This window comes from Carcharhinus amblyrhynchos, chromosome 18 (assembly GCF_965287045.1).
Source record: "Carcharhinus amblyrhynchos chromosome 18, sCarAmb.v2.hapA, whole genome shotgun sequence".
In the NCBI taxonomy this organism is placed as follows: Eukaryota; Metazoa; Chordata; class Chondrichthyes; order Carcharhiniformes; family Carcharhinidae; genus Carcharhinus; species Carcharhinus amblyrhynchos.
Window position 1 is genome coordinate 17,301,008 of NC_137341.1, and position 144,179 is coordinate 17,445,186.

Below are 144,179 nucleotides of genomic sequence, written 5' to 3' on the forward strand. Positions count from 1 at the left end.
GATAAGGTGAGATGTAGAAGGGTGGGAGGAGGTTCCGTAGAGCATGAATGCACCCATGGATCCTGAATGGCCATTTTCTGTGCTGTAAATTCTTGTAAGCCTATGCAATATTCAACACATTAGAAGCAGCATCTTTGGAGAGAGAAACAGAGCGAAAGCTTCAAGTTGAAGACTTTTTGTCAGAGCTGACACAACTTTGAGATATAAAAGACTTTGAGCAAATATGGAGGCGGGGAAAAGATCGGGGGGGTACGGGGGTGGGGGTGGTGTGGAGAAATTACAAAAGGGTCTCTAGTTGGGTGGAAGGGAGGAGTTTAGAGGGGTTTAGGTAAATGACTAAGTGACAAAGGGATGATGATGAAAGACAAAGGGATGGTAACGGGACAAGCATAGAAACAGAAGAAGAGTCCAGGGGGCTGTGAATAAAAGCAGCAGAACCATTAGCAGCACCTACCTACTGCCTCAGAAAATGGGATTGATGTCTATATCATAATCAGCAATGTGGAATTTGATGTTGAGTTTGTAAGGTTGGGAAGTACTAAACTGAAAGGGAAGGTGGTCTACTTGGAGTTTCGTTGTAACAGTATAGGAAGTCAAGGACAGAGAGCCCAGAGTGGAAGTGCGGTGGAGAATTAAAATGACCAGTAATGACTGAGAGGAGGCATTGGCCTAGTGGTATTATTGCTGGACTTTTAATCCACAAACTCAGCTAATGTTCTGGGGTCCGGCGTTCGAATCCTGCCACAGCAGATGGTGGAATTTGAATTCAATAAAGAACATCTGACAATAAGAATCTAACAATGGCCATAAAAGCATTGTTGATTGTCAGAAAAACCCATTCAGTTCACTAATGCCCTTTAAGGAAAGAAATCTGCCACCCTTACCTGGTCTGGCCTACATGTGATATCAGAGCCATAGCAATATGGTTGAGTCTCAATTGCTCTCCAAAGGCAACTAGGAATGGGCAATAATTGCTGATCAGCCAGCACCCATGTCCCACAGACGAATAACAAATTTTGGAAGCTTAGGGATTCATGCTTGGAGGCTGAAGTGGAGGGACCCAGCAAAGCAATCTGCCGATCTATGTTTGATCTCACCAGTGTCGGGGGGGTGGGGGCCACATTGTGAACGTCAAATGCAGTATACTAAATAGGAGGAAGTGCAAGCAACTTGTCAGTAACGCATCCTCATATATTAGAGTCCTCCCTCCAATGTGACTGCCAGTGGAAATTCGTATTGAGAAAAATGGGTGATGTGCTTCCATATCTATCCCCACAAAAAAGAGCTCAACAACAGTAACAAAACTTCAGAATTTCCATTCAATTGTGAAAGGCCCTTGTGATCTTATGATCTGGAATGTACTGCTGAAGAGGAAATTCAGCAGCAATTTTCAAACAAGAGTTATATAAATACTTGGGCCTGAAGATATAGGAGCAAAATTAGGCCATTCGGCCCATCACATCTGCTCTGTCATTCAGTCATGACTGATAGGATTCTCAACTTCATTCTCCAGTCTTTCCCCCATAAGCTTTACCAATCGAGAGCCTATCTATCTCTGAGTTAAATACACACAATGATCTGGTCTCCACAGCCTCATGTGGCAATGAATTTCACAGATTCTCCACCGTCTGGCTGAAGAAATTCCTCTGCATTTCAGTGGAGGGGTAAAATATGCCCCCATCATCGTCTCCTCTTTCCAAACCCCGCATAACTGCTCTCATTCCGGAACGCTATTTTGTAGGTGGAAGTGAGGATTTTGGAATTCTGTTGGAGAGAGGCACCATCTGCCTGGGCCACTTCACCAACTGTGGCACTCCAGGGAACAGAAAAGTGGAAAATTGTGAATGGCAAGCCAAATCAAAGTAGATACAAGGGCTGACAATCTATGGGTCTCTGGGCAACTCACACAGTGTTGGAGATATATGGCAAGTCATTTTCTCTCTAAATTGATTTCCAACCTGGCTCCAGTGGGGTTGTCAGTTATTTGTCATTATAAATGCACTTTTTGGACTATTTTGAGAAAAAATGAATACCAAATGCAATTATAACTTTTGCTGATGTATAAAACTGTTTTAAAATTGCCAAGCAATGCAATTAAGCAGTGTGGCAGACAAACATACGACTAATCACTTCAGGGGATGAATGTGTATGAGGGTATAATGTGTTTAGCTGAAATCCCTCTCTCTTCCACTGCTGAGAACGATATTATAGAACCACAGAACAGTACAACATAATTCCTGTGCAGATATTTTGGCAGAGCTATCCAATTAATCTCATACTACTATGCCCCACCAGCCCTGACACCTCCCTCCTACTCCATTACCATAAGCATAGACACGGGTCAAGGGAGGTGTAGGAAAATACATTGTTAAGATGGTGGCATGGGCTCGTTGGGCTGAAGGGCCTATTTCCCGTGCTGTGTTGTTCTTTGTTCTTTCTTTGTTCTCCCTCTCCCTTTCTCCCATTCCCCTACTTCTCCCAAATGGCCCTGCACATCTTTCTCTCCAATCTTTTTTGCAAGTTCGCATTGAATCTGTTTCCCCCACCTGCTCCAGCAGTGAATTTTAGATAATACCATTTTATCACTGTTTTCGTTCCTCCTTTCACATCTGGATCATAGAATATATCATAGAATCCCTGAAGTACAGAAGGAGGCCATTAGGCCCATTGAACGAGCCTAATGGTGGCATGGTAGCACCGTGGTTAGCACTGCTGCTTCACAGCTCCAGGGACCTGGGTTCGATTCCTGGCTCGGGTCAATGTCTGTGTAAAGTTTGCACATTCTCCTTGTGTCTGCGTGGGTTTTCTCCAGGTGTTCCGGTTTCCTCCCACAAAAAATCCAAAGATATGCGGGTTAGGTTGATTGGCCATGGTAAAAATTGCCCCATAGTGTCCTGAGATGCGTGGGTTAGGGGGATTAGCAGGTAGATATGTCGTGATATGGAGGTAGGGCCTGGGTGGGATTGTGGTCGGTGCAGACTCGATGGGCCAAATGGTCTCTTTCTGCACGTTGGGTTTCTATGTTCATGTGAATCTGTAATGACCACAAACTCACCCACAAGCCCTATTCTTGTATCTCCATACATTTACGTTGCTAATCCCCCTGACACTAGGGTCAATTTAGCACGCCAATCAACCTAACCTGCAAACTTTGGATCTTTGGCAATCCCCTTAAGCCCCAAATCCCCTTGCCTTTAAAGCTGCAGAAAGTAGAGCTTGAGATGAATGGGTTCAGAGTTCATCTTTTTGTAGCTTGCTGTGTGCATTAGCTATTGGTAGTCCCTCAGTCATCTTCCTGTACCTCATTAAAAGAGCATCACCGCTCAGAGTACTACCACCCAATAAAACAAGGAGAGAAAGGACTGAAAGAAGAACTGAGTAGGTTACTCTGGGACAAGAAGCCAAAGCTACTTTGTTCACCCATCAATTAATCAAAAACTAAAGGGTAATTTAAATAAAGCTTTCTCGTGAGTCATCAAAGTACCAAAACAATACTCTCATATACGGAGACACTTAAGCCAATGAATCATGATTGGTCCAGCCAAAGAACGAGAACCATTGCATCTGTGCTGGTTTCAGTGCCTTTCTGCTGAGGGGGTTTTTGAGGCAACTTTGTCCAATTCTGGGTGAATACAAAAAGGGACCTATGAGATTGCAGAGTGAAGAATGCAAAGGTGGTTTCTGAAGATATCAGGAGTCAAATTCCTGATCGTCTGCATCTCTGCTGGACTTGTGAAGCCTTGGGTATGGGGATATATCTAAAGCACATATGCAAAGAACATCAAAGACGAGCTTGCCAGCAAAGAATAATGGTAGGATCAGTGTTTTTGATTTGAGGTTCCTAACCCACGCAGATATTCCAAATGAAATGACCATCTTCCACATGCAGGCCATTGGCTTCACAGCTCAGTGGTTAGAGCACTGGTCTTGTAAACCAGTGGTCACACTTTCAATTCTGCTTGGAGCTTGAGTCTTAAATTTGGGGTGGCATGGTGGCACAGTGGTTAGCATTGCAGCCTCACAGCACCAGCGACCCAGGTTCAATTCCCAGCCTGGGTCTCCGTCTGTGCGGGGTCTACACATTCTCCCCATGTCTGCGTGGATTTCCTCTGGCTGCTTTGGTTTCCTCCCACAGTTCGAAAGGCGTGCTGGTTAGGTGCATTGGCCATGCTAAATTCTCTTTCAGTGTCCCCGAACAGGGACCGGACTATGGTGACTAGGGGATTTTCACAGTAACTTAATTGCAGTGTTAATGTAAGCCTACTTGTGACATGAATAAAATAAATGTTAAAAACTGATAGGAAAGAGCCACACATTAGTTCCATAAAGTAGCTCTTACATGAGCTAAGGCCATCTAAGCCTGTATTATTCAGTCTGAGGGTAAGACCTCAGGGTCTTACCTTTGAATGAGGAACTGGGTGTAAAGTTGAGTGGTCCTCCTTTGAACATCTTGCTATCTTGCTCCAAAACCAATCCTATCTTTCACGACCAGGCTTGAGAACATTTCAATTGCAGATTCATTGGCACCCATCCATTCCTATTTATTTGCGCACGCCTTCGGAGAACCAACTTGCCACCAGAAAGCTGCCTGGCTGTATCCCAAATTGAATAGATTTTAAGCTGACCCTTCTAGTTTGATCCGATTGCATGTTGTCCGTGAAAACTACCTTTCCCAAAAAGGAATGCCAAATGATTATTTATTAAAAGAACCATTATCTCCAGAGAAAAACGTACTAGATAAACTTACGGGACTAAAAGCTAACAAGCCCACTAGACCTGACTGCCTGCATCCTAGGGTCTTATAAGAAGTGGATGCATTAGTTGTAATCTTCTAAAATTCCCTAAAATTTGTAAATCTCCAAAAGGATGGGGAAAACTGCAACACCTTTATTCAAGGAAACAATAGGACAATTAGCCTAATACCTGCCACAGAGAAAATGCTAGAATCCATTATTAAGAAAAAAGTGGCAGGACATTTAGAAAATCATAATACAACCACCCTGACTTTGCCTGATTGTATGAAAGGTGTCAGATAAATTTATTAAGAATTCCTTAAGGATAGTAACAAGCAGAATGGAACGTGTATATTTAGATTCGAACAGACATCGATAAGGTGGCACAATAAAGGTTATATTACAAAATAAGAATTCATGGTGTTGGGGTGATCTATTAGCATGGATAGAGGATTGGTTAATAACAAGAAACAGAGAGTCAGAATAAATGGGTCATTTTCAGTTTGACGAGCTAACTAGTGAGTGCTATAGGGATTAATGCTGGGGCCTCAATGATTTACGATCTATATTAATGATCGGGAAGAGGTTATTATTGCCAAATTTGCTGACAATGCACAGTAAGTGGAAAAGTGAGCTGTGAGGAGGATACAGGGTCTGCAAAGGGATAAAAATAGATGAAGTGAATGGGCAACGATTTGGTTGGTGGCGTATAATGTGGGAAAATGTGAGGCTGCATATCTTAGTAGGGAAAAGAGAAAAGCAGAGTATCAATTAAATGGAGAGAGACTTCAGGATGCTGCAGCTCAGAGAGATATTGGTGTGCTCATATGTGAAACACAAAATATTAACAGATACAGCAAATCATTAGAAAGGCAAGTTGAATTTTGGCCTTTGGGGGATGGCGTATAAAAATAGGGAAGTCATGCTACAACTGTACAGGATGTTCAGATCACTCCTGGAGTAGTGCAGACAATCTGATTTACTTATTTAAAGTAGGATATTGCATTAGAGGCAGTCCAGAGAAGGTTGATTACTGGACTGAAAGGATTGTCTTATCAGAAAAGATTGGTCCCATGATAATCAGAGGTTCGATATTTGAAAGTTGATCTTACTGGAACAAATAAGATTCTGAGGTGACGTGGCAGGATAAATGCTGAGAGGATCCACTCTTATGGGGAATTCCAGGACTAAGGGGCTCAGAATAAGGGGCCAGCCATTTAAGACAGAGATGAGAATGGATTTCGCAGAGGGCTACAGACCTTCCTACTCAGAATCAGAGGTATTTGCGGAGGGTCCTGGGGAACAGGGAAATTGCCCATTGGAAGTTGAAATTTTCTGGATAATTCCCATGGAGGCCTGCATGATGGGACTTCCACAAAGTCAAGGATTATGAGAAATAGCTGAAAAAGTGGGTTGAGACCAAGATGAGATCAACCGTGAGCATTCATTTTGATCAATGGGCCATGTGACAGACTCCTCTTATTGTCAAAAGCTTAAGGCACTATTGTGCACTTACTACATTTTAGACTGAGAAACAAGTTCTGTGCATGTCTTATAGAAATAATGTCAGTTAGACTTCTGAAACACAAGACTCACTTGATTGCTTCTAAGTGAGCAGAGTGCTGTACTACAATTGTGGGGGATGAATGATCAGATGTTATCCAATCTCGCTGCTGTCTGTTTTGAGTAAAGTATTTAATAAATGTGCAACATATTTTCTAAAAGAGGTATACTTATACAATAATTTATTATGGCCCAAATGCCCAGTGTCTGAATTGTCAGAGACTAGAAGTACAATTGAGATGCATATCATGACCCCATGGAAGTCTTGGCACATGGACCTCTTGAGAGAATTGCCCAGGAAGTTTCAATTTCCATTGGACAACTCCCTGCTCCCTGGAACCTTCTGTGAAAGTCTCTGACTTATAATTGGAGACTTCAGATAGTTCTGATGTATTTATCTGAATAATTGTCCAGGAAATGCTGGCTAAATTAAGACCTTGCCTAACTACAGAACTAACTCACCAATTACTCACACTGACCCCTAACCTCCTCCAACCCAGCTACCCACCTACCCAACTCAACCTCACCCGGCTACCACCCCAACATTCCATTCACCTTCCATATTACCTGCTCAACTTGCATACTAGCTGTTTGTGATTAATGCTCGATGACCCCAAATCCCACTGTGCCGCAGCTTTCTGTAAACTTTCTCCATTTAAATAATATTCAGTTCCTTTATTCTTCTATCAAAATTCATAACTTCACATTTTCCTACATGATATTCCAGTTTTTACCCACTCACTTAAACTGTCTATATCCCTCTGTAGGGTCTTTGTGCTATTCTCAACACTTGCCTTCATATCTGTTTTTGTGACATCTCCATATTTGGCAACAGTATGTGCACTTCCCATGTCTGAGTCATTAATATATATTTGTAAATAAATGCGGCCCCAGCACTGATCCCTATGACACTCCTCTAGCTATACGTTGCCATCCTGAACATGCCTCTTCTATACCAACTCCCTGTCTTCCATTAGTCTATCCGTTCTAATCTACCACCCCCTTTCTTATTAAGTAGTCTTTTGTGAGGTACCTTATCAAACATAGAACATAGAACACTACAGCACAAACAAGCCCTTTGGCCCACGAGTTGCGCCGATCACATCAACACCTACCAATCCATAGACCTATCAATAACCCCCAATCCCATTAAATCCCATATACTCATCCAGAAGTCTTTTAAAAGACCCCAGCGAGTTCGCCTCCACCACCACTGACGGCAGCCGATTCCATTCACTCACCACCCTCTGAGTGAAAAACTTACCCCAAACATCACTTCTGTACTTGCCTCCCCGCACCTTAAATCTGTGTCCTCTCGTAGCGACCATTTCAACCCGGGGAAATAGCCTCTGAGAGTCCACCCTATCTATTCCTCTCAACATTTTATAAACTTCTATCAGGTCGCCTCTCAACCTTCGTCTCTCCAGGGAAAAGAGTCCCAGCTCCCTCAACCTAACTTCATAAGGCATGCCTCCCAGTCCAGGCAACATCCTTGTAAATCTCCTCTGTACCCTTTCAATAGCTTCCAAAACACTTTTTGGAAATCCAAGTACATTGTATCTATTTGTTCCCCTTTCTCCAAAGAATTCTAATCAATTTTTCAAGCCTGATTTCCCCTTTGTGAAGCCACGCTGACTCTGCGTGATGATATTAGGTGGGATTCCCTGATCTCTCCACAGCCTGTTTCTCACAGTGGGAGGCATGCCTTTGGCCAGTGGCACAATCTTTTGGTCTCACTTCTTTCAATGAGATTTCTCATTGACTTCACCCTATGTTGCGACGAAACCCTGCAGCATGACAGGGATAAAGTTGGTAGCCATTGTTTAGGCCACTGAAACAGCAAAAATGGTATCTGTTTAAACTCGGCATTAACTTCCAATGACCCTGCTGCTTGATTCACATCCATGTTCTTCCATCTCCTGGTAAAAACTGGACCTGTCGGAAATGATCACACCCATCATTTTGAAACCTCCTGAGTCAGCTGGCCCTTTGCACAAAAATCTGTGTTGACAGTCCAGTGCAACATGAAGAGAGTGTTGCATAGCCACAAATTCCACCTTTCAGTGAACTGTTAACCTGAGGTCTTAGAGTAGATAAGCTTGTGTTGTGTGATATTGGATTGTCTGTCCATTATACACAGCACCTGATTCCATTGAGTGCAATGGAACTGAGTATCAGCTCTGCACATGCTGGAAGCCACTCCAACATTACCTCAGAAGCATTTCCATCCCTCGTCTGTTTTTTCAGGGGAATGTGAAAGATCCCATGGCACTATTTCTGTTGGCAAGTGTGAGGTGGTCCACTTTGGTAGGAATAATGGTAGGAAAGACTATTACTTACGTGGCGAAAAACTGCAGCAGGCGACGGTGCAGAGGGACCTTGGGGTCCTTGTGCATGAGTCGCAAAAACCCAGCTTGCAGGTGCAGCAGGTGGTCAGGAAGGCGAATGGGAAGCTGGCCTTCATCGCGAGGGGAATTGAATATAAAAGTAGGGAGGTCTTGCTGCAGCTGTATAGGGCATTGGTGAGGCCGCAGCTGGAGTACTGTGTGCAGTTTTGGGCGCCGCACCTGCGCAAAGATATTTTGGCCTTGGAGGGAGTGCAGAGGAGGTTTACTAGGCTGATACCGGAGTTGAGGGGGTTGAGCTATGAGGAGAGGCTGAATAAACTAGGCTTGTACTCGTTGGAGTTTAGAAGAATGAGGGGAGATCTCATTGGGACGTATAAGATGATGAATGGGATGGATAGGATAGAGGTGGAGAGACTCTTCCCGCTCAAAAAAGACAGTAGGACTAGGGGGCACAGCCTCAAGATAAAGGGGGGGAGGTTTAGAACGGAGTTGAGGAGGAACTTCTTCACTCAAAGAGTGGCGAATCTCTGGAATTCTCTGCCCATTGAAGTGGTGGAGGCTGCCTCGCTAAATATTTTTAAGACGTGGGTTGATGGGTTTTTGATAAGAGAGGGGATTAAGGGTTATGGGGAGAGGGCGGGAATGTGGAACTGAGCCACGACAGATCAGCCATGATCTTATTGAATGGCGGGACAGGCTCGAAGGGCTAGATGGCCTACTCCTGCTCCTATTTCTTATGTTCTTATGTTCTTATTTCGAAAAAGAGAATGGGTGGGGTTAGCCTCAGTGTATAGGCTTAAATTTCTTTGTCACTTTTTTTATATTCCTTCATGGGAAGTGGGCATCGTTGGCTGGGCAGCATTTATGGCCCATCCCTATTTGCCTTTGTTCAGAGGGCAGTTGAGAGTCAACCACATTGCTGTGGCTCTGGAGTCACATGTAGGCCAGACCAGGTAAGGTTGGCAGATTTTCTTCCCTATAGGATATTAGTGCACCAGATGGGTGTTTCCGACAACTGAGAGTGGTTTCATTATTATCAGTAGATTCAAATTCCAGATTTTTTAAAATCGAATCCAAATTCCACTATCTGCCATGGAGCGATTCAAACCCAGGTCCCCAGAATACTAGCCACGATTAAAAACAGATCATCTGGTCACAATGATAAACTGAGGGCATTGTAGCTAGGTTTGTAGTTGATACAAAGATAGGTGGAGTGACAGGAGGTGGGGAGGCTACAGAAGGACTTGGACAGGTTAGGAGAGTGGGCAAAGAAGTGGCAGATGGAATACAATATGGAAAGTGTGAAGTTATGCATTTTGGTAGGAAGAATAGAGGCGTAGACTATTTTCTAAATGGGGAAAGAATTCAGAAATCAGAAACACAAAGGGACTTTGAAGTCTTAGTTCAGGATCCTCTTAAGGTTAACTTGCAGGTTGAGTTGGTAGTTAGGAAAGCAAATGCAATATTAGCATTCATTTCCAGAGAACTAGAATCAAAAACAGGAATTGGATAAAAAGCATTTTATTGAACTCAAATTCCACCACCTGCAATGGTGGGATTCGAACCCTGGTCCCCGGATTATTAGACATCACTAAAAACAGATCATCTGGCCATAATGTTATTGTTGCCTGTGGGATCATGCTGTGTGCAGATTAGCTGCTGTATTTCCTGCTTGTCAGCACTGGCAACCATTCAAATATATCTCTTAGGCTGTCAAACACTTTGGGACACCCTGGAGCTGCAACAGAAATGAAAGCCTGAGTGGAGGAATTCCCCGGTTTTCATGTTTGTTATTTGACGTGAACTTCTAGTGCTCCTTCAAATCCATCAACAAGCCCTTCCAAGCTGCTCATGCATGTGGAACGCCTGCTGCATTTATTAACCCACATTTAAAATTTAATTCACTATAGTGACATTAGACACCGCGTGCCTGGCACGGGGCACAATACATTGGGTATTAGGTAGCAGTGGGTTGTTGCCACCTTAAGCTATGTGGACTCAGTTCGCTCAGTGATCCACAATTGCTGCATTTGCTTTGGATCATGTTGCTATGTTTTTGTTACACTGACAAAATGCAGCTTATCTGTGTTAATTCCATTTCTCTATTATCCATTGTGATCTCTGTGGCTTCATGCTACTGCTCAGCTAACAAGGCTCCAGGTGGTTAATGCAACACGTGGACAGCTTTTCAGTAAGAGATTGAGGCAGATAGCTAACAATGGAGAGTATCGTATGTACATCCAAATGCGTAACGTAAAGTGCAGTGCCCTTGTTGAGATGAAGATAAAAACCCAAAAGTATAGACCCTCATCTTTTTCTTTAAACATACAACATAATGTCTGGTTAACAGACAGAAAGGAAACTGAGCAGGGACAAATGGGTCATTTTCAAGTTGGCAGGCTGTGACTAGTAGGGCAACGCAAGGATCAGTGCTTGGACCCCAGCTATTCACAATAGTCACTGCGTGGCACGGTGGCACAGTGGTTAGCACTGCTTTCTCACAGCACCAGGGACCCGGGTTCAATGCCGGCCTCAGGTCATTGTCTGGGTGGAGTTGACGCATTTTCCCTGTGTCTGTGTGGGTTTGCTCCAGGTCCTCCAGTTTCCTTCTACAGTCCAAAAATGTGAGAGTTAGGTTGATTGACCACGCTAAATTGACCCTAGTGTTAGGGGGATTATCAGGGTAAATATGTGAGGTTACAGGGCCTGGGTGGGATTGTGGTTGGTGCAGGCTCAATGGACCAAATGGCCTCCTTTTGCAGGATTCTATGATTCCAGGCAGTGCATTCCAGACCTCACCACCCTCTGGGTAAAAAGTCTTTTCCTCACATCCCCTCTAAATCTCCTAGCCCTCACCTTAAATTTGCATCCTTTTGTAACTGAACCTTCAACTAAAGGGAACAATTGCTCCCTATCCATCCTGTCCATGCCTCTCATAATCACTCAGGTCACCCCTTAGTCTTCTCTGCTTCAATGAAAATAACACAAATCTATCCAACCTCTCTTCATAACTTAAATGCTCCATCCCAGACAGCATCCTGGTAAAACTGCCCTGTACCCTCTCCAGTGTAATCACATCCTTCCTATAATATGATGACTAGAACTGCCCACAGCTGTGGCCTCACCAAAGTTCTACACCACTCCAACATGACTCCCTGCTTTTGTGATCTATACCCCAATTGATAAAGGCGAGTGTGCCATGAGCCTTTTTCATCACTGCACTAACAGGCCATTCCACCTTCTGAGATCTATGGACAAACATAAGTCCTTTGTTCCTTAGAATTTCCTTGTGTTATGTTGTTCATTAAATACTTCCTTGTCAAATTTCTCCTTCCAAAGTAGAAATTGAGCAGTTTCTCACACCTTTTAGGGTTAAATTCCATCTGCCATTTATCTGTCCATTTGACCATTCCGTCTATATCTTCCTGTAGCCTAAGACACTCAACCTCACTGTTAACCAGCCGGCCAACCTCTGTGTCATCTGCAAACTTATTAATCCTATTCCCCCATATAGTCATCTATGTTGTTTATATAAAGTATGAATAGTAGGGCAGCCTGCCCAGATCCCTGCGCTATGCCACTGGACACTGCCTTCTTGTCACTAAAGCAACCTTCTGTTATCACTCTCTGACAGCTACTACTAAGCCAATTTTAAATCCACTTTATCGAATTACCCTGGAACCCACGTGCATTTGTCTTCTCTACAAGTCTCCCATGTGGGGCCTTATCAAAGGCTTTACAGAAATCCATATAAACTACATCATCTGCACTACCCTCATCCACACAGCTAGACATCTCTTTGAAAAATTAGATGGCATGACCTTCCTCTGAAGAAGCCATGCTGACTATTCCTAAATAATGCATGCCTTTCTAAGTGGAGATTAATTCTGTCCTTCAGAATTTTATCTGATACTTTCTCTACCAATGAGATGAGACTCACTAGTCTATAATTCTTTCACTCATCTCTACCACCCTTCTTGAAAAGTGGAATCACATTAGGCATCCTCCAGTCCTCTGGCACTACCCCAGTATTAATTAATTAGTGAGAACTCCCACCCACCTGATGAAGGAATAGCCAGTTCCGAAAGCTTGTGGCATTTGCTACAAATAAACCTGTTGGACTTTAAGCTGGTGTTGTGAGACTTCTTTCTGTTTTTACCCCAGTCCATGCCGGCATCTCCACATCATGACTTCCCCAGTGGCCAGAGAGGAATTAAAAATTTGAGTCACTGCCCCTGTAATTTCCTGCCTCACCCCCCACAGCAACCTGGGATGCAATTCATCTGGGCCTGGGGATTTGTTCATTTTTAAGTCTGTCAGAACCTCCAATACCTCCTCACTTCCTATGTTAAACTGTTCAAGGTTCTTATAGTCCCTTTCCCTGAATTCTGTCCCTACTTCCTCCTTCTCCTGAGTGAATATCCATTTAACACCATTCCAATATCCTGCATCTTCACATACAGATTTCCCCCTTGGTCTCTAATGGGCTCTGCTCTTTCCCTGGTTAACCACTTCCCTTTAATGTATTTGTAGAATCCTTGGGATTCTCCCTGATCTTCTTCACAAGTCCTCTTTCATGTCTCTTTTTTTGTTCTTCTAATTGCTTTCTTGCGTTTCTTATATTCCTCTGGGCTGAATATGCTCCCTTTGGACTTGTCAAAAGATTTTCTCCTCTTCTTTATCTAGCCCTGAATTGTCTTAGACATTCAGGGTTCCCTGGCCTCATTACTCTGACATTTCCCCTAAAGGGTGTATGTTGGACCTGTACTCACCCCATTTCCTTTTTGAATATCCCCCCACTGCTCTGCTGTAGATTTTCCCTCAAGGCACTGTTCCCTGTCAACTTTGGCCAGATCTTGCTTTCTTTTAATAAAATCTGCCTTCCCTAGTCCAAAGCTGTCTTTTGCAAGCCATCTTTCTCCTTGTCTGTAACAAATTTGAATAGTACTATGTTGTGGTCACTATTTCGAAAATAGTCCCCTGTTGCCAGATTGAACACTTGTCCAGCATCATTCCCTAGAACCAGATCAAGCACCGTCATCCCTGTTCGGCCTTCTACCTTTTGATACAAAAACTCCCCTGGGTACATTTCGAGAAAACTGCCCCTTCTAAACTCTTAACACTATGACTATCCCAATTTATGTTTGGAAAGTTGAAATCCCCTTGTATAATTACCTGATTGTTACTCTTACACACCTCTGTGAACTATCTACATATTTGCTCCTTTATTTCTTGCTGACTCTTTAGGCCTATAATACACTCCCAATAATGTGGCTGCCCCATTCATAGCCCTAAATCTACCCACAAAGCCTTGTTTGAGGGGATCCTTCCAAGATATCATCTCTCCTTATTGCAGCAATTGACTCCTTAATTAATAGTGCATCACCACCTCCCTTTTTACACCCTCCTCTGTCTCACCTAAAGATCCTATACCCCAGAATGTTGAGTTGCCAGTCCTACCTTTCCCTTAACCATGTCTCTGTGGTGGCAACAACATCCCACTTCCATGTGTCAATCCACACATTTAACTCATCAGTCTTACTTATTAACTGCTAGCATTAAGGTAAAGACCATCCTGCCTTACCTTACTATCTTGACACTTAACACAGGTGAGCTCACTCTGACTTGCTTCCTTTACTACAGCATAATGTCTCTATTTTACAGGTGGCACGGATTAGCATTGCTGCCTCATAGCTTCAGAGACCCAGGTTCAATTCCGACATTGTGTCACTGTCTGAGTGGAGTTTGCATATTCTCCCCATGTCTGCGTGGATTTCTTCTGGGTTCTCTGGTTTCTTCCCACTGTCCAGTGATGTGCAGGTTAGGTGGATTGGCCATGCTACATTGACCCTAGTGTCCCAAGATGTTTAGGTTAGATGGATTAGCCATGGTAAATGTGTGGGGTTATAGGGATAGGATAGGGGAGAGGGCCTGCGTAAGATATTCTGACAAAGAGTCGATGTAGACCTGGTGGGCTGAATGTCCTCTTCTGCACTATGGAGATTCTATTCCATGCTCTGTACCACTGTGCCCAGCCCCCAACGCCACACCCCCCAGCCACCCTCTTCCCCACTCCCTAACCTCTTAAACTAGTTCAAACTCCTTCCAACAGTACTGGCAAACCTACCTGCAAGGATGTTGGCCCCAGTGTGGTTCAGGTGCAGACCGTCCCATTTGTAGAGGCCCCACCTTTCCCAGGAATGGTCCCAGTGATCCTGGGATCTAAAAGCTTCCCTCCTGTACCAACTCTCGAGCCATGCATTCAACTGTCTATTTTTCTATTTCTATACTCGCTAAGAAAAAAGATAGCGCTGCATTTCTATAGCACCTTTCACGACCTCAAGCTCCGCAAAGCATTTTAGAACCAATGAAGTCATTTGGAAATTAAGCCATTGTTACAATATAGAGTGGAACGCTGTGAAAACTGTCGTCTTTAATAACACTCTGTTCCAGGTGAGTGACACAGGTAATGATATTTTGATGGCACCCTTCAGAGAGATAGTTTTGCATCACTTAATACCCAAAGAAAATATGTTACAAGGAAGTGGATGGTAGAAGCTTTTTGGGATAATAAATACTTATAATTAGAAGGAAGTACGGTATTAAGGCATTTGAATTGTTTGTGGATGCGATAATAGTTATCTGTTGATGATTAAAGAGTGAGTGTGAAATGAATGGGTACAGGGTGGTCACTGTGGAGAATGATGAGCAGTTCAGATGAGTTGGAGTTAGTTGTGCCAATTTTGCTACTTTATGTTTTCTCCATTCTCACCCCCAACAATTTTGGAGGTTAGCTTTCCACGCCAAGGCCAGACCTTTTTTTCCCACTCATTCCTGCTGGCAGGATTTCCCATCCTGCTGCAGTGAACCAAGATTTGGCTTAGCACCCAATTCCTCAACTTCACTTCAGTGGGAGCCTGGAGCGAATGGCCAGTAAGATCGCACCCCAACTATTCCCTGCAGAGAGTTGTGTGTGACAGGACAAGCACTGGCATGTGGAGGTTCCAGTCAAACATCTGGCAGAGTAAGGTAAAGACTTTCTGCTCAGCCTAAAGCAGGTCATCAGCTGCCCGGAAGCCCACCAAACAACTCAAAGAACTTCTTTTGCTGGGACCAGCAACACTCCTCTGAGATCCATGAGGAAAGTTATGTCACCCAGACCACTTCCACAAGGATCTTCAGAAATTCCCTGCCGTCAGTTCTCTGGAATTTTGGCGGACGTATTTAAAACTGAGCTATGCGTGCTTCCTTTTCCATTTTGCAGATATTTAATTTGTAGACCTGTATTAGACATAGACATACCATCCTACAGTGCAGAAGGAGGACATTTGGCCCATCGAGTCTGTACCGACAACAATCCCACCCAGACCCTATCCCCATAACCCCTTGCATTTACCCTAGCTAGATCCCCTGACACTAAGGGGCAATTTAGCACAGCCAATCCATCTAACCTGCACACCTTTGGATTGAGAGAGGAAACCGGAGCACCCGGAGGAAATCCACACAGACAGGGGGAGAATGTGCAATCTCCTCACAGTGACCCAGGCCAGGAATTGAACCTGGTGCTGTGAGGCAGCAGTGCTAACCAATGCCAGTATCCATGGGGTATGGCTCAAAATGCCATTCTACTCCCTCTTGCCACCTGTTCTGAGTTTGAAATAGTCTAAATAGCATTTAACTGAGACTGCAGGGTCTTAACCTTAGGCCCAGTCATTATTTTTCATAACCTTCCTGTCACTAAAAACCCACTGTGGGTTAAGATTGACACCACCCTTTGTTTTACCCTCTACTCTTTTTAACCCCTGTGGGTCCTGCCTTATGACCTTAACCTAGGCATTTGATAAAATGCCTGATACCAGGCTTGTCAACAAAGTTGAAGTCTGTGGAATTAAAGGGATTTTAGTAGCCTGGAAACAAAGTTGACCAAGTAATAAGAAACAATGAATAGTTTCTTTATTGGACTGAAGGAAAGTATACAACAGAGTACCCAGGGGTCAGTGTTCAAACCACTTCTATTCTTGACCTATCTTAATAATCTAGGCTTGAATGTGCAGAGCATTGTTTGAAACTTGCATGTGACTGAGCTGATTGTCCCTTTAGGGGCAACACAGCAGAACAGGCCAATTGGACCAAGAGTGGGTAATGGGGAAATGATAGCCTCATGGTATTATCACGAGACTATTAATCCAGGAACTCAGCAAACATCCTGGGGATCTCGATTCGAATCCCACAATGTCAAACGGTCAAATTTGAATTCAGTGAAAAAAGTCTGGAATTAAGAATCTACTGATGACTGTGAAACCATTGTCGATGGTCAGAAAAACCCATCTGGTTCACTAATGTTCTTTAGGGAAGGAAATCTGCTGTCCTTACCTGGTCTGGCCTACATGTGACTCCAGAGCCACAGCAATGTGGTTAACTCTCAACTACCCTCTGACATGGCCTGGCAAGCCACTCAGCATCAAAGGCCATGAGGCAATGAAGCATGGGCAATAAATTCTGGCCAGCCATGTCATCCACATTCATTTTTTTAAAAAAATCACCCTGCCAAAGACCATCTGATGACATGTAGAAGACATGTAGGGAATGGGGCAGCTGAAGGGCTGTCATCCTGTCTACAGTTTTTCCTTGTTAATATATACCTTTGTGTTTCTGACAAAGTCTGCGAATGTGCATCATTATGACCCAGACCTGGAAGTGTTCTGAACCACGAGGAGGATTATGATAGGCTTTAAGAGGACACATAGAGGTTGGTGGAAGGCGTGAATACGTGGCAGATAATACTGAATGCAAAGAAGTTTGAATGATACACTATGGTGAGAAGAATGAAGACAGACAGTATTAAATATACAATACAATTCTCAGTGGAGTGCAGCAAAAGAGGAACCTGAGAGTATATGTGCACAGATCATAGCAAGTGGCTATGCAGATTGAGAAAGCAAGTTAATGGGAACATTTAGAACTGGTCACACTGAATCCAGTTTTGTGTCTGCTTCTGGGTGCTGCACTTTTAGAAGGATGTGAAGGCATTGGGAATTCATGAGGATAATTATGGGGAATGAGAGATTTCAGCCACATGGAAATGGTGGAAAAGCTGGGACAGTTCAGAGGAGAGAAGGTTGCAATTTGATGGAAGTCTTCACAATTAGGAGTATTCTGGACAGATTACATCATGAGAAACTGTTCTCATTGGCAGAGACGCTAGCAACAAGAGGACACAGATTTAAGGTGATTGGCATAAAAGTGGAGGAAAACTTTTTTTTTAATCCAGAGAATGATTAGGATCTGGAGTGAACTGCTGAAGAACGTAATGGAGGAAGCTTCCAAAAGGGATAAGTGTCTGAAGAGAAAACAGTCACAGGGCTACGAGGAAAAGGCTGGTTGTGTGAGACTAACTTTGTAGCCCTTACAGAGAGCCAGGATGAACACAATGGTCCGGATGGCCTCTTCTGTGCTACAACTCTTCTTTGATTCCCCAACAATAAAACACTCATTGTAAAAACTGTGAGTTGCAAAATGAGATAACCGAGATATCATTGCAATAAGCGACTTAAGTACCCTCGGCCTCATTCAAGCCCAAGGACTTAACTTTGGCTTGATATTACTCAAAGAGAGAAAATTACCTGGAGGGCAAAATAGTCAAATTTTAAAAATGGGTCATATCCATGGAGTGGGAAACAGAGTTAACATTTAAGGTGAATGATCTCCTGAACATTTGTCCTATTACTGTGATGGATGTTCATGTTCCTTAAAGTCTTATGTTGTCAGAGAGGCTGCCCAACAAATTATTTTTGGATGTGTTAATTATTTCTTGTTTTGGTTCAATATGTGTGCAAACAATCCAGTGAAACTGTGAAAAATAACTCCCAACAGTTCCACAACAATGTCAACTAGCAGTGATACCTTGGATTAGTTATTCCGCACGATCCAGTTTTCCCAAGGGATCTCAGTTTTCGGGTCCTGGTTCATGACATGGTGACACGATAGCACAGCACTGCTGCCTCACAGTGCCAGGGACCCGAGTTCAGTTCCCGGCTTGGGTCACTGTCTGTGTGGAGTTTGCGTATTTTCCCCGTGTCTGTGTGGGTTTCCTCTGGATGCTCCGGTTTCCTCCCACAATCCGAAAGCCGGTGGTTAGGTGCACTAAATTCTCCCTCAATGTATCCGAACAGGTGCTGGAGTGTGGCCATTAGGACATTTTTACCACAACTTCATTGCAGTGTTAATGTAAGCCTACTTTTAAACTGATAAATACATTTTTAATGCAGGACATCACTGAGGTGAAAAAGAGTTGGACAGAAGCTGATGTGAATCAAGGAACAGTGGTGAAGGTTGCCAAGCTACTGGTTTTAGAAGCCCGCCATTTGCACTTTGACCTAATACCTCCTTGTGTGTGACTCATTGTCAAGTTTTATTGCCTAATGCTCCTGTAAAAGATCTTGGGGCATTTTATGTTCTAGGTGCTACATAAATGCAAAATTGCAGCCAAATGTAGGAAGAAGAGAAGATTAATTTTCAAGGCATTGAATCATTGGAGAAAATGTATTAGCATGGCTAGCTGAGAACATTCCAAAGGTCATGGGGTAAATAAGGCACCAACTTTGGGTCAACTACCTACGAGAACCTACAGTCTTCCCATTGCAGGATCCAACTGTTTCTTAATAGAAAACCTTTTGTCCATTCCCTTACTAGGTTGTTATGGTAACCACTCATGTATGTGAAGAAGACATCTGAATATCAGCACTTATTCCTAAGCTCCTTTTGACTGTTGATGCTCCCATTCTCTTTAGTTCCATTTCCATGTACATTGCAAGAGAAGCATCTCAGTCAGTTGCCAACAGATTTCTTCTTTTGAACTGGGTTTTACTAAATGTTCATTGAAATAGCAATTAGAATCAGAATCATAGAATGCTTACAGTGCAGAAGGAGTGCATCAAGCCTGCACCGACAACAATCCCACCCAGGCTCTATCCCCATAACCTCACATATTTACTCTGCTAATCCCCCCTGACACAAAGGGGCCAGGGGCCGATCAACCTAACACACCTTTGGTGGGAGGAAACCGGAGCACCTGGAGGAAACCCATGCAGACACAGGGAGAATGTACAAACTTCACACAGTTAGTGACCCAAGACCGGAATTGAACCAGGGTCCCTGACGCTGAGGCAGTAGTGCTATCCACTGTGCCATCGTACAGCCCCATTAGCATGAGTTTAAGACACCCAAAGTGCTTTGCAACCACTGAATCACTTATGAATAAATGCAATTATTATGCGCACAAAAGTTGCTGTCTAGCAAATGCAAGAGATGTTGACCCTTGTAAGCATTTGAGCGTCTTTGGCAGGGCCAGCACTTGTTGCTCATTCCTAATGGCTCCTGAGAAGGCCTGATCATACCATCTGCCAATTAATATATTGTTGAGATATTTTTATTTCCAATAATTACAATGTGTTGCAGCCAACATGGATCCCTTGATCAATGTTACTTAGTCAGGTTATCTGATCATTTATCTTATGGCTGTTGTTGAGAACTTATTGTTTGATGTGTTTCCCTGCCACAGTCACGATAATACAAAAAGAACAAAGGAAAGTACAGCTCAGGATCAAGCCCTTCGATCCTCCAAGCCTGTGCTGATCATGATACTCTAACTAAACTTAAAAAACCTTTCACCCTTACTCGGTTCATGTCCCCCTATTCCCTCCCTATTCATGTAGCCATCCAGATGCCCCTTAAATATTACTATGTTCCTGCTTTCCTCTGGCAGCTCGTTCCAGGCACCCACCAGTTTCTGCATGAAAAACATCCCCTTAATCTTTCCCCCTCTCACCTTGAACCTGTGCCTCCTAACGTACTTCACCAATCATTAAGCACTGTGGGACATTCTGAGGTTATGTACAGTGTAACTGCAAATTCTCTCTTTATAGTGTAGGAAGAAGAAAGGACCAAGCTTCAGAGTGCTGCAGAGTTCCAGGAAAACTGTGATTGAAAGTGGGAGACGGTGCAATGATGAGTCTTGCTTTTTGATTTTGTGGCAGTAAAAATGCAGAGGGAGGGAGAGTGGGTGGGATGACATATTTAGAGATTGAGAGGAGTAAGAGGGAAAAGTTAGGAGTTATTCTCTTGGAGACCTTGAAAAAAAAAACAATATAATTCATCTGCTTACTGCCTATTTCTAATTCATTTCAGAAGAGAAATCTAGAACAATAAGTTTTACCTTGAATGAAATGAACACAGTATAAGACACCTCTGATTTATCTATTGCTTTTAACGGTGAAGAAACTGTTGATGTTTTAAATCAAAGCCTTATATTATCCTTGTGGTAGGCCGTGGTCATTCCCATAGCAACCTGACCTGTTGTGCTATTGTCATTTTTATCTTGGGAGATTCTCTGAAATGGGAAGAATGCCTGCCCCACCCCCAACCCCACCCCTCACCGCCCCCACAATCTTGAGTTTGGAACAACACAGCAAATATGTCCAGTAAGGGCTATCCCTGCTCAGTTTATATAAGTCATAAATGCAAGCATATAATGTATACAATGGATAGTATACACTGCAGCCATTGTACTCCCTTCAACAGCGGTGCAATATGACACTGTTGTGTACTCTTCACCCCCCCCACTCACCCCCTCCCTATACAATGCATCACAGCAACTCAACAGTGCTTTTCAACAAAAGCAGCTGGGGTGAAATAAACCATCTCCAACCTCCACCACCGAGAAGGACATGGGTGTCAGGGGGAAGGAAACTCCATCAATTCCATGTTTCCCTCCCCAGTCGCACACCATTGCGATTAGGGACTGACGTTTATGGTCCTTCAACGCTGGGTCAAGATCCTAGAATTCCCTACCTACTAGCACTGTTAGCACGCAGACTACTGTGCTTCAAGAAGTGGCTCGCTGCCACCATCTCAAAGGCAACTAGAGGTGGGCAGTAAACGGTGGTCTTTCCAATAATGCCCACATTCCAAGAATGAACTTTTAGAAGCTAGCAAATGGAAGGATTTAGTGGAATATGAAACCAAGATGGGTAAATGGAGTTAAGATCCAAATCAACCCTGGTCTAACTGACTAGTGAAACAAGTCTAAACAGTATCTATGTTCCTGTGTTCCTAATGCAGAGCTAATCATGTATTTTTTCTGTCTGCGCCGACCATCAAACACCTACAATTCTAATGTCATTTTCCAGCACTTGGTCCGTAGCCTGGTATACTATGGCATTTCAAATGCTCACCTAAATATTTCATACATATTGTGAGGGTTCCTGCCTCTACCACCTTTCAGGTAATGAGTTCCAGATTCCCTCTGAGTGGAAGTGTTTTTCCTCAAATCACCTCTGATTCTCTCACCCCTTTCCCTAAATCTATGCCCCCTGGTTATTGACCCCTATACTGAGGGGAGAAGTTTCTTCTTATCTACCCTATCTATACCCCTCATAATCTTGTACACATCGATGAGGTCCCTCCCTCAGCCTTCTCTGTTCGATGGAAAACAACCCCAGTCAAACCAACCTTTCTTCATAGCTGAAACGTTCCAGCCCCATCTCCTCTGATAGGAAGATCTTTCTGATCTCCTCTTCACTCTCTTCAGTGCAATCACAACCTTTCTATAGTGTGGCTACCATAACTGCATATTTTGTTACATCTGCATCATAACCTCCCTGCTTTTATATCCTATGTCTTAACTAATAAAGTATCCTGCATGCCTTCTTAACCACAGTACCTAACTGTCCTGCTGCCTTCAGGAATCTTTGGGCGTACACCTCAAGATCTCTCTTGTCCTCTGTACTTCCTAGCATCCTGCCATTCATTGTGTATTCCCTTGCCTTGTCAGTCCTTCCAAAATGCATCACCTCACACTTTTCAGGGTTAAATTTCATTTGCCACTGTTTGATTCATCTGACAAGTCTGTCTATGTCGCCCAATAATCTTGGGCTCTCCTTCTCACTATTTACCACACTGTTTTCATGCTTTTTGCAAACTTACTGATCATAACCCCCTGCATTCACATCTAGATAATTAATGTACACCACATACAGCAAGGGATCCAGCACCAAACCCTGTGAAACACCCCTGGATGCAGGCTTCCAGTCATAAAACAACCTTTGACCATTACCCTCTGCTTTCTGCCACTAAGCCAATTTCAGATTCAATTTGCCACATTGCCCTGGATTCCATGGGCTCTTACCTACTTGATCAGTGTCCCATGTGAGATCTTGTCAAAAGCCTTATTGGAGTCCATGTAGACTCCATCAGCTGCAGGGCCCTCATCTACACACCTTGTCACCTCTTTGAAAAATTCAACCAAAGATGTTGGACATGACTTGGTTCGGCACAGCCAAGAAGGGCCAAAAGGCCTGTTTGTGTGCTGTAATGTTCTACGATCTCCCTGACAAAGCCATGTTGCCTATCCTTGATTAATCCTTGCCTCTCCAAGTACAGATTAATTCCACCCCCCAGAATTTTTTCCAATTTTTCCCTCCTACTCATTTCCCTTTACTTCAGTCACCAGTGTTTTTTCATGTCCCCCCTTTGCTCTCCTCATTTATTTTTTAAGTACCTTTTGCACTTTCTATATTCCTCTAGGGCATCCGCTGTTTTGAACCCCCCTGAATCGACCATAAGCCTCCCTTTTTCCCCTTATCCAATCCTGCGTATAACTCCTGGAAATCTAATGTTCTCTAAACTTGTTGGTCTCATCCTTTACTTTTATGGGAACATGTTGGCACTGTACTCTGTCTGTTTCCTTTTAGAATGACTCTCACTTCTCTGATGTGGAGTTTCCGACAAGTAGCTGCTCCCAGTCACTTTGAACAGATCCTGGCCGCAGAATGTGTTATAGTGGAGCAAAGCCAGAACATCATGCCCAATCTCTGTGAAGCCAGGCTTACTGATGCATACAGGCCTCAATCCTCTCAGAATCAGTGCAAAACTCACCACTCTCCCAAAAAAAGTGTAAAAATTGTGACCTGATTGTGATCTAATTAGCACACCTACACAAATCACACTGCCTTTCTTGCCCAAAATGATACTAGTTATTTTTTGGAAAAATCCCATCTCCGACCGTATCCTTTAAAAATCAGCCTCCCCAGTTCAGCAATCTAGCAGGCGATTCTCCCAAAAGTGCTGAATTAGTGGGAGAGCTGTTCTAAATCCCATCTGTTTTGTCCGTTCAGCTTCTCACCTGAATCACTACACTCTGTGCACTGAAGAGTCCCAGTCGGGAATCTCATTAAAAACCTTGTTGGGGGTAGGGGGGACACAGCTTAATCATGCTGGAGTCTGACAGTTCTGGAACTCTACACATGATGTGGGTATGCCGGCGTTGGACTGGCGTAAACACAGTAAAAAGTCTGACAACACCAGGTTTTAGTCCAACCTATTTATTTGATAATATACTCACTAGCTTTCGGGGTTAGTCCCTTCGTCAGGTGAATGGAGAGTTCTGGCCTCAGTCAGAGCATATAAAGCACAGACAGTTTACAGATTACTAATCAGTAATCTCTAAACTGTCTGTGCTTTATATGCTCTGTCTGAGGCCAGAACTCTCCATTCACCTGACGAAGGGGGTAACCCCGAAAGCTAGTGAGTATATTATCAAATAAATAGGTTGGACTAAAACCTGGTGTTGTCAGACTTTTTACTGACTCTACACATGCGCAGTGCTCCCGATCTGCCAGACTCCCTATTCGCTGGCCAGCCCGGGACCCCCCGCAGTGCTGCCCCACCGGCCCGATCTCCGCCCCCACAGCAATTCCCGGGCCAGCCCCGACCATCCCCCTCCTCCCCATCCCACAGCGTCCCAATGAACAGCCCAACCCCTCCAACAATGGCGATTCCCCCATCCTCTGGCCCCACCGAGTCCCCCTCCCAAGGTCAGACCCCCTCGGAGGCAGTCCCTCCTCCCCCCACAGCCTGCCCTAATCCCTGCCCTCCCTCCACTGATCCTGCCTGCAGAGTGGCAGCGGGACACCACCCCCCCCACCCCACTGACTGCCCCTAGGTCTCACCCAACATGGAGAGCTAGTCTGAATCCCACTGGAATGAAGTGCCCCTGATGGGGCACTTTAATTTAATCAGGATTTGAAAGGTCCCGATAATGAACTAATAAACATCCTTAAAACATATTTAAAAAAAGATTCAAATTATTTATCTGCCTTCCCACCAGCTTATAACATGGTCTGACTACCGACTGTTCGGCGGTTCTGGGAGATGCACATGCATTTCCAGTGCATGTGCAAATCCCCATTCAAGGCCAGAGACTGCGTCTCCCACCCCAACCCGACAGAAAAGTTGCAGGTCGCAATAGGAGAATTGCAGCCCTTATTTCTGGTCCATCTTTGTCCTTTTCCATAACTACGTTTAATCTTACTGAACTATGATCACTATCACTGAAATGCTCCCCCCACAGACACCTCTACCACCTCCCCAGCATCATTCCCTAAAATTAGTTCAAGTACCACACCCACACCTGCTTGTGAGACTTTTTATGTGCAGTCTCAAAAATCTCTCCTGGATGTACTTTAAGAATTCCGCCACCCCCCTCCCCACCCCAGGCCTTTCACAATTTGCCTGCCCCAATTAATATTGGGGAATTTGAAATGCCTTAGGAGGATATTCCATATTACCCTGTCACCTTTACACTTTTCATAAGTCATGCAGCACAAAAGCTGGCTTTTTTGTTCATTTTTTGAGATTTGTCCATGTATCTGTTCTCCTATCTCTTCTATCTTGGAATCCCTACGATGCAGAAGGAGGTCGTTCAGCCCTTCAAGTCTACACTGACCACAATCCCACCCAGGCCCTATCCCCGTAACCCCACATATTTACCCCGCTAATCCCTCTAACTTACACATTCTGGGACACTAACGGGCAATTTAGCATTGCCAGTTCACCTAATGCTCACATTCATTTCGTATGGCTTCTCTGTGACTGTTTGGGGGATTATAGTACACTCCCAGTAACGTGATTGCCCTCCTTTTTTTGAAGTTCCACCCTTATGAGCTCAATTGCGGAGCCTGCTAAGATATCATCCCTCCTCACTGCAGTAATTGACTCCATGATCAATATTGTAACAACAGTGCCTCTTTGACATTCCACACTCCTCCACCCCTCACCACACATACACCTCAATCTTGCCTTTCTATACCCTGCAATATAGAGCTGCCAGTCCTACCCTTCCCTCAACCGTCTCTTTGATAGCAATGATATCATACTCCCACGTGTTAATGAACATCCTCAGTTCATCAGCCTTACCTGGAAGAGCCTCTGCATTAAAATAAATGCAGTCTGGCCTTGCAATTTTCCCTTGTGCCTTAACATACCCATCTCTGCATTGCCTTCCAGATTGACATAGCTTTTCTTCTATATTTGGCTGTGCATTACCCCTCCCCCCCCCTCCAACACCACCCCCCCCCCACCCCCGCACTGTACCTTCATTCTGTAACCAATTCCCCTGCCAAATTATTTTAAAATCACCCCCAACAGCACTAGTGAACCTCCCTGCAAGGATATTGGTCCCGTTCTGGTTCAGATGCAACCTGCCAAACTTGTACAGGTCCCACCTTCCCCAGAAATGCACTCAGTGATCCGGGGAACTAAAGCCCTCCTTTCTGCACCATCTCTTCAGCGACACGGTCATCTGCTGTATCCTCCTGTTCCTGCAGTCACTAGCATGTGGTAGTAATCCAGAGATTACAACTTTTGAGGTTCAATCTGTTACCTCACTCCCCACATTCTTGCTGCAGGACCTCATCCGTCTTTCTATCTATGCCCCTGGTGCCAATGTGAACCATGACTTCTGACTGATCACCCTCCCCCTTCAGAATGCCCTGCAGCCGTTAAATGACACCCTTGACTTTCATTCCAAGAAGGAAACACACCATCCCGGAGTCACGTCTGCGGTTACAGATAAGTATGTCTGCAACTACCACTATTGGGTCTCTTACCCTATTGCTCTTCCAACCTTCCTCCTCTCACCATGTGCAACTGAGCCACCCACTTTGCTCTGGTTGCCCCGTCTAGAGGAACCATCACTCTCACCGTTTTCCCAATGCAGTAAAATGGTTCTTGAGTGACATGCACTTTGGGGCTTCCCTGACTACCTATCTGCCACACTCACCACCCCCCTCCACCCCTCCCACTACACCAACTACCCCCCCCCCCCACACATTTCTTCTTATTGGTGGTCATCCATTCTCTCTCCAAATGCACTTCCTTAAGCTGTGAGGCAATCATGTCTTAAAACCTGTTATCCACAAAATTCTTCCATGGAATGTGAGCGTCACTGGCTAGGACAATTGCCCTTAAGGAGGCATCACATTGGAGTTACATATAGTAGGGAAGCACGGTAGTGCAGGGGTTGGCACTGCTGCCTCACAGCACCAGGGACCCAGGTTTGATTCTGGCCTTGGGTGACTATTTGTGTGGAGTTTGCACGTTCTCCCCGTGTCTGCATGGGTTTCGTCCGGGTGCTCCAGTTTCCTCCCACAGTCCAAAGATGTGTAGGTTAGGTAGATTGGCCATGCTAAATTGTTCCTTAGTGTCCAAGGTTAAATAGATTAGCTATGATAAATGTGTGACGTTACAGGGTCTGGGTAAGATACTGTCAGAGAGTCAGTGCAGACTCAATGGGCTGAATGGCCTCTTCTGCAACGTTCTGTCATTCTAGTCCAGATCAGGTAAGGATGACAGATTTCCTTCTCTAAAGGGCATTAGTGAACCAGATATTTATGACAATCATCATCATTAGACTTTTAATTCCAGATTTTCATTAAGTTCCAAATTTCACCATCTGCTGTGGTGTGATTTGAACCCAGGTCCCAAGAGCATTATCCTGGGTCACTGGATTACTAGTCCAGTGACAGTAACACCACTTTGCCACCTCCCCTGGTAAATGCAATATACCAACAGCGATTAGTCACTGGTTACCTGCAGAGTAGTAATACAATGCCAACTGGGTAAAATAACAGGCTATTTAGTGTTGGAGTGACTGAACAGCAGCATGTAGCACCTACTGGACTAAAGAAGTTACTTTGATAAATCTGTTGCCATTTTAATTCTTTTTACCAGTGTGAAACAACACTTCAAAATAAAAGCAATAACAGTTCTGCAATAAATATAGGTTTGGAACTATATAAATAACTGAGAGTGAGTGTAAAAATGTAATTAAGTCAAGAAGCTTAATTTATCCCTCAAAGATGATTTTATTGATAGTACATCGGCTAATATACACATGCAAAAATCCTTGAGGATGATTTGAAACTGCTGCCACTCTACGTCTTATCCAAAAATAGGCAACCGGCTGCTGAAAGTTAGGGGACATACCTTGGCTGCCCCAAAGAAGCCTCAGGCCACCCTTGTGCTTAATGAAAGAACAACAAGCTCAGAACAGGAGGCTGAAATCAGGATCTCCAGACCATTTTCACCCAGCAGTCAATGGCCTAATTTGGGGAATCACGGCAATCAATATTGAAAAGATCCCCTACCCTTCCTCCTTCCACTCTGGTGGGGCCTGCAGAATGAGGATTCCTTCCTGCCTGTGCCAGGCCTGAACCACTGACTGTAGGAGCAGGCTGATTTCCCCTCCTTTCCCACAACTGGCATGCTGCAGCAAAGCGTGCTCGAACCTGGAAAGCTCTGGGGGCCTGACAGGATGACAACTGAGGGGTCACTTTGCACAAAATGGGTGTGGCATTGGTGGGAGGCTGAGGCAAAACAGCCACTGCGTGTTACTTTAATACAGGTGTCAACCAGTTTAAAGTGAATGAGTTAGCAACTGGGATGATATAAACTATTAAGGGAAAATTTGAGTATATTGTCATGAAAGAAAATTAATCCCATAGTATATTCAAGTTTAAATTATTGATAACTCAGAATCCCATGTTGGATTGCTGTTTTGTTTTGCCCTGTTACTTTTTTCCCCAGTTATATATTGATCTCTTTCATTGATTACTATATGGACTATCTCATGCATTGCATTTCTGGTGCCAGTCTCAATATCCTGAATTGTACTCATTGTAATTCTGTACTTCACTGTAATTCTATTCTTTGTGCCCCTGGCCTGTACTATTCTATAGACTTACAGATATGGTAATTAGCCATAGTCCATAAAGGACAATGGGCATTTCTCTCCATGAGACAGACAACTGGTTAGGTATAGCTTGAGAGACAGTTTGGGACAAGTTGGGGAGGCAGGCCTTCATATAGTAACAGCCAGTACAGGAATGGAACCCACGCCTTTGGTGTCATTCTCCATCTTACTCTAGGCAACCAACCCCTATGTTCACATATGTCTTTATTCTGTAGACCTTTCAAACTGAATCTCAAAGATCCATTGAACATAATTAGAGGCGGGAGGCAGTTCCATGGAACAAAATTTTACAGGAAGTACTCTCTTTCTTTCCTCATCGTGCCAGCTATGGTCCACTATTGCTCTTGCTCCTGAGTCAGAAGGTCATGGGTTCAAGTCCTATTCCAGTAGAAGCAGCTATCAGTGAGTTATTAAACTTAAGTTTCATTCGGCTGCTTAGGAGTGCTACTCAAAGAAGAGGAGAGTTCTTCCCAAATCTTTAAGAATAGTGAATGCCCTCAATGTCTATTGAGCAATATTACACATGGTCAAGATGAACGTGGCCTTAACTCATCCAAGTAGAAGGAATCCACAGGTACACCCATCAGGGATTCAACATTATTCTCTCAGGTTTGGTAAAATAAGCTTTTCTAACAAATGTTCATTTATCTCACAGTTGTTCATGGGGCCTTATTGTACGCCATGTCTTCCCATAAAACAACACCGACCACACTTGCAATGTGGTTCATTGCCTGCAAAAAGTTTTGGGAGCAAAAATGGCACAACGTCAATGCAAGATATTTCCAATCTGCAGCTTTTCCATTTCCACAGGTTCTGCAAGTTAGAATAAAAACCAGTTGCAAGTGAACAGGACGGAGAATGCCTCCATTTGAACACTCCTGGAAGAGGACCAGAGAAAGATTCAGAAACTCTGTATAACCTCCCATGGACTCAAGGCAGTGTGGTCCCAGGCAAAGGCTTTGTGGAACAATTTAAGGAACAGTTGGATTTTCTGGTGGATGAAGGGACCTGGAGCTCCTCTTATCTGGGATGAGCTTTGATTATAACCTTTTCCATTTCTATTATGTACAATATTATTCAATAGGCATTGAGGATGTTGTACACAGATTTAGTAATCTCTTTGAACAATTTCTTTTGTCATCGTTTATTACAGCACTGAAGGACTAATAATACCGAGAAAAGACACATTCCAATTTGTATTAGAATTCTTTAATTTAATAAATTCTTTGATCACCCAATAAAATAAAACAGAACCCAGAGTCATTCTTTACATTTACAATCTGGGTGAAGAGGAAGACTTCTACAGAGGTCAAAGTTCACCTTATCCCTTTAAGAGAAATACCTTTTATAATCACAAGCTTCTATGCTGAGACATATCGCAAAAATTGAGAAGGAGATAAGCCAAAATAACGGGACTATAAGGTTAAGCTCATTAGTTACGTCCAAAACAAGAAGATTGGCTAGCACGATTGAAGATAGTTAAAGCAATTAATTCAGTCTTACAGGTGCAAGGCTGCAGCAGAGAAGCTGATGATGCTGTCACCATGGTTACCTAGTGTGAGACAAGCCACAAACATCCCAGTGGTATCACACCCTTATGGTAGGTACAAGGATTTCACACAACAGGTGTCAAAGACAGTGCCTTCCCAGAAGGCATTGCAAATGCTAAAGAGTGCACCAAAATCAACAAAAAGCTTAAAGGGGTAGGAAAGTCCTGGCATGGGAGAGCACCTTTAGTTTAAACTACTCTCTCAACTATACATTGTTCACCTAAATTTTCAGTTGATGATTTTTTTTTTACAAGAAGGCCTGTAGGTCTTCAGCAGGGAGTCCCATGGGTACACTTTCACCACATGGACCTCAGCCGTGAAAGAAGGCAGTTCATCCCATCTTCATCTCCCAGGGATGGGCAATGAGTGTTGATCTTGCCAGAAGAGCCCAAATCCCAAGAACAATTTTAAAGATGAAAATTAGCGGGAATCAGAAAGTCAGTCCATTCCGCTGGAGCCCGGTGTAATACTAATTGGGAAAGCTGTATTTCTAACTGACGGGGTGGTTCCCAGTGCCCCCACCTCACCCCACTCCAACCCAGGGCCATGAATTATCTCTGCAGCCTCCCTGGCTCTTAGTGAAATTGTTCCTGGTTGTGAAGGTGCTCACCTCACTGAGGCAGCCTGGTGGTGCTCACACTGAGGGTGCTTCCATGCATTCCAGCGTCTTTGTAAAAAAAACAACTACTGAATAAAATTCTAGTTTGAACATTACAGCAGTAATTCTGTGGGCCTTGTTGCAGGAGAATGTAGGCTTGAGATAAGGCTATGAAAATATGTGGCCAATCCTCCAACTTAGGCTCCCATCCATTGAAACTGCACAATTGGGAGCTGATCCTCGCAGAATTCCTTTTATTTCCATCTAAAATGGAAAAATGCTATCCCTCCAGACATTCCTTCCCCTTCAATTACTCCCTGATAATAATTAACCATAGCACTCACCCAGGCTAGGTCTATACAGTATATAACACCATTCCTCCCAACTGTACAGTGTACATATTGTGTGTGTATGTATATGTGTGTGAGTGTGTGTGTATGTATGTGTGAGAGTGGGTGCGTGTATATATATCTATATATAAAATATAGGGGAACAGCACTCTCCTTAGCTAGGGATATACATTTTATATATATATAGCACTCAGTCTAGCTGGGTCTGTACAATAGTATAATCTTGTGAAGCAATTTGTATTTAAAGATAAAGAATTTTATTTTTTTACAAAAATGTATTCTGCTTGAACGACATTGATGTGACATCTCGAGCGCGAATGACATCTTTTCCTTTGTATGCCTCAGGAGCTTTGCGCAATTTTCACCTCATACAATGTCTAGCTCTTCACACCAGTTAAGTGCACAGGTAATTGTGCTTGCTGACACAGAGCCACATTCACTCTGTGGTTGACTGGATATTGGTTCCAGAGTTCCCATCTCTGCCCTCTGTACATATGTCAGCTGGTTCGAAGGTCCCTTCTTTCAAAGCAAAATGTCAAATGGTGAAAATAAAAACCCCACAGAGGGAGTATTAAATCTGGTCTGACAAGTTGGAATTGCCTATTTGCAAGTCTAAACATCATGGTTTGGTTCTAGGTCTATGCCCCTTAAAGTTCACAGTCGCACCCATCACTGAAATACTTGATGCAATGTCCTGCTGATACCAATTCCTTGACCTTCTACGTTAATGTCTAAATCCATTGAAAGGTAATTATTCAACGTTACATAATCTCTTTAAAAAAAGACAATAATAATTCTATCTTTACTCACATTGAACGTTAGCTTATTCTGTTGCTCTGCCCTTATCAATCAGATAGACTTCATAAGTGAGAATCCCCTCCACCATTACAATCAAATCCCTAATTCTATGCAAGCTTTAAAATCCTTTATGGCACTCGTGATGATTGGTATCATTTCTTACATTTGACAAAAGGGTCACGAAAACAGCCAACGGTCATATCTCAGATTCCCTTCTGTAAGACCTTTGATCCAAAGCTAAAGTCGCCTGTAATCGGTCAAATTCATGCCGGCTGCTGTTGGGACTCGGGTCATCCAGGACCCTGCTGTCTTCATCGTCATCACCCTCGTCATCCTCATCTCGGCTCATAAAAGCCAATTCATTCTCGTAGCAGAAGGAGTTTGTGCTGGGAACAAGAAACTTGCTTTCCATCAGTTCCTTGGCACTGCATCGGGGGGTTGTGGGCACCTCATAGGTTTTATGGAAATGTGAGTAGTCCACTTTATACTGGTCCTTCTCCTCAAAGAGCACCGGTTCGAAACGTTGGCCCCATAGAATCTCACTGGCCAAGTACGAGCTGCGGGCTTGTGTGGTCATTGCTGTCGCTTCCACCATTCCTTCAAGGATGACCACAATTTCAAAGTCTGCCATCTCCAGGTCCTGCTTGCTAATACCATATAGTGGGCTTTCCTCATCAATCTCATGGAGAATAGTTATTGGGGAGACTAAGAATATACGATCATATCCTTTATCGAATCCCACGTCAATGTCAATCTGGTCAAGGGGAATATATTCTCCTTCCTCAGTGATCCGTGGCTTGATTAACTGAGCTCGGACATGGGCTTCCACTATGTGGCTTTTCCTCAGATTTCCCACCCGCCACATCAGAGAGAGTTTGCCGTCCCTCATGGCTATCACTGCGTTATGGCTAAAAAGTAAGGTCTGGGCTCGTTTCTTCGGCCGTGCCATTTTCGCCATTATGGCACCAATCATGAACGAGTCTATTATACAACCTACAATGGACTGGAAGACCACCAAGAAGATGGCCAACGGGCACTCTTCCGTCACACAGCGGAAACCATACCCGATAGTTGTCTGAGTTTCAATGGAGAAAAGGAAGGCAGCAATGAATCCGTTCACCTGCAAAACACAGGGCATGAAGTTCTCATCTCCAGCAGGGTTCTCTAGGTCTCCATGTATCAGTGCGATAAGCCAGAAGGCCAGGCCAAAAGCCAACCATGAAATGACAAAGGCTAGCGAGAAAATCAGCAGCATGTACCGCCAGCGCACGTCCACACAAGTGGTGAAGATGTCAGCAATGTACCGCTGGGGCTTGTCGCTCATGTTTGCAAACTGTACGTTGCACTGGCCATTCTTCTTGACAAAGCGGCTGCGGCACTTCCTCCTGGTGTGGATTTTCCCATTGCCATAGCCGTTGATTCCTGGCATGGTGGTGAGCCTCAGCCCGTCTTCGTCTGAGGACACGATGCTGTAACGGTTGTCACAAGCGCCAGTCATTCCTGCCCGGAGAGCAGGATCTCTTCAGCTGAGGGGGCCCCCTGTCTGTCAGCTGACAAGGCCCCCAGCCCACCCCCCCCCCTCCCACCCACCCCCACCCTCCCCCCACCCCCCACCCCCCCGCCCCAAGGGAAAGGAACAAAGTCGAGTCTCTGACAATGGAAGGGAGTCCAGGCCGCTTGGCTCGCCCTGTCAGTGTGTCGTCAGCAGCACCCTGAAATAAAAATAATCATGGTTAAAACGTGCAATATTAAGAAAGGCAAACGTCACACACTCAAAAAAAAAATGCTCTGCTCTGTGTCACTAGCATCAAGGTCAACTTTACAAATTTAGGAACAGAAGTAGGCCAATTAGCCCCTCAAAGCCTGCTGCTGCCATTTAACCAAATCATGGAGAAATACGCAGTGTGAGTTGTCAACTCCATCTGAGCCACTGCAAATCAGTGGCCAGTTTCCTCCAGCCCCCACCGACCCCCTTGTAGGTTTGGGTTCACTGGAAAAGGCAGGAATCCCCACAGTCTTACCCACACCCAGTTACAATCAGCCATAAGCAGCTTTGATGGAAGGTTGTAAGCAGACTGGTAGGGCCCGTGTCTGTGAGATATTCGTTTTGTCCAAAAGAATGAGTGTAATTCAGCATATGCTGTGATGTTTTAACAAAACGATTGTGAAATGGAAAGGGAGTGGGTGTAAGGTGTCATTTTTCAATGTGTAGTTGTGAAACACCTCCACTCCAGGGGCACTGGATGGCATGGTGGCACGGTGGCAAGCACTGCTGCCTCACAGCGCCAGGGACCCGGGTTCAATTCCGGCCTTGTGTCACTGTCCGTGTGGAGTCTGCACTTTATCCCCATGTCTGCGTGGGATTCCTCTGGGTACTCCAGTTTCCTCCCACAGTCCAGAGATTTGCAAGTTAGGTTGATTGGCCATGCTAAATTGCCCCTTAGTGTCACAGGATTAGCAGGGTAAATGAGTGGGTTGAGGAAATAGGGACTGGGTGGGATTGTGGTCAGTGCAGACTCGATGGGCCAAATGGCCTCCTTCTGTGGGGATTCTATTCTATGATTTATGATTGGATCAATAATAGACTGAGAATAAGTTGAATCGGGCAAATAATTTCATGGCATCATTTTGTATCCAGTCTCTCCAATCATTTAAACTGTGTTAGATTTTCAACAAAATTCCATAGAAATTACAAACTCAGCAAAGGGACAATGGACCAGCTGGCTGCCTTTGGTCTGTATGACCTTATGAAGTTCTGTCAAAGAGACATATTCCACAACAAAGAAAAGGAACAGGAACAATTCAACACTTTGCTAAATTACACTGGTCACTTCAGCATTTCCATGTGGAGGAAATTCTATGTTTACTTCTCCTCCGCATCTCTTAGCGACAGGCCTAAAAATGGCTTGAAGACCATAAGAACAGAGAACAGTACAGCACGGGAACAGGCCATTCGGCCCTCCAAGCCTGCACCGATCATGATGCCTGCCTAAACTAAAACTGTATGCGCTTATGGAGTCCATGTCCTTCTATTCCCATCCTCTTCATGTATTCTAATTGCCCCTTAAATGCCTCTATCATACCTGCTCCCACCACCTGCCCAGGCAGTGCGTTCCAGACATAAAAAAATAGGAACAGGAGTAGGCCATTCAGCCCTTTGAGAATGCTCCATTCTTTAATAAGATCACAACTGATCTTACATTCACTAAATCCAATTTGCTGCCTTCTCTCTGTAACCCTTAAGTTCCCCAACTGATTAAAAAGTCATCGATCCTGGCCTTGAGGATGTTCAAGGACTCAGCCACTACAACTTCCTGGTAAAGAATGCCAAAGATTCACCACTCTCTGAAAGAAGGATTTCTTCCTCAAATCCATCTTTAATAAGCACTCCCTTATTCTGTGACTATGCCCTCTGGTCTTACACTCTGCTCTGCCATGAGTGGAAACATCTGCCAACATGTATCCTGTGTAACCACCCCCCTACCCCTCCCCAGGAATCTTGGCAAAGGCCTGGGAGTAGGGTTGCCTGTTACGTTATTGAAGATGCCAAGACTGCGATCGATAGGCATTTGCTGGGTAAGGACATCAAGAAATAGGGGGTCAAAGAAAGGCAAATGAGATTGAGATATGGATCAAACATGAACTGATTAAATTGTAAAGGAGAATCAAGGGGCTGATTGATTGACCCCTGTTCTTCTGTTCCATGTCAGGGGGAGGAAAGGATAGAAAGAGAAATGAACATAAATGCACTTTCACTGTCTATTAAAAGAGCTAAATTTTGGCATTTGGTCAGCTGGTTTGGCACAGTAGCACACCAATGATAAGTCTGTAACCTAGACCTGCAGTAACAGTACCCTATGCACATCAGAGTCCCATGATATTGTGTGACAAGTTGTGTAACACTGCAAATAACTTTGTGAGCAGTAATTCGAGGGAGTTTAACAATAAGTACCTTCCTGATTCCTGCATTGCGAGGGGCTGAGAATCCATTTATTTAGAAGGCAATACATATTTCCTTTTTAGTCCAATCTCTATCAATGCAATGGCAACAATACTTTCCTGCAATCGCTTTCAAGCTGTTTTATTATGCTGAGATTGTGCTCCCTCGAGGCTTTTGAGCCTTAAACTGATTTTCAAGCATTTTGTTTTCTAAATTACAACTTTCAGCATCCATTAACCGAATGCTCCAAATCATCGCGACTTCCTAAATATATTCATTTTTTTAAAAAAAGAGCCACATGCTCTTTGCAAAGTAATGGATTTTGAGAGCAAATCTAATTTTTTTTCTAAAAAATATGTGTTGTCAATTCTTTTTTTTTGTTGAGTTGTAGTATTCAATTGCACTGAAGGATTGGAACATTTTCCACTTCAGGTCTGCATCAATCACTCCCAGATCAGGTATCATGTAGCTAAATTTGGAATAAAGCTCCCTGAACTCTGTTGCAATGATTTGCCTCAGCTGTAATCTCAACAAAGCATGATAGTGAAGGGGATTGTTCAAACACACTTCATATTTGACACCTTGGTAGATCTTGACTTTGTGTGACACTGTCAAACCGTCAATGGCATAAAGCATCACATGTGGCTCAGTGGGTAGCACACATGCCTCTGACTTGGGGGGTGGGTGGGGGGAAATGTGCATTTGAGCCCCACTCCAGAACTTGAACACAAAATCCAACCTGGCAAGTACAGAGGCAGTGCTGCACTGTTGGAAACCCCATCTTTCAGATAAAGTAAAAAGTTAAAGTTTATTTATTAGTGTCACAAGTAGGCTTACATTCACAAAGCAATGAAATTACTGTGAAAATCCCCTAGTTGCCACACTCCGGCACCTGTTTGGATACACTAAGAGATAACGTAGAATGACCAATCCACCTAACCTGCACATCTTTGGACTGTGGGAGGAAACTGGAGCACCTGGAGGAAACCCACACAGACACAGGGAGAACACACAAACTCCACACAGACAATGATCCAAGCCGGGAATCGAATCCGGGTTCCTGGCACTATGAGACAGCAGTGCTAACCACTGTGTCACTGTGCCACCCCTAATCTGTCAGGTAGAACATAGAACATAGAACATAGAACATTACAGCGCAGAACAGGCCCTTCGGCCCACGATGTTGCGCCGACCAGTTACAAAAACAATGACCCACTAGCCTATACCAATCCCTTTTCGTCCATAAACCTATCCAGAGATCTCTTAAACGCCCCCAAACTAGACGCATCTACAACTGCAGCAGGCAGGGCATTCCAATCCCTCACCACCCGCTGGGTAGATGTAGAAGATCACATGGCACTATTTTGTAAGAGAGTTAGAGAAAGTACTAAACTGGGGGAAGACTAATTACAGTAATATTAGGCAGGAGCTAGGGAATGTAGACTGGAGTTGGGGTTGGGGGGTGGGGGGGGGGCAGCTGTTTGAGGCTAAATCCACATCCAATACGTGGGAATCTTTTAAAAGTCAATTGTTAGCAATTCAGGACAAGTATGTCCCTGTAAAAATGAAGGATAAAGATGGCAAGATTCGGCGACCCTGGATGACAAGAGAGAAAGTGAGAAAGAAGGAGGTATACATAAATTTCAGGAAATTAAAAAGTTAGCAGGAAAGAGTTTAAACAGGGACTTAGGAGGGCAAAAGGGAGCCATGAAATGTCATTGGCAGGCAGGATTAAGGAGAATTCCAAGGCATTTTATGCGTACATAAGGAGGAAGTAGGTAGCTAAGGAAAGGGTAGGTTCACTCAAGGACCTTTGCAGCAGTATTCACAAAGGAGAAGGATGTGATGGATGGAGAGTGTAGAAAAGGAGGATGTTGACATTCTAGGACATGTTGAGATAAAAAGGGAGGAGGTATTGGAGGTTTTGAAAAACATTAAGGTGGACAAGTCCCCAGCGCCAGATAGGGTCTTTCCCAGAATACTGAGAGTGGTGAGGGAAGAAATTGCCGAGGCCTTTTGAGGCCAAAAACTTTGTATCCTCTTTAGTCACGGGGTGAGGTATCAGAGGATTGGAGAGTAGCTAACATTGTTCCTCTGTTTAAGAAAGGAAGAAGAGAGAATCCAAGAAATTACAGGCCTGTGAGCCTTACATCAGTGGTGGGGAAATTATTGGAGAAGATTCTTAGGGATAGGATGTACTCACATCAGGAAGGGAATAGGCTTATTAGCGATAAGCAGCATGGTTTTGTGAAGCGGAGGTCATGTCTCACAAACTTGATTGAGTTCTTTGAGGAAGTGACAAGAAAGATTGACCAGGGCAGTGGATGTTGTATATATGGACTTTAGTAAAGCCTTTGATAAGGTTCCTTATGGAAGGCTGATACAGAAGGTGATGTCATATGGAATCCAAGATGAGCTGGTAAGATGGATCCAGAACTGGCTTGGGCATAGAGAGCAGAGAACAGCAGTGGAAGGGTGCTTTTCTAACTGGAGGTTTGTGAAAAGCAGTGTTCCACAAGGATCAATGCTGGGGCCTCTGTTGTGTATAATATATATAAATGATTTGGAGGAAAAGGTAGGTGGTCTGATTAGTAAATTTGCAGATGATACAAAGATTGGGGGAGTAGCAGATAGTGAGGAGGATTGTCAGAGGATACAGCAGGATATAAATTAGCTGGAGACCTGGGCTGAAAGATGGCAGATGGAATTTACCCCAGACAAATGTGAGGTGATGCGATTTGGAAGGTTTACTGCAGGAAAGTAAACACTAAATGGTAGAGCCTTAGAAATATTAACATACAGAGGGATCTAGGCATGCAGATCCACACTTCTCTGAAGGTAGCAACTCAGGTTGACAAGGTGGTCAAGAAGATGTATGGCATGCTGGCCTTCATGGGTTGGGGTGTTGACTATAGGAATTGGAAAATCATGGTGCAACTGTAGAGTGGAGCATTGTGTACACTACCGGAAAGATGTTAATGCTTTGGAAAGGGTGCAAAAGAAATTTACCAGGATGTTGCCTGGTTTGGAGGATATGAACTATGAAGAAAGGTTGAAGAAACTTGGATTGTTTTCATTGGAGCTTCAGAGGATGAAGGGGGACCTCATCACAAGATTATGACAGGCTTGGATAGAGTGAATTATCAGCGTCTTTTTCCAAGGTTCGAAAGGTCAGTTATTCGGGGGCAGAGGTTGAGAATGAGAGGGGGAAAGTTTAAAAGAGATATAAGGGGCAAGTTTTTCATGCAGAGGGTGGTGAATGCTTTGAATGCGCTCTCAGAGGAGGAAGCAGATTCTATAACAACATTCAAGAGGCAGCTGGATAGATACATGAATAGACAGGGAATAGAGGGATATGGACCATGTGGAGGCAAGAAAATAGTACAGAGGCATCTGCGTCGGCACAGACTTGGTGGGCTGAAGGGCCTGTTCCTCTGCTGTACTGTTCTTTGCTCTTCGTTCTTAGTTATAGGAACATAGGAATTAGGAACAGAAGTGGCAATTCAGCCCTTTGAGCCTACTCTGCCTTTCAATCAGATCATGGCTGATCTCTTCCTGGTCTCAAATCCACCTCCCCACCTGTTCCCCATGTCCCACAAGCCTGTTTCTTTATCAGAAATATATCTAGTTCCTTCTTGAAACCATTCAATAATTCAGACTCCACTGCGTTATGAGTGAGCGAGCTCCACAAATTCACCACCCTTTGCGAGAAGTAGTTCCTCCTCATCTCAGTTTTAAATCTACCACCTCTCAACAAACCTGTGACCGCTTCTTTGAGATTGCCCCATAAGAGTAAACATTTAGTCTACATTTACTTTATCGATCCCTTTTAAAATTTTATATACCTCGATCAGATCCCCGCTCATTCTTTTAAACTCCCCGGAATCAATCTGGTGAACCTCCTCTGAACTGCCTCCAATGCCACCACATCCTTCCTCAAATAAAGAGACCAAAACTGGGCACAATACTTTGAAATAGAATCATAGAAACTCAACAGTGCAGAAGGAGGCCATTCGACCCATCAGGTCTGCACCAACAACAATCTCACCCAGGCCCTATCCCCGCTATGTAATTCTGCTAATTCCTCCAACCTATCACATCCTGGAACGTTAAGGGTTAATTTAGCATGAACAATCAACCTAACCTGCACATCTTTGGAGTGTGGGAGGAAACCAGAGCACTCGGAAGGAACCCACGCAGACATGGGGAGAACATGCAGACTCCACACAGACAGTGACCCAAGTCGAGAATCAAACCCAGATCCCTGGAGCTGCGAGGCCGCAGTGCTAACCACCATGCCACCCCTGTACCACCATGCCTAGTTCTAGTTTCACCATGTTCTAATTTTAGCAGTCAGTTAGATTGCTGCTATTTGCCTCAAGCCAATGCCGTCCAAAGCCAAGACCAAAGCTTTTTGAGGTTTTCCTGCAAAGCTAACTACAACTCACAGCCAGGCTGCTGAACATCAACCAGTTCTCCCAGACACTGTGGTAGCATCAAATTAGTGCACCAGTATTGTTGAAGACACCTGATTTTGTTTGACTTATTATTGTCACACATATTGGTAGACAGTGTAAAGTATTGTTTCTTGCACACTATACCCTAGATAAAACATGCCGTTCATGAAGTACGTAGGGGAGAAGGAAAAGGATAGTGTTGCAGCTACAATAGGGTGGAGAGAAAGATCAGCTCAATATGTGATCTGACCATTCAAAAGTCCGATGACAACAGAGAAGAAGCTGTTCTTGAGTCAGTTGGTACCTGTAGGATTGACATCAAAATAGTGCCAATGTTGTTGGATGAAGGACTAATGGAATTTTTTCTCTCAACAGATTTTTACTCCAGCATTTTGACCAAAGGAACTCTGTGATGGTCCATATTGCAGATGGATTGAATTGAATTGAGGAGCAACTGTGATGTGGGGGTGGCATTTCAGAGGAACTGGAGTGTGGGTATCTGCTCGTGGACAACTCGTATGAAATGAAGGATTTTTGGATGCTTCCCAGTTCCTTCCAAGGGAGCCTCAGCATATCTCTGATGGCAAGGATTGTGCTTCCTTGAGAGCAAGGTTACAGATTGCACAACAGAACACCACGAGCTTGGAAACGTACTCCAGAAAAGATGGGAAATCTCCAGAAAATACTGGAGCCTTGGTCAATATTAATCCCTCATCCAACATCACTGGGCTTTAGCACGTTACTGTTTGTGGAAGCTTGCTGTGCACACATCAATTGCCACATTTCCAACACTGACTGCACTTCAATGATTCACTGAAATTGCACTGAATCACACAGTTTTGCGTTGTTGATCTAACCTTATTGCCCAGATCTTGAGGACTAAGCCTTAGACCTAAATATCTGCCGGCTATGGCCCTGCTGGTTATACTAAGATAGTGCCTATTAGTGCTCTCCAGTGCTAACCCAACCAGATTTTACACCTAATTTATGTGGGACTCAGCTACCCCCATCAATACAACTCTAGAATCTGCCTGCCCAAGTTTGCCAACTCTGATGGGACACATTCCTGGTTGATGTCATGATATGAACTCCTGCCTCCAAGTGACCCAAACCTACACTCTTGCCATTGGTCACACAACTTGTAAATCCTTATGGTACAACCAATTGAAAAGAATCACAGAATCCCTACAGTACTGAAGAGGCCATTTGACCCATTGAGTCTGCACTGGCTCTCTGACAGAATAGTTTCCATAATCCATAATCTGCCACATTTGCCATGGCAAATCAACCTAACCTACACATCGTGGGACACTAATGGGCAATTTAGCATGGCCAATCCACCTAACCTGCACATTTTTGGACTGTGGGAGGAAACCAGAACACCCGGAGGTAGGAGGAAACCCAGGCAGACATGGGGAGAACATGCAAACTTCACACAGACAGTTACCCAAGGCTGGAATTGAACCTGGGTCCAGGAGTTGGTGAATAAGCTCTGCATTACCAGACTAGATGATTCTTAATGGATTGGTCAAGCATCCTTCTTTCATTTCATCAAAATGTTAATAGTTAATAAACAAAAGTGTTCAAAGTGATTTTACTTTTTAAAGAAAAGTTTTCTAAATCTCTGATAGATGTTTTTTCTCCTGAGTATTTACTTGCAGCAGTGTCCTGAAGATTAATCTTTAATTCCTGGTAACTCCAGGGTAAGCCTTGAGGAGTGACAGTCTTTAGCAGCCCCTTAGCTACCAACAGGACATGTGACTTTGGAATCCTCAAAGGACTCCTGGTTGCTTTTCATGTACTGGACCAAACTGACGGGATCCAATCCTGATTTCTGAAGGCAAATGTGCCTTATCCATCTTTGTTATTCTGGAATCCAGTCTTATGTCAGGGTTAGGGAAGACAGAACTCCTGGCATAGGGGGCTGCCACACTCATCAGCATTGTAGGTGGAAGTTCTACTCCACTCAAGGCCAGCTGTGAACTCCCAGAGTTGGCAGCCAGCCGGCATATCAGAGTCGCTTTCTGTTTCCAGAACATTCTGCTAGAGAGTTACAGCGGGATTCCTGTGGATCTCAGGGGGAGATTATTGACCAATGTGGTGACCTCACCAACCAAAACAACTTCAAACAATTTGAAGATCCCAAGACATGGGGCCTAACAACTCAGCAGCAGATTAAAGTATATTGAATGAGAACATGAAGCATCAAAAACCCAGAATGGAACAACCAATTACCAAAATTATCCTTGTAAATCAGTCTGACTGCACTAGATAGATAAGTAAGTGAGAATCATACAGATGATTTAATTTTTTATTTATTCATGAGATGTGGCCACGATTGGTAAGGCCAACATTTATTGCCATTTTCCAATTGCCCTGGAGAAGATAAGTTGCCTTCTTGAACCATGGCAGTCCGTGAGGTGTAGGTACACCCTCAGTACTGTTTGGGAGGCAATTCCAGAATTTTGACCCAGCGACCATGGAGGAAAGGTGAGGCAAGTTCCAAGTCAAGTTGGCGTGTGACTTGGTGAGGAAGTTGTAGGTTGTGATATTCCCATCTGTTTGCTGCCCTTGTCCTTCATAGTGGTAGAGAATTGAATTTCCTCCCTGTGCCTCCCCCGCCTACCTCTCTCCCCCCCTTAAAGATGCTCCTGAGAACTTCTCTCTTTGACCAAGGCTTGGATTATCCGTCCTAATATTTCCTTGCGCAAGGCCATGTCAAATTCTGTTCAAAAAGCACTCCTGTAAAGATCAGTAAAACATCTTACTATGGGAAATTTAAGCTGGTGCTGTCGATTAGCAACACTGAATGTGGGAGTGTAAATGCCACCCAGAAAAATGATGATTTGTAGATCGGACTAAGAACAAAAAATGGCCATTCAAACTGTCCGGTTAAAAACCTGAATGTTACATGAATATACTTCAGTCAATGGATCTCATCCCATTCTCACCTCACTCTATGGTTGATGTTTAATATCCCTTAATCAACTTGAAACGGACAATAAATGGCTGGTGTGAGGGAGGAATCAGGGCGGGGAGACATGGGGGCGATGAAAATTGTAATTCCAGTCCATGAAAACAAAATGGGATGGGACAATTGGGTAGCTCTAATCAAGCCTCTCTCCTCCACCACTCACATCCCACACTCCTGTCTCTAATTCCAATTAAACTACTTCAAGATGGTGCTGAACTGAATAGTTTACAGGAGGGTTGTATTAACTGGATACTTTTAACGGCATGATCGATAATCATACTCGTTTATTTCCACATTTGTCAATGAAATGTTGTAGTCAACTCCTTATTCAGCAGTGATGGGTGGACTGCATTCATCCAATCTGGCTTAATGAAATGTTGGGCCATGTACCAAATCTGATGGTGAAATAGGCTGGTTTCATATTTTTTAAAAGGAAATAATGCATCTATTATTTGTGCTATTTCTTCGCTTTGTGGTCTGCAATGTCCTCACTATGTTAACGGTTGTGGGTTTTAAACAAAAAGAAAAAGACATGGTTTACATGCATGGATTCAAAATAACACATTTATTGGAAGAGATGTTGCCTGCACAGAACAGAAACTGAAAATAAAAGCAGGAGCCTCTGAAACATACCAATAACTTTACCATCAAATTACATGACCTGCTCTTAAAGCAATCATGCAACTATTTAAATATATAACATGGTCTGTCTGAACAATCTGAGGAGAAGTGTATGACACAGTTCAAGGCTTATGCCACTTGATAAACTATCTGTTCATGGCTTCTAGTAACTCTCTGGATGGTATTAATGATGGCCAAAGGGGCTTGTCTTCTGGCTGGAGATCCAATGACAACGTTGTGTTAACTCTTTAAGGAAGCCCCTCCCCCAAGTAGCTGACAAGTAACCTCATATATCGTTAACCTTGAGCACAAAAACATCTAGCTGAAACCCAGGTGCAGTACTGTGCAAATGCTGCATGGTCTTTTGGAAAAAAACTTTAAACCGAGGTTCCATCTGTCTATTTAGTTTAATGTGAAGGATTCCGAGAGCAAGAGAACTATTCCTGGTGCCCTAGCCAAAAGAATGGTCCTTCAATCAACATCACAAAAAAGACAATATCTGGTCATTGTTGTTTGTGGGAATTTGCTCTGCACATATTAGCTATCATGTTTCCTGTGTGATAACAGTGAATCCACTTCAAACTACATTGCCAATGAAGCACATTCAAATACCTGGTCGTTGTGAAATCTCTATAAAATGCCAATGTTTCTTTCTGTCCTGTTACAGTGATGGGATTTAGTCGTGTGGTCACCCATTTTTCCATTTCAATCCCTACAAGACTGGCATTCCAATACATGCTATCCCACACTGAGTCCAAATACCTTCTCCTGCCTAAAATGTAGTTTTTTGTAGGTTCCTCGGCAAAGCAGCCAGCCTAATTAAAGAACCCCACACACTCTGGACATTCTCTCTTCCATCTTCTTCCATGGGGAAAAAGATACAGAAGTCGGAGGTCACGCACCAACCGACTCAAGAACAGTTTCTTCCCTGTTGCCACCAGACTTTTGAATGGACCTACCTTGCATTAAGCTGATCTTTCTCTAGACCCTTGCTGTGACTGTAATGCCACATTCTGCACTCTCTCCTTTCCTTCTCTATGTACAGTATGTTTTGTCTGTATAGCACACAAGACACATGTATACTAATACATGTGACAATAATATGTCAAATCAAATCAAAACCAAATGGGCAAGGGTTACGTATCCTTAAGGCAAAAACAGCTTCCCCTGTGTGATGCCAATCTGGATGATAATAGTTGACCAAGTGAATCTAAATTGACAGGAAATACAAAATTGGCAGCACTTGTGCAGATAAAATTTCGCTTTAAAAACCCTAAAGTCTTTTACACCTGTAAAAGTCCCAGGTGCTGGGGATGGGGGGAGGGGGGGGTGGTTTGATGGAAGGGAGGTGGTGTGGAGAGAGAGGGTGGGGGCTGCAGGGGTGGAAGTGGGAGAGTGGGCTGCTTGACGTAAGTTTCTTTAATCTGTTTAACTTTTGTATTTTTTTGTGCAAAGAAATGGATTGCTTAAATCAGGATTTAAAAGAAAACAATTGAAAAGATGTTTATACCTAAGCCAATTTAATTACCATTCAGTGATTCAATTGAAACCACAATGAATAAAACACAAAATCCTGAATTTGACACAGGATGATTCAACGTCTATTGCTGCACCTTCTTGACAAGGAGGAAGAAAGAAGTTGCTTTTATATAACACTTTTCATGACCACAGGATGTCTGAAAGCAATTTACAATACGTACCTTTGAAGTGTAATCTCAAAGCTCTAGGTTGATTTATAGTTAGAATGTTGTGGGCACGATTAAGTCCACTGCCAGAGTCCTCAGCACATGATCCAAGCTGACACTTTAGTGCGTTGCTGAGGGAACGTGCATACGAAGGCAGTGTCTTTCAGATCAGATGTTAAGCCAACTTATCATTGAACCTAAAGGACTTCACAGCACCACAATAAAGGAACAAAAACAGAAAATGCTGGAACATCTCAGCAGGTCTGACAGCATCTGTGGGGAGAGAATGGAACCAATGTTTCAAGTCTGGATGACCCTTCGTCAGAACTAAGAGCAAAGAGAATCAGCAGAGATTTATACTACTGGGGTGTGGGGGTGGAGGGAATGTAAGTAAGGATACAGAAGGCTGAGAAGATGCTAAGAGTGTGCATTAAGTGACCAGAATGCAAGAATGGCAGAAGAGGAACAGATGGTTAAAGGACCACCTGAGGAATGTGGCAGTTGTCTACTCTACATCGGAGAGACCAAGCAGAAAGTGGGTGACTACTTTGCTGAACACCTTTGGTCCGTCCGCAAGCAGGACCCAGATCTTCCTGTCACTTGCCATTTTAACACACCACCCTGCTCTCCTGTCCACATGTCCATCCTTGGCCTCGTGTAACGTTCCAGCGAACCGTAACAAACTGGAGGATCAGCACCTCATCTTCCAAATGGGTACTTTACAGCCTTCAAGACTGAACACCGAGTTCAACAACTTCAACACATGCACTCTCTCCTCCACTTTCACCCCATTTTCATTCATTTCATTTCATCTCATTCACCCATTTTATCATCCTTCCTTTTCACTTCTATTTTTCCACTTCTCCATTCCAGCTCCCCTTCTTTCCACATCACCCCCACCGCCCCGTGCAACTGCCACATTTGTCAGGCAGTCCTTTAACCACCTGCAACTCTGTTCTGCCATTCTCGCATTCTGATCATTTAACGCACACTCTTAGCATCTCCTCAGCCTTCTGTATCCTCACGTACATTCCCTCCACCCACCCACCACACCCCAATAGTATCAATCTCTACTAATTCTCTTTGCTCTTAGCTCTGATGGAGAGCCTTCTAGACTCGAAACGTTGGCTCTATTCTCTCCCCACAGATGCTGCTGAGATTTTCCAGCATTTTTGTTTCAGATTCCGGTATCTGCAGTATTTTGCTTTTACCATATAAAGGAAAGCTGAGGATGTCTCCTGGTATTGTGGCCAGCACTTATCCTCCAACCAGCACCTAAAAGTGGGCACCAACGATTGCAGAGGGCAGGATTTCCAACTGCAGTTAGAATGAAGTTCCAGCATGGAGATCTACTGGTCAATCAGACTGACCAACAGCTCACCAACTCACCCAGGCACTGCACTGCAGTCACTGGAAGAGGTCTTGCAGTGCTGTGCCCGGAACTAAGTGCAGGGAGCAGTTGTGAGGGTGAGTGGCAGGGGATTCCTGGTTGTGCTAGTGTGGGGTACGCGGGGCAGAGGGGAGGTCTGGCTGTATCCGATCTGAGAGGAAAGGACCACAGCCATCAGAAAGGGCTTTCCGATGGAGGCTCCCCACCCCCACATCATTTACCCACCCAAGATGGAGGATGTGAAATTTTAAGCAGGGAAAGGGCGGGATTCCTGTCTAAGGCTCCGTCCGCCCCTCTGTAAAATCATGTCCATGTAAGGGCAGGCAGGACTCCGGAGGGAAACCCGTTCATGCCATTTCACATGTCCGCCACCATCTTAAAACCTGTCCAAGTCAACGGGTGCAAAACTCAGGCCATAGAATGGTGACAGACCGAACGAGGCCATTTGGCCCATCATGGACATGCTTGGGCTCAAGAAGAGCTAGCTAACCCCACACCCTCGCCGTTCCTCTGTAGCCCGGCAAATTTTCTCTCTTCAAATGTTTATTAATTTTTCCTTTTGAAAGCCAGAATTGAATTTGCCTCACTTAGCTCAAGAATTTTTGTGAAACCTTGTTTGCAAATATGCTGCTGTGTTTCTTACATCGCACAGTGACAGCACTTGAAACAGTATTCCATTGCCTGTAACGTGCTATGGGATGGCCTGAGATCAAGGAAGGCTTTATATAAAAGCAAGTTTTCTTTCTTATAAATTGGGAGTGAAAAGGGTCTGGGTTTCCACAGTCCCGCACAATGGATGCGGATCAGGAATTCTGCAAATTATGTTTATCTGGTTTCAGATCGAGAGCTTTTATTAAACAAAATATAAAAACAATCCTGGAAGTTCACAGCAAATTGATCAGCAATTGAAAGGGAAGAGATATGAAATGTTCCAAATGTATGACTGCATTTGAATCCAATTTCCTCCCAGCACTGACAAACCTGCTGGATAGTTCAAGCATTTTCAGTTATTAGTTCAGGTCCCTCATCTCAGTTTCAATTTGACAGATTTAGTAAACTAGATGTTGGAATTCTCATCACTGACGAACACGTTGAGATTTGTAAAGTACCTTCTCCACCTGCATTGCCACTTTCAGTGACCGGCATACCTGTACACCCAAATCCCTCTGCCTATCAATACTCCTAAGGGTTCTGCCATTTACTGTATATTTCCTATCTGTATTACACCTTCTAAAATGCATTGCCTCACATTTGTCCGGATTAAACTCCATTTGCCATCTCTCTGTCCAAGCCTCCAACTGATCTATATCCTGCTGTATCCTCTGATGGTCCTCATCGCTATCCACAAATCCACTAACCTTTATGTCGTTCTCAAACTTACCAACTAAACCAGTTACATTTTCCTCCAAATCATTTGTATATATTATGAACAGCAAGGGTCCCATCACTGAGGAACGCCACTTGTCACAGCCCTCCATTCAGAAACACACCCTTCCACTGCTACCCTCTGTCTTCTATGACTGAGCCAGTTCTGTATCCACCTTGCCAGCTCGCCTCTGATCCCATGTCACTTCACCTTCTGCACCAGTCTGCCATGAGGGACCTTGTCAAAGGCCATACTGAAGTCCATGTAGACAACATCCACTGCCCTACCTCATCAATCATCTTCGTCACTTCCTCGAAAGGCTTGATCAAGTGAGACACAACTTCCCCTTCACAAAACCATATTGCCTTTCCCTAATACGTTCACTTATTTCCAATAATCTCTCCTTCAATGTCAACAAAACGAAGGAGATTGTCATTGACTTCAGGAAGTGTAAAGGAGAACACGCCTCTGTCTACATCAATGGGGATGAAGTGCAAATGGTCAAGAGCTTCAAGTTTTTGTGTGTCCAGATCACCAGAAACCTGTCCTGGTTCCCCACTAGGCCGACACTATAGTTAAGAAAGTTTACCAATGCCTCTACTTTCTCAGAAGACTAAGGAAATTCGGCATGTCAGCTACAACTCTCACCAACTTTTACAGGTGCACCATAGAAAGCATTCTTTCTGGTTGTAGCACAGCTTGGTACTGCTCCTGCTCCGACCAAGACCGCAAGGATCTACAAAAAACCATGAATGTAGCCCAATCCATCACGCAATCCAGCCTCCCATCCATTGACTCTGTCTACACTTTCCACTGTCTCCGCAAAGCAGCCAGCATAATTAAGGATCCCATGGACCCCGGACATTCTCTCTTCCACCTTCTTCCTTTGGGAAAAAGATACAAAAGTCTGAGGTCACGTGCCAACCGACTCAAGATGTGCTCTTAGGCTGATTGGTTTTACCAAATTGACACTATTCTCCCCTGAATCTGGCTAAGTTAGGGGTTCCATTCGTAGACACGCAGGGTAGAATAGGTGTAGGGTGATGCGGCGGCGCGGGCTCGTTGGGCCGAAGGGCCTGTTTCCCGTGCTGGGCTGTTCTTTGTTCTTTGTAAGAACAGCATCTTCCCTGCTGCTGTCAGACTTTTGAATGGAATTACCTTGCATTAGTTGATCTTTTCTATACCCTAGCTATGACTGTAACACTAATTCTGCACTCTCTCGTTTCCTTCTCTATGAACAGCATGTTTATAGCATAACATATAGTGAAAAGTATTGTTTCTTGCATGCGTATAGCACGCAAGAAACAATACTTTTCATTGTATGTTAATACATCTGACAATAATAAATCAAATCAAATCAAGTGGGAGTAGATCCTATCTTGAAGAATCCTCTCCAATAATTTTGCTTAGCACTGATGTAAGGCTCACCACCCTGTAATTACCTGGTTTATTCTTGCTACCCTTCTTAAACAAAAACATTTAGCTTTTTTCCAATCCTCTGGGATCTCTCCTATACTTGGGGATGCCAGCATTGGACTGGGGTAACCACAGTAAAAGTCCCACAACATCAGGTTAAAATACAATACGTTTATTTGGTAGCACAAGCCACAAGCTTTCGGAGGGCTGCTCCTTCATCAGGTGCGTGGGAGTTCTGTTCACAAACAGGGCAAAGAAAGACACAGTTCAGTCGGGCAGCATGGTCAGTACAAGCTTGGAGGGCTGAAGGGCCTGTTTCTGTGCTGTAATTTTCTTTGTTCTTTTGAAATTAGATATAGCTCTCGGGGCTAAGGGGATGAGGGACTATGGAGGGGAAGGGGGTATCAGAATACTTATTCATTCAGGGATGTGGGCATTGCTGGCAATGGTGCCCTTGAGATGATTTGGAGGGGTGCTTTTTCTTGATGTGCTGCAGTCCGTGTCTTAGAATCCCTACAGAGCTGAAGGAGGCCATTCGGCCCATTGAGTCTGCACCAACTCAGCATCTTACCCACGCACTAGCCCTGTCACTCCAAGTATTGACCATGTTAACCCCTCTAACCTGCACATCCTTGGACTGAGAGGGGAAACCCATCCAGACATAGGGAGAATGTGCAAACTCCACATAGACAGTCATTCGAGGCTGGAATTGAACCTGGGTCCCTGGAGCTGTGAGCTAGCAGTGCTTGACACTGTGCTGCCCTGTGGTGAAGGTAATCCCACAACCATAGAGCCCCCACTGTTACTGAATGACTGAACAGGGTTGATATGGATAGGAACAGGAGTAGATAATTTAACACAACTCTGTAGGGATTCTAAGCTTTTTATTTATATCATCTCTTAAAATCTAACCTTTGGAGCCCTGATAACATTCTGGTCAATCTGTACCTAAAGAACAAGAATAGTATATCCATTGCCTAAAACTGTGCAGAGTACCCCAGACACATTCTAACCAAAGCTTTGTAGAGCTGTAAGCATAACTTTTATATTCTAGCCCTCGAGCGTTTTTGATTTTTTTTATCTCTGCCTACTGCATTTTATTGAACTCTAAATCTCCACTGCTCCTAGCTTTTTAAACATTTACATAATTTAAAAAAAATTCTGACTTGGGATGTGGGTGGGCCAGCATTTATTGTCCATTCCTAATTGCCCTTAAATTGAATGGCTTGCTAGGCTGTTTCAGAGGGCAGTTAAGAGTCAACACATTGCTGTGGGCCTGAATTCACATGCAAGTAAGGATGACAGAATTCCTTCCCCAAAGGGCACTGGAGGGTTTTTAACTGCAATCGACATCATTAGACTTTCAATTCCAGTTTTTTTTTATTGAATTCAAATTTCACTATCTGCCGAGGTGGGGCTTGAACCTAGATCTCCAGAACGTATGCTGGCTCTCTAGATTACTAACCCAGTGACAATACCACTACCCTACCACCTCCTTGGATACTTGGATCTATCCATTTTCAATCCAAAGTGGATAAACTTAAAATTACCTTTTTGGAATCCATTTGCCATTATTGCCCAATCCCTTAATTTATCCATGTATTTTGCTGATAAGATTGCTTAGTGTACCACCAATCTTTATGTTAAGTATATGACTCTTTGTTGTGTTGTCTAAGTTGTTAACGAATAAAGTCCCAGCTCAGAACTTTGTGGAACTTCACCATGTCACTATCTACTAATTGGAGTACATATTCATTATCCCTGCACTGCCTGATGAATCTTCTAAACAGGCCATTCATTTGTACATAATTCCACGAGCTTTAAGATTAGCTGACAGTCTCTCATATGGAAGCACATAAGAACATAAGAAATAGGAGCAGGAGTAGGCCATCCAGCCTCTCGAGCCTGACCCACCATTCAATAAGATCATGGCTGATCTGTCGTGGCTCAGTTCCACATTCCCGCCCTCTCCCCATAACCCTTAATCCCCTCGCTTATCAAAAACCCATCAACCCGCGTCTTAAAAATGTTTAGCGAGGCAGCCTCCACCACCTCAACGGGCAGAGAATTCCAGAGATTCACCACCCTTTGAGTGAAGAAGTTCCTCCTCAACTCCATTCTAAACCACCCCCCCCTTTATCTTGAGGCTGTACCCCCTAGTCCTACTGTCCTTTCTGAGCGGGAAGAGTCTCTCCACCTCTATCCTATCCATCCCATTCATCATCTTGTACGTCTCAATGAGATCTCCCCTCATTCTTCTAAGCTCTAACGAGTACAAGCCTAGTTTATTCAGCCTCTCCTCATAGCTCAACCCCCTCAACTCCAGTATCAGCCTAGTAAACCTCCTCTGCACTCCCTCCAAGGCCAAAATATCCTTGCGTAAGTACGGTGCCCAAAACTGCACACAGTACTCCAGCTGCGGCCTCACCAATGCCCTATACAGCCACAGCAAGACCTCCCTACTTTTATATTCAATCCCCCTCGCTATGAAGGCATATAAATGCCTTCTGGAAGTCTATATAAATTTGGAAGTGTTTCTCCTTGGCGTTCCTGACAGTTTTCCTTCCATTCTCTGCCTTTCTTTAATCAATGAAGCTTTACTCTAAAAATCGCTCTCTTTTCCATCACTTCTTCCTGGTGTTTCTTGCTTTGACATTAGGCTCTTTAGACAGAAGTGTTTGTGTCTGGATGGAGGACAAGCAGGATTATTTTAAATGGGTCAAGTCTTGAGTTAAAATAGCAGATGAGGCATTTCAGTGTAAGTTTAATGCTCTCACACTCAGAGTGTGGGGCCATACTCTGAGGGATCAGGACCACAGTGTTGAGGCCCTACCTTGGACCTGTATTCCATTTGTGTGCAGTTGTCCCACTGGAGGGTGCTTTATTTACTCTATTTATGAATACATTAAAGAGCTGATTTGAAATTGATTCAGATCTGCTTTTTTCCTTCTCTTTTCATAGAATCCCTACAGTGCAGAAGGAGGCCATTCAGCCCATCAAGTCTGCGCTAACCACAATCCCACCCAGGCCCTGTCCTGGTAACCCCATGCATTTGCCCTTGCTAATCTCCCTGACACTAAGGGGCAACTTAACACGGCCAATCCACCTAACCCACACATCTTTGGACTGTAGGAGGAAACCCACGCAGACACAGGGAGAATGTGCAAGCTCCATCCAGATAGTGACCCAAGCCAGGAATCAAACCCAGGTCCCTGGCTCTGTGAGGCAGCAGTGCTAGCTACTGTGCCACCATGCCGCCCTCTTCCCTTTGTTTCTTCCTTGCTTTTCCCCCTGTTTAATCCATATCTCTTTTCCATTGATTCCTGCCTCCCCACTTTCTCTCATTGACTCTGACAGCGAAGGACCAAGGGAATAGATGGAAGGTGAGTATTTTACAACATTAGAGTTCACAGAGAAAAGTGGCCTCTCAATGGACTTGTGCAGGGGTGCACAACGCTGCTTCTATGCACACCGGCAGACACTAATTCATCTTCCCTGTGGTGAGCTTGCGATATCATATTAAACGTTCTCTTTTCTCCGTGCCAAGTGTCAATACACAACCTCAATCAGACGGCTGCCAGAATCCAAATGAAGACTAAATAGTTCATTCACTTCAATAATGACTTGTTCAGATTGAGGGGAAGTCCATCAGCATTGATGTTCTCCCTGGGGCCCTGTTTACTTACAATGTGAAACTCATATCACTGAGGTAATAAGAAACATTGAATTAAAAAGTGACTGATGGAACATGCCAGCACTAAACAGCTACCAGTCAGTCAGAGCTGGGTGTTAATGGAAGGACATTGTTTTAAGCTGTCTTTCATTAGCTATCAGAGTCTATGGTAATGTGGAAGCTAGCGGAGATTTAGGTTTAAGGGACACGATGCCTTTTAAATCATCGCAAAGAGCTTTGTGGTTCCTTCCTGGCCCACATCAATCTTTCAAATAATCGAACAATAGTCCTTCCTTGGATTTTTGGGAAATAAAACATCTTTTGTACATAGCACTGGAGAAATTTGAAACTACACTGTCTTCTCAGCAATGGGAGAATTTTTGGACTAATAGACCCCTGGCAAATCACCACACCAAACATTGCTGCCAACAGTTACATGTTAGTGAGAAGAGGGGAATATTTTGCAGCGCAGGTTGTCATACCCATTAACTTGCCAATCTTTACCTGTTACATTTACTGTAATTTTTTTCTCTCTCTCTCTCAAAGGGCTGATTTTTTTTTTCGAGGGTGATGTCTCAGAGCTATGCCCCCTTGTTGTCCACTTCCCTCATACCTCATCCAGCTCATAATGGGTCAAAACAATGGAGGAATTTTTCACCTCGACCATCTGGGTGATGATCTGGAGCAGCAAATTGCCCTGAAGCAACACTGACTTTAAACAAAGGGTTTGACTGTGTCTCGGGTGTGACGGCATATTGGATTGTGAGATGCAATCTACTTAGCAAGGGTCACTGAGCACTCAGCCAGTTCAGCAATCCTGGCAAAGCCGAGGAGGTGGAGGTCAGCTAGAGTGCTCTGTGCAACTGAGATTCAGAGCGCAGGCTCTTCTCTGTACGTGTGTGAACTATGCACAAATTGTGAAGAATTTACAGCATAGAAATGGCTCCACACAAGCCTCCTCCCACCTCACTTCACCTCACCCTATCAAAATATCCCTTTATTCTTTCCTTCCTCATTTTACCTATCTTCCCCTTACATGTATATATGCTATTTGCCTCAACTACTCAACATAATAAGAGCTCCACATTCTAAATATCCTTGATTAGAATCAAAGAAAGTTTACAGCACAGCAAGAGACCATTCTGCCCATTGCGTCTGGGCCGGCTGAAAAAGAGTAACCCACAGTCTAATCCCACTTTCCAGAATTTAGTCTGCCAGTTACGGCACATGAGGTACAGATCCTTCTAAAATGAGTTGAGGGTTTGTGTCTCCGCTCCCCATTCAGACAGTGAGTTCCAGACCCTCATAACCTTCTGGTGAGAAATAATTCCTCACCTCCTCTCTGAGCCTTCTGCCAATCATTAACTTCTTTGCTGAAGTAAATAGCTCCTTCCTATCCAACACTCTCACAATTTTGAAGATCTCAATTAAATCTCCCCTCAGCCTCCTCTGGTCCAAGGAGAACAACCCTAGTTTATCCAATCTTTCAATTTTCCAGTCTTGGTATCATCCTCATAAACCTCCTCCGCACCCTTCTCTAATGCAATTCCATGCTTTCTGTAATGAGGGGGCCAGAATTGCACACAATACTCAAGTGTGGCCAAACTAATGACTTATACAGTTGCAGCATAACTGTCCTGTCTTATTTTCTATGCCTCAGTGAAAAAAGGAAGTATTTCAAATGCATCAATCACTTTTCTGCCCAACTCAACCATTTCTCTGGGTGCTTCGGTTTCCTCCCACACCCCAAAGATGTGCTATTAGGCTGATTGGAGGTAATACATTGCCCTTAAATTAGTTTCCCTCAATGTGGAATGCCATAAGCATAGATAAGGGTCATGGGTGGAGGGCGGACTGGTAATGTTAAAATGGCGACGTGGGCTCGTTGAGCCGAAGGGCCTGTTTCCTGGGCTGTTTTTGTTCTTTGATTGATATCTTCCGGCTGTCTACAGTAATCCTCCTCACTATCAATCATGAGGCCAATTTTTGTATTATCTGTAAATTTCTTGATCCTACCTCTTACGTTTCCAGATTGCTAATATACATCAGAAAAAGTGGGAAACCAAGTACTGAGCTCTGTAGACCCTCACTGGAAACAGCTTTCCAGTCACAAAAACATCCATCAACAGTTTACCCTTTATTTCCTGCCACTCAGCCAATTTTGTATCCAGCTTGCTACATTCTGCTAAATGTCATATTTTGACTAGTCTGCTCTATGTGGAACTTTGTCAAAAGCCTTGCTAAAATCCAGGTAAACTTCTTCCTGCAGGTGCAGCTGGGCCACTTGTTTGTCTTGAACCTGCCTCTTACTCCACTCCTCTGAGGAACCATCTGGCATCCAAAATGGACAACCTGTTTTTGAGTGAGGTACAGTCAAAGGACTCCTGCACTACCTGCCTGGTCCTCCCAGACTTTCTGCTGGTCACTCATTCCTTCTCTGTCTGCACGTTTCTCACCTGTGGTGTGACCATCTCCCTAAAACATGCTATCCACGTGGCCCTCAGCATTGTAGAAATGCGGCAATGGCTCCAGCTGCAGCTCGAATTCTAAAACACGAAACAAGTTTCTGCAGCTGGTGACACTTCTTGTGTATGTACTTGTCTAGGCCACATGAAGTGCCCACAACTTCCCACATATCACAGGATTGGCATTCTGTGCTGCCCAGCCGTACCTCAAAGCTTACTTTTAGAATATGTATTGTAAAATTTAGACTCAAGATAAAGTAGACTTTATTTCTAATCAGTAATCACCTCATTCTCCTGCATCTCCAAGTTAGTAAAGAAGTTTCTCCTTATTTTCTTTTTAGATATATTGGGGACTATTGTAGCAGAAACTCACCTATCCAATACATTATGCAGTTATTTATTAAACAATTATGGAATTCTGTTTGACAACAAAGAGCAAAGAACACTACAGCACAGGAACCAGGCCCTTCGGCCCACCAAGCCTGCACCAATGCATGACCCTTTAGGATAGAGGTGGAGAGACTCTTCCCGCTCAAAAAAGACAGTAGGACTAGGGGGCACAGCCTCAAGATAAAGGGGAGGCGGTTTAGAACGGAGTTGAGGAGGAACTTCTTCACTCAAAGGGTGGTGAATCTCTGGAATTCTCTGCCCGTTGAAGTGGTGGAGGCTGCCTCGCTAAATATTTTTAAGAAGCGGGTTGATGGGTTCTTGATAAGAGAGGGGATTAAGGGTTATGGGGAGAGGGCGGGAAAGTGGAACTGAGCCACAACAGATCAGCCATGATCTTACTGAATGGCGGGGCAGGCTCGAAGGGCTAGATGGCCTACTCCTGCTCCTATTTCTTATGTTCTTATTATGTTCAAACCTTGCCTCTACATTGTCCACATCCAACTTTTTCTGTCTACTCATGTCATCACGTATAAAAGAATCTACTTTAACTTTTATACTCCATTTAATGATACTATACTGTTAATGGCCTGTTTTCTGCTGTGAATTCTACAATATTCTTTATTATTTATTCATGTTACCCTCTGAGCTTCAATTCATTCCCACTTCACTGATACCAATGAGTGCTCTCTGGCACCACCTCAGGCCAAGCAGAAAACTGCGGCCAAAATATTCAAACAGCAAATGTAAAAAGAAAATACTCAAAATGCGGTTGATTGGCCAACAATTGAAAGTGGAAGATGAGAAATGTTTAAACTAATCCTCCAGTAAAACAGGCATTGAGAGACAGAGTGGGAAAAAAAACACAAGAGTCAAGTATAGAGGCAAAAATAACAAAGATTCAAATCGAGTGGCAGCCAACAGTGTGTAATAAAAAATACCCTAAAAATGTGAGATACACTGTTAGCACTCAGATTCTACTGCAATTACTTAACTGTCCAGCAGTGTCACCACTGAGCACATAACAAGCAGTAAACCAAACTTCACTTTTTATTTAGATTACCTTTAGTTATTGACAAATACTGAGAACCATGTTAAATAGAGTCAATAAAACTCCCAACATCCAGCTTTTGGTCAAATTCCAAAAAGCCAAGGAAACATAGAAACGTAGAAGATAGGAGCAGGAGGAGGCCATATGGCCCTTCGAGCCTGCTCAGCCCTTCATTACAATCATGGCTGATTATCCAACTCAGTAGCCTAATCCTGCTTTTTCCCCTATAATCTTCGATCCCATTCACCCCAAGTGCTATATCCAACTGTCTCTTGAAAACATTCAAAGTTTTGGCATCAACCACTTCCTGTGGTAATGAATTCCACAGACTCACCACTGTTTGGGTGAAGAACTGTCTCCTCACCTTTGACCTAAATGGTCTATCCTAAAACCTCAGACTGTGACCCCGGTTCTGGACCCTCCCACCATCAAGAACATCCTCCCTGCATCTACTCTGTCTAGTCCTGTTCAATTTTACGTGTCTCTATAAGATCCCCCCTCATTAGTCTGAACTCCAGCAAAAACAAATCTAACCTAGTCAATCTCTCCTCATACATCAGTTCCAACATCCCCGAAATCAGCCTGGTAAACCTTCGCGGCACTCCCTTGAGAGCAAGAACATCCTTCCTCAGAAAAGGAGGCCAAAACTGCATACAATACTCTAGGTGTGACCTCACCAAGGCCCTGTATAATTGTAACTGTACATCCCTGCTCCTGTATTTGAAACGTCTCACAATGAAGGCCAACATGCCATTTACCTTCTTTACCGCCTGCTGCACCTGCATGCTTACCTTCAGTGACTGGTGCAGAAGGACACCCAGGTCCCACTGCACACTCCCCTCTCCCAAATGACAGCCATTCAGGTAGTAATCTGCCTTCTTGTTTTTGCTTCCAAAGTGAATAACCATACATATATGCAAGTTATACTGCATCTGCCATTAATTTAGCCAGTCACCCAACCTGGCCAGATCATGCTGAAGGACCTCTGCATCCTCGTCACAGATCACCCTCCCACACAACTTGGTATCATCTGCAAACTTTGAGATGTTACATATTGTTCCCCCATCCAAATCATTAATATATATTGTGAATAGCTGGGGTCCCAGCACCGATCCCTGTGGCACTCCACTAGTTACTGCCTTCCAATTTGAAAAGCACTCATTAAGTCCTATTCTTTGTTTGCTCTCTACCAACCAGTTTTCTATCCTTCTCAATCCATCTCTTCCCCCAATCCCATGTGCTTTGATCTTGCACTATAATCTCTTCAGCAGGACTTTGTCAAACGCTTTCTGAAAGTCCAAATATAACAGATCGACTGGTTCCCCCTTGTCAACTCTACTAGTTGCATCGTCAAAAAATTCCAACAGATTCGTCAGGCATGATTTCCCCTTCATAAATCTATGCTGACTCTGTCTGATCCTGCCAGTTTTCTAAATGCTTTGTTATAAAGCCCTTGATAATGGATTCGAGAATTTTCCCCACTACCAGTGTTAAGCTTACTGGTCTATAATTCCTGTTTTCTTTCTACCTCCCTTTTTGAATGTTGGGGTGACATTTGCTACCCTCCAATCTGCAGGGATTGTTTCAGAGTCTATAGAACCCTGGAAGTTGGCCACCAATGCATCCACTATTTCTAGAGCCACTTCCTTAAATACTCTGGGATGTAGATTTTCAGGCCCTGGGGATTTATCCACCTTCAATTCCATAAATTTTCCCAGCACCATTTCTCTACTAATATTGATCTCCCTCAGCTCTTCCCTCTCACTAAATCTTGCATTCTCTAACATTTGATTTGCATCCTCTTTTGTGAAGACAGAACCAAAGTATGCATTCAGTTGCGTGGCCATTTCTTTGTCCCCTATTATACATTACCCTGTTTCTGTCTGTAGGGGACCTACATATGTCTTCACCAATCTCTTTCTCTTCAAGTAAACATAGAATGAGTTTAAGGTTGAATTTTTCTTTTTCTTTTAGTTTAGTTAGGGCATCATGATTTGCACAGGCTTGGAAAGCTGAAGGGCTTGTTCCTATGCTGTACTTTTCTTTGTTCTTTGAATATGTTCAATGTCTCATTATCCTTTATTTCGAGGTTTTAGCTGTTATTTAGCTCCTTGCTGTACTGAAATCAGGAGCCATTGCCTTGTCTCCTGTCTAACCTGGTCTTTCCCAGGACATCTACATCATCAGACCTCCTCACATCTCTTCGCTTCGCTGCCTTAAACCTACAGGATTGATCACGTGAATCCAAAATTGGAACTCTGATCTCTGAATCTGAGAGGTTGTGGGTTCAATTCTCACTGCTGAGACCTGAGCTTAAAATCTCAGCTGACACTGCAGTGAAGTACAGAGGGAGAGCCACATAATTGGAGATGCTGCCATTCAGATGAGCTGTTAAACTGAGGCCCTCTCTAACATGGGCTTAAGAGATTTCATGGCACGAATCCAAAGAAGAGCAGGTTGGGTGGAGGGTGGGGAGACGGATTGTTTGGAAGGGGGGGTGGATTGGTTGTCCTTGGTATCTTGGACAAGGTTTATTCTTTAATCAACTTTTCTGATAAATAAATCAGATTACCTGGTCATTATTGAATAGCATTATGGGGACCTTGCATTGTGCAAATTTCACTGGATCTTCACTGGATAGGCAATGTACTGGGGTGCCCAGAGGTTATACAAGGTGCTACAAAAATGCAGGTCCCATCTTATCACCTCCACTCTTTTCACTCTCAGTGGTATCTCATCTTCTGGGCCAAGATGTTTCTGGATATAGGTGTGCCTCACTGGGATGTTAAAAGACATTCAGGTAGTTCTGTTTGTGTTTCACTTGTTTGACGAATGCCTCTGGCAGGCAGCAGCTTTTTACAACTGAATCAGATTGTGCTGAGCCTTGAACTGGGAAAATAAGCTGTTCTGTACCAGGGGACTGAGGATAGTGAGTCAATTTAATGGATTTAACTTGGGTTCTCATCTTTCAGGTTGACCTGTTTGTTCTCTATTAGCTATGGTAGTACAGTGGCTGCCCATTATTACTTAAACACAACAAATATTTCAGCATAATGTTGCGCTGAACTGTGAATCTCTTTATTAAATTTTCAGATGTTTAAGTTTGTTGCTCTGTTGCCCACTAGTTAATGCCTACTTTATAACTCAGCATTTTCATCTTGTTCCATTAGGCGGATACAAAGAATGCTGGGGGTAGGAGTGCCAGTCAATGGGTCTGGCACAGGTCTGGCAGTTCTTATTTTCATATCAGACGTCAGCTTTGAAGAACAGTGCGAATTATCCCAGGTTTCGAAGGAGAACACACTGTCTCACAGTGTGACAGTTGCCATCCAGTCACCAGGGTGCTGAATCCAATGTGGATTTTCTGGATTTCCACAACCCACATGATAAGGTGGTGGGTGTGAGGATGGAGGAGTTGGCATTATACCCACCTCTGTGGCAAAATTGCATCACTGGTTGGGGCCTCAGTTTAAGGCCATACCTGAAAGATGGCACCTCCTACACTGCAGCACTCTCTCAGTAATGCAATGGGGTATTAACTTCGATTTTTGTGGGATCCAAATACACAACCTTCTGACTCAGAGACTGGAAAAGGAGAGCCTTAGTCCATGTTTACACCACGTGTGTGGCACTTCATGCTGAGGTAAACAATTTGGAATCCTCTATTTTCCTGTCCACCATCCATCACCTTGATAGGTAGATTTACCTCTAACAGTTCCAACAAGCTCCGAAGGAATGTAATTTGTTATAAAATGTTTTCTGGAGTGGTAACAAAGTTCACATATATAAAATGCTTAAACCAAGTAATTCCGACACCATTTGTTGCAATTGGGAAATATTAATGGCCCAAACTTCATAGTTCTGAACTAGGTGTCCAGTCCCAGGTTTGAAGATAAAAGCACAAATCAGGCTTCCCTCATTTTTGGTCAGGAGAATTGACCCAGTCATATCTACAAGCAAAGACAGGTAACAGACAAAGGGTCACCAGCAGGACTGGTAGGGCACCGGTTCAGTGCCCTTCTCTTAATTCCTCTTAGTAAATCTTTGGAGCCCTGTCTACTGGAGGTAATGTTCAGAGTGCATGCAGTTTCCCAAACTGAGAAACAGGGCCAGGCTCCTTGCCGATTGTACATACAAGGAAGATGCTCTCATAATGCTGATCATTTTATAGAACGATAGAACTCCTACAATACAAAAGGAATCTATTCAGCCCTTTAAGCCTGCACTGGCAACAATCCCATCCAGGTCCTATCCCCGTAGCCCCATGTATTTACCCTCTTAATTCCCCCTTATGCTAAGGGGCAATTTAGCATGGCCAATCAACCTGATCCTGTACATTTTTGGCTTGTGGGAGGAGACCAGAACATCCGGAGGAAACCCACACAGACATGGGGAGAATGTGCAAACTCCACAAGACAGTGACCCAAGGCTGGAATTGAACTCAAGTCCCTGGCGCTGTGTTGCTTTGTTATAAGGAGTTCACTGACTTCTCTTCTAACTCTTAGATTTCAGCAGAATTCCTGATGCACTCCTGACATTGAACCACGAGCAGAGATCTCCCTAAGTGCTATCAGTAACAGAAGCAATGAACATACTCGCATGATATGCCCTGAATGCTATTTTAACAAAGTGCTTTTGAAATATGATTAGCAATTTCTTTCTTGACCCCTACCTCAGGTGTGCTCTGACTTAAGGCTCACCAAGTGCCCATGCTCCATCTAGAGCAAGTTCCTTGACAGTCTTTGTTAACAGGGATTTGCTATTGCCTTCTCCTCTCAGAGTTGGGGCCAGGAGGCAGGCTCCAAGTCTACTTCAGCTGAAATGGGAATTGATTCCATACTATTGGTGTTAATCCAAAACACATTAACCTAATCTAATCCACTACATTAATTTCCAGTCGTACCACCACCTTAAAGTCATCCTTTTATCATACTGTTCACCAGAATCTACCAAAGTAAATTCTCAGAGTACAATTTTAATTAGGATTTTAAAAAAGTTGGTCACATTCTAAGTTTGTTAAACGTGTTATTCCTTACAACCCCCCTCCCCCCTCTGATTAGTCTCCCTGACTTCCCCAATGCCTTGGCCAATCTGCTTTCCTACATTATACCAGTGACTATGCATTTAGTTTGCTGTAAGGCAGTTTTGGGCATTCTGAGGTCAGGAAAGGTGCTGTCCGGAGGGAAATGAGGCACAGAGATCTTAAAATCTGGAATGCACTATTTCAAACGCTGAGGCAACCAGATTTTTTTTTTGAACTCTTCAGAGACAACTGGACATGTGCTTGAAGAGAATTAATTCACAGACTTATTGGCAACAAGTTAGATTGTGGGACCACATCTTTCAAACTCAACTCAAGTATGACAGGCTGAATGGCTCCTCCTGTTCTGCATGGTTCCACGATTCTAAGATTCCATGAATGCAATCCTTCCTTGTTTCCTTTCCTACATACAAGAATATGGAGGCAAAAAGGTGAAGTGGGGTCTACTCAGACGATGGTGCAGCCCATTGAGATGGTCAAACTGGCTCTCAGTCAAGAAGTCTAGCATTAGGATTATGCTTAATCTCTAGATTGCTTTTGCATTTCAGCAGTGAAAGGGAATCTGCCAAGAAATAAAGCTATGAGTAAATCCAAGCAGCCACAGGTATTGTAGCTGAGTCCCATCCTGTTCAGCTAAGGACCATTTGAGAACAGCGGGTGGGCAAACAGAAACACTTGTCCGCTCTGCCTCTAGCCTTGTGTGTGAAAACAGGCTGGCGATCAATACTGGGGAGCACCAGGGAACATCGTTCTAAGTTGCATCAGGCTAGATCTAGGTTAGATATCACAAGGTGGTTCTTTTCCCTGAGACCAGTGGATCTCTGTAACTGCCTGCTGCCTCATGCAGCAGACAATAATTCTTTGGATTAGATTTTAATCTTTAGGTCCTGATCCCATCTTCGGGACGAAATGCAAATTGGGGACCCCACACTTACCAGGGCTATATACCAGGATTCAGCCATTGGGAATCCCATTCAGATAATGAATGAGGAGTTCCTATGGCAGGCAGACCAATAAGAGCCCCTTCCAAACCCTCCACCCCTCCCCACCACTAGGAGATTAGCACCCCCCCACCCCCCCCCCCCCCCCCCCACCAGAAGTGGCAACTGCCACTGTAGGTAGGGGGAAGCTTGTCCCAATATGGAGAAACCTGGTGCAAAGATTTGATACATTAAATTCAAAGAAGCCATAGCTGCCTTTGTGAAGCATTCTTTGATGGTCATTGGTTGGAACTCTGATCCTATGGCTATGATAGATGTGATGTGGGTGTGGTGGTGGGGGGGGGGAGGGGGGATGGTGGGAATTCCTAGTTGAATGATGTGTTGGCCCACAGGTCTGCCACCAAACGTTTGCCTTCATTCTCGCTCGAAAGATGGGAAGCCATTGCCCACCACACCCCCCTCCCCCCACCCACCCCCCGATCCTGGTGGGAACATGGTGGGAAATTGCAGGTCCATCCACCTTCGATGTCACCTCAACAACCAAATCAAAATTCAGCTCCCCGTGTTGCTGTAAGCAGACACAGGGCTTAGGCTGGACACCCTACAAATGGTGGGTAGTGGAGTGTACCCAGGGCCAGAGTGATCTCCCAGATGGATCAGAGAGACATTTCCCAAATTTTCTTTCTCCAAATTGGTCTGGGATTTTATTGTTTTCTTTTTGCCCATCCAAGGAAATCAGGAGGTTTTAGGTGAGGTGAAGAGTCTTTCTATTGTGAGACCATTTTATGGGAGAAACTGGAAGGGTCATTAAGCATCCATCATTTTCTTTGTATGTTTGTAAATGGTACACAAATCTACTTAGATTTAACAGCTGCAGCATCAATGAGAACAGCACGCCTCGATATATCATCTTGCTGCTACTGTTAGTGAATCACAGGGACAAACATGTTCTATAGCGCATTGACTCCTACTTCTGAGACACACACTTGTAATATCCCAACATCTCCATCAAAATAGCAACACTATACATCTCCTCTCCGGAGGATCAATTTATTGTCAAAGCAGCAATATTTTTTCCTCCCAGTGCTCATTTGAAAACTCTCTTAAATCATTTTGTGACTTCTTGGGATAAAAGACAGAGAATTAAACAAATATGTAAAGATAGCTCTGAGATTTGTTGAACGCAAAAAGGAACAACTGAATAACTGTTCAGAGTACAGAAAATTTGAACCTTTAATTATTTATGGATATAGTGCAGAAATGTAACTGCAAAACCCCCCATGGAGATTAATCCTTAATCCTGTAAACCATGATGCTACTGAATTATGACATCCACTTGTAAGACGCTAGTCATTCTCCCTCCCATTATAATTCCTGACTGCTTTAGTTCCCTGCTTCCCACCAACATCACAGTGCATTCGTATGTAAACTAAAATAGAAGGAAACTGTTTTAAAATTCAACAGATAAAAGCCCAGTCACATTGTAATAGATGGACAATTACACCAACATTAAAATCTATTGTGAGATGCAAGAACACACTACGTGATCTAATGCCTAAAGATGGAGCTTCCTGGCCGCGCTTGTCCCAAAACTGGAAAATCTCACCCGAGGTCAACGGACCTTTCCCTGGTTCCCAGACCGCACCCCACCCCCACTATGATTCCTGTGGAGGGCGGAACAGGAAAAGTTTGCCCTTGGGGGCAGGAATTTCTGGCCACGCCTACCCCAAGACCAGAAAAATCCCACCTTTAAATCTAAAAGCATTAAAATTTGAATTCATGTTTGATCTGTCAGTTTTCAAGTGAAAGCTATGGTTTAGTGGTCAGCACTCTTGCCTCTTAATTATAAAGTTGAGACTCATGTTCCATTTCAGAGCCTTAAAACACAAAAGGTAGGCTACCACTGGCATACTGAAGGAGTGCTGCACTGTCCATGGTGCTGTCTTTTGGGTAAAGACATTGAAATGAGTTCTTATTGGTGAATGATTCCATGGCACTATTCATCACAGAACAGGAATGTTCTTCTGCCAATATTTACACTTCAACTAGCATTGCAAAAAATCTCCATTCTCTTGGTCACTCCCTCACTGCTGTTTGTGGGAGCTTGTTGTGGGTTAAATTGGCCACTACGGTTCTTATATTACAGCAGTGACTACACTTCAGAAGTGCTTCATTGGGTGTAATGTGCTTTGTGACATCCTGATGCTGTCAAAGGGGCTAAATAAATGTAAGTCTTTCCTTCTAATTTAGTGGTGAGACAGGCTGGAGGGGAGCTGAATGGCCTAGACCTGTTTCTATGTCCCTAAACAAGCACAGACAAGAGAAAGCTGGTTCCTAGTTTCATATTGACGTTGATAAATCAAGTTGGAGTTTTGTGCTCACAATAAATCCAGAATCATCTGTATCCGATCCTTAACCATTTTCTTTTTATTCTTTACTATCATACAACACTGATCCCCTTCCATTTTACTCAGCCCATTCTCTTGCTTGTCCATAGATCTCTGAAGGCGGAAAGGCAGGTTTATAGGGTGGTAAAAAGGCATACAGCATACTTGCCTTTGTCAATCAGGGTATTGATTACAAAAGCAGAGGGTCATGCTGAAGTTGTACAGAACTTTGGTGAGGCCACAGCTGGAGTACTGGTCACCATGTTATAGGAAGGACGTGAATGGACTGGAGGGAGTGCAGAGGAGATTTACCAGGATGCTGCCTGGAATGGAACATTCAAGTTATGAAGAGAGGTTGGGTAGGTTTGGGTTGTTTTTGTCGGAGCAGAGAGGACTAAATAGTGACCTGATTGAGATATTCAAGATTATGAGAGGCATGGACAGGGTGGATAGGGAGCAGCTGCTCCCCTTAGTTGAAGGGTCAGTTATGAAGGGACCTAAGTTAATAGTGAGGGGTGGGAAGTTTAGCGGGGGATTTGAGGAAAAGTTTTATTACTCAGAGGGTGGTGATGGTCTGGAATGCGCTGCCTGGGAGGGTGGTGGAGGTGGGATGCTTCACATCCTTTAAAAAGTAACTGGATGAGTACTTGGCACATCATAACATTCAAGCCAAGTGCTGGCAAGGGGGATGAAGTGGGCAGGTCAGGGCCTTTCATGCATCAGTGCAAACCTGATGGGCCAAAGGGCCTCCTCTGCACTGTAGTATTATGTCGTTCTGCAGGAAAGGAGCTTCATTGTTGAATACTTGGAGAGCTATGAAGAAGATTTATCTCAAAAAACAGGATTTTCCAGCCACGCTCACCTCAAGACCGGCAAATCCTACTGGAGGTCCACTAATCTTTGCATGGTCCTATCCTGCCCCTATGATTTCCGAGGCAGGCAAGATGAGAAAATTCCTCCCAAGAAGTAATTGAGATGAATAGCATTAATGCAATTAAGGAATACTACATAACCGTATGCAGGATAAAGGACTCGTGGCATTTGTTGCTTCAGAGAGTGAAGAGGGGGAGGTGGGGCGGGGCACAAACACTGACATATGCCAGTTGGGCTGAATACTTGTCACTTTGCTGTAGCTTCTACATAACATCTGTTCACATTGCATGGGATAGCTTCAAGTTGAAGTAGAAAATATAAAGAGCTGGGCAGGCTAACCAAGTGCAGGCAGTGCAGACTCGAGGAGCTGAGTGGCTTACTCTTGTTCTCAAAACATGTCTGCCCCCTGGGTGGCAACTGGCTAAGTTAGCAAACCCGGTGGCAAAATTGGTCAGAATATTATCCTGTCACAACACACATCCTTTACGACACAAATTAACATCTGCATTCAGCATTGCTGCACCTCACAGCCAAAGCTGTAAGACGTTTGACCAAGATTGAGAGGTGCTCACCAAAAGAGGGCATTTGTCCTTTTTGTTATTGCATGGGGGGGTAATCGATGGTTCTGGGTTCCAGGTGGATCTTTCTGAAATGGCCCCTTTACCTTTGGATGCCGGGGTAGATCCTTTTGAGGTGACGCTGGCCCCAGCACCCTTGTCATCTAGTGACCCTGAAAGATACAAAAGGGGATTGCTTAGCATTCTAACCACTATCTTCAGGGACAAGGCAAATAAAAGAAAATATGGAGGGGGAGAAGGATTGATGTAATGAAGAAGAATTCCATTATCCCACACACTGCTCCCCAAACCTTCCTTGGATACTGTGAGTTGCTAGGAGGAAACATGTTCTCAGCACTTACATTCTACTTACAGTGTGGTGTTTTTACATTATTTTTCTATTGCGCCCTGATATTGGCCTTGCAATGTATTGGGCCAGCAGTAATTTATCAAAGGTGATGCTCAGCTATGGAGCAACAGCAACCCAATGACATAAGTTGACTGCACAGTGGAAGGCAATATGTGCTAATTATCTAAGAGTAGGCTGAGTGTTACTGTTGCGATTAGTTGTCAGTTGTGTCTCAGTGGGCAGCATGCTCACCACTGAGACAGAAGATTGAAGAGCCACTTCAGAGGCTTGAGAAAAAAAATCAAAGCTCGTGCTCCAGTACAGTAACGAGGGACTCTGCACTGCCGCAGATGCCATCTTTCAGATGAGACATTAAACCAAGGTCCTGTCAACCTTTTAGGTAGATGTAGAAGTGTTTTATTTTTCAAGAAGAACAGAGGGATAATTCCTCAGCCCATGTCAATTAAACGGGTTATCTGGCTATGATCACATTGCTGTCAACAAACTAGTTTCTTCAGGAACAGGGGGAGAAAGCACAAGCTCTGGTGCTTGTTTCCAGGCCCTCTGTTCGCCCCCTTTAACCCTCAACGGCTTCCATCATGTGTCTTCACGGTGTATTTTGGCTCCTATAGAACAAAATAGTACAGCACGGGAGGAGGCCATACAACCCATCAAGTTTGCGCCAATTCTTTGCAAGAGAAATCCAGTTACTCCTTCCATGACCTCTGCCACCTGCTCTTTCCTAATAATTCTTTTCTCCAAGCTTCTCCCCAACTTCCTTTTGAAGACTATTTTGAAATTTATTCCACCACAATATTAGAGAGAGATTGAGTTCCAAATTCTAACCAAAGCTTTTCTTCCTCTAGCCTCTCATTCTTTTCAATCCACTGAAATGAATTTAAGTGGGGGCCATATGATTATTAGTCCATTGCCAACAGATTCTATTTGCTTCATCTGCACTCCTTATCATTTTAAATCCCCTCTTTATTCTGAGGAGAACAAGCAGATATTAAAAGGCATTTGGGTAAGTGCCTGGACAGGAAAGGATTAGAGGGATATGGGCCAAACGTAGGCAATTGGGACCAACCGGGAGGGCACCATGGTCAACATGGACCAGTTGGGCTGAAGGGCCTGTTTCTGTGCTGTTTTGCTTTATGATTCCATGATTCTAACAACCCCAGTTTCTCTATAATCTTTCGATCCCTGGAACCGTTCTTGTAAATCTCTTCTGAACCCTGGTCAAGGCCTTGGCATCATTAGTGTCCTGCATTGGGAACCCATAGTCACGGTGGAGTTTGAACTGTTGAATCCAGGTCTAGCAAAACCTCTTTGCAATTTTCACTCTCTATCTCTATTTATAGAGCCTATTGGGAACACAGGTTTCAATATGATTTACTTTACAACCACTGCTTTGTCAGGCAATTACACACAATTTGGTTGTTGATATTGTATGTAACCAGGTCCGCTTCTTTGAACCTGACCCAATGTAATATCAAGACAGCAACATCCAACAGACTTGGAAATATGGAGGGGGAGAAGCACAGCAAACAACAATCCCATGTACAAATGAGAATATCTTGAATTAACGGTGACATATTTGACTGGTGCATGACTCCTAGTTAGACTTACGAGGTTAAGACTGGAAAAATCTTTTGACTAAATCAGTATGACCAATTCACCTGCAATAAAGTGCTGTTTCTGTCCATGTAAATGGACTTTATTAACAGAAAAATGCCATTTTTAAATTCAGTGATAACTTTTTTTTCATTTTAAATTGAAACTAACCACATTTATAAATGCCCAGCAAATAATAAGGGAGCAAAGTTACACAGATGCTGGATATCTGAAATGTAAATTTAAAATACTGAAAATACTCAGGTCAGGCAGCATCGTGGAGATAGGAACAGAACCAACATTTCAGGTTCACGATCCTCACAAGCTCTTGCTTGCAAAAGGTAAAGGTACGATGGAAACATAAGCTCTTGGGCAAAACAAAATTCAAGGCCAAAGCAATAAATTGATAATTATAAAAATGAGTAATTAATAAAAATGGCCATCAAAAGATGTTGAGCAGCTGAGCTAACTAATAAAATCTTTTTTGCCTTTTGCTTAAGCAGCAGAGCCAGATTGAGAATACGGACCCCATAATCACCAGGGAAAGGGGAGCAGGCAACGACCAAGCTAAGGTGTTAGCTTTAACTAATACTGACATTGCATTCACACCTGATGATGCGCATCCCACAGCCACCATTGACTCACAGGAGGAGGCCAAAAACCTACAGACTTTAAAAAAATTCATTCATGGGATGCTGGACCAGTGTTTATTGTCCATTCCTAATTAGAATGATAGAATCATAGAATCCCTACAGTGCAGAAGGAGGCCATTCAGCCCATCAAGTCTGCACTGACCACAATCCCATCCCAGCCCTATTCCTGTAACCCCTCATAATTACCCTTCTAATCCCCCAACACTAGGTTTAATTTAGCATGGCCAATCAACCTAACCCACATGTCTTTGGATTGTGCGAGGAAACCCACATAGACACGGGGAGAATGTGCAAACTCCACACAGACAGTGACCCAAGGCCGGAACTGAACCCAGGTCCCCGGTGTTGTGAGGCAGCAGTGCTAACCACTGTGCCACCCTTGAACTGAGTGGCTTGGTAGTCCATTATAAGATAGATCATTCACTTTGCTGTGAATCTGGAATCACATGTAGTCATGATGTAATCTGGAATCACATGTAGGCCAGAGCAGGTAAGGATGACTCATTTCGTTCTCTGAATGAGTTTTTACAACAATTGACAATGATTGCAGTCTTCATTAAACGGTTAATTCCAGATTCTTATGGAATTCAAATTTCACCATCTGCCATAGTGGGATTTGAACCCTGGGTCCCCAGAGCATTACCCTAGGCCTCTGGGTTACTAGTCCAGTGAGAATACCACGACTCCACCATCCACTCACACTATCAGGGGAAGGATGTTGCAAAGGGCTAGAGCCATACCAGCAACTTGAGGAAAGAGGGGTCTCATTATGGCCTAGGCCACACCTACGACCTGAGGGAGGAGGAGTTAGGTCAGGTCGGGAAGGGTCAGGGCCAACCATCAAGGGAGGAGGTTAGATAAGACCTTCTGGGGATGAGCTAAACACAGAAGTGAGGCACTAGTTGCTTCACCTAACCTTGCACTCCAGCCAGGTCTTAAGTAAGGTATGAAGAAAGTGCCTGACAACATCCAACAGGAAGAGAACAGTCCATGAAGGAAGTGGCACAGTGGTTAGCACTGCTGCCTCACAGACCTGGGTTCAATTCCCATCTTGGGTCACTGACCAGAGTCTATACATTCTGCGTGGGTTTTCACTGGGTGTTCCGGTTTCCTCTCTCAGTTCAAAAGACGTGCTAGGTGAGATACATCGGCCGTGCTAACTTCTCTCCCAGTGTACCCGAACAGGCGCCGGAGTGTGGCAACTAGGGGATTTTCACAGTAACTTCATTGCAGTGCTAATGGAAGCCTACTTATGACATTACTTAAACTTAAAAGGAAAAGTAAGAAAGGAAGAACTGGGGAATTTGGCACATCTTACACAGCTAATATTGTTCAGAACAACAGCAATCATTGGCCAAGTATTCTGTCAATCAGGATGATCTATGCTTCCGATTGGCTTTTTGGAAACTGCCAGAATCCAAAGCAGCCAGTCCAACACAAAGACCATTCTAATTGACAGGCTACTGGACCAATGAGGCTGGGCCCCGGACTACAGGCTATAATATCTTGCACCTTATGCACCCTCCCCCCACCTCCTGGGCTCTGGCTGACATGTTTCCTACATAATAACAGTAACTACACTCCAGAAGTACTCCGTTAGCTGTACAGCATTTTGAAACGTCCCAAGGTTGCGAACGACAAAAATAAATAAACGCAAGTTTTGTCATTCTGTTTTTCAGTGGTGTGAAGTCAGAGAAATGTTGCAGTTTGAACTAAAATAAGAACGGAGCGGGAACTGATTCTGACGCTTGAGTGAACACTTACTATTTTTGGCTGCACAGCCACCCTCCGAGACCACGCTGCTGTCAGAGTTGTTCCAGAACTTTCCCAGAACCCCAGATGAGGTGAGGCTGCTGCTTGGGATTTAACCACCTCCGACACAGTTTATAACGCATTTTGAAATTGAACCAGTGTTTAGTAAGCCATGATGTGTGTTGGGGCTGACATTTCTAGGTTACCTCCTCCCCAATCCCTTGCCCCAGTGGATTTGCTGTACAGTTTTCTGAAAGATTCTCTTCATCTTTCCAATCATTAAAGTAGCTCAGAGAAAAGCAGATTATTCATCACAGTACAGCCCGCGGCCAATTCATCGCTAGCGCCTCACGTAGCAAAAGGGCAAAATCAGGAACCACAAAGTAATCAATTCAGAAAAACACCAGTAACAACACATTGCATTTATATTTTTAAGTTTATTTATTTAGTAGGCTTACATTAACACTGCAGTGAAGTTACTGTGAAAATCCCCTAGTCGCCACACCCTGACACCTGTTTGGGTACACTGAGGGAGAATTTAGCATGGCCAATGCACCCTAACCAGCACGTCTTTTAGACTGTGGGAGGAAACCCAAGTGGTTATGGGGAGAACGTGCAGATTCCACACAGACAGTGACCCAAGCCTGGAAGTGAACCTGGGTCCCTGGTGCTGTGAGGTAACATTGTTAATCATTGTACCCTCATGCCCCCTGCCCCCCACCTTTATATAATAACACATCCCAGGAGTCTTCACAGGAGTATTACCTAACAGAATCTGACATCATGAGGAGATACCAGGAAAAGACAAATGGATGCAGTGGATAGCATCTCTGCATCAGGACCAGAAACTCTAGATTCAAGTCCAATGATTTGTTGGTCATGGAAGGAGCATTGACAGTCTGGTTGAATCAGATTGGGAATCCTTCCCTCACTACTCCCCAAAGGGTTAAAAAAAAACAATGCAGGTGTGAAGATATGCTAAGAAAAAGAACCAGTGAGATTTAGGGAGGAAATCCCAGAGCTCTGGGTTAAGGTACTCTGTCCACCAGCAAAGAAAGTTGGGATTTTGGAAGAAGCCAGAATTGGAGGAGCACAATGATCCGCAGGATTTGCCAGGTTGGAGGACATTACAGTGACAGAGAGGGGTGAGGAGATTTGAAAGCAAGGATGAGAACTCTTATAGTAAGGCACTGCTGCATTGAGAGTCAATGTAAATTAGCAGGCATAGGTGAGATAGAGGGACAGTGCTCTCCAAATGAATTAAGATGCAAGCAGCAGAATCTTGGATGAACTCAGGTTTTTGGGGTCGAGAGGCTGACCAGAAAAGGTAAAAGAACAGAAAATGTCAGAGCTAAAATCAGGAGGTGATGGTAATACACAGCAAGTCAACCAGCATCTGAAGGAGAAAACCGGTCTGTGAGAAAGGATCTTTAATATGGGATTCCTCTAGGTACTGATGGACCTACTGTTCCTGAATTTCTGATATTTTATCTTTTTTCCTTCTAAACATCCCCGGAACAACAAATTGGAGGAGTGAGTTCTGGATTTGAGTGACACTTCCAGGTGCCAGCAGCAGTAAACATTCACAGTGATGGTCTCCAGTTTCTTAAGAGCTACTGAGTTGTATTTATATCAAGACTATCAGCTTTGTTATAAGCCGTGCATCAATTCTTTAATATCACATTGCAGTGCGCACGCTTTGACAAGATCTTCTCTTTTTTTTAAAACTTATTGGAGATCCATTTGCACTAAAGCGATGTTGTTGGCATCAGGCATGCCCACATTGAGCACCACCTGTGCCAGAGGGCAGACTGAATTCCCTCTAATACACTTGTGGAGTGTACATTAATTACTAATCTCTCTGCAAGAATAGGAGAGAGGTTGCAAATGAAGATGGGCTTTAGTCCTATCTCCTGTCATCATTCCAGAATACCAACACTACAGTCTTCCCATTATAGTACGCAGCTCTGTCTTTCATGGCTGGTGCTCTGGTCTCAATCACCCTTCCAGGAAATCTGTCCCATCTGTTGATCATTTAATAGGTAAAGAAATACTTTGATTTCTGTCGCTGAGTTGTCCTTCAGAAGCCCTGAACCTATGCCCTCTTGTTCAGCTCACTTGGTGTCTCTGAGAATGTTGTTCCAAGCTTTGTCCCTTCTTGCCAACATGCCAGTGTGGAATGTCTATTTCCAACACCAGCCGACCTTGCCATCTCTCGAAATGAAGTTGGAAGCTACCACAAATCACGTGTGGCTTTCCAGTGTTCAATTTCACCCACCAGAGCTAGGACTGGAGCTGTATGTTCACCTCAAACACGAGACTTTTGTCAAATATACCCTCCCACAGTTGCTCATGTGAGTGAAAATAGTGATGTGGTTTAACATTGGTTTCCTCATTTTGCAATCAGGCAGTGACATTACTCTAATACCCTGTCATGACTAGACTTAAATATTTCCATTGGTTTTGGATGGTAGAAAAATCCTTAGCTATTGTGAAGGTGTCCTGTGATTTTTGCTCACTGGGTTAAAGATTAAACTGTTGAAAATGATCTGGTGTGGAAATAGAGGGTGCGATTTCCCAACACCACAGCATATTTTGTGGCAGTGGAGGTGGCCCGCCAACAGCCGGCAGTGGGATTTCCAGCCCCGCCGTTGCCAATGGATTTCCACCCATTGTTGTCCGCACTCTCCACTGCCAGGATTCCTGCCAGCAGGACTGGAATATCCAATGGCGGAAACAGCTGGAAAAGTCCAGCCTGAATCTCAATTGGAAGCAAGAGATATCCCAGAGAGAGAGCGAGAGTGAAGAGAAGTTTCCTGTAAAATAAATAGCCTGCTTTATAACGATTGTAAAGGAATATAGCTCATTCTTAAATAAATGAAAACACAGAAGCATCTTAGATGGGGTTTGCAACTTGAAATATTGGGCGTGATCTTACCGGCCATTCACGCCACACTGCCACTGCAGCAAAGTCAGAGAATTTGGTGCTCAGCCAAATCCCTGTTCAGTGCAGTGGGATGGGAAAATCCCACCGGTGTGAACAGCTGTAACATTCTGGGCACTAACTCTGTTTTTCTCCCCACAGACACTGTTTGACCTGCTGAATATTTCCAGCAGTTAGTTTTTATTTCAGATTTTCGGCATCTGGAGTATTTTGTTTCGGAGTTTGGCTTCAGACAGAATAATCCAAAACAAAATTCACTTCGTTCTGCATTTGACTTCCTTTAGCAAATATCTTGGTAACCATACGTAACTGTACCAAAGTAGGATCTTTCTTAAAACGCTTAAACTCAGAACATTTGCGCAAAGCCTTCATTCCAATATTGGATTAGTACGGATATTTCAATGCCTAATAGCCATCTATAGGGACCATCTACAATTTCAGCAACACTAAATCATTACCATTAGGTGCTACTTACATTTGCATGCTTGAAGCAGGACTTTTATTGCTCCAAACTTGAATAATGCAATTCCTTATGATGAAATTTGCCGTTTGCAAGCTGTTGTCTGCACTGACTGAAGTTTCAAAACCTGTTTTCTTTTGAGACAGTCCCCAGCTGAAAGAATAAAGCTCCATCTGGGAATGCAGGGCAAGGGAGCGGGAAGGTAGTGAATTGAGTTTCCTGGCTGTGGTATTGGCAATCAGCCTGCGCAATCAGCCTGGTGGGCTTTAGTCACCAGGGAAAAGGCAGCTGATTGGAAAAAAAACACACACAGGGGCAAAATTTCAACCAGTGCTCAAAATAGTTCAGTGGCTGTGCAGAATCCAAGGAAGGAAATAGTGGCACAACTGGGAAAAAGGGCCAGAGAGACTCAGTCCGTGAGCCAGACATGTGAGGGATCTGGAAAGGGATGCCTTTGGATGAAAATTATACCTGTGATACTTGACTGGTGTAAGCTGCTGATGGGACACTTTGCCTACCTCCTCTGTGAATAAAGGAACTTGTTGTTTTAGCTATTTAAAGTGTAATTTATAGTTTTTACTGAATATAATTTGATTCATATTTAATTCCTGTTGATTGTTGATTGATAGTTACAGTAAAAGTTCTAAAAAGTGAAAGCTTGTTCATCAGTTTCTTCTGTTTGGGATCATCGGGGAAGTTCTTTTGAGTTAATGGTTTCCAAGGGATGCGTAACATCCATCACAATTACTAATGTTTAAATAAATAATAATTACAATGTGTTCTCAGTTAAGAACATAAATAAGGGCAACTGCTGCATCTATTTGGAACACAGTGAGTAGATCAGGACCTGCATCTTCCTCACTCACTGGCTGCCTCCTCAGATGGATCAGTCTTCAGATGACATAATCGAATTTAGTTTAAGGACTTTGGACACAACAGACGAGATTCTCTGGCCTCCCAGCCGTATGTTTCTTGCCTGCAGGAGGTGGAGAGTTGTTTGCGAGCGGGGAGGATTCTCTGGCCCCGCTACTGTCAGTGGAATTCCCATTGATAGTGCCTTGCAAACACTAACATGCAACGTGTTTGTGAATGTTTGGGTACACTGAGGGAGCATTTAGCACAGTAATGCACCTAACTAGCTTGTCTTTCAGACTGTGACCGGAGCACCTGGGGGAAACCCATGCAGACATGGGGAGAATGTGCAAACTCCATCCACACAGTCAGCCAAGGCTGAAATTGAACCCAGGTCCCTGGCGCTGTGAGGCAGCAGTGCTAATCACTGCGCCATTGTGTCACCCTTTTGAAAGTTACACTTGTGGTGCTTCATGTCATGAATTCGACATTGTAATATCTGGACAGCATAGGCATAGATATATGCTGGAAATTATTGGCAGTTACTCGGTCTAACTTCCTTAATTGGTAGTGATAGGTCTAGGAACAGACTTACAGCTTAGGTTTCCTGTATGAACCTCCAACAAAAACCAATATTACAGGCATTTCTAAATGTAGCTGGAGAAGCATCTTCAAAACATCTTTTTGCAATGTCCAATGTAGTCAATGCTTCTGTAATTCACAATTAATTAATTGGTTGTAAAACACTTTGAAATAGCTGAGGTGGTGAAATGTGCTGCCTAGGTGCACAGTCCCTCATGTAATGTTACAACGCTGACTTCCAGTCCAGGCATGACCATGTGGGTTTTGCAGGCCTTCTTTACAGGGTTCAATGGAAGCTTAGTTTGGATTGGGAAATTCTTCGAATTTCACAACCAGGGCCTCTGACCCCAACATGCTGATTGGTACATTCCATCGGGCAATGATATTTTATGAATGTGAAATTTGTACCAGTCAGGTGCACGTGGGATACAGAAATCTGAATAAGTGAAACAGACAAATGCTGCAACAGATACATCATTTTATACCGAGAAACATGTACTTTGACTTTGGGTGACCCAATGGTTGAGAAGATGTATTTTCCATAAAGACTATGCTAAATGATGTAATATTGAATCTGTTATTTTCTTGCTGATACAACACGGAAACTGCAACATGTACCCAACCAGTCCATGTTGGTGCTTATCCTCCACAAACACAATGGTTCTTATCTCGTATGACAGCCCAGTTCCCATATCCATCTAATCTTTCCTTAAACCACTATTTATCCTGTTCTGAAAGGTGGACATAGCTTCAGCAGGCTGACTGAGAAATTCCAGTCTCTGACCATTGGTCTTACGTAATCATTTAATTTGCATCATATCAGTTGAGTGCAAGGTAGCTGGGGGAGGGGGTGGCAGGGGAGAAAGGGAAATCTGGCAGCAGATTGAAACAATGAGCCTGTCTCTCTCTCTCAGCCACAGATTATGGTGAGGTAAAGGTTGTCCCTGCAGTCTCTGTCTCAGGAACTCTGCAACACCAACTTAACACAGACAGAGGTATTTCTGTAATACTATAAATGCCCACCTCAATCTCTATCCTCATTGTCACTCCCTCCCCATTCTCCCTTCCCTTCCCTACTGTCCTCCTCATTTTCCCTCCCCACTCCCTACTCATACTCCCACTCCTCCTCCCCACTCTCCCCCCAGCCCATTCCCCTTTGCACTCCCACTCCCCCCACTCCTGTTCTCCACTAGCCCTTCCCAGTACCCCTCCTCACTCTCCATTCCCATTCCCCTTGCCCACTCTCCCTCTTTACTTTCCCTCCCCACTCCCCTTTACCCCACTCCTCCTCCCTCTCTCTCTCTCCTTCCCCACTCTCCCTCCCCACTCGCTTTCTGCACTTCCCCTCCCCACTATCCCTCCCCACCTCCCACTCCCTATTCCCCCTCCCTCCCCACTATCCCTCAGTGCCCCCCTTCCCACTCTCCCCGCTCTCCCTCCCCATTCCCCAAATCCTCCCCACTCTTCCTCCATTCCCTAACCTCATTCTTTCTCTACCCTCTTCTTCACTATTACTACCTCACTGTTCTCCCTCAATTCCTCTCCAACACCATCATAACTCCCACCCAACCCCTCACCATGACATTCATTCCATAGTTACTGTCATTGTTTATTTTACTATTTGGGAACGGATTTTCTCAGCATGACAACCTGTGGAGATTGTGGGACTCAGTAACCTCTGTGTGAAGCATGGACAGCCTCTTGTCTTTTGCTCATTCGGCAGTGAGCTTTCGTGTTCTTTACTACCTTCAGACAGAGAACTAAGTTAATAAATGACATTTGTTACAATGTCTTAATATCCACCTCTGATCAATTGAGTCAATGAGGCATAGATGAAATGACGAATCACTAAAGGGCAGTATCCTGATGACTAAGTGCCTGCCACAGATTTCTCTACGATGACACAATTCAGAGAATTGAATGTTTTTTTGCACAAAGTATGGAACAGTTTTATTCCATTAAAAGCTTACCATAATTTCCTCTATGTAAGGAGCATTTTGTTTCTTCTATGTCATATCACAGGCTAAAACAAGACTAACATTTGCATTGGATGGTAGTTTGGGGCTTAGAATGACATGAAAGGCAATAGGAGCACTCACTGATCTCTAGGTGAGAAAGTCATGGGCTCAAGTCCTATACTGAAGATTTGAGAATAAAATCTAGGCTGACACTCCAATAGAGTACTTGGTGTCATCTTTCAGATTGACCATTTGGCTTACGCTTTCAGGTGGACGTAAAATGTCCCAAAGAGCTGCTCTACTCTCAAGAATTTCTGGGTTCTCAGCCAAACCTCATTCTTGGCTGAGAGCCCAGAAATCCATTAGAGTACAGAAACATCTGAGTCCCAGGGAAAACATTGCTTGATTGACAGCTCTGACTCTCTGATCACTTGTATGATTTAACAATGTTTATTTACACCAGATAATGATGTCAAGTGCTTGCAAGCTCAACTGTTAAACTTCAAACCAGCGGGACTTGTGTCACTGAGAACACCACTGTCTGCCAATTTCAGGGACAAGTTTGGTGCTGGTGGCACCACTTTCTTGATCCCATCAAACATAGCAAAGAGATATTCATTGTCACAGGCAGTTGGGCACATTGGTGAAGGTGTTTATTATAGAGTGTCTCTGGACAATTAAAACTTTTATTGGTCTGTAGTAATAAAAGAAAGTGGGAAGTTATCAATAGTGATTACAAAAGCTACATGCACCAATCCTATTTTTACCATAGGGGTCATTGGCTGTACAGCATGTATAGTGGGTGAATGGCATAGCCTGTCATGGGGTACATGAGGAACTATAGGGATTGGTGGGGGCAGATCTTGATAGGGGGCATAATGGCAATAAGGGATGGGCAGGGGTCATAGATTGGGGACCATGAGGAACTGCAGTGGGTGGGTAGGGGCACATCTTCATATGGAAGGCAATAGGGAGTGAGCAGGGGTCATACCTTGCTATGGGAGTATGAGGGGCCATTGGGTGGGAATGGGAGGCATGAGGCAGCATGAATGGGGCACGGCGCCTGCAAGGTGGGTGTGAGGGGTGAGGGCTTGAGGGCCTTACCTTTCTCATGATAACCAGAAGAAAGGCCCACAGCACCAAGGCAGGCCTTTGAAAAATCCCGCCTCAGTTCCTGGCAGGCCCTGTGTCTCTGGGCCAAGTAGTCCAACTGCATCCTGCACCCAGCTCCCAGAAATGTGGCGCGTTGGCACAGTGGTTAGAATTACTGCCTCACAGTGCCAAGGACCCAGGTTCACTGTCGGTGCAGAGTCTGCATGTTCTCCCCATGTCTGCGTGGGTTTTTTCTGGGTGCTCTGGTTTCCCCTCATATGATGTAGAGATGCCGGCGTTGGACTTGGGTAAACACAGTAAGAAGTCTCACAACACCAGGTTACTGGTTGGACTCTCACCTGGTGTTGTGAGACTTCTTACTGTGTTCCTCCCACACTCCAAAGATGTGTGGGTTGGTGGATTGGCCATGCTAAATTGCCCCTTAGTGTCAGGGGATTAGCTCAGGTAAATGCATGGAGTTATGGGGATAGAGCCTGGGTGGGATTGTGGTTGGTGCAGACTTGATGGGCTGACTGGCCTCCTTCTGCACTGTAGGGGTTCTATGATTCTATGAAATACAGATCCTCTCCTCCCTGGCACGTTGGGGATGAAAATCCAGCCTAATGTTTGTCACTAGCTGATAACTGGAGGTGGCATCCTGACAGCTAAGTCCTCGCTGGAAATCCGCAGCGTACAACTGCCCATTAGTGGCAGCGATACCCAGAAAGACAAATGTGTGAAACAGGGTGACGGTTTTGAGCTTGTGTCACCAGTGAGGAGTCTATTCTATTTGCTGACCGTGCTAATTAAGTAATGGCGGATGTACCTTCTGCAGTTTTCCATAGCTGACAGCTGAAAGATGTGCCGTTGTGTCTATGGTTTCCTGACATTCTCAGGCAAGGTCAAGATGGAAAATAAAATTACCCTTTAAAAGTGAAAGGCAACAATTAACAAGGATCAAGTATGTCACAGTGTTTGATTTCAATGCCTCATTTATAAAAACAGTGGGTATGATGTACACGTAGGTGCCATGGGGTGGTGAGAGAGGGAGAGGGATTTCAATAACATGTCCTGAACAATTTAAAGTTACCCTGTGCCTGAATCTGGAGTTGCCGTTTTTATATAAACAGATTTTCCCAATTGAATTTTATCTTTGTTTCCCCATCCTGTTCTCTTTCTTCCTGAAGCTGCCAGCTATGTTGAGATAACAATTCCACCTGCATGTGGTTCTTCACCCAGCTCACCCACTCTTTGTGCCCAAGCCTGGCTGGCATCCCCAGCTTCGTTGACGGTGAGGGGGATTCACGACTGAGCTCAAGCCTACTGTCACTCATTGGATACGATGATGAATTGGCCAGTGGTCATCAGTGGAAAATGTCCCGGGTGAGGGGGACTGATCCCTCCATGCCACAGCCAGACTGAGTTCACCATGACAGCTCAGCACAGGACAGGAGCAATCTGCCTCTCCTGTCTGGAGCAGAAGGTATGGTGGGTAGATTTGATAGAATCATAGAATCCCTACAGTGCAGAAAGAGGCCATTCAGCTCAATCCCATCCAGGCCCTATTCCCCTAACTCAACACTATTTAGCCTGCTAATTTCCCTGATATGAAGGAACAATTCAACACAAACAGGCAACCTAAACTGCACATCTTTGGAGTATGCGAGGAAACCACAGCACCCTAAGGAAACCCACACAAATATGGGGAGAATATGCAAACTCCACACAGGCAGTCATCTGAGGCCGGAATTGAATCCTGGTCCCTGGCACTGTGAGGTAGCAGTGCTAGCCACTGTGCTGCCTAATGATAAGGTGTACAAGAGTGAGGCATATTTAGATAAGGGAAGTAAAAGGTAAATAAAGAAAACTGTTCCTGTTGACTGATGGTACAAGGACTTGAGGACAGAGATTCACAGTTCTGGACATGAGATGCAACGGTGAAGCGGGGGGAATATATGTCTCGGAGGATGGGGGAAGCAGGGATGAATAATGATTTCAAAAGCGAACTGGATGGGTACCTGAAGCTTATGGGGATAAAGTGAGGGAATGAGACTAATTAAATCACTCCATTAAGAGCTGGCACGGACTTGATGGTCTGTGACCTAAACAATGCCATGGCACCATTTTGAAGAAGGGCATGGGAGTTCTGAACATAAGAACATAAGAACATAAGAACATAAGAAATAGGAGCAGGAGTAGGCCATCTAGCCCTTCGAGCCTGCCCCGCCATTCAATAAGATCGTGGCTGATCTGTCGTGGCTCAGTTCCACTTTCCCGCCCTCTCCCTATAACCCTTAATCCCCTCTCTTATCAAGAACCTATCAACCCGCTTCTTAAAAATATTTAGTGAGGCAGCCTCCACCACTTCAACGGGCAGAGAATTCCAGAGATTCACCACCCTTTGAGTGAAGAAGTTCCTCCTCAACTCCGTTCTAAACCGCCTCCCCCTTATCTTGAGGCTGTGCCCCCTAGTCCTACTGTCTTTTTTGAGCGGGAAGAGTCTCTCCACCTCTATCCTATCCATCCCATTCATCATCTTATACGTCTCAACGAGATCTCCCCTCATTCTTCTAAGCTCTAATGAGTACAAGCCTAGTTTATTCAGCCTCTCCTCATAGCTCAATCCCCTCAACTCCGGTATCAGCCTATCAGTAAACCTCCTCTGCACTCCCTCCAGGGCCAAAATATCCTTGCGCAGGTGCGGCGCCCAAAACTGCACACAGTACTCCAGCTGCGGCCTCACCAATGCCCTATACAGCTGCAGCAAGACCTCCCTACTTTTATATTCAATCCCCCTCGCTATGAAGGCCAGCATCCCATTCGCCTTCCTGACCACCTGCTGCACCTGCAAGCTGGGTTTTTGCGACTCATGCACCCAGTGTCCTGACCAACATTTACTCTTCAAACAACATCACAAGGACAGCATTTCCCTTGCTGTTTGTGAGAGCTTGCTGTGCACAAATTAATTGCCCTGTTTCCTACATTACAACCGTGACTGCACTTCAAAGATACTTCAATTGGCTATAAAACACTTGGGGATATCTTGAGGTTGTGAAGGTGCTACATAAATGCAAGATTTTACTTAGAAACCTCTTGCAAATGACTTAATTCCACACCGACCAACATATTTACTATTTTATTTTACAGAGAGATAATAACATGAGAAATAGGAGCAGGGGTAGGCCATTCGGCCCATCAAGCCTGCTCCATTTGATGTGATCATGGCTGATCCTCAATTTCAGACCTCCCAATGCAGTCATCCCAAACTCTGCACATTAACCAACATTGACAAATTCATTATGAACCATATCAACCTAAAAACAGACCAGTTTTACAGTGCAAACTACAAGTCAATGTTGAATTTGTAAAACTCTGGGTGGAAAACAGGACTTGATTAAATACTAGCAACAACAAAAACAGAAAATTCTAGAAAATCTCATTGGGTCTGGCAGCATCTGTGGGGAAAGAAACAGAGTTAATGTTTCTAGTCTGGGTGACCCCCTTCGTCAGAGCTGAAGACAATAGAAGATAGGATGAGATTTACACTGTTGCGGCGAGGAGGCGGGTAAACTGTGGGAGCTGGTTTAGCTCATTGTTGTAATAATGGCAGTTGGATTGTTTAAGTGGGTATAATGAAGCTATCAGCCTTCATTATCATTACCCACTTTGTGGGGGTTGGAAGGTTTGTGTGCTTATAAAAATGGGAGGGGACCCAACAACTGGAGAACTAAAATTTCTAATGAATTGATATACAAGAAGCTTCTGTGGCTTAATCACACACTCTTATCTGATACAGAAGGCTAGAATCTGCACACATTCTGGAGTCTCTCAGTTTTCTACATAGATTTAAAGAGTACTGTCTAGAAATGAAGCCAAACATAACTGGATGTGTTTTTTTTAATTTATTTTTACAAGATGTGGGGGGCATCACTGACTGGGCCAACATTTATTGCCCATCCCTAACTGCCCTTCATTTCAGATAGCATTTGAGTTATCAACCACATTGCTGTGGATCTAGAGTCACATGTAGGCCAGACCAGCAAGGACAGCAGATTTTCTTCCCTAAAGGATATTAGTTCTCCAGATGGTTTTTAATGACAATTGACAGGTTTCATGGCCATCAGTAAATCCTTCATTCCAGATATATTATCGAATTCAAATTTCATCATCTTTCGTGATAAGATTTGAACCAGGGTTCCCAGAGCATTACCTTGGGTCTCTGGATTGCTAGTCCAGTGACAATATCACTATGCCACTGTCACAGAAGTTTGTACCTGAAATTGTAAAGAATGGGTGAACCCAAACCACAGCTTACTGTGCCCACTGGAATACAGCATCCTGATGGCTGGGCTGTACAGACCTCTTCACTGAGTTTAAATCCACCATCAGCCAATGGGGCTACTGGGTCACAGAGGTGTTTTTGGGGACTGGATTACAAGGGAGGGGAGGAAGTCATGCTTTGTTGTCTGGTGCCTTGGCCAGGCACCATTCAGAACATTGTGGTCAGTTTCCGGCTTGGCACTTCAGGTAGCTGCAGTGGGTGAATTCATCAGAACGATGCTAGGGCTACAGAGGTTTAAGTTACGAAGAAAGGTTACAGAAAGTTGGCCACTATTCCCTTGAATGGAGTAGCGGTGATCTAACTGAGATGTATAAAATGTTAAATAGATTCAGCACAGTGAGGAGAGTTTCCTCTGATAGGTCATTGAGGAGGGAAATCAGGATGTACTTTTTAACACAAATAATTCCCATACACTCTCTTTTCAAGAAATTGTGAAGAAGTGTCAGTTGGAACTTTCATGACTGAGGTTGATAGATTTTTGTTGAGTAAGAATACTACAAAGAGATATGGAGCTAAGGTGTATTTATGAGGTTGAAACACAGCAATCTAAAGGTAAGGTAGCTGGAGAGGACGGGCAGCTTCCTCCTGTCGTTGTGGGAATATCAAGGTCACAGGTTTGATTCTCTGCTATTTGCTGACTGAGTTGACCTCTGTCAAGCCAGCAACTGGGATGCATGTGGACCAAATGCCCTTGGGTTGCAGAAGAGGTGAAGATACCACCATTCTTTTCCAACCCAATCAGTATTCAGTGCAGCCTTGCTTCAGCGAGTGAGCACTGTATGGATGTTGAATGGAATATAATCAGTCCATTGGAATATTCCCTGATTGAATTACATCCCACTGTGCCTTGAATTTTATTATTGAACAGAAAGAGGGAAATGGAAGAATTATTAAATGCCAGTAAGCGAACGGATCACTCTCTTCATAACATTTAGGATTATATGACAATTGTGCAGCATACACTTCCTCTTTAAGAAGTGAATGTCTATATATAGTCTTAATAAAATGAAGTCAGCACTGATAACAGTTATAAGTTCTGGCGAAATGACATTGAACAAAGATGTGGAGATGCATAGTGCAGAAAGATATAGTTACAGATTGCACAGGAAGGTGTTGCACTTAGAATGGGCTCCTGAGAGTGACTCTAAGGTACTAAAATAGCTTTGTGGCTCAAGATGCAAGAGTAAAGAGAGGCCACAGCCCAAGAATAGATTGGTGTAACTGTCAATTAAAGAAATTGCAGGAACAATGTAAGACGCACTAGGTGGGACACTGTTAACCCATTTAAAATATTCCTTTCTTCTGGCAGTGAGCATTAGTAACAGAATGTCAGCAGCCAGGATAATCCATAGAGTTGATGCATGGTGACTGAAACAGTTACTCTCTGTGACCTAATCACTGCACTTAACAGTGATCGTTACTGGAATCTTATCCCTCAGAGTATTGGTAAACTATGAGAGGTTTTTACAGAGTGGACAAGGAGAAACTGTTTACACTGGCAGGAGGGTTGGTAATCGAAGGACACAGATTCAAAGTAATTGGCCAGAGAGCCAGAGGGAAGATAGCTGGGGAAAGGGGGGGGAGGGGGGGGCAGGGGGGCAGGGGGAAAGTTTTTATGCAACAAATTGTGATGATTTGTAACAATGGCCTGAAAGAACTGAGGAAGCAGATTCAATAGCAACTTTCAAAAAGAGAATGGGATGCATGGATTTGAAAAGGAAAGATTTGCAAAGTGATAGAGGAAAGGCAAAGAGGCAGAGTGGGAGAGCTGTACTAACTGGGTATATCTTTCAACAGAGGCATCTGAATCATCTTCTCTATGTTCAACTTTACAGGAATTGCAAGTTCCAAAACAGAATTACAAGAGGATTAGCAGGCAGCGTCGACATGACAAAGTGTTTGGCAAACCTTTCCCTGTGCTTTCGTAAACATGTAACTCGGTAACATAAATTACATCCATATCATCCATGGGATCAGCATAACAAATGGCCTCCCCCCCATCAAAAACATTTGTCAAACATTTCCACACATTCCTTCTCGATGCTATCCCTTTAAGAACCCAAAAGGTGAAAGATGTATTTCTGGTGGGGAGGGGTTAGAGGTGAAAAATATTGAAGCTCGTGAAGTTGAAGAGAAATGACTGATTTGAGGAAATTAGCGGAGTGGCAGGGAGTAAGGTCTGGGCAGATTCTCTGACTGGCAGCATGTGACTATTGGTGTCCACTAGGAGCGGTGTTGGGGACTCCAAGGACTGAACTACACAACTGAGTGTTGTATTCCCTGGAATTCAGAAGGTTAAGAGATAATGTGATCAAAGTCTTAAAAGATGTTCTGGGAAACTGATAGGGCAGCGAGAGAGAGAGATTCTTTCCACTGCTTGGAGAGTGGAGGACGAGAGGGCATAGTTTGAAATTAGAATCAAGCGTTCCAAGAGTGAAGTCAGGGTACATTTCTCCACGCAAAGGGTAGCAGAAGTTTGGAACTCTCTTCAACAAATGGCAATTGGTGCTGGATCACCAGTTAATTCTACATCTGACTTTTGTAAATTGGGATAAAGAGAGGAATATGGAATGGGGTCATAGGTTTGGAATGATCTCACTGAATAGCAGAACAGGTTCAAAACACTAAATGGCTGACTCTAATTCCTATGTTCCTAGTTTCTCTCTCATGTTCTTATTTCTATTTCTCCATGGAAATGTGACTCATTTCTTTTTTGAAGCTGGAATACTTCCCTCAAAAAATATGCCTTACTCTCCAACTGAATCACGTCACCTCTGAGTAAGTTTCTGACCCACCAAATGCTTTTGCCATCTCGAGTGCCTACAGATTCTTACTGACGTATCTATCACCAAACTATTTACAGTACAAGCTCCACAGCGCTGTCCCTTGCTGCCTCAGTCACTGCTGAAACCCTTATCGACAGATTCATTTGATTTAATTTCTTCAATGTTCTCCTTGTCAGCCTCCCCATCCTCCACAAAATTCAACATGTGTAAATTTCAGTTATTTATATCTTGTCCCACTTGCACATTACTCCTTCTCCTTGATGACTGTTAATTGTATACTAAGTGAGCCTTTAATTATATTCAGGTGGTAAGCATTAACTGGGGATTCGCTTGCACTCCTATATATCTTGAAATTATGGCTGTTAGTTTTGGAGGTGAATGATTGCAACTTTGTGCATCTTTCTAAATAAAAGCTTGGAAAGTAGGTAGGAATTAGATCCCAGTCGTATTATCCTCCACTGCCTGGCTTTCTGAGGTGGATCATGACCTACATTATCTGTCTGCTTATCCTCATCTTCAATTCCTTCCAAGACCTCATCTGACAATATCTCTGCAGCTTCCTCCAACCTTGTACCACTTCTTTCACTATCTGCTCTCCTGACCCTGGCCATTTGTGCATCCCTTTGTTCCACAGCTGTTGACACATCTTTAGCCCACTAGGGCTTTACACAGTCCACAGTTAGGCACTAGATGTGCCTCAGCAAGGTTAACACTCCCATCTCAGACTTAGAACATAGGAATGTGGGAATTAGGAGCAGAAGTAGGCAAATTCAACCCTTCAGACCTGCTTCACCATTTAATCAGATCTCTCCCTGGTCTGAAATCCACCTCCTCACCTGTTCCCCATATCCATGAGCTTTTTTTGTATTAGAAATATATCCATCTCTTTCTGGAAACCATGATTTAGACTCCACTGCGCTACTGGGCAGCAAGTGCCACAAATTCACTACCCTCTGCAAGAACTAGTTCCTCGTTATCTCAGTTTTAAATCTACTGCCTCTCAACTGATTCCTGCGACCTCTTGTTCGAGATTGCCCCATAACAGGAAACATTTGGTCTACATTTACTTTATCAATCCCTTTTTGTATTTTGTGTACTTCGATCAGATCCTCTCGCACCCTTCTAAACTCCAGTGAGTACTAGCCCAAACTGTTTAATCTCTCCACATACATCAGTCCTTTCATCCCCAGAATCGATCTGGTGAACTTCCTCTGAACTGCCCCCAATGGCACTACATCCTTCCTCAAATAAGGAGACCAAAACTGGATGCAGTACTCCAGATGTGGTCTCACCAACACCCTGTACAATTGCAACAACACTTCTCTACCTTTATACTCCAGCCCCTTTGCAATAAATGCCAACATCCCATTTGCCTTTTTTTTTATTACATTCTGTACCTGCATACTGACTTTGAGATTCATTATCACATTCACCCAGATCCCTCTGCCCGGATGCATTTTAAATCTGCTTTCCATTTAGGTAATAATCTACCTTTTTTTTGCCAAAATGAATAATATTACACTTATCTACATTAAATTCCATCTGCCAAATTTTGACCCATTCTCCTAGCTCATCTATATCCGTCTATAAAATTTTTGTATCCATTTTATTGCCTGCTCTGTCACCTATTTTAGCATTAGAGTATTGCACTCAGGTCTCTGGGAGTGGGTTTATAACCCACTCCAGAGACCCGAGTACAATACTCTAGGTTGGCACTCCAGTTCAGTACTGAATAAGTGGTACACTATCAGAGACACGGGGGCGGAATTCTCTAGCCCGCCAGTGGCATGTTTCCTAGTGGCAGCGACTACTTGCTATTGACCATCAATGGGAACTTCCAGTGCTGCTGATGTCTGTGGTGCTTTGCATGGCTTTCCCGTTCTGCTGCTGGGGAACTCTCTGCTGGGATTCACCATTGGCGGGACCAGAAGATCCCGCTGGCAGGAAGGGCTGGAAAATCCTACCAGCAGTTTTACAGATGATGCCCCATCTGCTCTCTCATGTTATAGTGAAAAATTCCACAGCAAAACTTTGGGGATGAGCTGGAGCATCCTGACAATGCCTTTGTCAATATGTATGCCTCAAACAACAGGGTTACAAACAGGTCAGCGTTTGCAACCTTGCTGTGCGCAAATTGGTTGCTGTATGTTACATTATAACAGTGCCTATGCATCACTGGTTGTAAAGATCCTTGGAGTATCCCATCACGGCACAGCATAAAGCCAATCCACTTTCTCCACCTAGCTCAATCAGTTCTCCTTGTTTTCCCATGATTAATCAGTTCTGTCAACGTTTTTGTTTCTCCTGGCCCCCAGCAAATTGTCTGAAAATATTCCTACATTAAAGGTGCTCGGATTATTGGAACTTCATATAGGCATTCTCGATGGATCAAGAGAAAGCGAAGATTGCCTATGGAGGTCATTCTGCACTAGCTTACATAGTGATCTCAACTGCAGAAGGACAAAAGGTTGAAAAGACCTCCTTTTGCCATGAGTGACTGAGGAGGAGACACTGCTCAGAATGTTTGCTTCCAGCCTGCTGCAAACACAAAGCAGCACTCAACGACACTAAGCACCTTCCATTATAGCAATTGATCCTTATATACCAATTACCTTTAGTTTCTCTTTTATTATTCGCCTGCAGATAGCTCTCTGCTTCCTACAGTTGCCTATACAGGCTTCTAAAGGTGCGACGCAGGCCTTAGAATCCAAAGAGTCCCAACAGTGCAGACGGAAGCCATCTGGCCGATCAACTCTGCACCGATTCTTCAAAACAGCATCTCATCCAGGGTCACTGCCTCTTCCTTGCCCCCACTGTCAACACCCTGCCCCCCAAACACCCTATCCTCATAACCCCGCACATTCACCATGGCTAAACCTACACACCTTTGGATACTACGGGGCAATTTAGCATGGCCAATCCACCTCACCAGTACATCTTTTGGCCAGGCAGAATACTTTCTAGCAAATTCTAACTGCAGAAATAACAGTCACCGTCTTGGTATGTTTTACGTCTGATGTTGCTGCTTGCACATACTGAATGCGTAAATATAAGCTGTGCTGTTGAGAAACTCAGTCCCCACTGTATAATAGCTAATGACAGGTTTAAGTCAATGTCGCCGGCAAGGATGGGAAAATAACTAGTTCAAAAATACCGACAGTAGAAATTGGCCAAGTGGTTTTCCCTATTCTTCTCACCCAGGAGTTTCCTTACACTGAGGTTCAATTCTAATGGTGCCACTTTGCCCAGGGTTGTTGATGCACAAGTATTGATGGTGAGTGCCCTGGCAGGGGGCACCAAGGCTGAGTGTGTGATGTTGATGCATACAGGGCTTGGTGAACACCTATCTGTAGCAGCAGCCCCGGTCAATTCTACTCCTGCTTATGCTGCAGAGTCACTCCAGTCCAGGCACTCGATGGTAAAGTCTGGTCTGGGACTCCAGTTCAGTACTGAGGGAGTTCCGCACAGGTAGATGATAAACCCTCTCAGTCACATTTAATAGGAAGTACAATTGGACTCCTCTCTATGGGGAAAAGAAATCACCCTGGGTTCTTGCTTCTTATTCTTCTCCAATAGCTCCAGCTACAGTGCCTGTACAGTCATATCTCTGAATGTCAAAAGGATTAGATCGCACTCAACTACAATATTGCCACAAAGAATGAACTCGCATTTATATAGCGCCTCTCATAAACCCAGCAGATCCCACAGCCAACTAAGTAATTGTGACACACAGTCACTGCCATAATACAGACAAATGTGGAAGTCAAGTTTGCACACTTTAATAAAGTAATTTGTTTTCTTTTAGTGTTGGTTGAGGGATGAATGTTGGCCAGGACATTATGTTGAAGTGCTAGTTGAAGGGCTTGCTAACAGTCCGGCCTCGCACACTGGAAACTTAGCTGACAATCGGCGGGCATGGGATTGTGCCCCACTAAAAAGGGCAAAACCTCCAGTGGAGAGGTAAGGGCAATAAATTGGAATAAAGAGATGTCACATCAAGCTAACTGATGACAGAAATCTATGCAGCAATTTCTTCCACTGACAAAAGTCCCTTAACCAATACATGTTCCTGTGATCGGAGCTGGGTGATTGCTTGTGACACATAGCCATTACTTCCAACCACAAGAAGAAAAATAAAAAAAACACATTAGTTCTAGAATGTGAAGTGTTGCCCTGACAACAGTCTCCCAGTTCTTCATTATCATTCTGAAAAACATCAGTTTCAGAACCTGAAAGTATGACAGTGAAAAGTTCAAAGCTTGCTGTTTATCTGACAACATCAGGTCTCACAAACTAGTGAACAAAGTGAGTGATATGCTGTGCTAGTACTCTGTCCTACACTCTGACAAATAGGCTCAAATTCAATCTAGTCTTGTTTCTCACCGTCAACTAAGTTGTTAAGATCCTACATTGACACCAGCTTGAAATAGTGAACCCAATTCCTCATGGGTACAAAGCAACACAATCATATTATAGCATGTCACATGTTAGCACTAAATTGTCAACCTTAATTAGAGTGACCACAAGACATGTGGAAGGTTTACACTTCTATAAGAGAGAAGGATGTTCTTCAAAGATTATCCACAGCATTACTCCACATCCAGATGTGCTTACTCCTTTCCAGTTAGGAACATTTGACACTGATACTAATTAGTCAAAGAATGCCATTTTCTGAAATGCCACAATGCAGTCAGAAATTCAAAGCCCAATTTCAAAATTCCAAGGCATAATATAACATTGTTTCCGATAATAATTGGGAAGAACATGAACACATGGAAGACCGAGAACTAGGCCGAAGAAAAGTTGGCTTTGCGAAGCTGAGAATAAGCCTTGGAAAAATAAACTGGACAAGAATATTGCCCAAAGATCATCAGGAACAACAATGGGAAACATTTAAAATGGTACTCAACAGAGCTCAGGAAAAATATATTCTGCTAAAGAAAAACTTGCAAACTAAACATTAGTGAGGCATCATGAATAAAGACATGTAAGGGGAAGGATAGAGACATGCATTTTGTGTTTGGATGACAGGGGAGGACGTGAAAAGGAAGAATATAAAAAGATCAGGAGAGAAATAAAAAAAAGACTTAGGAAGACAAAGAGGACCTGTGAAATCAAATTATCAAGGAACATAAAACAAAGTAGCAAAGTATTCCACAGACACCTAGATAAAATAAAATGTCGTGCTGGGAATAGGCCACTAAGGGATGGGCCAGATTAAATAACAGGAAGCGATAGACAAACGGCAGAAATGTTAGATAATTATTTTGCTTCAGTATTTGCCAGGTGGACGTGACATCAGATGATAGAATTAGAAATTATGTAACTGCATTAAAAATAAAAAAGGTATTAAATAAACTAATCAAAGAGGATAAAACCCGCGGTCTGGATAAAATGCAAACAATGCATTTTAAAAGAACTGAAAGAATGTGTCGCAGAGGTATCCTGACACATATTAAATAATTTGTTTGAAACTGTGTCGTGCCAGAGGACTGGCAGGCAGCTAACATTATACCTATTTATGAAAGGAGATGGAACATGTCCAGGGAACTATGGACCAATCAATTTAACATCTGTGGCAGGAATTAATTCTTACTAAAGGGAACATGGCAATGAATCTAGAAACCAAAAAATGTATCAACATGGATTTCTTAGCAACCATATAGAAGTCTTTGAAGAATTAACAGAAAGAGTAGACAAAAGTACTGTCGTATATGTAAATGTCTAGATCTTCCAAGGGCCTTCAATAAGGTCGCACATATTGGGCAAATGAATGACAGTGGCAAGTATCTGAGTGGGTCACAAACAAGACACAAAGCAAAGAGTAAGAAGAAACAGTAGCCAGAGTGCAGATGTGGGATCCTTCAAGGACTAATTTTGGGGCTGGTGTTGTTCAAAATCTACATTACTGATTATCGACTTAAAATTTAAAAACACAATTCCTGAATTTGCAAATGTCTCCAAATTAGGGAGATAGTTAATCACGGGAAGACTACAATCACTTAACAAAGACATTAATAAACTTGCAGAATTTGCATATAATTGGCACATAAATAAGTGCGAGGTGTTAAATTGAAGGAAAATTATTAAGGAAATAAGGAGATCACATATTACTTCGAAAATAAGAATCTGAATACAATATAGAGCAAACAGATCTGAGAGTACACAAATAATGAAAAGGTAATAAGGCAAGCACAGAAACAAAATGAGAGCTATGTTCTTCTTTTGCAGAGAGCTGGAATTAAGAAAGAGTAGTTATGCTCAACTTGTATCAAATCTTGTTAAGCCCACACATCTGTTATACTCTGTTCTGTTCTGGATACCATTTTGTGAAATGGATATAGAAACATTGGACAGTTGCAGAGAAGATATTCCAGGATCATACCAGAATTGTGAGATTATAGCAATCAGGAATGACCAGGCTGGATCTTCTCTTGTAACATGAGGAAGTTGAAGAGTAATTTAGAAGATGTCTTTTCAGGGTACAATGATCACTAAGTAAGTTCAAGCAAAGATAGTTCTTTGACTTTTCCTTCCAGAATACTTACTCTACCATATTCCTGTTGGAGCAACTAGCTGTCTCTTCCATGGGGGCTGTGTACTGGCTACAGCTAACAGTTCAAATTATTGTTGGCTCGCACTCTCCAAATAAAGGAATACTTCCCAACATCTGTCCTAAACCTTCATGGGCTGCATTTTCTACTTAATTCTTTGTAACAGAATAACATCCCAGGTCCAAAATAACGTGTCTGCAACAAAGAAAGCAAATTATATTATAGTCAATAGTTGGGATTCTGTCAGAAAGATAGGGGACTCACCTACTGGTCAGAGGTCCCCCAGCAATAGAAGTACTGCCCACTAGAGCTTCCAGCCAATCAGATGCCAACAGTTCTTTGTGCCCCAGCATTGTTATAGTGATGTCCAGACACTGATCATGCAAAAGAGATAGGTCGAAACCATTGTGGGTTCATTCATTTAGACTACCCACGTGGGTAGATAGCGTCAAGATATCAGCAGCACAGTATCAGGGTGGCATGTTGGCAGAGTGGTTAGCACTACTGCCTTACAGCGCCAAGGACTGATTCCAGCCTTGGGTGACTGAGTGGAGTTTGCCTGTTCACACTGTGTGGGTTTACTCCAGGTGCTCCAGTTACCTCCCACTGCCCAAAGTTGTGCAGGTTAGGTGGGTTGGCCATGCTAAATTGGCTTTTAGTGTTCCAAGATGTGTCGGTTAGGGAGAGGGGGTGTGTAGATTGCAATGTGTAGATATTGCTTGGTCTTTCTACATTCCAGATTAAGGATTTCATTGTGTATATAATTAATTTAGCTAGGCTATTTGATCTCGAGTAATGAGGAGAAAAAAAAAGTGTAATCGATATTCCACTTCTCACACATATCCTGAAATGGAATATCAATAAATTGCAGACTGTTATCCATGATGATCACTCTTGGCACACAAAATAAACTGAAAATAGCACTTAGAGTTTGCACGACAGTTGTGCTTGACATATTGTGCAATTGTTGAATAATGGGGTACTTTGTTGACAAAAACGCTGAAGTTAGTGCCAAGGAAATGAAACAGATCGTATGTGATTTTGGATCAAGGATGGGTAGGAACTTCATGCAGAATCTAATGCAATGACCCTTGTAATTCTTGATGACCACTTCACTGTCATTGTTCAAACCTGGCCAATAGACTGTCTCTCGAGAGTCTTCTTGTCTGTTCTATACCCATGTGTGAGTGATGAAGTTGTTAAAGAATATCAAGTCACAATGATGACCTGCCTGCCTTTAAACATGACTCTCTGGGAGATGCCTAGCTCCTTGAAAGGCCAAAATGATCTCATATGTTTGTGAAAATGCAAATTGAATCAGGCTGCCTTTCACTGATGGTTTTCCACAGTTTCTTGAGTTTAGAATCTTTCACCATTTCTTCTTGTAGCCGTTGGCATTTGCGTTCCACAAAATGTACCAGATCAATTGACAGACCTCCATTTTCCTGCAAGCGTTACATGACAGTTCCCTTGAAACTGCTACATTTTCAAAAGGTTTTGGATATTTCAAGGTTAGGTCATGAACAAAGAAAATTGAAGAAGTTTCTGATGTTGATCTGTCACATGAGGGCTGACTGATTCCATGGATTGACACTAGTGCGATGTTATGGCACGTAAACCAACAATCAATGCGCCTTTAGTCCCCAGGATGTAGAACATCAGTGTGATACCCAAAAAGATAGATTGCATCCTCCACATGGAAATAGTGAACCGATGTATGCTGAAAGTTGTGCAGTGGTAGATTTTGTCATGGGCTTCCGTGTCTGTGAATACATATCTTTTAAAATCTGCAGAGGTAGAATGTTGACAGTTGCACCTATGTCAATCTTGGCCTATAGTTACCAACTTTCTTAGGAAAAATAATTTGAAACCTGACAAACATTTGAGAAGGAAATGATGCTGTCTTTGTTTTCCATGAGATTGGCAGAGTGAAGCATGTGTTCGCAAATTCATCGTTTCACTGTAAGCATCAGTATCATTTTTTGGTTTGTCAATCACCTCGCATATGTTGTTAACAGGACACCGGATGGTCATTCTTGCTGTTTGAAGGTAGCTGTTGTGTACAGTCTGTTTGGATCAGTGCACACTATTGCACTGCTGCTGTCAAAATGCCTTGCAAAATTGCTGGAAAGTTAGGCATTTCCTTGATGCGTGCAGATGTTCACAGCTTTCAGAGACCCCCCCACCTCCCTGCCACCACTCCCCCCACTGCCACAGGGGACCTGACACAGGGCCTCTCTCACCATCAAGTGGGTCGTGCTTCCCCAATCTGATGGGTAACATTAAATCCAGACCATTGTTTCTTTTCACTGTTGCTGAAGGACCCTGCAGTATTCTAATTTATTGTTCATCCAAATGCAAAAGGATTTATCAAATGGATTGATTGTGATCAATGGAAGTTGATCAAGATCTTGGAGTTAATTTGTGGGGTCTAGTGACTGAGCTTATGAAAGCCTTCCATGGATTTTAAGAATGTGGTATACTTTGTGAGTAACACTGTCATTTGTCTGGTCCTGGACTATCTGAGTTTTGAGTCTGAGCCACTCTGCAACACAAACTCTCCTTTTAAAACACAGAATTGTTCTTCCCTCCCATTATTTTCTATGCCTTATTCTGTATATGAATTAATCAACAAGGTTCTGAATGAACCTTTATGAGCAGTGAAGGTGATAGAAGGCAAGGCACACTTCGACCATTGATTCTACCTGTGGCTCAATATATATCCCGTCCCTCCTCACAGCTCTGTTTCACAGAGGGAGAGAGAGATCCTAGCTGGAGAGGAAAGGACCTGTGGGGCATTATGTTTTAAAACCTCTCTAACTCCCTATCTACATGACTTCCTCCAATCCTTACACATCTCCAAATTTTCTGTACTCCTCCAATTCTGACTTCTTACACCTCTCTCTGATTTCAATTGCACCTTCATCCACAGTCATCTTTCAGCTGCCTGGCCTCGTAAGTTCTGGAATTCCCTCATTTGGGCAGGTAAGTGGATGGGAAAAGTTTAGAAGGATATGGGCCAAATACAGGCAATTGGGAATCAGTTCAGGAAACCTGGTCAGCAAGGATGAATTGGGTCGAAGGGCATATTTCCATGTTGTATATCTCTATGACTAAGACTCATTAGAACATGAGAAATAGAGCAAGAGTAGACCATGGCCCTTCATGGTGATACTCTGCTTTAATCAACTTTTCTACTCTCTCCCATATCTCTTGGTTCCCTGAGATCAAAAACCTATCTTTCCTAGCCTTGAAGATACTCCACAACTCTGTAAGGTACACAATTCCAAACATTCACAACCCTCAGAAAATAACTTTCTCGTCATCTTGGTCCTAAAAGGTCAACCACATATCCTGAGGGTTCCCCAACGTGTTCTAGATTCCCCAGCCAGAGGAACAAATCTTGCAGTTTCCATCCTGCCAAGTCCTTTCAAAGAATCTTGCATTTCAATGCGATCACATCTCATTCTTCTAAATTTAAGAGAGTTTAGTCAAACTTTCCTTAAAAATCTGCCCATCTCACTTCCTTTAAGATGTTCCTTGAATCCCTTTTGACCAAGCTTTTTACTGGTCATTTCTGCTTCTATCCCCTGATGTGGCTTGGTGCCAAATTTTGTTTGGTAACACTCTTGCAAAGCAATTTGGGATGTTTGATTTTGATGCAGGAGCGGTATAAATACATGTTGTTGTGATGTTTAGAGTGACTGTGCGAGGCGGGGGGATTGGTTTGAGCATGTCAGTGTAAACTGGATAGCCACTGTTGCCTTCTGTATGCAGACTGCTTTAGTTTTCCCACAGAAATGTGTATTGAGCCAAGTACATATCACAACTCCAAAGCCATTCCAATGGCTAAAAAACATTATATTGGAACTCTTCCCAGTTTTCTCCTTTCTCCTTAGTAGCTCGGTGCTCTCTATCAATCCTGTGCTCCTGAATCAGATGTCTGGACACTATAGCCTGTGTATTTATGAGCAGACATTGTCCAACTACATTGTTTAATCAGCGCATCAGGAGACAGGTTAGCCAGCCAACCATCGTGCCTCTCTCCCATCCCTCAATTTGACTTAGCCGACTCTAGCAGACTTGCCTCTAAGGCTTTCCTGAATTCATTCCAAATGTCAGTTAAGGGATTGGGATTCAAAATCCCTTCTCCCAGTGGCTTATTAAAGCACTACGGTTGATTGACAGCTGATAATAATGCAACAAGACTTTTGAAACAGAACCACAATCTTTGCTTAAAAATTACAGACGTTTATAATTTCATCCACTCAGACATTCTCCCCGGGATTAGGTTCTTGCTAACAGCATGTAATATTCTAGGACTGTCAGGTACCACACCTATCAAGGGCTGAGTAACAGAGCTAGTAGAAGTCAGAAGGTCTGGATTTGGAGAATGCTTCAATGTTAGTTTTAAGGACGAACCTTTTGCTGCACAAGTCAGCAGTAAGACATCAGTAAGATTCATTTCTCTCTTTAGGGAACTAAGCTGAGTGAATAGCTTTTTTTCCAGAATGCAGTTGAATTATGTAATTCTATTAAAAATGCTTTAAGCTCTAAATAGACAAAGTCTTGACAAAATTAAGATTGAGTTCTTAATTTAACCATTTAACACTTTTGTCATAGGGTCCTCTTGTTTCCGTATTCACATATTGATGATTGCTTATAAATTTCCCATTATAGCATTCCTTCTGTGTTTTATTGAGATGTTTTATTTCACGTTCATGAATATCGTATTCCAGACTCTGGATCGGTTTACAGCTTATTTGGTATGAAACCTTCTACGTACTTCTTTGTTGCATCAGTATTTGGCTTACTTAATTTACGGAGACCATTCCTTTTCTGGAACATGAAGCATGACCATGTGTTTCAATCTCCTGTGACCATTTATTTCTGTCTTTTATTGGATTGACAAGTTATTTTGGCTAATACTTACTTCTTCTTGTGTCTCTCACTCTGCGCACTTTTAAAACAAAATTCTCATCCTGTTGTAATGTTTCTCCTTGCTGCCCACATCCCTCAATGTAACCTTCCAGTTCTTTCTGAACTTTTCCTGCCTCTCTACCTGTCCTTCTTCACACCTCTTTCTCTTACTTTTCATTGTCCACCCCTCTATTTTTCACCCTTTGCCACCTGCATCTTCTACCCCTCCCCCCAACCACCAACATCACCCACCACCCTTTTGACCCTCTCCCAAACCATTCCTCCTATAGATTCACTGTTGAGCCATGTGATCAGTACTCAGGTAAAAGGGCAGCCACCATTGGCGTTGAGTGGCAACAGACTCCCCAAGTGGGGGAAGGGAGTAGGCCGAGATGAAATCACATGTAGCAGAACCAATCACCTGGGTTGATGCACACACAACTGGCCAAAAAGCAACAATCCTTAAAAGTAACATACCCGTGTCTGCTTCTTTTCCCAAACAAATGCAAGCCTTTCTTTTCTGCATGGGATTGTTCCCACAGTTGTTAATGTGAGCGGACAGTCTGCAATACCCCAACATACACAGAAACCATTGCAAAACAGTCTGCAGTCAAAAACACAATTGACATAATGAAAAATATTTTAAATTCAGCCACACGAGGTTTGTCGTTGGATATCTTGTATTAAATTCAAATAGCATTTTACCAATTGCACTTCATTACACAGGGGGAGACAGATCCAGTCAGCCAGATTGATACCATACAGATAATAGAGACATATACAAATATACCCAGGAAATGTTCTCCTCACTAAGGTACCTCAGCTGCTGGATTTGCTAAAAGACGTTTGAATTCCAGCAATGCAGATGATCTTATTTTACAATACGCCCGATAAATTTATTGACTAAGATTATTGATCTTGAGTTAACGAGGACACTTCATGGCACAGAAGAACTAGGGCGACTGATGTCCAGATTCCAAAATAAATCGGAACCATTAACAAAAAAGTTACGTGCCAGTTTAACTTCTACGGTGTTTCTTTTTTTTCAATCCAAGAACGGTTTGAATAAGCGCTCCCGTTGCCACTTCATATTTAATGAAGGCACTTGATAACAACAGACCAAAACAATAAACCCTCCGCTACAGCAATTCAGACTGGAGATATAAATGTCACACGGACAGTACAAGCAAATAATGAAATGTAAAACAAAATGCCCTGGATCAGACTGTGGAATTCGCTTCCACCTTCATACCTTGCTTGGGGCTAAGAACAGTTTTGCAGTTAACGGTATGTGTTCCAATGGCCCGTTATTTCACATTAAATTCAGCTCTTGTGAGCTAACTTTTACTTGTCTCGATTTGAAGACAGCTTTTTAACAGGACAACTCTCCTCGATATTTTTGGGGGGTTACATTTCACGCTGAATTTTAAGGTACAGGCTTGTCATTTTTAAATGGAAAGTGCGCAGGACTTTAAAGGCTGGAGGATTGAAGTGTTGGAACAAGTGTTCCAGTGAACCCCCTCCTTCCATTTCAAGCACCTCAAAGTTACTGACGTTTTAAAATCAAATTAGAAGCTGTTTTATTGATTTATTTATTATTTGCTCACCTGTTTCTCGGACTGTTCTCCTCCCACCACCTCTTCAGGCGAGTAGTGGTGGTGGCGGCGAGACAGACCAAATATCCCTCATTCTCCAAAGCTCTGGGAGCATGTTACGGGCAGGGGCAGGCATCCCGCTGTAAATCCAGCATCCAAACTTGGGAAGTGGTTGTACCTGTTCATCCTAGTGAACCAACACGCTCCGTTAAAGATCCCCCAGGGGTTTGACACAGAGGAAATATCAGGAGAAGGAATTCTTCAGGGAAAAGCACACAGCTCCCCCCTCCCTCTCTCTCCCTCCTCACACTGTGGGTGAGATCAGACAATTCCACCGAGTGACTCCCATGCTCCGGCTTCCAGGCTCTTGCTGCTTTCCAGACTTGTCAGTGTGGCTGGGAGTTAGTCTGGGTCCAGCTCTCTGCCTCTGCTCCCTCTCTCTCTCTCAAACACACACACACACTGTTCTGGGAGTGATCCACACTAGCCGAGTCTTGGCTCAGCCACTCTCTCAGGGTTTTATCCGTGTCCAGCGCTACCTGATCCGCCACCAACCCATCGCATCCAGCACACAGACACTGCGCATGTACTCAGCGAGCTGTCAGTGGCCAGGCTGGGGACGCTCCTGACGCCAAATCAACTCCCGATAAGGCTGCGGACACGCTCACACCTCAGAGCCAGAGCAGCCCAGGGCCACACAGCACCACACCATCCAGAGAGCAACACTCCAACCCGCAGGGAGCTGACTGCAACTCACCTGGAGACCCCCCCCCCCCCCACAACAACTCTCCCACTCCCCCAGTAACTCCCACACACACACAGATACCCCCCCATACCCTCCACACTCACACAGATACCCCCCCCATACCCTCCACACTCACCCAGACCCTCCCCCAACAACTCCCACACTCACACAGATACCCCCCCATACCCTCCACACTCACACAGATACCCCCCCAACAACTCCCACACTCACACAGATACCCCCCCATACCCTCCACACTCACACAGATACCCCCCCATACCCTCCACACTCACACAGATACCCCCCCATACCCTCCACACACACACAGATACCCCCCCATACCCTCCACACTCACACAGATACCCCCCCATACCCTCCACACTCACACAGATACCCCCCCATACCCTCCACACTCACACAGATACCCCCCATACCCTCCACACTCACACAGATACCCCCCCATACCCTCCACACTCACACAGATACCCCCCATACCCTCCACACACACACAGATACCCCCCCATACCCTCCACACTCACACAGATACCCCCCATACCCTCCACACTCACCCAGACCCTCCCACACTCACAGATACCCCCCCATACCCTCCACACTCACCCAGACACCCCCCCATACCCTCCACACTCACCCAGACCCTCCCACACTCACACAGATACCCCCCATACCCTCCACACTCACACAGATACCCCCCCATACCCTCCACACTCACCCAGACCCTCCCCCAACTCCCACACACACAGATACCCCCTCACACTCACCCAGGCCCTCCCCCACAAACCCCCACACTCACAGATACCCCCTCACACTCACCCAGACCCTCCCCCACACTCACAGGTACCCCCTCACACTCACTCAGACCCTCCCCAACAGCTCTCACACTCACAGATACCCCTCACACTCACCCAGATCCTCTCCCAACAACTCCCACACTCACACAACACCACCCCCATAGCCCTTCACTGTCACCCAGACCCTCCCCCACAAACTCCCACACTCCATACCCCCTCACACTGACATACCCCCATACCCCTCGTAATGACCTAGAGTCACCAAACCTCTCTCACACTCACCCAGACCCTTCCCCACAAACTTCCACACACACACAACCTGCCATACCCTTTCACATTCACCTAGACCCTCCCCCAACAATCTCCACATACACGCAATGCCCCCCCCATAACCCCTCACACTCACCTAGACCCTCCCCCACTCACATAAGCCCTCCATAGCCCCCTTACAATCACCTAGACTCTCCCCAACAACTCCCCCACACACACACATAACCCCCATATCTCCCTCACACTGATACCCCCCCATACGCCCTTATACCCACTGAGACCCTCCCCCACACACACACATAACCCCCATATCTCCCTCACACTGATACCCCCCCATACGCCCTTATACCCACTGAGACCCTCCCCCACACACACACATAACCCCCATATCTCCCTCACACTGATACCCCCCCATACGCCCTTATACCCACTGAGACCCTCCCCCACACACACACATAACCCCCATATCTCCCTCACACTGACACCCCCCCATACACCCTTATACCCACTGAGACCCTCCCCCACACACACACACATAACCCCCATATTTCCCTCACACTGATACCCCCCCCATACGCTCTTCTACCCACTGAGACCCTCCCCAACAACTCCCACACTTACACATAACCTCCCATACCCCCTTTACACCGACACCCCATAACCCCTTCACCTAGACACCCCCAAACAACACATTCACACAAACCCCACACCCATACCCCCTCACACTCACCTAAACCGCCAAAACAACTCTCACACTCACACACACCCCCCAAACCCCTCAAGCATTTACCCACATCCCCCAAACAATTCTCGCACTCATTAGATACCTTCATACTCACACACACTCACCTATACCCTTCTATATACCTCCAAACTCACAAAAACGATATACCCCCTCACACTCATCTAGGACCCCCCCCCCAACAACTCTCACACTCATACCCCCATACCCACCACTCTCACCCATACCCCTCCAACAACTTTCACACTCATCTAGACACCCCCAAACAACTCTCACACTCACAGATACCCCTATACTCCCCTAGACTCATCTAGACCGTTACATACACCTCCAAACTCACAAAAACAGTATACTCCCTCACACTAATCTAGGACCTCCCCCAAACAAATCTCACATTCATACCCCCCATACTCCCTCCTCGCACTCACTTAGAGCCCCAAACAACTCTCATACTCACACCAACCTCTATATCCCCTCACACTCACCTAGGACCCCCAAACAACTCTCACACTCCCACACCCCCATACCCATCACATACATCTACACCTCCAACAACACTCACACTCACCTAGATACCCTCAAATAACTCTCACACTCACAGATACCCCCATATCCCCCCCACACTCATCTAGAGCCTTACATACGCCCCCAAACTTATAAAAATGGTACTCTTCAGCCCTCCAAGCCTGCACTGACCATGCTGCCCGACTTAACTAAAATTCCCTACCTTTCCAGGCACCATATCCCTCTATTCCCATCCTATTCATGTACTTGTTAAGATGCGCCTTAAAAGTCACTATCCGTTCCGCTTCCACTACTTTCCCCAGCAACGAATTCTAGATACCCACTACTCTCTGTGTAAAAAATCTGCCTTGTACATCTTCTTTAAATCTTGCCCCTCGCACCTTAAACTATGCCCCCTAGCAATTGACTCTTCCACCCTGGGAAAAAGCTTCTGACTATCCACTCTGTCCATGCCCCTCATAATCTTGTAAACTTCTATCAGGTTGCCCTCAACCTCTGTCGCTCCAGTGAGAACAAACCAAGTTTCTCCAACTTCTCTTCATAAATAATGCTCTCTGTACCAGGCAACATCCTGGTAATTTATTTTCTGTATCCTCTCCAAAGCCTCCATATCCTTCTGGTAGTGTGGTGACCAGAATTGAAACTATATTCCAAGTGCAGCCTAACAAAGTTCTATAAAACTGTAACATGACTTGCCAATTTTTAAATTCAATAGCCCAGCTGATGAAGACATGCATATCGTATGCCTTCTTGACTACCTTTTCCACTTGTGTACCTGTACACCCAGATCCCTTTGTCTATCAATACTCTTAAGGCTTCTGCCATTTATTGTATATTTCCTATCTGTATTAGACCTTCCAAAATGCATTACCTCACATTTGTCCACATTAAACTCCACCTGCCATCTCTCCACCCAAGTCTCCAACTGATGTATATCCTGCTGTATCCTCTGATGGTCCTCATCGCTATCCGCAAATCCACCAGCCTTTATGTCTTCCGCAAACTTATAAATGAATCCGGTTACATTTTCTTCCAAATCATTTATATACATTACCATCTGCAAAGCTCCCAGCACTGATCCCTGAGGAACACCACTTGTCACAGCCCTCCATTCAGAAATACTCCCTTCCATTGTTACCCTCTGTCTTCTTTAACCTAAACACATTAAAGAAGCCATCCCCTACAGACAAGCTCTCTGTATACACACAATCTGCTCAGGTGAGGAGGATCGCAACAGACACCTCCAGATGCTGAAAGATACCCTCATAAGAACAGGATATGGCGCTCGACTGATCGATCGACAGTTCCGATGTGCCACAGCGAAAAACCGCATTGACGACCTCAGAAAACAAACACAGGACACAGCAGATAGAGTACTCTTCATCATCCAATACTTCCCCGGAGCAGAGGAGCTATGACATCTTCTCCGGAGCCTTCAACGTGTCATTGATGAAGGTGAACATCTCGCCAAGGCCATCCCCACACTCCCACTTCTTGCCTTCAAACAATCGCACAACCTCAAACAGACCATTGTCCACAGTAAATTACACAGTCTTTAGGAGAACAGTGACCACAACACCACACAACCCTGCCACAGCAATCTGTGCAACTCAGATCATCGACACCAATGCCATCCTCTCACGTGAGAACACCATCCACCAGATACACGGTACGTACACTTACAACTCGGCCAGAGTTGTCTACCTGATACGCTGCAGGAAAGGATGTCCCGAGGCGTGGTATATTTGGGAGACCATGCAGACACTACGACAACAGATGAATGAACACCACTTGACAATCACCAGGCAGGAGTGTTCTCTTCCTGTTGGGGAACATTTCAGCGGTCACGGGCATTTGGCCTCTGATCTTTGGGTAAGCGTTCTCCAAGGTGACCTTCACAATACACAACAACGCAGAGTCACTGAGCAGAGACTGATAGCCAAGTTCCACACGGATGAGGACAGCCTCAACCAGGATCTTGGGTTCATGTCACATTATTTATAACCCCCACGACTTGCCTGGGCTTGCAACATCTTACTAACTGTCCTGACTGGAGACAATACATACCTCTTTAACCTGTGCTTAACCCTCTCTCCACTCACATTGTCTGAGTCTTGATTACCTGTAAAGACTGGCATTCCAACCATTATTTTGTCAATTGAGTTTGTGTCTTTATATGCCCTGTTTGTGAACAGAATTTCCACTTACCTGATGAAGTGGCAGTGCTACCAAATAAACCTGTTGGACTTTAACCTGGTGTTGTGAGATTTCTTATTTCTTTGACCGGGGCCAGTTTTGTACCCACCATGTATCACCTCTGATCCCATGCGACTTCACCTTCTGCACCAGTCCGCCACGAGGGACTTTGTCAAAGGCTTTACTGAAGTCCATGTAGAGAACATCCACTGCCTACCCTCATCAGTCATCTTCGTCACTTCCTCGAAAAAGTCGATCAAGTTTGTGAGACACGACCTTTCCTTCACAAGACCATGTTGCCTCTCACTAATACGTCCACTTATTTCCAAGTGGGAATAAATCCTGTCTCAGAGAATCCTCTCCAATAATTTCTCTACCATTGATATAAGGCTCACCGGCCTGTAATTACCCGGATGTACCCCTCCTATACTCACATAACCACCCCAAACCCCTCCTACGCTCACATAACCACCCCAAACCCCTCCTACACTCACATAACCACCCCAAACCACACCTACACTCACATAACCACCCCAAACCCCTCCTACACTCACATAACCACCCCAAACCTCTCCTAAACGCAGATAACTACCCTGAACCCCACCTACACTCACATAATCACCCCAAACCCCTCCTACGCTCACATAACCACCCCAAACCCCACCTACACTCACATAACCACCCCAAACCCCACCTACACTCACATAACCACCCCAAACCGCACCTGCACTCACATAACCACCCCAAACCCCACCTACACTCACATAACCACCCCAAACCCCTCCTACACTCACATAACCACCCCAAACCGCACCTACACTCACATAACCACCCCAAACCCCTCCTACACTCACATAACCACCCCAAACCTCTCCTAAACGCAGATAACTACCCTGAACCCCACCTACACTCACATAATCACCCCAAACCCCTCCTACGCTCACATAACCACCCCAAACCCCACCTACACTCACATAACCACCCCAAACCCCACCTACACTCACATAACCACCCCAAACCGCACCTGCACTCACATAACCACCCCAAACCCCTCCTACACTCACATAACCACCCCAAACCCCTCCTACGCTCACATAACCACCCCAAACCCCTCCTACGCTCACATAACCACCCCAAACCCCACCTACACTCACATAACCACCCCAAACCCCACCTACACTCACATAACCACCCCAAACCGCACCTGCACTCACATAACCACCCCAAACCCCACCTACACTCACATAACCACCCCAAACCCCTCCTACACTCACATAACCACCCCAAACCGCACCTACACTCACATAACCACCCCAAACCCCTCCTACACTCACATAACCACCCCAAACCTCTCCTAAACGCAGATAACTACCCTGAACCCCACCTACACTCACATAATCACCCCAAACCCCTCCTACGCTCACATAACCACCCCAAACCCCACCTACACTCACATAACCACCCCAAACCCCACCTACACTCACATAACCACCCCAAACCGCACCTGCACTCACATAACCACCCCAAACCCCTCCTACACTCACATAACCACCCCAAACCCCTCCTACGCTCACATAACCACCCCAAACCCCTCCTACGCTCACATAACCACCCCAAACCGCACCTACGCTCACATAACCACCCCAAACCCCTCCTACACTCACATAACCACCCCAAACCGCACCTACACTCACATAACCACCCCAAACCCCACCTACACTCACATAACCACCCCAAACCCCTCCTACACTCACATAACCACCCCAAACCCCTCCTAAACGCAGATAACTACCCTGAACCCCTCCTACACTCACATAATCACCCCAGGCACCATTAGCATTCACAGAAAACCCTCGTACCTCCTTTAACCCAAACCTAGACCTCCACAAACCCCCCTTACACTCATACAAACCCCAAAACTGCCATTGACTTACCTAGACCTGCCCTTACACACACAAACCCCCCATACCCCCTTAACTCACCAGGAACTCCATTACCCACTACACTCTCACAAACCATGCAAACCCCCATTACTCTCACACAAACCTGCCCAATACTCACACAAAGCCCACATACCCCCCCTTTCCACACATAGGCCCCTCATACCCCCTACACTCACCTAGACCCTCCATTAATAAACCTTCACCCTTTTCACCATGGAGTGTCTGAGCTCCCCCACCTCTGATTGGAGCGAGCATTCACTCTGGAATCCCGCCCCCCCCCCCCCCCCCCAGCTATCTTAGCGATTATCAGCCTCTTCCCCCAAAGTCGCAGCTGGCATTCCCTGTCCCCTGTAATGGCCATCACTGGCATTCAGCTTTCCCTCCTGGTTGAATTGTTCCTGGCCCACAAACACAGCATCATTGACCATTACCCCCTCTCCGCCATTATTCACAAACTGGGGCCCGCCTCTTGGCACGTGTTGGCACTGCCAAGGTTGCATGGTGCTAACCTGGCAGTGTGACCCTGTGCCAGGGGAAGTGCCAGGTGCATAGCCAGGGCACTGCTTGGCCATGTTCCTCATCCACCAAGGGACATACTTCCCTTTGCGCCACTGGGAAGACCCCTACAGCAGGTTTCGCCTGTTGTATAGCATGGCAACATGGGTCAAGATACAGCAGAGGGCAATGCATGCAGGGTAGGTTCATGCCAGCTATCAGCTGATGATGTAGCCAGCGAGGGCAAAGACGACTCAAGCTCGCATTCTATCAGCAGTCTCTGGGTATTGAGCTCTGCCGGCAACCTCGCCAACAGCAAACCCAGACTCAAGATTCGCTCACAGTCTTACACTCCACACATGCTTAGCAATGTGGCACATACCTCCACGCACACTCCAGTGCAGGCCTCCACGCACACTCCAGTGCAGGCCTCCACGCACACTCCAGTGCAGGCCTCCACGCACACTCCAGTGCATTGAACAACACATTGAATTTCTCTCTGTGTAGAATTCTAATGTGAGACCTGTAAATGTACCTGTGCTCAGTGTGTCAATGGTTCACTCAAATAGCCCAGCAATCTGATCAGAAAGTTCCTGAACATGTGTGCATGTGGGAGTAAAGCAGCATATACAACGGTAAGCCAAAGAAAGCATGAAATTAAAACTTAAACCATTATTAGTGTAGATTAGGCACAGCATGTATAAGAAGCTGAATTCAGGGAAGCTTATCAATTCTTAATATGACTTATACTGACGTCAAAAAAAATCCATTTAAAGATCCAGAATATATAGTTCAGGATCTCATTGAAGATAAATCTTTAAAAAAAGATTTTTTTAAATTGCAATGAACCTGCAGAAACATGACTGTTTTCTGCTGAAGATCTAGTGGTAGTGTGGCCATTTCAGCAGAGTACAATTGTAGGAAACACATGAATGAAGATTTGTAACTTAGGTGCGGGTATGTTATTATAGTCAGAGAGAGAGAGAGAGAGACAAGAGATGGCTCGTAAAAGATAAAGGAGGCTTGGGTTGATCGTACCTACACTTACATTCCCAAAGGTTCATGATGTCTTAGGCCACAGGCTTGTATTGACACCCCGGTCTATGTATGTGGGGCTTTGACAATGTAGTCTAGGCTAAAGCTTAGGGGTTTGCTCACTAGCTCCTGGCTGTGAGTCAAAGCCACACTTTCACTGGAACCACACCAAAGGTGCAACACCAACACTGCTTGGCACTAACATGGCAGTTGGCATGTGGGTGATGGGTCAACCCCATTCCTCCACCATTGAAGATAGCTGCTTAACGCTGAATGAATAACTGGGTGGCTTAAAGATCACTGATAGGTGGCAACTCTGATTTAATGCAGATATCACATCAACCACACAAAAATCCAAAATCCGCCCGCAAATGATTCACATGTCATGCTCCAATTTTAAATCAATCAGAGAACTCCAACCAAGCACACCCTCCCTCCAGCCCCCAGCGTCATTCCCAGTTTGCCAACACACGTCACACAGACTCTGTGACTGATCCATCTCTCCAGTGCTCTACAGCAGTTAGGTTCAACATGCAGAAATGAATTGAACCCCTAATCCCACCCTGCCGCACCACTGAGGCCAAAGTTTCAAACCATTACTTTATTGTTTGCAACGTAGAATCATACGGCATAGAAGGAGGCCATTCGTCCCACTGTGGCTGTGCTGGCTCTCTGTGATAGTCATCCAATTAGTCCCATTCTTCTGCACTTTCACTGGTTTTCCTACATTTTCCTTTCTAACTAAAGAACAAATCCCCCTTTTCAACTGTGCTTCCAGTGCCCTTCTAGACAGTGTATTCAGACCATAATGACTCACTGCATCAAATGTTCTCCTCGTCTCCCATCCTAACTTCTTTAGTTAATTACCACAAACCTGAATCCTCTGCTTACCAAGCCTCCAGCAGTAACCTCTCCTGTCTGCATTGTTCAAAACCTTGCATAATTTTGAACACCTCTGTGAAATCTCCCCTTTGCTTTTTCTGCCCTGAGAAGATGATCCCCCGCCTTTTCTAGTCTTAGAATCATAGAATTGAATCCCTACATTGCAGAAGAAGGCCATTCAGCCCATCAGGCCTGCACTGACAGTGATCCCACCTAGGCTCTATCCCCATAACCCCACTATCCTGCTAGTCCCGGGACACAAGGGGCAATTTAGCACGGTCAATCAGCCTAACCCACACATCATTCGGACTGTGGGAGGCAACCAGAGCACCCAAAGGAAACTCACACAGACATGGGAGAATGTGCAAACTCCACACACACAGTGACCAAGCCGGGAATTGAACTCGGGTCCCTGGTGCTGTGAGGCAGCAGTGTTAAGTGCTGTGAGGCAGCAGTGTTAATCACTGTGGCACCGTGCCGCCCTTCATCCTTGTGTATCTTCTTCGAGCATTTTAGTTTTTCCGAAATAGATCCAATTTTGACCCCTTCTTTCCCATAACAGTGAACCATGCTGGGTCATATTCACCAGCAGTCCCACACTGTGTCATTCACATGGTCTAGACACTGTGTTACCCAGCTGTTGGGACAGTACAACTGAGCTTTATTTATCAACAACAATACCAACTTGCATTTACATGGTGCCTTTCAAGTAAAAACATCCCAAGGTACTTCATAAAAAATAAAAAAAGTTTATGGTCACAAGTAGGCTTACATTAACAGTGCAATGAAGTTACTGTGAAAATCCCCTGGTCGCCACACTCTGGCACCTGTTTGGATACACTGAGGGAGAATTTAGCATGGTCAATCCACCTAATCAGCCCATCTTTCGGACTGTGGGAGGAAACCGGAGCACCCGGAAGAAACACACGGAGACAATGTGTAGACACTGCACAGACAGTGACCCAAGCTGGGGATTGAACCTGGGAAACTGGCACTGTGTGGCAGCAGTGCTAACAACTGTGCCACCGTGCCACCTAGTAGGAATAACATCAAGCGAGATTAGTCACCAGGCAGCATAAGGAGATATCACCTCCTGTCTGGCACTCATAAATCATGGGCAACAACAGAAAACAGGATACACAGGAGGTCTTTGCATAGCTGAAATGATGGTAAATATGTGGAATAGATTCCTGACACAGGACAAGAAAGCTGAATGGGGTTTCAAGAAGAGTCATAGAATCCCTACAGTGCAGAAGGAAGCCATTCAGCCCATCGAGACTACACTGATCACAATCCTACCCAGGGCCTACTTTTGTGGCCCCACATATTTACCCTGCTAACCCCCCTGACACTAGGATCAATTTAGCATGGCCAATCAACCTAACCCACACATTTTTAGATTGTGGGAGGAAACCAGAGCACCCGGAGGAAACCCATGCAGACACAGAAAGAATGTGCAAATTCCACACAGGCAGTGAGCCAAGGCTGGAATTGAACCCGGGTCCCTGGTGCTGTGAGGCAGCAGTTCTAACCACTTGTGCCACTCACAGTGAAAAGAAAAAGTGAAAGAAAAAGAGACACTTCCTCTCAGCAAACAGAGGAAAGTAAAAACAAATAATTTCAGATGCTGGAATCTGAAACAAAAACAGAAAATGTTGGAAAATCTCAGCAGGTCTGACGATATCTGTGGAGAGAGAGTAGAGCCAACTTTTGGCGCCTGGATGACTCTTCGCCAAAGCTCTGACACCATAAATTTCAAATATTTTTCGGAATCTTACTGAAGTAAAAAGGTTGATGCTGAAGTGTAATTCTGTGGTACTAAGTGTTATGAGCAATCTATTGCATCCACTCTATGCAGTGTATTCTCTTATTAAGATTACTGCAATCATCATCAGGGCTCTTCAATCATTATCATGACATTACCAATTCATTTCTGATTTGCGTTAAGCTAAGACATTTTTATTTTTGTTTCTCAGTGTTGTTTTCACAGATCCATCATCTCAAAATTTCTAAAGATTTATCAGCAAAAATCGATAATATTTTAATGAATAGAGAGTCAGTGCAGACTCGATGGGCTGAATGTCCTCCTTCTGCACTGTAAGATTCTATGAGTTACAGGTGGTAATATCAGTGGTAATGCTAGAGCCCGTGCTGTTTGGGCCATTTCTCCAAACCTTTCTGCCTATCTATTTCAACTAACGGAGTTCCAGATCTTCCATACAACACCTAATGTTTACATTAGTAAGAACAATTAACACCAGTGACTTGTGACACATTGTTCCCAAAGCTTTCCATCATCGGGGTTTTTTTTTGCATCCTGCATGGCACTAATTGGTAGAGATTGATTGCCACAGTTAGTCAACAATTCCATTATCATTGTATCATGCAGCTGGTAAAAAGCAGACTATACACACCCAGCAATCCTATATCCCACACACATTTGTGCCTCTGAACACTCCCAGAACATGTGGAAAATTCATGCAATGCTACCAGGAGGAGATGGCTTGCTCCATTTTTTCTGTTCTGGCTCTATGAAAGAGCAGTGCATTTGCCCCTCTCTCCTCTTGCCCTTTCCTCATAGCCTTGTAGGTGTTTCAGTTTCAATTATGGCCAGAATTCTTTTTCTCACTCATGGCTGGGATTCTTCAGGGCCGCTGCTGCTGTGGATGGAAATTTAGCTGAGCGCCAACTTCTCCGTTCTCACTGGCGGAGCCTATGAGAACAGAGAATTCTGGCCTGTTTATCCCATTCCCAATGGAAGTCTACAAATGAATCTGCTTTTTCCACTTTTTTCAGGCAGTGCATTGCAGACTATAACAGCACACTATGTAAAATAAAATGCTCATTCCCCCTCCCTGGTTCCTTTGTCAATTAACTTAAATGCACTAATTGTCAAAGCTCCCATCATCAGAACTGGTTCCTCCCTATGAATGCCATCAAATCTCCTTATAGTTTTGTATAGTTCCATTAAGTCTTCTTTAACCTTCTCTGTTCTGCGGAGATCAATTTCAGCTCCTGTAGTTGCCATATAACTCAAGTCTCTGATGCCTGGTGCCATTCTTGTAAACCTCTTCTGCACCCATCTCCACAGCTTTGATATTCTCCCGAAAGTGTGGTGCCCAGAATAAGGCACACTGCTCCTGCGTACCAATGATCTGTAAAACTTGGGTATAACTTCCTTGCTAATCTAGACAATGTCTCTATTTTGAGAAGCAATTGAGAGTCAACAGCATTGCTGTGGCTCTAGTCACATGTAGGCCACACCAGATAAGGATGGCAGATTTCCTTCCCTAAAGGACATTAATGAACTAGATGGGTTTTTCTGACAATCGACAGTGGTTTAATGGTCAGCAGTAGGTTCTTAGGCCGGAATTTTACCATCCCGCCCACCACGGGAATTGGAGTGGGCGAGGAGCGGAGCGTGGAAAGGTCCATTGACCTCAGGCAGAATTTTGGGTTTTGGGACGAGTGAGGTCATAAAATCCCACCCTTAATTCCAGATACTTTTCTTTGAATTCAAATTCCACCATCTGCCGTGCAGGAATTCGAACCTGGGTCCCCAGAACAATGAGCTTCTGGATTAATAGTCCAGCGATAATATCACTAGGTCATCTTCCCCCCACCGATAAGTCCACATTAATGAACCCACAGCGTCTCTCTTCCTATTTTTAAAATTGTATCATACGTTTCATGATCATTAACATTTTCACTGTCCTCCTAGAAGGAAACTAACTTCTTCAACCTTATTTTCATTCTGTTATCCATTGTTGAGGATAGAAGAAATCATAGAGAAGCCATATCAGCCATCACACAGTACCGGCACTGGACTGCAGTTATACTGTGACAATAATGCACACAGACATGAATCAGTGCCATTGCAAAATTAGATCCTGAGATCCTTTTCAAACACATTCAAAATTAAACAGTGTGTAACCCTCCACTACTAAGGAGGCAATTGCAGACAATGTGGGGTTGACATATGTATTGCTAATGCAACATGAAGCCAAGCGTAAAGGGAAAATAATGGATATCCTGGGAACTTTAGAAAGAACTTACTCCACTGTTATTTTTCCACTGTTTCCATCGGTGGGTGACTTAGTAACCAGAGGGCATAGCCTTAAGATAATTGGCAAAAAGACCATAAAGTCTTCTTTAAAAAAAAGAACAAAGCTGGGGGTTAAGGCAGATTCAGTTTATGCATAAAACTCCATGGGCCGGAATCTTACCGCTGTTCATGCTGGCGGGATTTTCCCATCCCACTGTAGTGAACAGAGATTTGGCTGGCTGCCAAATTCGCCGACCTCGCTGCAGTGGGAGTGTGGTGTGAGTGGCTGGTAAGCTCACACCCAATGGGTGGGATTTTATGGCTTCACTCATCCCAAAACCGTAAAATCCCACTCGAGGTCAACGAACCTTCCCACGGTCTGCCCCTCATCCGATTCCTGTGGCAGGTGGACAGGTAAAATTTCAGACCACATCTCATTCACAAAGATAACTACAATTAGGGACAAAGATTTTGGCTTTGACTTTGTACCTAACTTAGCAAGTACCCCAGATAAAAGTACTTTGCTCTTCACAATTGCCCAATTAAGGCAAAGGTAATGGGTGCGAAAGATGATCTTTCGCAGAGTTGGTGCAGACTCGATGGGCCAAATGGCCTCCTTCTGCACTGTAGGAATTCTATGGTTCTATGGGTTAGAACAGAATAATAAGATGGGGTAACATAGCTGAGATGTTAGTGGACTTCATCAGTTAACCAAAAAGCATTTCATTCTCAGAGTACATCTCAATCTGTAGCCTGTCACTCGAATGCACTTGTCCCACCCAGTTCTGCAGGGCACACTTTTAGTATACTGTTTTTAGCAGTGCATACAATGCAGTCAAAGCACCCATAAAAACTGCCAGCATTCCTGTCCTAGCTGGAGAACCAAGTCACAGCACAAACTAAACTCACATTACACCCACACACGGAAAGATACAAATGCATACAATTGAGCCGCACATATAGTCATACGTAATAATGCTAAAGGGGCTTCATTCTGTTTGAAACAAGTAGAAATAGGAAAAGAAAGTCTCAAATGGGAAAAGAAACAGTACCTTCCTTTTCTTTTTGATACTTGTGATCTGAATAAAAGATAGTTTGGATAGACCGCGGGGACTGCAAACCACAACCAATCTACTTTATTCATACCTCTCTATTGTTGTTTCATTTATTAACTGTTGCTGGAAATAATCTTTGCAGAAACCTATGCATGTTCTGTGTTTAAATGCAATGCTTTCTTCTGAACCCGAATCACTGTTTTGCTTTTCTAAGCAGATTCAAAACTGTTACACACAAGGGAAAACAAAAACATCATACAGAAGCACATATTTAATAAAGGTGCAATTCTTGTGTTCCTTAATAATAATAATTAGATTATATACGGGAAAAAAAAAGAGTCTGGCAGACACATTCCAAACTCGCCCTATTTGCTGAGCACCCGTCTGGGTGCTGACTGTCTGCCAGCCCTTGGATTTATGGAACTCGAAAAAACTTAATCCCCCAAAATGTTGATTCAAAAAAAACACGCAAGTTACAAACCTGGAGTTAGCTGCAGGGAAGCTGGTATCAGTCTCAGCTCAGTGTGAAAGACCTTTCGACAGTGGGGGTGGCAGGGTGGGGGGGGGGGGGGGGGAGGGGAGGTGTGGTGGGTGGGCGAGGGATGGTTACGAATCCACTCGGTCAGGGACCAGGAGCATCAGATATGGCTGTCAGGGGCTGTGCGGCGAGCACAGGGAGTATCATTAACCCTTTAGAAAGCAGTCAGAGATCCCATGAGGAAGGGAAACTGTCCCACACACCATTAACCATGTGCAGACACCATCTCCACCTTGCACCCCGCCCCCTCCCCTGGCCCCTCTGCCACCCCACCTCGGCCTCCTCTCCTCCCTACCCCTCAGCTGCAATGAGTGTTGTTAACATTGTGTTATGTATTTTGCTCCTGGCACCAATTAGTCTGGTAGCAGGAACATTGCTCTGTGTTTCTGCTTCATCAGTTTTCTGCTGGTTTAACAGGACTGTCAGTATGCAGTATCCCTGCTATGTGTCCCTCACTGATAATTCCTCAGATCTTCTCACCCTCCCCGGCTCCCAACTTCCTCACCGATTCCCCCTGTGGCCGCATACTTCACACTATAGATAGCCCGGTTTTTAGCCCAGCCATCAGCTCGGGCGTGCATGCTTCCTCCTATCTGCAATCTCCTTCTTACGACTGACTGGAGTTAAGCAAAGAGACATTCTTTTTCAAAAAGGGTCGTGGCCTTTCTGAGACCATGTTTCTGAAGGGGCAGTGACGGCGGTGGAAGAATGCAGGAAATCAGCAACAGAGGAGGCCACTTGGAACCATTTAGAAAAGTTATAGCGTAGAAAGAGGCCATTCAACCCACCATGGTCCCGCTGGACAAAAGAGAAAAAAAAACTAGCCACTCATTTCAATCCCACTTTCCAGCACCTTGCAGGTGCCAGCACTTCACATGCAGATCCAGGTATATTTTAAATGAGTTGAGCATTTCAGCCTCAACATAGGCAGTGAATTCCAGATATCCATCACTGTCTTGGTGAGAAAGTGTATTCCTCTTGTCCCCTTTAGTCCTCCTACCAAGCTCTTCAATATATGCCCTCTCACCTCCCCCCCACCCATCCCCAGTAATTGACCCTGCAGCAATGGGAAACAAGTCAGAGAATCCCTACAATGCAAAAGGAGGCCACTTGGGCCATTAAGTCTGCACTGACCACAATCCCACCCAGCCCCCATCCCCGTAGCCTCACATATTTACCCTGCTACTCCCTGACACTAAGTGGCAATTTAGCAAGGACCAATCAACTTAACCCGCACATCTTTGGAACATAAGAACATAAGAAATAGGAGCAGGAGTAGGCCATCTAGCCCTTCGAGCCTGCCCCACCATTCAATAAGATCATGGCTGATCTGTCGTGGCTCAGTTCCACATTCCCGCCCTCTCCCCATAACCCTTAATCCCCTCTCTTATCAAAAACCTATCAACCCGCTTCTTAAAAATATTTAGCGAGGCAGCCTCCACCACTTCAACGGGCAGAGAATTCCAGAGATTCACCACCCTTTGAGTGAAGAAATCCTTCCTCAACTCCGTTCTAAACCGCCCCCCCTTTATCTTGAGGCTGTGCCCCCTAGTTCTACTGTCCTTTCTGAGCGGGAAGAGTCTCTCCACCTCTATCCTATCCATCCCATTCATCATCTTATATGTCTCAATGAGATCTCCCCTCATTCTTCTAAACTCTAACGAGTACAAGCCTAGTTTATTCAGCCTCTCCTCATAGCTCAACCCCCTCAACTCCGGTATCAGCCTAGTAAACCTCCTCTGCACTCCCTCCAAGGCCAAAATATCCTTGCATAAGTACGGCGCCCAAAACTGCACACCGTACTCCAGCTGCGGCCTCACTAATGCCCTATACAGCCGCAGCAAGACCTCCCTACTTTTATATTCAATCCCCCTCGCTATGAAGGCCAGCATCCCATTCACCTTCCTGACCACCTGCTGCACCTGCAAGCTGGGTTTTTGCGACTCATGCACAAGGACCCCGAGGTCCCTCTGCACCGTCACCTGTTGCAGTTTTTCGCCACGTAAGTAATAATCCTTCCTAACATTATTCCTACCACAGTGGACCACCTCGCACTTGCCAACATTAAATTCCATTTGCCATTTCCTGGCCCATTCACCCAGCCTATCTAGATCCTTCTGTAGACTCTCCACACCCTCCGCACAATTTGCCGTTCCACCAATCTTGGTGTCATCAGCAAATTTCGACACCATACACTCGGTTCCCTCCTCCAGATCATCTATATAAATGGCAAATAGCTGAGGCCCCAGCACCAACCCCTGGAGCACTCCACTAGTCACCAACCGCCAATCCGAATAGCACCCATTGACCCCCACTCTCTGCCTCCTATTTGACAACCAATCCTCTATCCACGCTAACACCCTACCCCCCAACTCCGTGTCCCCTGACCTTCTGCAATAACCTCTTGTGAGGTACCTTGTCAAATGCCTTCTGAAAATCAAGAAAGACCACATCCACCGGCTCTCCTCTATCCACCGCCCTAGACACATCCTCATAGAACTCCAGTAAATTTGTCAGACACGACTTCCCTTTAACGAAACCGTGCTGCTTCTGCTCTATCAAGCAATTCCCCTCAAGATGCCTCGCTATTTCCTCCTTGATGACGGATTCTATCATTTTACCTACAACAGACGTTAAACTAACAGGCCTATAATTCCCTGCCTTTTGCCTGGCACCCTTCTTAAACAACAGCGTAACATTAGCCGTTTTCCAATCTTCCGGCACTTCCCCGGAATCCAGCGACGTCTGGAAAATAACCACCAAGGCATCCACTATAACCTCCGCCATTTCTTTCAGAACCCTTGGATGCATTCCATCCGGTCCTGGGGACTTGTCCACAATCAGCCCCTCCAGTCTGTCGAGCACCGCCTCTCTAGTAACAGTAATGTCATTGAGACTCTCCAGTCCTACCACTTTTCCATCCCTAACACCCAGCAAATTATTCATGTCCTCCTCTGTGAAGACCAAAACAAAAAAGTTATTCAAGACCTCAGCCGTATCCCCATCCCCTACCACTAAGTCCCCCTTCTCATCCTCTAAGGGTCCAACGTTCACCCTAGCCAGCCTCTTCCTTTTTACATATTTATAAAAACTCTTGCTATCCTTTTTTATATTAAGCGCTAGCCCAACTTCATAGTTTATCCTACCCTTCTTTATCAACTTCTTTGTCAATCTTTGTTGACATTTAAACCTCTCCCAATCCTCTTCTCGCCCACTACTCTTAGCTACTCTAAACGCCTCCGCTTTTAATTTAACACTTTCCTTCACCTCCTTCATTATCCACGGCTTATTACCTCTCCTCCTACGGTCCTTTTTGACCATCGGAATAAATTTCTGCTGAGCACCAAGAAAGATCTCCTTAAAGATCTTCCACTGCTCCTCAGCAGACCTACCTTCCAACACGCTCCCCCAGTCAACATTCGCCAATTCTTCTCTCATCCTACCGTACTCCCCTCTGTTCAAACAAAGGACGCGTGTCCGGGAATCCACTTTCTCCTCCTCCATCTGCTGTGGGAAGAAACCAGAGCACCCAAAGGAAACCCATGCAGATATGGGGAGAATGTGCAAACTCCACACAGACAGTGACCTGAGGCCAGAATTGGACCCAGGTCCCTGGCATTGAGGCAGCAGTGCCAAATGCTGTGCCATCATGCCATCCAAAGTCTTTCCTGTCTACCCTGAGCAGGCCCCTCATAATTTTGTGCACCTCAATTAGGTCACTCCTTAGCCTCCTCTGTTCTAAGGAAAGCAGCCCTACCTCTCCAATCTCTCCTCAGAGCTGCAATGCTCAAACCCCTTCTGTATGTACCATTTTCCACTGAGATCTTGGCTAACCTGTGAACAAACTCCACATGCCTCTATGGAGAGTTGCCCATATCCCTTACCTGTGGTTAACAAAAATCTATTCATCGCAATTCATAATAAACAATTAACTCAACATCAACTGCTGATTATTAAAAAGAATTCCAAACTTTACAGCCTTTGCATGGAGAGAGTGTTTTCTGTATTCATTGCTGAAACGCCTGGGTCTCAGTTTTAAACTATGTCCTTCCTAACCACTGAAAATATATTTACCCACCACGACCTGGTGACATAAGTTATGTCAAAATGTGCATCCTTTGCTGTCTTTTTTTGGGCGGGTGACTTATTTCCTTTCGCCAGTCTGGAGAGAAGACTCACTGATAACACAGATCTGAAAACTCAAGATCTGCCCCTCTCCAACCAAAAAGGTTTGGAACATAGTGGTCAGTTTGAACCCAGGTTCTGACCTGTAATATCTATGGGCAAGACCGTACTGGGAGCAGAGTCAAGCCACCTTCAATGACCCCATGACAAAAATGAGGGCTTCTCGCTAAGAAAAACTTATTGATACTTTTTTCAACCAATCCCCTCAAGAGTGAGGGCTCACCACTTCCACAATCAAATGTTTTATAGACCTCGTCAGGCTTACATGGTGTGCACTGCTTGCTCCTTAACCTTCCCCACTTAATATTTTGCCACAAACTCCCTTGACTTACAGTCATAGAGGTTTACAGCATGGGAACAGGCCCTTTGGCCAACCTGACCATGCCACCCTTTTTTAACCAATAAACTAATCCCAATTGCCCAAGTTTGGCCCATATCCCTCTATACCCATTTTACCCATCTAACTGTCTAAATGTTTTTTAAAAGACAAAATTGTACCTGCCTCTACTACTGCCCCTGGCAACTTGTTCCAGACACTCACCACCCTCTGTGTGAAAAAATTACCCCTCTGGACCCTTTTGTATTTCTCCCCTCTCACCTTAAACTTATGCCCTCTAGTTTTAGGCTTCCCTACCTTTGGGAAAAGAAGTTGACTATCTAGCTGATCTGTGCTCCTCATTATTTTATAAACCTCTATAAGATCATCCCTAAGCCTCCTATGTTCCAAGGAAAAAGTCCCAGTCTATCCAGCCTCTCTTTTTGCTCCTAATCAGTTCGCTATCTCGGCTTACCATTCTGTAATCTGTTATATTCTCATTGTGACACAAGGTATTTACCTCCGCTCGTAATTACGCTTTGAATTCACGTAAAGACAGTTAAGTTTCAGCTCTCCAATTCGGACCTCAACCAGAAAAGGGCAAAGCGAGATAGACCAGAAAAAATCCCAAGGTGAAAGCAATTTAAATAATCGGATTAATCTTATCATTCAGCAGATACAATACTCAGAAACTGTGAAATTTATAGCACGGTTCAAAATAGAATATTGTCACATAAAGCCCAAAGTGGTTTGAGGTTACCTATGAGATACAAGTATAAAAATTGCTGTTGGCAATGTTGTTGTACAGATGTTTAACACACTTCTACCAAATTCCTTCTGTTGCTGTTTGAGCAAAAACATTAACCTGTTTCAAATAAAGACACCAACACAATTAAACAAGAACCTGTTCAGGCAAACCAAGGAAAAATATCACATTTGGTGTGGACAAAGATCTGTCCAACCTCCTTGACCATCCAGAACAACCATCTCAAAACAATATTACAAGCAGGTAAGTTTACTCATCCGAGGCAGATGCATCTGTTTTGAAAGTGAACACCTCACCTGGGTTTAGCTTCGCCTCTGTGTGGTGTGTATCATATGGATCTTGTCAAGGCAAGGATCCCTGCTTGTGAGTTGTCCTGCTTTCCTGAACCAAGTCCCAAAGGGTTGGCTTTATATTTAAGAAGCTGATGACATCAACAGGAAAGGAAAAAGACAAGACTTCCCTCCCCACCCATTCACCTGACAGAACCTAAGTAGCCAAAAAGTTAAGTGCACTGTGAGCCATATGCCCAAAGACAGGGCGTAGACTTGGCAATTGGTGCCATGAGGTTTGGTCAGGATGATTATAACATAAGATGTCAATTGATCAAGCTGAAAATCCTTCAGGGATTTTGTTACAGATATCTTATGGCGAATGGGAGCACGTGAGCTGTCAAAACATTGGAGAGGTGGAGAATAGAGATGTTAGCTTTGGTGCACCTGGTGCAAAGTTGAGACTTTTTTTGGAAGCAGCTGAGAAAGGAACCTGTGTGCTCCTAATAATCTGGGGGCACACTTGTGTGTATTCGAGCAGGGTGTGAAATTCTGTAAGGTGCGATTGAATGACAGTAATGGGTTTTGTGTGTATGTTGTGCACTGTGTGCTTTTCATGAAACTTAAGGGTAGGAAGATTATCAGTTGTGACTTCTTAGTTTCCTTGATACATGATCCAGCCTGTCCTAATAACAAGACAGTGCACACATTCATTCATTATCATTTGTTAATGGTCTACAAAGTAAGCAATAAAGAACAAGAGGTAAGGGTGAAAAGACATTTTATCCCTATAAAGGGCTTGTTGATGCCCATTAGATCCCACCCCAATGCCTGCTGCATCCCAAATCAGACTAAACTGGTGTCATTGAGATCCAAATTCTATGTCCTTAAGGATAAAGGATGTTGGAGTGAGGATGCATGATGAGGAGTATTAGATTTTGAGGCTAGTTGAAAAGAGAGATGTGTTGCTGAAGTTTTTCATTTTGCACACATCAGGGCAAACACAGGAATGCCAAATTTCAAACAATCGCAAAGTAGACCATAGGGAAAAAGGGTGCTGATTGATTGGCAAAACATGTCTGTTTTGCCAAGACATTGCCATTTACATGGTGGAATGTGATGGGAACACAAGGCATTCCATCTGATGGCCCTGCTGAGAGGTTGACGATATTCATCACAACAGTGACCTTGATGGAGTCAAAGCGAAGCAGCCCTACCCCGTGGAACTTGAACCTGTGATTTCTGGAGTTAGGCAGGAACATTTGATTATTAACAAAGATCAGATACTGAGCAATCACAACAGGCATTTCATTAAAAAGTATATCAAACTGATATCGCTGAACTCCACGAGCACTTTGTTAGCAATGACGGCTGATTTAATACTGCCAAATTTGGAAACTTGATTTGTAGCAGCTTAAGTTGGGAATTAAAAAAAAGTCTATTGGTGCTGACTCAAGCTAAAACACACCTGTACATGGTTAAATATCAGTTATATTTAATTATATGAACACTTTACCCAGATCTGCCTTACAACAGTGACTATTTCAAAAGCTCTTCATTGGCAGTAAGGTATTTTAGGATGTGCTGAGGTCATGAAAGATGCTGTATAAATGCATATCTTTCTTTTTCTTAGAACTGTGGATTGTTGGGAATAAATGCTCCTTATATTTAGAGAGGCTCTTCCAACAACCTCCGCATTCCCAGACAGGGTATAGGAAAAATATTACACCCTCTCCCTCTCAATGGGCAATTTATCCACTGTTCTCATTCTTATTATTCTCTCTTTTATCAGAACAATATTAGGTTTTGGGGTCTCCTGCACTATGATCCAATTCCATGGTACTGCCTTGCATGGTCCCATTCTTACCTGTTCCAGTCCAGCCTTTACATCTGCGGTGACGGTTTCTCATTCTGCCTCTGTACAGTCACCTTATCATTGCCCCAAGATTCATTGCTTGACCCTTCTTCTGTTTCACTTCCATATCCTTCCCTCTGGCAGTGTGTGAGAGAATGGGTCAGGTGCATTTTAATGACACCCAACTCCACTGCTCTTCAAGCCATCTGCAACTAATCTGTTTTCGCTAATTTCCTAGTCTTGTATCAAGTCTCGTGTGACCCAGAAATTTTGCCAATTTAACATCACAAAGACCATCTTATTCAGTTCCTGCCAAAAACTCCACACCCTAGCCCACATAATGCACTCCCTTCCCTGGCTAATTGATTAGACCAAATCCAATATTGTCCTGCTTCATCCTGAGCTGAAATAAACTGAAAACCCCATTCCCAACAGTAAGCCATTTATTTCCACCTCTTCACACCATCAACTTCCGTCCATATCACTCCTTCACAGTGCCCCAAAATTCAAATTTACATCTTTGTGACTTCCAGTGTCAACCTCTCTGTTGATGCCCTCACTGATCCCTTCAGCTGCACTTCACAACAATTCCAACTTGGGTGAAATGCTGTTACCCTACATCCTACATATAGTGACATCCTCACCATTGTTAATCTCCTTTAGCACCTTCAGTACCCTGTATTCAACATTCTCATCCTTGTTTACAATCATTTCCATGGTTTCCTGCAGTTAAACATCCACAGTCTCCCCATCCTCTGGTGTAGACACATATCACCTGCTACAACACTGCTCTCCTTTGCATTCCACTTCTTGCTTTATGTCTTCATCAACAGAGCCTAAACTTCCTCTGTCTTGCTTAGCGCTCTGTTTGCCTTCTAAAGCTTCGTCAGTGTCTTCTGGATGGCTTTCTGTTACATTTCTAGGGGACTTGCTTAGGGCCCGAATGGGACCAGAGCTAGCTGTCTGGGGGGGTAGTCAACTAAGACAATCAATGTCACAATGGGAGGTGATGGCTGACTGGCATTATCGCTAGACTATTAGTCCAGAAACTCAGCTAATGTTCTGGAAACCCAGCTTCGAATCCCACCTCTGCAAAGGTGAAATTTGAATTCAATTTTTAAAAATTGGGATTAAGAATCTACTCATGACCATGAAATCATTGTCGATTGTCGGAAAAACCCATCTGCTTTACTAATGTCCTTTAGTGAAGGAAATCTTCCATCCTTACCTGGTCTGGCCTACATGTGACTCCAGAGTCACAGCAATGCGGTTGACTTTCAACTGCCCTCTGAAATGGCCTAGCAAGTCAAAGAACAAAGAAAATCACAGCACAGGAACAGGCCCTTCAGCCCTCCAAGCCTCCAGCGACAATGTTGCCCGACTTAACCAAAATCCCCAACTTTCCGGGGACCATATCCCTCTATTCCCATCCTATTCATGTACTTGTCGAGATGCTCCTTAAAAGTCACTATCGTATCCACTTCCACAACCTCCCCTGGCAACGAGTTCCAGGCACCCACTACTCTCTGTGTAAAAAATCTGCCTTGTACATCTCCTTTAAACCTTGTCACTTGCCCTGAGTCATGAGTCGTAGTAGGCGAAGGGTGGAACATGAAAATGTCCATGACCTTGGGAGGGATTTTACAGTTTCAAGGATGAAAAATCCTGCCCAACATATATTTTAAGGTAGTGCTTGATAGATTCTTGATCAATAAGTGGGTGAGAGGTTATCAGAGGTGGATAGGAATGTGGGGTTGAAGTTATAAGCAGATCAGCCATGACCTTATTGAAAGATGGAGGAAGCTCAAGGTTCCAAGTGGCTGACTTTTACTCCTAATTATACGTTCACATCTTAATCTTAGGACATTGCTGCAGCAGGTCCTCAGGATAGTGTTCTACTTCCAACTATCCTTGGCTACTTCATCAACAAACTTTTCCTCCATAAGGTTAGAAGAGGGGATGTTCACTGATAATTGCACAATGTTCATTCACAACCCCTCAGACACTGAACCTATGCCCCCTAGTAATTGACTCTTCCACCCTGGGAAAAAGTTTCTGACTATCCACTCTGTCCATGCCTCTCATAATCTTGAAGACTTCTATCAGGTCACCCCTCAACCTCTGTCACTTCAATGAGAACAAACCAAGTCTCTCCAATCTCTTTTCACAGCTAATGCCTCCATACCAGGTAACACCCTGGTAAATCTTTTCTGTATCCTCTCCAAAGCCTTCACATCTTCTGTAGTGTGGTGGCCAGAATCGAACACTATATCCCAAGTGCGGCCTGACTAAGGTTCTTTAAAGCTGCAACGTGGCTCACCAATTTTCAAACTCAATGCCCCAGCCAATAAAGGCAAACATGCCGTATGCCTTCTTGACTACCTTCTCCGCCTGCATTGCCACTTTGAGTGACCTGTGTACTTATAAACCCAGATCTCTTTGCCTATCAATACTCTTAAGGGTTCTGCCATTTACTGTATATTTCCTATCTGTATTGGACCTTCCAAAATGCATTACCTCACATTTGTCTGGATTAAGCTCCATCTGCCATCTCTCCGCCCAAGTCTCCAACTGATCTATATCTGCTGTATCCTCTGATGGTCCTCATCGCTATTCACAAATCACCAACCTTTGTTTCGTCTGCAAACTTACTAATCAATCCAGTTACATTTTCCTCCAAATCACTTATATATATTACAAACAGCAAAGGTCCCAGCACTGATCCCTGAGGGATGCCACTTGTCATAGCCCTCCATTCAGAAATGCACTCTTCCACTGCTACCCTCTGTCTTCTTTGACCTAGTAAGAAGTCTCACAACACCAGGCTAAGATCCAACAGGTTTATTTGCCACTAGCTTTCGGAGTGCTGCCTCTTCATCAGGTGAGTCTCCACATCATGGCTTCTTTGACCGAGCCAGTTTTGTATCCACTTTGCCAGCTCACCTCTGATATCATGCGACTTCACCTTCTGCACCAGTCTGTCATGAGGGACTTTGTCAAAGGCCTTACTGAAGTCCATGTAGACAACATTCACTGCCCTACCCTTATCAATCATAGAATCATAGAACCCTACAGTGCAGAAAGAGGCTCTTCGGCCCATCGAGTCTGCACCGAACACAATCCCACTCAGGTCTTACCTCCATATCCCTACATATTATACCCACTAATCCCTCTAACCTACGCATCCCTGGACACTAAGGGGCAATTTCTTAGCACAGCCAATCAACCTAACCCGCACATCTTTGGACTGTGGGAGGAAATCGGAGTACCCGACGAAACCCACACAGACAAAAGGAGAATGTGCAAACTCCACACAGACAGTGACCCGAGATGGGAATCGAACCCCGGGTCCCTGGAGCTGTGAAGCAGCAGTGCTAACCACTGTGCCAACATGCCGCCTCATCTTCATCACTTCCTTGAAAAACTTGAATTGCGTTTGTGAGGCACGTCCACCTTTTGACAAAACCATGTTGCCTCTCACTAATACGTTCACTTATTTCCAAGCGGGAATAAATCCTGTCTCGAAGAATCCTCTCCAATAATTTCCCTACCACTGATGTAAGGCTCACCGGCCTGTCATTACCTGGATTATTCTTGCTATCCTTCTTAAACAAAGGAACAACTTTGGATATTCTCCAATCCTCTGGGACCTCCCCTGTAGCCAGTGAGGATATAAAGATCTCTCTCAAGGCCCCAGCAATTTTGTCCCTTGCCTCTCACAGTATTTTGGGGTATATCCCATCAGGCCCTGGGGACTTGTCTATCTTAATGTTTCTTGACAACCCCAATACCTCCTCCTTTTTGATCTCAACATGATGCAAACTATCTACACATCCTTTCCCAGACTGATCATCTACCAAGTCCCTCTCTTAGGTGAATACTGACGCAAAGTACTCATTTAATACCTTGCCCATTTCCTCTGGCTCCAAGCATAGATTCCCTCCCTTGTCCTTTAGTTGGTCAACACTCTCCCTGGCTATCCTCTTGCTCTTTATATATGTACAAAAAGACTTGGGGTTTTCCTTAATCCTGCTGGCCAATGCTTTTTCATAATCCCTTTTAGCCCTTCTTACTCCTTGCCTAAGTTTCCTTGTACTTTCCTTGTATTCCACACTTTCTTTGTGTGTTCACAGGCTCCTACCTTTGACAAATGCTTCCTTTTTCTCTTTGACTAGGCTCACAATATCTCTCGTTATCCAAGGCCCCCAAAACTTGCCATACTTATCCTTCATCCTGATAGGAATGAACTGGTCCTGAATCCCTTCTCATTAGTTCAACTCAGTTCAAGGGCAACCAGGGAAGGGCAATAGATACAGGCCAGCCGCTGACACCCATGTCCTGTGAATGAATAAATAAAACTTTGGTTCCATTTTGCAATAGGATTTTCCCTGTGTCAGAGAGAATACCTGCAACATGCACCAACTGCCAACTCATTGGCAGCGGTCTTTGGTGGCAGACCATGTGACCATCCCAATGACGGGGAGGTGAAAGTCTGTTCAGTATTATTGCTGTGGAGGGGTTGAGGCAGCCTTGCATTGCCTGGCTTAAGCAGCACCCACCAACTTAGTGAGAATGTCAATCTGACACCACCGTGAGCCCGCTGGAGGTACCTGAAACATCAGGAGTCGTTCACCTTCCTGAGTGTGGAGTCAGTCAATTAAGAGGCTGTGCTAAGGCATGACAGGCTCAGGACTGGCATTCAGACCTGACATTGGGGACCTGATGGCAGCTGGGAAATTCAGCCCTCTTCTGTCATTTTCTCTTTTCCTCTTCCCAAACTTTTCTAATATGTTGTGGGACATTGTATTGCATTTTGGATTTCATTACCACCCAGCTGACTTTTTGGAAAAGAAGCTAGGAATATGAGCATCACTGGCTAGGCCAGCATTTATTTTCCTGCCCTAGTTGCCTTTGGTGGTGGTTCTTCTGGAACCACTGGAGTGTGAGTGTGGGGGAGCTCCAGGATTCTTAATACCTTACCACCCCTCACTCTTCAGTTAAAGCTTGCCTCCTTCAACATTAGCAACTAAACTTTTGGATCATTCAAGGCATCAACTAACTGTGGGATAGCATCTCTGAGGCAAAAAAACCACTGGGGGGGGAGGGGTTCACACTCCATTCCTATGACTTTGTTCACTATCAGCCAGAATAAGATGCTAATCCAGGTCTTCACCTTCCCTCACAGCATGTAAGATTCCACAGCACTACTTGAAAAAGAGAAATGTGTCTCAAGCCACATCAGTGAAACAAGAGATCTGATCGTTGTCATATTGCTGTTTGTGGGAGCTGGCTGTGAGCAAATTGACTGCTTCACTCCCTATATTACGAGTGTGATTACACTTCAAAAGGACCTCATCAGTTATGAAGTAGTCTTGAGATCGAGAAAGGTGTGATGGAAACACATGGGGATGAATTTTCCCATTCCACCCGCCATGGGAATCGGAGCGGGCATGGGGCAGACCATGGAAAGGTCCGTTGACCTCAGGTGGGATTTTCCGGTTTTGGGGTGAGTGTGGCTGGAAAGTCCCACCCATGTTCTTTCTCTTTCTTTATAACCTTTTTTTTGCGCATATTATGCATCCGTTGGCAAGACAAAGTACCAGACACTGAAGTTCTCTCCAGAGCAAGTCTGCCATCAGTCCACACACTGCTGATGAGAGCACAGACTCGGTGGGCAGGTCATGTCATCAATATGTCAGACGAGCGTACACCCAAGCAGCTCCTTTTTGGAGAACTCTCTGCTGGAAAATGCTCACATGGAGGGCAGAAGAAACGTTTCAAAGACACACTCAAGGCCTCCCTGAAGTTGCTTGACATTGACACGACTGCCTGGGAAACACTGGCACAAAACCGCCCTACCTGGCCTGCCTCATCCACAAAGGCTGTCAAGCTCATGAAGCAAGGTGTATTGCTGAAGCACAACTTAAGCGCGAGCGGCGCAAGTCCAGAGCCACGAGCGCAGCAACTACAGCGTCTACACAAATCTGTCCAATATGTGCCAGGACATCCTGTGCCCGAATTGGCCTCATCAGTCATCTTCGGGCAAACCACAACCAGCCTCAGAATGACTAATGGTGTCGAGGTCCTCATCGATGACAATGGACGAACAACATAACCTATTTATCTCAAGTTACTTCAGCTTCCACCTCTTCCATTTCTCTTCTCTCTGAATCTTCACTTCCCGATACTTTGAGTCTCTGAGTGCCTGGGATTTAGTTAGGTTTTGGTAGCACACAGGTTAATGAACAGAAAACCTTAATTAATAACCAGGCACTCAACACACTTATGCCTCCAGGATATTTAACTTCAGTCCTTAGAGACCTCATCTAAATGTTAAAATATCAAATACATTCATTAAGCAAGCAGTGGGCAAGGAAATAATTGAACCATGATCAAATATGTTTGCAAAATCACAATAGAAGGTACTTTACCTGGCTACTTGCAGAGACCAAATATTAACATAATTATAACAAATAATCACCAATAAATCCAAAATATAATTCAGGAAAATCTTCTTTATCCAATAAAGAATGTGCAACTAGTTACCAAATGCAGTAGTTGAGACAAATGACTCAGATGCATTGAAGGAGAAAGGTGATAAACACATGAGGCAAAGTAAGATAGAAGGGTATGCTGATAGGGTTGCATCAAGATAAATGGGAGGAGATTTTACAGCATGAACGAGTGGCACAGTGGTTAGCATTGCTGCCTCACAGCGCCAGAAACCTGGGTTCAATTCCAGACTTGGGCCACCGTCTGTGCAGAGTCTGCACGTTCTCATCGTGTCTGTGTGGGTTGCCTCTGGATGCTCCGCTTTCCTCCCAGTCCGAAGAATGTCTTAGTTAGGTACATTGGCCGTGCTAAATTCTCCCTCAGTCTGAACAGGCCCTGAAGTGTGGTGACTAGGGAATTTTCACAGTAACTTCACTGCAGTGTTAATGCAAGCCTACTTGTGATATTAATAAAATAAAACTTAAATCTTAGAGTTGGACTGAATGGATTGCTTACAGGTTCAAACAGTGCCTTTGAAATTTTATAGCTATCTTGTTTAAAAGAAGTTTCCAAGTGGCCTGATTGAAACAAAACTGTCCCATTCTATGTTTGGGAAAGCGTTCCAGTACATCCTAGTTTGCAGAACTAGGCAGAAAGATATCATCAGTCAAATCCACACTCAACCAATCCTAAAGTTTGAATTTATTTGAAATTTGCATGTTAGATTTCTAATAATATTTCATTGCAATGGGCATATTTTAAGTTTCCTCCTGACTGCTCAAATCAAAATGTACTATCATTATAGTTATTGTACCACCCCTAGCTTGACAACATACTCCCTACTAATCTAGCTCTGAAAAGTTTTTATAAAATTCTCTTTTATGCTTTTTGTCAAATTGTCATTTTAATTCCTCTAATCGTTTATGTATAGCATTTCCATATTCTATATATATTCTGGCTTTCTCCTTATTCCAAATTCTTATTTTGAAGAAACTAAATTTCAAATTTGATTCCCTATTCTTTGATGAAGGCCAGTATTTCTTAGATTACTTGTTTACTTTCGTTTCTTTTACCTCGTCTACCTGCCATTTTTACAGGCACAGTCTTCATCCCTGCAATCTGGAGGGTATAAACTCAAGCTTTCCTTGCTCTCAATCGGCCTAACCATCAATGGCCAAGCCTGGCTCAGCCATCTTTCGAATTATAACAGAACAGCAATTCAATGATGAATCCCAAGTGTTGTTTTGAAGCCATTGGCCATTGCCACTGGTTGAATTCTCTTGAGGCCTGCAGCAATGATAAACTTATCTTCTCTGATGTTCTGGAGACCCAGGTTCGAATCCCACCATGGCAGATGGTGGAATTTGAATTCAATAAAAAAAAAATTTGGAATTAAGAATCCATTGATGACCATGAAACCACTGTCAATTGTCAGGAAAACTCAACTGGTTCACTAATGCCCTTTAGGGGATGAAATCTGCCATCCTTACCTGTGACCCCAGAGCCACAGCAGCATGGGTAACTCTCAACTGCCCGCAAAGGCAACTAGGAATGGGCAATAAATGCTGGCCAGTCAGTGATGCCCATATCCTATGACTGAATAATAATAAAAAAAAATTGATGAGAACCTCCAAGAAATATTGCTGAGCTGAAATAAAATCAAGGCAACAACAAAAGCCTAAACCTATACAGAAGAGGGTGGTGGAGGGCTGGCATGGGGACGGAGTGGGGGCGCAGTGCAGTGGGTTTCAGTGCAGTGCGGTCAGGGTTCAGCACTCAATGCTAGGCTCATGCCCATGGCCTGAATTATTCAGGTGGCAGGGGCAGTCCTTCTGGAGAGGTGGAGGGTAACACACTTTTGCTGACTGCGACAGACCTGCAGATGTTTTACGCTGCAATGAGCATTGACTGGCAGCAGGCAGAACTTCCATCATACCTAGAAGCTGTTGGCCAATCAGATTGGCCAGCACTTCTCCAGCCAACCCAGTCAAAGCATTGCAGCGGCCTGAAGAGATAGGGCACTGCAGGGGGCCAGGGTGAGGTAAGTGGCAGGGAAGGGAGGGTAGACGTCACGAGGGTGGGGAAGGGGGGGTGGTGGGTGAATGGGTAATCAGGGGATGGACCAGGATTGGGAGGGAGGTCTGGAGGTGTCCAGTACATGAAGGGAGGGCACCACCTGTCAGAATCCCTCTCCACTTCCCACCCAAGGTTGAAGTTCTTAACTTTATCTGCTCCCTCACCCCCACCTCCTCCCCATGATTCCTGCACCCACCTGCCTAAAAATTGATGCTGGGTGGGGTAAGGCCCTTGAGTGGCCATTAAATGTTTGGCAGTATAGGTAGCAATCCTATCATCTTCTCCAAAAATATACTTAATTCATCACAATTGTAAAAGTTTTTTTTTCCATATAGCATGTTCTACTTTGTGGTGTCTCAATACAATTTCAATATTCTCAATACACGTTCTATGTCTGGACTCCAGCCTGAGGGATTTGATACAGTTTCCAGCCCTGGCTCTCCTGTGATTAAAAGATTTTAGACAGAGACCTTTCCTGAGTGCACCTCTGTGGCAGCTGCCTCAAGTTTTAGTTCATCCCTCAGCTTATCGTCCTGCATCTGAGAATGTGCCAGTCTGCAACACCCGGTTGAGGACAGCTCTTTGCACTGGGTGATCATCAGTTCCTGAAAATAAATTGATTTCCTAAATTATGGATCTCTTTTTGAGGAGTATGAACCTTTGAACTCCCCTCCCTCCTCCCTCCCCCCACCCCCCTCCTTCCCCCCACCCCCCTCCCTCCCCCCACCCCCCTCAAGTGGTTGATATTCTTGCCTTTTACCAAATATAAAGAAGCAAGCTTTTTGGACTGGTGGGTGGATGGTATGAAATAATCCAGTAATGGATGGTTGGAGCTCTGACAAGGAATAAAATGATTTACCGACTTTCAATTTCCACTGACTCATTATGCAAATTGTCCCAATTGCTTGCTCAGGATTGGGGTGAAATCAAAGCACTAACACCCTCTGAACTCCTTTGTAACTCCATTTACATGGTCTTGCTATGTAGGTCAAATAACTTTGATTTTGATTTGATTTGATATATTATTGTCACATGTATTCGTGTACATTAAAAGGTATTGTTTCTTGCAGGCTATACAGACAAAGCATACCATTCATAGAGAAGGAAAGGAGAGAGTGTAGAATGTCGTGTTACAGTCATAGCTAGGGTGTGGAGAAAGATCAACTTAACGCGAGGTAAGTCCACTCAAAAGTCTGACAAAGCAGAAAGAAGCTGTTCGTGAGCCGTGACCTCAGACTTTTGTATCTTTTTCTGATGGAAGGAAGTGGAAGAGAGAATGTCTGGGATGCGTGGGGTCCTTAATTATGCTGGCTGCTTTGCCAAGGCAGTGGGAAGTATAGACAGGATCAATGCATGGGAGGCTGGTTTGCATGATGGATTGGGCTACATTCACGACCTTTTGTCATTCCTTGCGGTCTTGGGCAGAGCAGGAGCCACACCAAGCTGTTTAAAACTGTAGCAAACAATGAGGAGGATAACAACAGCCAGCAAGAAGACACATCAGACTGATGAAATGGACAAGCACATGGCAGATGAAATTAAATGTAGAGAAGCGCAAGGTGATATATTTTCATACAAAATACGAAGGCAAGCATTTTCATATTGAGATGCTGTGTACTGGCTTGCAGTTCCTAAAATGGTGGTGAAAACTGATTCAATCGTAAGTTTCAGGTAAGTTTAGCAAGTAAGTTGGATAAGTGCTTGGAGGAAGAAATGGAAAATAGGGGCAGAGGATGAACTGATTATTTCCATCAAAGAGTCAACCTGGGCACCAGAGTATCATAATCTCTGCTTGATTCTATGGGCTGAATATTCTGGCGAAGGGGAAACAAAGAATGACAGTTTCCTGACCCATTCACATCTCTGGAAGCTTTTCTAGAGGTGGACTGCGAAACAGATCAGGTTGCTGGTTCTAGGCAGCCAGTTAATGCATTTAAGGCTATGCTAAGAGGCATTTTGCAGTGCCGCTGGCATTTTATTGATTTTGGAGCAGTCGCTAGCCCTGTGCAGAGGCCATGACATCAGTCGGGTTAGCCTCTCAGCAGCAGGGCAAGGGACTATTGGACCTGAAAATGCCCTATGAGTGAGCCATCCAATGCAATGTCCCCATCAGTTTTGGGTCTCTTTAACGATTCCATATTGAGGTGCCAGCACAGTGGCACAATGGTGAACACTGCTGCCTCACAGCGCCAGGGCCCCAAGTTCAATTCCTGCCTTGGGTAACTGTGTGGAGTTTGTTTGTTCTCCGTGTGTCTGCGAGGGTTTCCTCCAGGTGCTCCAGTTGTCCCCCACAGCCCAAAAATGAGGAGGTTAGGCAGATTGGCCATGGTAAATTGCCCCTTAGTGTCCCAAGATGTGTAGGTTAGATGGATTAGCAATGTGTAGGATTATGGGATGGTGGGGGGGGGGGGGGGGGGGGGGTGGAAAGAGGGCCTGGGTAAGATACTCTGTCAGAGAGGCAGTGCAGACTCGATGGGCCAAAAGGCCTCTTCTGTACTGTAGGGATTGAATGTCCCTCTGTTCACCTGCCTGCCTCAGCAGCACGATGGGCCGAAAGGTCTCTTCTGCACTGTAGGGATTATATGCCCTCCTGTTCACTTGCCTGCCTTGGAGGCACCCATCTATCCCGGTGAGGGGGCTTGCTGTGTGGGCCGGAAGCCTTGGGAGCCTGCTCACTGTCCCTCATCAGAGCGTGGATCCCGACAATTAGGAGGGTGCCTCCTGAAGTCATGTGAAGACACTGGGGGATTCAGAAATATGCTATGTGGGCCTGAGGTTGGGATTCCTACACTGAGCAGTATCCAGCTCTGTGATTCAATAAACTGGTCAATTGTAATTTAATCAAAACTAAATCGATGCCAACCCCAAATACCATTCCAATCAGTCTGATTTTCAGCTCAAATCAATCTTAGCCAAATCCAAACTAAATACAAACTCAAACAAATTAAAATCCAGATTCAATCCCTAAAGGAGAGTCTCAGATCACACCAGAGAAAACTCAGATTGAAACAACATCAATATAAATCCACAATCAAATTCATATTCAATCAAAATCCAATCAAATTGCATTCAAAAACCAGTCTAATCTAAATCTGAATGGAAAGTAAATCTGATCCTGTTGTGGGGTGTTGGCTACATTTCGATAGCTTTGATTAAATCTTTGTCATTCTTTAGCAGGTTAACAATAAATCTTTATTGACTCATTTATAAATATATAATGAAGTATACAAACTAGGAGCTGTCGCCATGCTAAGGTCTGCATGTGGCTCTGTCCAACACCACACTGATCCTGAGGAGCAGGTCATGTGTTCTCTCACATCGCTGTTGGGCAGTACTGTTCTCAGTTCCCCCATTAACCCTGAGTGTGCCATACTACAGGTCCAAATTCAATCCTAGCCAAATTAAAACTTTAATCCAAACCCTGTCTGAAATTGAATTGAAATCCAATGCAAACTCACATCCAAATTCAAACTGTGTCAAATCAAAATACAATTCCCCAGCCCCATACCACACATTGCCCCATAGCCAATCCATCTAAACTACACATCTTGGGGCTCTAAGGGGCAATTTAGCATGGCCAATCCACCTAACCTGCATGTCTTTGAGCTGTGGGAGGATATTGGAACACTCAGGGGAAACTGACACAGACATGACAAAATTGTGCAAAATCTGTGTCAAATCCAAATTCAATCCAATTGAATCAGCACCAAATTGAAGTTCAATCCTAAACAAAACTAAATTTAATCTATACCAACCTTCAAACTTGGTTACACTCAGCCGGACATGACAAAAGCTGTTAAGAAACCTACAAACCACACTTAGATTTAGGGCGGCACAGTAGCACAGTGATTAACACTGTTGCTTCACAGCTCCAGGGACCTGAGTTAGATCCCTGACTTGGGTCAGTGTCTGTGTGGAGTTTGCACATTCTCCTCATGTCTACGTGGGTTTCCTCCGGGTGCTCTGGTTTCCTCCCACAGTCCAAAGATATGCGGGTTAGGTTGATTGGCCATGCTAAGAAATTGCCCCTTAGTGTCCTGAGATACGTAGGTTAGAGGGATTGGTGGGTAAAATATGTAGGGATATAGAGGTACAGCCTGGGTGGGATTGTGTTCAGTGCAGACTCAATGGGCCAAATGGCCTCTTTCTGTACTGTAGGATTCCTATGATAAGTCATATACAAATTTCACCATATTCTTGGCATAGCCAGTTGTCTAAAGACTTGTCTGTGTTCAGTCTTCCTCACTGGCTCCTGTCCCACTCTCTGGGCCAACCAATAGTAATGGATAGGTGCTTGTTTCTCAAACTGGAGGAAGGGTTGTCATGGAGTTGCCCAGGGATCAGTGTTAGGGACCTTGCCCTTCCTGACATAGGCTTTTAGGTGCACAGGGCAAGTTATAACATTTGCAGACGATATATAACTTGGAAGTATCATAAACCATGAGGAGTAAGTGTAGAACTTCAGAAGGGCACAGGCAGGTTGGTGGAATGGGCTCACAAGTGGCAGGTTAAATTTAACACAGAGAAGTGTGGAGTGATTCATTTTGATAAGAAGAATGCAAATACAATATAAAGTAAAGGGTGCAGTTCTAAAGGGGACATGGGGACCTGGGTGTATAAATCATTGAAAATGGCAAAGCAGGTTGGGAGAGTGGTCAGTAATGACATAGATGATCCCAGGCTTTATCAATAGGGATATGAGGAAAAAAAAAAAATCAAGGAAAGTTATGTCAAACCTGTATAAAACACTAAGCATTTTGGAGTATTGTGTCTCCGTTACTTGGCAATACATTTTAGGAAGGATGTGCAGGCTTGAGAGAGGATGCACAAAAGATTCACAAGAGTGGCTCCAGTGATATGGAACTTAAGTTTTGTCAAAAGATTGGAGAAGTTATGTCTATTCTCCTTGGAGAAGTGAAGATTGAGAGATTTGGTAACAGGGGACTGGCCAGAGCAGATGGGGAGAAACTGCTTCCATTGGTGGAAGGATCAAGAACTGGAGGGCACCTGACTTAAGGTAATTGGCTAAAGAAACAATGGTGGCATGAGGAGAAACATTTTTACTCAGCGAGTGGCTAGGATCTGGCATGCACAAAGTGTGCTGGAGGCCGGGTCAAATGGAGCAATGGAAAGGGAATTGGGTCAGTATCTAAAAAGGAAACATCTGGAGAACTCTGGAGAAAAGGCAGAGAAGTGACACTGGATGAGTGGCTTTTTCAAAGGGCTGGCACTGACACAATGGGCTGAGTGGCCCCTATCTGTGCTGCTATGATTTCATTATATGAAATGGCAATAGCCTGCCCTGTTCATTCACAGTTGGAGTACTGAAATCTCTGCTGTCATTTGCTGTGGTCTGCAGTAATTCAGATCTGTGGGGATATACTCACTTAGCCAGCAGGAGTGACTGCTTATGTGCCTGACAGCAAGCCCAATGAAAAGGAGATCTGCACACAGTCTCTGTACTGCCTTTACGATCCCTGACTGCTTCAGCTTACAGTCCTGGCCAAGCAAGTTTATCCATAGATTATCCAGAGCTGCTTCCAGCAATCAAACTCCCTATGTCACTTGATACAAATCTTTATAAACTACTGAATTTTTTTTTATTCCAATTCAATCCAATCAAATCAAATCCAATTCAGAGTCCCAACAAGTTGAGACATTCCCGATCCAAACTGACAAGACAGGGCTCTCACTTCCTGTCTTGGGCTTGATCTACATGATCCAAGCTGATCGGAGTAGGCATAGCTCCTCCTCTAAGGCTTGATCTCATTTGCATCTTAGCCAAAAGGTCGAGATGCCGCTTGAAAAAATTGCTTCAAATGAAGCTGAAATGTAACCTAATGACTTCAACCAAATACAGCATTTCGATACTACACCTGATCTTAGCCAAAAGGCCGAAAAAACTGATTTTTTTTTGTATATATTCAAATTCAATCCAATCCAGAGTCTCAACAAGTTGGGGCATTCCTAATCCAAGCTGACAAGACAGGGCTCTCACCTCCTGTCCTGGGCTTGATCTACATGATCCAAGCTGATTAGAGCAGGTAAGCTCCTCCTCCAAGGCTTGATCTCATTTGCATCCCAGCCAAAAGGCCCAGATGCCGCTTTAAAACATTGCTTCAAATGAAGCTAAAGTGTAACCCAGTGACTTCAACCAAGTACAGCATGTCAATACTACACTTGCTCTTAGCCAAAAGGCAAAACTGGATACTTCATTCAAATCCAATCAAGTCAAATTAAAGCCAATCCAGAGTCCCAACAAGTTGGGACTTTCCCAATCCAAGCTGACCAGACAGGGCTCTCACCTCCTGCCTTGGGCTTGATCTACATGATCCAAGCTGATTGGAGTAGGTGTAGCTCCTCCTCCAAGGCTTGATCTCATTTCCATCTTAGCCAAAAGGCAAAACTGAATTCTCTATCTAACTGGTATTTCCAAATACCCTCTCATCATTGTTATTTCTCCATACACACTATACAGAGAGGGCCCCACTTTACCATCAAGTTGCAACTGTTCTTGGGAGCGGAAACTTGGTAAAGTCAGGCATGAGGTGAATAGCGTGATCAATGCATGCCTCCGTGCCAGCTCCCCCTTTACTAACACCCAAAAGTGGCCATGGTCAGGCCTGCATCTGGAAGGGCGTGCGACAGTCATTTAAATACATTTGCATGCATTTAAATTGACTTAATTTTAATTAACTTTAATTGATTGCACATCCAACTTTACCTGCACTTCCCTCTTTACCACCGTGTTCGCTCATCCAAAATTGGTGCAAAACAGACGTGCTCCACAAAAGTCCGATTTGGGCATTCCAGTTAGTGAGGAGGTAAGTGCCGAGTGTCCGATGGCTCTCTGCTCGAGATCAGCGAGGTGGGGGGGGTGTCCATTGCCATTCTGCCTGTGATCAGTGAGGGGGAAAGTGGAAAGGGCCCTGTGATCATTCTGGGTGGCAGAGGGTGGGGAGATAAGGGGGTCAGTAATGTTCTGAGGGTGGGGTAATGTCAGTGGGGACCAGGGGGGAGGCATTATCAGGCTCGGGAGGGATGTGGCAAGGGAGCCGCGTTCTATCATTTATTTTCTGCGCGTGTGCAGTTGGAGGCGCTGATCGGAGCTACAGGGTTTTGGGCACGTTAAGCCCCACCCACAGGCTTCTGCAGCACGATTCAGAATCACTGAAACTTTTTCAGGCAGAGTGTGTATGGGGACACCTGAGAACGGGTCTAAATGTCGGATCTGAAACACTCCAACTTTCAAGTTCGCCCAGCACTTAGAATCAAAGTGGTGAAATAGGGCACAGAGAGTCCCACAGCATCTTTAGACTTTAACTTTATGTTTCAGATACGAAAGGTCAGGACAAATGGAATGATAGTAAATCAGTAGCTCAGCACCCATTCGTTGGAAAAATTGTTGGGGTGGAGTGTAACACATGCTGCTGATCCCCAATTTCCTGCGACCACAGCCGAATGTCAAATCCCATTAAGTATTAACATATCTTATTGTTCCCTATTCCTGTGTTCACCGAGAGAATGCATGTCAGTTACTTTGCTGTTGAGTGATTCTACAAGTCACTAAGATCCACCTTCTTTGTGAGTTTGCTATTCATTCAAACTGCCTTATGAATCCAAATGTGTAATTCCAGTCTTTAAAATTTGACGTCTTGTGAGATTTAGTGAAGCTGCTGCCTGCACATGCATGGGACAATTGCGCAGTGCTTTTACTGGGTGAAATCACTGCATTGGTACTGTCTATCCTCTACCTCTGTACTGTGTTTCTCTACAGACTTTACACACTGTAGCTGTTTCTTATTCCCCTCCACCACAAATCGTTTCTGCTGTTCCTTCACTGCCTCCCCCTCCTGTTTTAACCCTTCCAGTCAATACAGATTCTCTTCACTACTTCTGCAGCAGCAATGTGGATTAATCCTATTCCCCAGCCTTCATCTTTCAGAGTCCTTGCAGAGATATCTAACTTACCACAATATTATCTGGTCATAATCTTGCTGCTGTTTGAGAGAGCTTGTATAGGACATAGAACATTACAGCACAGTATAGGCCCTTCAGACCTCAATGTAAGTTATATTTATATAACTTCTATAACTAACTTCATGTTTTCAATATTGCCAACAGTGACTACAGTTCATTGATTAGAAAGCACAGTGAGACACCCGGACTTTGCTGGAAGTGTTAGGTAAATGTAACATTCTCTAGGTGAGTTCCAATTTCTCTCGATCGCTAACTGGTTGATTTGCAAGAAGCTCCAAATTCAAGTGAGATAATTGCTTCTTGGCCTTTTGGCTGGGATTGAGTGTGGTTTTGCTGTCCTATGCTTGGTTGAAATCATGGGGTTGCACTGAGGCCTCATTTGAAGCAATTTTTAAAAGTGACATCTTGACCTTCTGGCTGGGATGAAAATGAGATCAAGCCTTGGAGAAGGTGCAATGTCTGCTCCAATCAGCTTGGATCATGTAGATGAAGCCCAAGACAGAAAGTGGTGAACCCTGTCTTGTCAGCTTAGATCGAGAATGTCTCTCTTGTTGAGACTTTGAATTGGACTTTGTTTGGATTGAATTGGATATAAATCCCCAAAATGTCTAGGCCTTTTGGCTAAGATGGAACTCAGATCAAGCACTGGAGAGATGCAATGCCTGCTCCAATCAGCTTGGATCTTGTTGATCAAACCCAAGACAGGAAATGAAGAGCCTGTCTTGTCAGTTTAGATTTGTAATATCTCCCTTGCAGGAACTTTGATTGGATTCAACAAAAAAAAAAGTTTGTGTTACTGAATTTCAGCTGATATAAATCCCTATAGTGCAAAACAGGTCAGTCGGTTCATCAAATCTTCAGCGGCTCTCCAACAGAGTATTTTACCCAGGCCCTCTCCCCACCCTATCCCTGTAACTCCACGCATTTACCACAGCTAATCCCATCTAACCTACACATCTTGGGCCACTATGGAACAATTTAGCATGGCCAATTTACCTAGATTTGGAGTGTGGGAGGAAACCAGGACACCTGAAGCAAACCCATGCAGACATGGGGAGAATGTGCAGACTCAGCACAGACAGTGGCCCAAGGCTGGAATTGAACCCGGGTCACTGCTGCTTTGAGCAGCAGTGCTAACCGTTGTGCCACCATGCTGCTCCTGGCTGATCATGTCGTGATCTTCGCAGAAGACCCGACAGTGGCCCAAAGGGACAGGAATGTTCCTAAATCCACATAACCCAGGTTGCCGGTGGCTGTGTGAAGAATCTGTGATCTTACTCCTCGGGGGAATTGCTCTAAACTTTTGTGCCATCTTAAGAGAGCATAGAAGCTAATATGCCTATTTTTTCCACACATGTACTTGCAATTGACACTGTGTGCGTTTTATTATGCCCACTCTTTAAAATTCATTCACCTGAAATTTTGGCACTGTTGTTTGTGGCTCAGGCAGCAGCAGTCTCAGTCTGATGGTTGGGTGGGTTTAAGCCCTACTTCAGCAATTTGAATATGTACGCTGACACTCTCCGGGGGAGTGCCGCACTGTCAGAGATGCTGGGCCGGATTCTCTGACCTCACCCAATGGGATCTGTCAGTGCCGCTGCTGTGAATGGCTCAGCACCAAATTCTCCATTCTCGCTGGCAGCAGAGAAATCCAGACATTACCTTTCAGTCAGACATTAAAGGGAAGCCCCAGCTGACCTCTCACATAAGCAGAGAGATCCCATCACATTCTTTCAGAGAGAAGAGGAGCTCACCTTTTTGCCCTGAATCCTATTTATCCCTAAACCAACATTAAAAAAATAGACTATCTGGGATTATTTCATCGCTGTTTGAGGGAGCTGGCTGTGTGTAAGTTTGCTGCTGCTTTTCCTATATTATAACCAGAACTGTACTTCAAAAGTATTTAATTGTCTGTAAACTGACAGGATATCCTGTTGTAATGAAATGTGCTTCATAAACGCAGTTTTTTTTCATTTTAACAATTTTTAACATTTCATGCACTCAAATTCACTGAGTGTAATTTCAAGACATGTATCTTGCTGCAATAAAACAGTGAGTTGCTGGAAGTCAGAGACAATGGGCTGGATTTTATGCCCTCACTCGGGTGAATTTGGAAAGTCCTGCCTGAGGTCAAAGGACATTTCCGTTGTTGTACCCTTGCCTGCTCCAATCCCGAGCAGGTGAGTTAGTAGAGTTCTGGCCAATGTTCCATTAATAGTTTGTGGCCTGGGAATCTCTAACAGGAACAACCCCCTTTACTGGTAGGGCATTTCCCATGTGTACATTTGCCGCTTAAAGCTTCGTATCTCTAGTTGTTGTTATTGTAAGTTGTCCCTTGATTTGAGGATGACCTCTAGTCAGGGTTACGAGTTTCTGCTATTGGTCTATGTGCAACTGAAAAGGATGATTCACAACCCATATATCTTTGGGCACAAGGGGCAGGATGTCCCATGAGGGAGTGGGACCTGAAGTGGAGGATTTGTTTCCTTTTCTTTCTGCCTCTGCCATCTCTCTGCCTCATCATTTGAGCGTGTGACTCAAAGCATGATCCAACTTGATGGACAACTTATTGCCACTTTGATTGAATGGTTCCTCCCAGTCACAGAATCAAAATCACAGAATCTGAGTCACAGAATACTACAGTGCAGAAGAGGACCTTCAGCCCATCGTGTCTCCACTGACACATGAAAGGCCTGCCCACCTAATCCCACTTGACAGCACTTGGCCTTGAGTGTTATGATGTGCCAAGTACCCACCCAGGTACTTTTTAAAGGAAATGAAGCATCCCACCTCCACCACCCTCCCAGGCAGCGCATTCCAGACTGTTACCACCCTCCGCGTAAAAAAATTTCCTCAAGCCCCTCCCCCCCCAAACCTCCCACCCCTCACTTTTAACTTGTGTCTCTTTGTAACTGGCCCTTCAACTAAGGGGAACAGCAGCTCTCTCTCCACCCTGTCCACGCCTCTCATAATCTTGTACACCTCAATCAGGTCACCCGTCAGTCTTCTCTGCTGCAGAGAAAATAACCCAAGCCTACGCAATTTCTCTTTATAACTTAAATGTTCCATCCCAGTCATTAATGTCAGAGCTGCCATGCTTCAAGGAGAGCTTCAGAATGTCTTTGCAGCTTTCTTTTGTTCTCTCTGGAACCTGGCCAATTGAGAATTGAGTAAGCGAGACCTGGTGGGAGAGATACTTTTCGACTGTCCAGCTGTGTACAACAGTGTCCGGACTGTTGGTGTAAATTTTGGAGGAATTTTGCCTGAATGCTTATGGAGCTCACTTCAAGAAAGATGTGCACACTTGTTGGATAGGAATATTGTGGTGGTCTCTGCTGTCAAACACTCATTGCTGTAGTTTACAGAGTGTTAGATCTCCTCCTCAATGGTAATCTTTTGAGGGAGGTAGATACCAAGATTTGGGACAGGTTGAGTTTATTCCAGAGACTCCCTTTCAACATGTATGGGAGGTGGAACATTCGGCTGATCAGGTGGGGGCTGATATATGAGCTTTGTTTCGATAATATTCAGGGACAGGCCAAGTTTCTTACCTGCAGAGTTGAAGAGATCGAAAGTGGCTTGAAAATCGACTGTGGCGTGGGCAATAACATTTCAGTCATCCTCAAGCCATAGATCATGTATAACTAAGGTGGCCAGTTTAGTTTTGGCACAAAGACAACTGAGGTTAAAGAATTTTCCACGTAGACTCTATTTAATACTGACATCAGAGGGCTGTTGATCTTTGATGAGGTGAGTAGCTGCTCCCAGGTAGTTTGTAAATAGTATGAGGGCTGTCACACAACCTTGTTTGACCCTGATCTAGTTTTGAAGGCATCTGTTTCAAATTCCTCACTCAAGAGGGTTTCAGTCACATCATCACAAAGCAATTGCGGGAATATGATGAACTTTCTTGGACATCCAAATCTTTGCAATCTCCTGAGCATCGCCATTTACAGAATCAACTGCTGGACTGATTAATGTAACAGACTTCCTGTGGTTGCTCTTGACATTTTTCTTGGGTTTGTCTGGGAAAAAAGTTTACCAGCTTTGAAGACTTCAGCTGTAATAACATCAGGACGTAGGCTTTATTGTTCCTCTTCTGTTTGATTGCTTGTTGCAGCTCTCCTCTCGGTGGTGGTTTGCCAATGCGCACTGACGGAGAGGCTGGACAATTCCCATTCTGGATTCACAGTTGAGCTGTTGAAAATGTTCTTTCCATCCTTAAGAGGAGAAATACCTTCCTTTAAGCAGAAAGGGTGTTTTGTCCATTTGATCTTGGCCTACAAATGGTCCAGATAGGTTCAGAACAGCTTTGCATGAAATGATGGCCAGCATATTGTTTCGTCTCTCAGACTTTCTCTTCCCACCACATGTTTTTCATCTTTCAGATTTGCCTTTGGGTGTCAGCCTTGATCTCAGAATCCCTACAGTGCAGAAGGAGGACATTCAGCCCACTGAGTCTGTACTGACCACAACCCCACCCAGGCTCTATTCCTGTAACCCTCATATGTCCTGCTAATCCCCCTGACAGTAAGGGGCAATTTAGCATGGCCAATCAATCTAACCTGCACATCTTCGGATTGTGGGAGGAAACCGGAGCACCTGGAGGAAACCCACACAGACATGGGGAGAATGTGCAAACTCTGCACAGACAGTGACCCAGGACTGGAACTGAACCTGAGTCTCTGGCACTGTGAGGCAGCAGTGCTAACCACTGTGCCACCGTGCCACCCTTAACTTTGGATTGCTCTGCCAGGCAATGAGGGCTGTGTTTTTGATCTTGGGAGGTCATATCATTTTCATCAAAGCAATCCTTGTGAAGACAATTGAACCTAATGGTCTGGGCACGGGCATGACTCTAATTGATCCCACAGTTTGGAGATTGAGTTGGATGGATGAAGATTTTCCCGCTTGATCATGAAATTTTTTTTATATAATGATTGCAGTGCATAGTCATGGGATACCTACAGTGCAAGAGTCATCTATTTGGCCAATCGAATCTGCACTGACCCTCCCACAGAACATCTTACCCAGGCCCACCCACATTCCCTACCCACCCCAAGTCCATGGATTTACCATTGCCTAGCAACCTAACCTGCACACCTTTGGGATCTGGGAGGAAACTGGAGCACCCGGAGGACACCCACACAGCCACGAGGAGAACTTGCAAAGTCACCCAAGGCCAGAATTGAACCTGGGTCAGTGGTGCTGTGAGGCAGCAATGTTAACTACTGTGCCACCGTGCTGCCCTCAT

General features: G+C 44.3%; 1 protein-coding gene and 1 long non-coding RNA gene across 2 annotated transcripts; both read right to left on the bottom strand.

Annotated features, from left to right (window-relative positions):
- Positions 1-30,278: 30,278 nt before the first annotated feature.
- LOC145354874 (ATP-sensitive inward rectifier potassium channel 12) lies at positions 30,279-33,584 on the bottom strand. Its single transcript, XM_080206433.1, has one exon. It carries the CDS (start codon positions 33,525-33,527, stop codon positions 32,226-32,228), a length of 1,302 nt encoding a protein of 433 aa, XP_080062559.1. The 5' UTR covers positions 33,528-33,584; the 3' UTR covers positions 30,279-32,225.
- Positions 33,585-33,658: 74 nt separating this feature from the next.
- LOC145354657 (uncharacterized) lies at positions 33,659-100,293 on the bottom strand. Its single transcript, XR_013888893.1, has 3 exons — positions 99,719-100,293; positions 67,269-67,426; positions 33,659-33,741 (listed from the first exon to the last, which is right to left on the bottom strand). It is a non-coding gene; the product is annotated as an uncharacterized LOC145354657 (long non-coding RNA).
- Positions 100,294-144,179: the final 43,886 nt, after the last annotated feature.

Coding starts and splice junctions, on each gene's coding strand:
- LOC145354874 (XM_080206433.1), bottom strand. CDS start 33,527: ATGACTGGCGCTTGTGACAACCGTTACAGCATCGTGTCCTCAGACGAA.